The sequence below is a fragment of the Eptatretus burgeri genome, chromosome 4, assembly GCF_056783735.1.
Source record: "Eptatretus burgeri isolate ZD-2024b chromosome 4, Ebu_testis_v1, whole genome shotgun sequence".
NCBI lineage: Eukaryota > Metazoa > Chordata > Myxini > Myxiniformes > Myxinidae > Eptatretus > Eptatretus burgeri.
This window is the reverse complement of record NC_140964.1, coordinates 117,653,601-117,797,779: the sequence shown is the minus strand read 5'-3', so window position 1 is coordinate 117,797,779 and position 144,179 is coordinate 117,653,601. Positions and strand designations below refer to the sequence as shown.

Genomic DNA, 144,179 nt, shown 5'->3' with positions numbered 1-144,179 from the left:
ATTTCTACAACCTCGACAATGCCTTTATAAAAATCCCTACATCAATCCAAGCTCACTTACCTTCACCATTAACTGCCACAATGCTACGATGCCTCAACCACCTCGCCATAGCTCACTGCTACACCACCGCTATGAAAGCCGCAGCCACAGTCATCACCACAGACACCCACCACTGCCCTCTGTAGAAGGCAGGGAACAATGGACGTCACGTACCATTCCAGATGCTTGTGGTTGGGAAATTCTGGCATGTAGTTTGAAGCGCAAGTGCACGCGAGAATCCGTTCAACATCGTATGAATAGCCCTAGTGTCTTGCTCAATAACAACCCCCATTTGGTATCCAGCACATGTTCGTGGCTGGAGGGCACCAACAGATACCCTCGACCCATGTTAATCTCGGAGTTGAGTCGCGTGGTGAGGGATAGAAGTAATTGAGGAAATTTCTGATGCAAAGTCCGCGAGTGGGTGGAGCTAACACTTAGGGAAGCATCTTTGCACAATGGGGACACTTGGAAACTCCTACCATCAATCCTGATCTGCCTTTAGGCTCCTCCCTCATTACATAACGATAAAACACCAGGCGAGGGGGAGGGAAAACAGACACGCTTTTCGCTTGGTCAGTGGTATGGGACGGAGGTCGGAACTGAACAGGAGAATGGAGCATGAGGAACAGAGCAGGTGGAGAGGAGCACTGGGTGGGTGAGCAATTCAGACGCCATGCTAAGCACATTCATTAGAGCCAAATCAAAGCACATTTACACATGCAGAGTTCCTCACACATCACGAGGACTATCTTCTCACAAGTCCTGTCTCTTGTTTTCTGTCTTATCTGCTGTGGACACAAAACAGCAATCGGCGAGGGCAAGTCCTGAACATGTGGTCTTTTCATAGCGCCCCCACAGACAAGCACCTCTTTCTATTTTCTTCTCTGCATTTTATCCATATTTCACCACGTCCTTCATTAAACCTCATCTGACCACACACAATTAGACATCCTCAGTTTCTCCCTTCTCTCCCTCTTCCTAAGTAACTGAGAAGTGTTGGTCCATTGACCATACGAGGTAACAAAGAGGTTGCCAGTACCTTGTCTTTTCTCATCTTTCTTTGCTGTCTAACCTTCCTCTGGGAATGTTTCTGATGGCATGTGTCCTCGTGTAAGATAAGACTGTAGAAGTTCTGAATATTGGTATACGTCTGCACTATGTCCTTTATTGTTGTTTTGGAAACATTTGCATTTACCTTGTTATAAATGTACCTTGCTCGTCGCATCTTTTCCCTATTGGTCCAGCATAGTCCATACACAGTTCAGCTGGGAAGTTCTGCCACAAATAATTTGCTCATTAGCCGGTGCGCACTCGCAACTCTGCTCAGCTGCACCTGATCCGGTGAGCAAATGAGAGTATGCTTTGAGGGCACGAGACCCCTTTGGTCCGGCCGTCCACACGTAAGATATCACACGAGGAAGTGTAACTCCGCTGGATTGGCAGTACCAATTGGTACTAAAGGTTGCTTAACAACCCTCCGGAGCATGAAGTTACATGTGCCTGGAAGCCTCAGGACCAGGTGTTCGAGAGGAACTCGAGCACTTCCCCTCATGAGAAACTCAAAACCCGGATCCATAACAATACTGGAAATGAAATGATGTTGATGACTAAATTTAGTGTATGACATTTTTCACTCCCTGCTCTGGAATGTGGCCAGAAAGGGTATAAAATGGTCATAATGTGCCAGTGCTGAAACATACGCCTGAGGAAGTGTGTGTAATCTATACCTATTAAAGGCAAACTATCTCTATCTATATATATAAAAAATATTGTTGTGGTTCTGAAAATCGCATCCCTCCAACACCAATAGCAGCCAACATAAGTGGTCCCCAATCAGTTATTTCATGAATGTACATTCAGATAGTCCATTCCTTATTGTCTAGTGGGGCGAACGGGACAGTGCATTGTGTAAATCTCAAAGTTAGGTCTGATTAAATCTCTGAACCTCATTTATATTCTTTTTTTCTCTAGTCCTGATGTAAATCCAAGCAAGGGGTCCTCACGTGAGCCAGCAGGCACGACGCTCGGACATACATCGGTAAAAACCACAGCCGCGCCTTTTGCATAAGAATGCGTCCTCACAGAACACCAAGGGCAGCAGTATAAACCAACAATAAACACCAGTGCTGCACGGAGCGTGTGCCCCACAGCGGCGACCCACCACCCCCTGTTCAGGCGATCAGAGGCAGAACCAACACACCAAATTCTAACATACAGGATGCACGCGGTGCATTCTTCTTCAATCCAAATCTCAGTTTAATAATTATATATGTCCCTTTTTCAATCCGAATCTCCATCTAATAATTATATCCAATCCTTTCACTCAATTCCCTGACACAGATCAGGGCTGGCACTGTGCACACGACACTGCCTTTGATAAATGGCCATGTGCTTAATGGCGGACCCATGCGCACTGTACGGGGCATGCTCGATGGTGGGCGGATTCACGCGCTGACCACATGTACAATGGCGGACTCGCGCGCAGCCCGTGATACTTTATCATCGTACAGAACGGGGCACGAATAACACACATCTTTGGTCGCGTCTGCGCATGGGGTTACAAGAACTTCTTACCGGCAGTATTCGCTCACCACAATGGCCACGGGTGTCTCCCACTGATGGCAGACATCCTCCCGGACTGTCACTTCGATACAGCTGCTGCCAGGCAGAGGCATGCTGTGCAGCCGGATCGCTCAGGCCACGTGGCACACTACGGAGCGGGCACATTGAACAGTGCCAACCGCGGTTCACCGGGGCATGGCACGGGATTCGGTGCAAGGCAATTCATATCATTGGGCTCGGTCCAAGGCGAGTTATGTCATGGGGTTCAGAGCGAGATGATTCCGCAGCTTGGAACCATCTTGCCGGAAGTGGAGTGGATCTGCTTCCCGCCATCACGGCCGGGCCTTGCAGTGGCCGGGGCCCAACCAGAGCGCCCGATTCGGGTGAAGACACATCGCTTCAGGTTGTAGCCCCCTGCCCCGCACCACAGGGTCTATAAAAAGGACGGGTCACAGAGCTGCTAGTGTGTCATTCCTGTGTGTCGTTTCTGCTCTTCCTTTTTGTGTGTCGTTCCTGTGTGTCATTTCTGCTCGTTGTTCCTGTGTGTCATTCCTGCTAATCGTTCCTGTCCATCGTTCCTCCACATCATTCTTGCCCATCGTTCCTGCCCCTCGTTCCTGTCCATCATTCCTGTCAGCTCATTCTGTCTGGCTTGGGATTGACAACCCACCCATTCACCTGCTGACTCCGCCCTTCTTTACTAATTTGACTACTGACAGACTTCTTCACCACCTCGCCGCCCTTCTCCACCCATTTTTTTCGGACTTTGCTTCTCTCCACCCATTGGCTCCTATATATATATATGTATATATATATATATATATATATATATATATATATATATATATATATATATATATATATATGTATATATATATAGTTGCAGACCCATGGTCGGGGGCAAGAAGACCATTGGTGGGGAGGGGTGGGGGGGTAGATAGGGGTAAGCCACCTCGGGTTCCCACCAGACTCTCCATATCGCAGGTCATCGCACACGAATAATTCCGTGACATAACGAGTCGCAAATCGACCGAAAACGCCAATAACTCAACCACGTGACCTCGGTCCTCCATCTCATGGATACCGCTTAGCTAATGGCCACGTGATCTAAATACTAGGGGACCCGCCCTCGGTATGCCTTGTTCAAACCGGATCACCTTACCAGATCAGATGCAGCCGAGCGTAACTGCCAAAGGACATACTGGCGAGAAAACAGATCGTTGGGGGATAATGTCCCGGATAAGCTGGGATGCGGACCATACTGGACTAATGAAGGAAATGACGAAAACAAGCTGGGAACATTTCTATACAAGCATACATTTACAATTAAGCGAGGAAAGGTATGTGGCACAGTAAATTGGGTATATTCTTATGTGCAGCAGGGATAGCAAGGAATTTGTGGGGTGGGACAAAAGACAATCAATTTGCAAAAGCAGACACAGAGCAGACTTATCTCGTTAGAACTTCTTCAATCTTAACTTATGCTCTGACAGGCGCCATCACATACACACTTACACACAAATCCGAGGAAGATTAGATAGCCAGAAAGAAAGAGAGCAGATGAGGACAAATGGTCTCGCACTACCTGGCGTGGTCGGCTGACCAATGCAACCCAGTATGCTTTGGGGGAGGTAGGAGGGAGAAATACTGGTGTCTAAGGTGTGGAAGTGGGAGGTGTGGTGTTGTGCAATATGGGGGGGGGTACGGTGTCGTGCCAGAGGAAACTGTGATTTCGAATCTGTAATAGATGCTCTTTTGTGCATCCAAGGGGACAAGGTATCAGGGTGGAAATAGAGAGAGGAGAGAAGATGCGTGAAGTAAAAGATTCCTTAGTCGTGTATAGGTCTGTGAGTGTAGCATGTACCTCCATGGGATGCTCCGCTTGAACGATCTCACCTCAAGGAGTCGGTGCATTATGTCCTGCTTAGTCACTTTGCCCAGGATTGTGGAAACGTGTGCTCCGCACTGGTCCCAGAAGAAAGTGTCGCACACCAACCCCGAGTGTAGCTGCATCGACGGGCAGACAACGAGGAGCAGTGAAGATGAAAGCGGTGCAGAGAGGTGAAGGAGAGGGAGAGGCAAACAGGTGAAGATGAGGACGGGGCAGGCAGGCGAAAAAGAGGGCGGATGGCTTTGCGATCCGCCTTTTATAAGCCCCTGGTGAAGGGTGGGGAGACAACCCAAAGTGACACGCTGTGACCCAAATCGCGCTTCCGTGCTGGGCCACGGCAATCCTCGCCCCACCCTGCCTGGCTCCTGGGGCGGAAGTGGTCTCATTCGCACATCCGGCATGACATGGCCCGGAGCTCCTTACCAAACTCCCGGATCGCTCCTCCCGCGACCCGTCTCTCGACGCCCATCGTGCCGTGCTCTGGCGACTGGACGAGGGTCGTATCAATCCCTCGTGCCCATTTGCGCCATATCTGGTGAGATGTGGTTGGTACTGTTGACGACTGTTGCTTGTCCCCACATCATGCGGTCCAAGTAACTTGAGCCATGCAGCACTCCTCTGTTAAGTGGCAAATTGCATTGACACAGAGGTATGAGGAGGAGCGGGATAATTTCTCCCGTGTGCGGGAGATGTTAGTGGTCAAGGTGGTGAGGTTTTGGTGAGCGAAGGCTGAGCAAGAGGAGACGCTGTTGTAAATTGGCGTAGAGACTTGCATGAAAGGGCGCGCCATGCGCGTGCCACACAGCGTCTTTATTCTTGCTGTGATTCTTTCATGGGTGGCTGCTTACTACTGTTATTCATATTGTGTGCATTTGCTTGCTTGCTTGATTTGATTTGTACCATGGATAAAAGGAGAGGGTTGGAATGGAAACCAGGATTGAATGGAAGATAGAGATGTAATTAGACTGAGCTATTAGCCCCACGTAATACACTTCGTCCCGTTAAACGACGAGACATGAGGGGAACATCTGACTGCTCAAAGACTAACGAAATAACTGCCTGGAGATCACTGTAGGTTGGGTGCCATTGCCTTAGAGGCATGCGGTTTTGTCGAACCGCAGCAAATATATATATATATATATATATATATATATATATATATATATATATATATATATATATATATATATATATATATATATATATATATATATATATATATATATATATATAGTGTTGTGGTTACCAAATTCGCAAACCACCATTCAGGTCCCTTAGGTGAGGTATCTCGGTAAGTATATGTGTAGTTAGGCCCAAACCCGTTGTCTAGTGGGAATAAATGTTATTCATGCGTGCTGCGACTCTTCAGGATAGCCGTTTTTCTTTTACTATCTTTATTTTGGACCAACCGCCATGATCACAACCACAACATCAACCACCAACCACAACGCCGCTTCACCACAACCGCCACGACCTTCCCGTCACACCTCGCAACCGTAGCATCGCCACCGTTCTTGCCCCGCTGTGGGTACCGGTGTTGGACTCATGCAGAACGCGCGTCAAACAGCGTGGATTTTGTGCTTCAAAAACGGATCAAAAACGACACACGCCCACTTTTTGCCGTCCAATCGGTGAGCGAGGGGCGATTTGGCCCCGCCTCCAGAACGATCGATATATGCAAATTTGTGGATCAAAAAGCCTTCACGCCCACTTTTTCTCGGGCCAATGGGGAGCGAGGTGAAAGGTCAAAGGGAGGGGGTCAAAGGCGAAGTTACGGGGGGATAAAAGGACGGTGTTCGTCAGTCAGAGGAGAGTCGCAAACGAGAACGAGAAGGAGTCGAGAACGAGAAGGAGTCGGAACGGAGGGGACGAGTGTGGAAGACTGGAGCCCGAAGCCTGCAGTGGCTGGAGAAGCTGAAGAGAGTCGGACGAGGGGGTGCTCGCGTCGGTGCCAGGAGCTGCACGCCCGAGGGAGGCCGGCAGTGCGACCTGGCCGAGGTGGAGACGCACACCAGGGATAATAAAGATCCTCTATACCCCGAGCATCAGCAACCCCCTCCTGTTTCCCCCCGCGCTGAGATAGTGCGACCAAGGGGGCCCGTTCCCACCCCCTGCCAGGCACTGTCCACGAGGCCCGCGGGTTGCGGGGCCATCGCCGCTCCGCGTCTCATCACCAGACGGGTAGGCCCGACCCGGTCTCGGCCTCAGGCCTGCCTCATTCTTGAGGGTATTTCTTTTCCTTGGTTTTGGGTATGTGTTGTCGGCGCCGTCTGTGAAGTAGAATTGTATAAGTGTTGCCGTGTGCTCGGTAGTCGGTATTAGCTCTGCACTGTGTTTTCACTTTTATGTTTGCTTTTTGTGTAAATGGAATTGTGTTTTCTTTTTTTGTGTGCATTTGGTGGAATTGTATTTGTGTGCTTCCCGTGTGCCGCGAATAAATGTGCTTTATTGTTGAACTGTTTCCCGCTTCGCTTCGTCTTTTTCCTCCATTGAATCCCCATCTTGCTTCACGTAAAGGGTTGGTAGTGGGCTGAATACGCCCGATAATTAATCGAACCGTCGAGGTCGACGATAACACCGCTCGGTTATTCTGATAGTACGGAACGGGTCGCTTAAGTGGCCCGTGTCCAAAGTCGACCTGCGGCGAGGTGCGATCGCCCGGTCTACCCTCCGCGTGGGTACTTAGGTAGTTCGAATTTGGCGAGCAACCCTATCCCACGTGGGGGCTGATTGGCTCGATCGCGGTGAGACCGAAAGGTCCACCCGTGACTGGTTCCCGGCGTTAGTCCGAGAGGGTCACGACTGGATTGTCCGTCCAGTGGGCGACGTGCCGCGATTCGAGTTACGTGGCCGTCGCACGCCGGCGGGCGCGAAGACCGCAACAATATATATATATATATATATATATATATATATATATATATATATATATATATATATATATATATATATATATGTACATACATAGTGTTGTGGTTACCAGATTCGCAAACCACCATTCAGGTCCCTTAGGTGAGGTATCTCGGTAAGTGCATGTGTAGTTAGGCCCAAACCCGTTGTCTAGTGGGAATACATGTCATTTATGCGAGCTGCGACTCTTCAGGATAGCCGTTTTTCTTTTACTATCTTTATTTTGGACCAATCGCCACCATCACAACCACAACAACAACCACCAACCACAACGCCGCTTCACCACAACCGCCATGACCTTTACCGTCACAACTCGCCACCATCGCATCACCGTCATCTCGCGCCACTCATGGGCACCGATGCTGGACTCGTGTAGGGCGCACGTTGAACAGCGTGTACAAAATCACGGATTTTCTGCTTCAAAAACGGATCCAAAACGACACACGCCCACTTTTTGCCGTCCAATCGGTGAGCGAGGGGCGAATTGGCCCCGCCCCCAGGGCGATCGATATATGCAAATTTGTGGATCAAAAAGCCTTCACGCCCACTTTTTCTCGGGCCAATTGGGGAGCGAGTTGAAAGGTCAAAGGGAGGGGGTCAAAGGCGAAGTTACGGGGGGGATAAAAGGACGGTGTTCGTCAGTCAAAGGGGTCGTAAAAGTCGGAACGAAGGAGTCGCAAGAGGAACGAGAGAGTCAGCAGAACGGGAACGAGAAAGAGTCAGCAGAACGGAGTAGTAAAGGTCGGAACGAGGCGAGGAGAGTCAGAAGCAGAGGGTCAAGACTTCGCGGGCGGTGGAGCTGCTCGTCGTGTGCGTGGGAGTCGGAACGGAGGGGACGGAGCGGTGGAAAGGCGGCGACACCGGACGAGGGGGTGCTCGCGTCGTGCAGGGAGCTGCACCCCTGGGAGGCCGACAGCGCGACCTGGCCGAGGTGGAGACGCTCGTCGCGCACATAATAAAGATCCTCTATACCCCGAGCATCAGCAACCCCCTCCTGTTTCCCCCCCCGCGCTGAGATAGTGCGACCAAGGGGGCCCCGTTCCCACCCCCCTGCCAGGCACTGTCCACGAGGCCCGCGGGTTGCGGGGCCATCGCCGCTCCGCGTCTCATCACCAGACGGGTAGGCCCGACCAGGTCTCGGCCCCAGGCCTACCTCATTCTTGAGGGTATTTCTTTTCCTTGGTTTTGGGTATGTGTTGTCGGCGCCGTCTGTGAAGTAGAATTGTATAAGTGTTGCCGTGTGCTCGGTAGTCGGTATTAGCTCTGCACTGTTTTCACTTTTATGTTTGCTTTTTGTGTAAATGGAATTGTGTTTTCTTTTTTGTGTGCATTTGGTGGAATTGTATTTGTGTGCTTTCCGTTCGTCGCGAATAAATGTGCTTTATTGTTGAACTGTCTCCCGCTTCGCTTCGTCTTTTCCTCCATTGGATCCCCATCTTGCTTCACGTAAAGGGTTGGTAGTGGGCTGAATACGCCCGATAATTAATCGAACCGTCGAGGTCGACGATAACACCGCTCGGTTATTCTGATAGTACGGAACGGGTCGCTTAAGTGGCCCGTGTCCGAAGTCGACCTGCGGCGAGGTGCGATCGTCCGGGTCTACCCTCCGCGTGGGTACTTAGGTAGGTCGAATTTGGCGAGCAACCCTATCCCACGCGGGGGCTGATTGGCTCGATCGCGGTGAGACCGAAAGGTCCACCCGTGACTGGTTCCCGGCGTTAGTCCGAGAGGGTCACGACTGGATTGTCCGTCCGGTGGGCGACGTGCCGCGATTCGAGTTACGTGGCCGTCGCACGCCGGCGGGCGCGAAGACCGCAACACTGGTGTCAGGAGTGGGATTCGAACCCACGCCTCCACCGCGGCACTGGTATCGGAGAACAGGAAAACGGGCTCTCCTGTCTCCGGCTAAATTTACGGGAATCGGTCCAGGGGTGAGAGAAGCGACCCCCGATTCCCTCCAAATTTCGAGCGAGCTAAATTAACCCTTCACGAGAAGCAAGATGGCGTCTCAAGGCGAGCGGGAGCCGGGGGTATAAGAAATGTATATGTGTAATAATGTAGAGTCCATGGTCCAGGATGGAATCCCCGAGCAGGAAATGTTGATTGTGCAGGAACACGGACTCGCCCAACTGAACCCAAGGCCCGAGGTGGGCGCGGCAGCGGCCGCGGTGTATGACACCTCCCCCCCCCCCTCTCCACCAAGACCCTTCCCCAACCCTTGCCGAAACGGCTCAGCTGAGTGCATCCAACATGGCCCAGCTATGCGCCATGCTGGCGGCAATGAACAAACAAATGAATGAAGTGAAAACGACGATGGATACAAATACAAATGAAATAAAAAACGAAATGAAAGGCATGAACGAAAAGATGGATGCGAATACACAAAAAATGGATGAAAAGATGGATACAAATACAAATGAAGTGAAAACGACGATGGATGCGAATACACAGCAAATAAACGGAATGGAAGCAAACATGAAAGAAGAAATGAAAGAGCTGCGGGGTGAGACGCAGAACATGGGCCGATGCCTGCAGGCGGGCATGAAGGCCGTGACCAGGGAGCTGGGAATGGCGACTTCACGTGTGGGAGCAAACGAGCTGGGTGGGGGTGCAACGGCTGACAGGCCCGCGGTGGAGGCGGGTAAGGAAAAAGTAATTCGGGAGACAAGAGACGAGGTGAAAGTAATTGCGAGGGAGAGAAAAGAACAATTAATACGGAGAGCAAGGATGAGGTACGCGGAGATCGTGAAAGAGCAAGGAGTGAAAAACAGGGAAGGACGGGAGCGACTTCAAGAGAAAGCAAGGTGGACCTACTTAAAGATAAGAGAAAGACGCCAGAAAGAAGCAGAGACCAATAGACACGAGGAGACGACAGAAAGAATAAAATGTATAGAGACACGGGAGATGGAGGGTGAATTGGACAAGGTAAGTGACGCACACACACACACAGAGGTAGTGGAGGACAGTGAGGTTGAGCTCGCGGAGCGTGTGGGGACCCGGTGTGAGCAGCTGGATGACCTCCAGGAACGAGGGGAGGGAGTATGCCCCCTTGAGGCGAGTCACGACCAGGTGAGTTCGGTCGTGCTTTGCGAGGTTGAGGGGACGAGTGCTGTGGACGGGTGCACGGAGAGCTTGGGGGGTATAGAGGCCCCGGAGACCCTTGTGGGGACACAAATCCCCAGTGTGGTTGTCCCGGTGTGTGTGGTGCAAGGTGTGAGTGCGTCCCCGTGTGTGGAAGCGACCCCGTGTGTGAGTGGTGTGGTGGCGATGGTGCCGGAGTACATGCTTCCCAGCACGCCGTGTGTGAGTGAGGCACGGAGTGTGAGTGAGGCACCGCGGGTTAGTGCCCCCGCGTGTGTGGATGAGGCACCGTGTATGAGTGTCGCCGTGTGTGTGAGTGAAGCACCGCGGATGAGTGCCCCCGCGTGTGTGAGTGAGGCACGGTGTATGAGTGAGGCACCGTGTGTGAGTGTCGCCGTGTGTGTGAGTGAGGCACCGCGGGTGTGTGCCCCCGCGTGTATGAGTGAGGCACGGTGTGTGGATGAGTCACAGCGGTTGAGTTCCCCCGCGTGTGTGAGTAGTATGGTTTGTGTGAGTAGTGAGGCACGCGTGAGTGAACGGCTGTGTGCAAGGGAGACCGTGTGTGTGAGAGAGCGGTATGTGAGGGAGATGTCGGTTGGCATGCGGGAGCACGCAGCCGCGTCTCCCGGTGTGAATGTGATGGAGTGGACTGTGTGCGTCGTAACACGCAGGTATGCGTGTGTTGAATGGAGGCGACGACGGAGACATGTAAGGAACGAAAGCCGTGTAGCGGCTGTAGCTGTTTCGGGGACCGTGCCGGGTTCACCCAGCAGTGAGCACGCGGTTCGTGCTGTGCAACGCACGAGACCGCCACGTGCTCGCTTGCGAGAGTGAAGTACCGGTCCGGAAACGCACGCGGTGGATTTGCCGATCCCGCGGACGGACAAAGTTTAGGCAGGACTACGGATTTGGACCGGACGGGTTCTCCACGCGATCGTGCGTGTCTAAGCTCCAACGGGCAAAGCACATGTGTTCGCGTGGGGAACCCCTCGAGACGTGTGGCTTGTTTTTTTTTATATGCGCACGGTGACGTCATGGCTGCACGTGGGGTTGGAATCCGGCAGGAGGGGTATCTCTGCCGGATGGTCCCGTCCAAGGAGGGACGAGGAACACGTGCAGCTGCATGACGTCACGGGCAGTTGCAAGGTGCAAAGAGCGCGAGTTGCCGCGCAGGTGCTGCGCATGGAAAAAAAAAAAAAAAAAAGAAAGCCAAGCCTCACTTTCGGGTGCAAAGGATTCCTGGGCAAGGGGTGAAAGACCCCCTTACCTGGGCACAGGATGGAAACTAGTTAGGGGGAAGGGTTAGCTTAGCTAGACCGACTTCATGGGGCAGGGGTAAGTCCTCATGGAGTCCGTGGAATGGATTAGTTAGAGGGATTGTAGCCAGATTTAGGTTGGGAAATAAAATGATTTATTTGAGACAGTGACAGACTTGTGAATGTGTAGAGGGGACGTAGCTTAGCTACGTAGTGTTAAATGGAACGTGCTATAGTGTAAGGGACGACGTGGGAGCACGAGTTAGTTAGGGGATGTAGTTAGAAGGATGGCAGAGTTCAGTGGTGTGTGTGTTGAAGAGTTGGTGAGTGAAGTGGAAGCATGTGCTTGGAGTTGTGAGTGAGGCCAGCGGGTCTGTGTGTATGGAGTGAATGGGGAATGCATGGTGCGATGAGTGATTGGGGGGAGGAGTGACTCCCGCCCAAGGGACCCCGGGGTCAGTGTAGAGTGAGTTAGCTGGGTTAGTCAAATTGAAAAATGGAGGTCGTTTTGTTGTTGGTGGGAAAGTAGGCTCGAGACCCATTTGGAGGGGTGCAGGAGCCCTGTTGACGGGCTTGGGAGCGTGGCTGCGAAAGGTGAGTATCGCTGAGTGGGTACCCCGGGCACCAGGCTAGTCGGCCGCGGTAGGCCAAGGGCCCATGGGGGGCCGGGATAGAGTAGTGGGCACGGGTGCGCCTGCTTGGTGCGGGGGCCCGGGGCGCCATTAGCCGCGTGGGCAGTGTTGTGGGCACGGGTGACCCTCGGAAAGGGGCCCGGGAGGCCGGCCTGCCACGTGTGCGTTTCAGGGGAGGTGCCATGGGGGCACTCCCCGGTGTTAGGGAGCTGGTAGGCTCGGAGGCAGTGTAGTGCCCGGGGTGCCATAGCGGGAGATTCGGCAGAGGGTCGTGCCTGCCAAAGGGAGCCACGTGTCCCAGCCAGGAGACCGTGTGAGGGCACGGAGAGAAAATTGGGGGGTGAGGCCCGAAATTGTGAGGACACCAACACAGGCGACGGGAATCTGGGTTGATAGAACCAATAGTTTAAGCGAGAGGCGCTTGTTGAAAGCCCCGGGGTAGTTTAACAGTTAAATGGTTAGGGTAGATGAGGAGATGTACCCCTCCGCACCATCCATCCCCTCGCTGTCGTTGTGGGCCGCTGGACCCACTTGGTGTTAAGATCGCCGAACTCTGGGGAGGCCATTCTGAGGCTTCGTTGGGCCTCGACACAGGACGTTAGCTCTCCCTTGTTCCCCTCCGGGAAGGGAACGTAGGGGTTGGGAGTAGGCTAGGTGACAGGATAGGTTAGCCAAACAAGGACGATAAAGGGGGTTAGGGGACGATTTATAGTGGGGGAGTAAAAATAAAAACAACAGAAAAAAAATAAGTTGGGGCTAAATTGGGGTTTGACAAATTAAGGGAGTGGGTATGTACAGTGACAGGCAAAGGCGATAGGTTGGGAGGGAGACAGGTAGGTAGGTCCGAGCCCGCCTTCCGAGTGGCCAGCACCACCGCACTCCCTCCACCAACCTCCACTGAACGGCAAAGGCTGGCCAACTTCATCGGCTGGCCGTGTTTTGCTGCAAGGCAGAGGCCGGCTAACTTCATCGGCAGTTGTTGTTGTGCTGCAAGGCCTGTACCGGCCAGTTCATCTGCTGGCTGTTTTCTTCAAGGCCTGTGCCGGCCGGATCATCTGCAGCTGTGGTACTTCAAGGCCTGTGCCGGCCAGTTCATCTGCCGGCTGTGTTTGCCTGCGGCGGCCTTCTTCGGCGGGCTGTGTTTGCCTGCTACCTTTGCCATGCCATGCCCACTGCCCATGTTCACCAGCCCCGTTCAATTTTTGCTTTGCCCCCCCTGTTCATTTCCATGTGCGCCAGGATCAAGGCAACAGTTTGCAAGCTGCGAGAACTGCCCTGTTGGCAGCTACAACACGGGCCTGCAGTGGCGGCCCGTGCACCGTGTTTGTGTCCATGCATCCATTCGTTGTGCTCATTGCGTGTGCCACTTGAGCTGGCACGGAGACTGCGTTTGTGCAGCCCATGCACCGTTGTGGTTCACTGCATTCAGTTCAAACCGTTCATGCATCCATTCGTTGTGCTCATTGCGTGTGCCACTTGAGCTGGCACGGAGACTGCGTTTGTGCAGCCCAAGCACCGTTGTGGTTCACTGAGTTCAGTTCAAAAGGGAAGGCCTTGGACTGCGTGTGAGCAGCCAGCCACGTTCCCTGTCACCTGCATTGTTTTGAGCCAGAGACTGCATGCGGGCAGCCTGGCTCCCTGCTAACTGCTTTCTTTTGCAGAGTTCAATGATCCTGGGCCATGGTTTAGTGTAAAATTTGTAAGTTAAGGTTAAGATGTACTGTAAATATGAGTGCGCCCCCGGCATGTCTGTCTAGCGCCGGCAATTTTATTTAAGTCGTCCGTGTGAGTGAGTTTGTTTAGGTAGTTACGCAGCCCTCAGGTTATTTATTTTGGGACACGAATACCATGAATGTCGCACTCAGGGATCCGTAGGTAAAATGTACTAGGGGAAAACTACACATGATGGCACACGAAAATTTGACGACTCGGGACGAGTCTGTAAAAAGGGAAGGGGTAGTGTTGTGGTTACCAGATTCGCAAACCACCATTCAGGTCCCTTAGGTGAGGTATCTCGGTAAGTGCATGTGTAGTTAGGCCCAAACCCGTTGTCTAGTGGGAATACATGTCATTTATGCGAGCTGCGACTCTTCAGGATAGCCGTTTTTCTTTACTATCTTTATTTTGGACCAATCGCCACCATCACAACCACAACAACAACCACCAACCACAACGCCGCTTCACCACAACCGCCATGACCTTTACCGTCACAACTCGCCACCATCGCATCACCGTCATCTCGCGCCACTCATGGGCACCGATGCTGGACTCGTGTAGGGCGCACGTTGAACAGCGTGTACAAAATCACGGATTTTCTGCTTCAAAAACGGATCCAAAACGACACACGCCCACTTTTTGCCGTCCAATCGGTGAGCGAGGGGCGAATTGGCCCCGCCCCCAGGGCGATCGATATATGCAAATTTGTGGATCAAAAAGCCTTCACGCCCACTTTTTCTCGGGCCAATGGGGAGCGAGTTGAAAGGTCAAAGGGAGGGGGTCAAAGGCGAAGTTACGGGGGGGATAAAAGGACGGTGTTCGTCAGTCAAAGGGGTCGTAAAAGTCGGAACGAAGGAGTCGCAAGAGGAACGAGAGAGTCAGCAGAACGGGAACGAGAAAGAGTCAGCAGAACGGAGTAGTAAAGGTCGGAACGAGGCGAGGAGAGTCAGAAGCAGAGGGTCAAGACTTCGCGGGCGGTGGAGCTGCTCGTCGTGTGCGTGGGAGTCGGAACGGAGGGGACGGAGCGGTGGAAAGGCGGCGACACCGGACGAGGGGGTGCTCGTCGTGCAGGGAGCTGCACCCCTGGGAGGCCGACAGCGCGACCTGGCCGAGGTGGAGACGCTCGTCGCGCGTAATAAAGATCCTCTATACCCCGAGCATCAGCAACCCCTCCTGTTTCCCCCGCGCTGAGATAGTGCGACTAAGGGGGCCCCCGTTCCCACCCCCTGCCAGGCACTGTCCACGAGGCCCGCGGGTTGCGGGGCCATCGCGCTCCGCGTCTCATCACCAGACGGGTAGGCCCGACCAGGTCTCGGCCCCAGGCCTACCTCATTCTTGAGGGTATTTCTTTCCCTTGGTTTTGGGTATGTGTTGTCGGCGCCGTCTGTGAAGTAGAATTGTATAAGTGTTGCCGTGTGCTCGGTAGTCGGTATTAGCTCTGCACTGTTTTCACTTTTATGTTTGCTTTTTGTGTAAATGGAATTGTGTTTTCTTTTTGTGTGCATTTGCGGAATTGTATTTGTGTGCTTTCCGTTCGTCGCGAATAAATGTGCTTTATTGTTGAACTGTCTCCCGCTTCGCTTCGTCTTTTCCTCCATTGGATCCCCATCTTGCTTCACGTAAAGGGTTGGTAGTGGGCTGAATACGCCCGATAATTAATCGAACCGTCGAGGTCGACGATAACACCGCTCGGTTATTCTGATAGTACGGAACGGGTCGCTTAAGTGGCCCGTGTCCGAAGTCGACCTGCGGCGAGGTGCGATCGCCCGGTCTACCCTCCGCGTGGGTACTTAGGTAGGTCGAATTTGGCGAGCAACCCTATCCCACGCGGGGGCTGATTGGCTCGATCGCGGTGAGACCGAAAGGTCCACCCGTGACTGGTTCCCGGCGTTAGTCCGAGAGGGTCACGACTGGATTGTCCGTCCGGTGGGCGACGTGCCGCGATTCGAGTTACGTGGCCGTCGCACGCCGGCGGGCGCGAAGACCGCAACAATATACACACAAGCAAATACAACCTGTCGCTTTGCTGATGTGGGTGCGAAGAGGATGGGGGGGGGGTGGAGAAAGAGAGAGGGTGAGAGGGGAGGCAGAGAGGATGGAGAGTAAGAGAGGAGTGGGTGAAGAAGGGGAAGCTCAGAAGGGTAGAAGAGCAAGGAAGGTGGGTGGAGGTGGGGAGAGCAACACCTCATGAATCGTAGCTATACACTGTGGGAGGGAGGAGTGTGAGAGAGAGAGAGAGAGAGAGAGAGAGAGAGAGAGAGAGAGAGAGAGAGAGAGAGAGAGAGAGAGAGAGAGAGAGAGAGAGAGAGAGAGAGAGAGAGAGAGAGAGAGAGAGAGAGAGAGAGAGAGAGAGAGAGAGAACTGCATTTTATTCGGAGGAGGGAGTGAGGAGGGGACAGACAGACAGTGGGGGCATGGGGGAGGAAAAAAAAAGATAGGTGATGGGTGGAGGTGGCTTGGCAAAGAAAGTCATATGTTATGCTTAATGACTGAACAGAAATGAAAAAGAAAAACTGATGTCAGAATTGCTGAACACACAACAACACGACAGAGTTTGTTATGTCATCCACTGGCACATCTGCATAGACTTTGATATTCCAGTTCTAGAAAATTTGTGGGAACATTAATCAAAAGCATGCACTGAAAACATAGAAGTACCGCTCACGTACGACCTCATGATCCCATCCAGTGTGAAGATCAAAAACAAAGCTTTGCAACCAGGTGTCATCCTTTGGTGAAAAAAAGAGAGAAGAAGGCATTGCTAAATGAGGTGTTAATACCAGTGATTTTGGACTAAACGATGCAGAAATCAAGAAAATGACCAAATACCATGACCTCAAGAATGAAGTGAAAAGATCCAGGAAGCTGAAGAATGCCAAAGTTATACCAGTGATAGTTGGAGCTACGGGATTGATGACAAAGAACCTCACAGAGATATTGAAAACCATCCCCGGGAATATTATAACAAACAAACTCCTGTTGGTGGCTTTCCAGGGCTCAGCAACGATCCTGAAGAGAGTCCTGGGCACAAAACTTTGAAAACAGAAAACTTCACAGCTTGGTCCATTAATCGTGATCCCTCACCAAAATAAAGGTTGATACTTTGAGCCCACCCTGGGAGGACTCCATTCAACTTTCTGAAACTCGCATATGAAGATACCAATCAACAACACACACACACACACACACACACGCACACACGCACACACGCACACACGCACACACGCACACACGCACACACGCACACACGCACACACGCACACACACACACACACACACGGAGTTGGATACTTTGAGACCTGGGAGGCCTCCATACCACTTTTTGGATCTCGCATATGAAGATACCAATCAACAACACACACACACACACACACACACACACACACACACACACACACACACACACACACACACACACACACACACACATACACGCACGCACGCACGCACGCACGCACGCACACACACACACACGCACACACGCACACACGCACACACACGCACACACACACACACACACACACACACACACACACACACACACACACACACACACACACACACACGCACACACACACATGGAGTTGGATACTTTGAGACCTGGGAGGACTCCATACCACTTTTTGGAACCCCTATATGGAGATAACCAATGAACAATAACCAATACCACACACACCGGTGCCAAGTGCCATTGGAGTAAAACAGTTTAGGTACATACATACACACACGTGTGCAAATGTACACACGCATCAAGTAAATATAAACGACAAACACAAAGATTTACCTTGAAGCAGCGTTTTTCGAAAGAGGACTTAAAATGGGTAATTAGCGAAATTCAATTCAAAAATGTATCAAGACAGAGAATACAAAATGTCGATCTATACTCTATACCTTCACATCAAGAACAAACATCGTGAACACCTGGTTGGATGGAACTTATTGTTTTTTATCAATATGTATCGATGTCGAAGTGTCGATATCGATAACAATGGATCACACAAAAAGGTTAAATAAAGCGATGTCCTGTAAAAATAAAATTGCACATTTTCAGTGGATGATACACCTCCAGAAGTACTCACTGCAATGTACCGTGGGACCCAACAAAGGTGGAAACGTGCGTCTAATCGATGTGAGATTGAAAGCATGTGCACTATTTCCTGAAACGAATAACCAAGCAGCTTGGAGAGCATGCGCCAAGTGGCTTAAGCATTCAAGCGAGCACTCCTTCGAAACGGTCGAAACGGCTCCCTTGGCACACAATTGGCAATCACCGAACCATCGTATTAAACCTACACCTCCCGGAGACGCCCAAAATTGTCAAATACATCCGAATTGGACAAATTAACACTTTTCCAGGAGTCGGAACTGCTTGTAAGTTCAATTATGGAGCTTAAATTTTGGAATTCGTTTTAATTTAAGAGATACTCATGGCAATCGCATGTGCGGAAATGAAATAAAACAATGAACGCTGACGTCTCCGGGCGTTTATAAGCATTGCAATGTACCCGGCGATTCGTAGCTATGATGACCAGCTTGTTCCAAGTTGTGGCCTGTTCCAAGTCAAGGCATGCTTGAGCAGGCCAAAAAACATGGCTGCTTCAGATCCCAGCGAGGTTACCCAGGAAACGCCTTGAGACCCCACACAACGAGGTGGCCAAGAATTGCCTGATGAAGGATATAATTAAATAAGACCGTTAATTATCTTCATAAAGGGTGTTTTAATTAACTCAAACACCCAATTTTCACTCTTGCACTTCCTTTGGAATTTTCTTATTGGGCTCGCAAAGTTTCAGGATGCTCGGTTTAATGGTTTTGGAGTTATGGAGGAGACACACACACACACACACACACACACACTGACGCTGACACACAAACACTGCCTTTTATTTTTATAGACATATATCACAAAGGAGGGTATTTTGCTCCGTTCCAACTTCTGAAAAGTACATATGGAGATGACAACCAATGACTGACACACACACACACACACACACACACACACACACACACACACACACACACACACACACACACACACACACACACACACACACACACACACACACACACACACACACACCTCAGTGAGATAATGGTTGGAGTGTCGGCTGTGATACTGGGTGGTCGGTGGTTCATAACCCGGCCATGTCATACCAAAGACTTTTTTAAAAATGGTACATGCTGCTTCCTTGCTTGATGCTCAAACATTTAAAAGGACAGAACACAGACAAACAATGCTGGGAAGGCAATGACAAACCACCCAGTATAACCATTGCCAAGAAACTATAACCATTGCACCCATGGTATATTAAATATTAAAGGTGTATTAAAATAAATAACGATGATATATTAAAGGATAAATTGAGAGATTAGACATTCCTCCATTTCATTTTACACAAAAACTTTTTCTCTAAACTTTAAAAATCTTGTTTGTGTCTCCCTGTTAAACACTCCAGGGCTTACAGCTGAGGCTACATCATTACACGCAAGCTGTGTTATGCCCATCAATTATTTTTCAACCTACGACCAGGTGCATCACCTCATAAGGTATACATCATGGATATTTTTGTTTAATCATTCAGAAAAAAAATGCTTCTTACATCAACCAACCGTCACCTTCTTTATCCCTTCATAAGATCTGCATGCTTAGGTCGACCTAGGTGTACCTTTTGCCTTTTGCACCTGTCCCCTTTTTCCCAGTGATTTTCCCCTTTGGAGTCCATGCTCTTTGTTATAAATACTATCATTATTTCATTTGATAATCCTTCCAGAGAGACATTGTGATGAAGGGAGATTTGACTGGATTTAAAGACATGTTCCAAGTGTTGGACCAGAATCTGTCTTTCCATATCAGCAGAAATGGAAGCTCCTGCTGCTGAACTTTTCCACTCCACCAACGTAGAACCAAAGTGTACACTATAATGTTGGGTCCACTGCTTGTTTGGGACATTCCTTCCACTGCTGGAAAAGAAGAGGAGGGTTATTTGAGACCTATGGATTGACTGTTTGAGTAGATGTCAGCAAGCCAGAAAGGTGGTCATTGACTCCATTGGAATAAATATTGACGAGCAGAGCAGGGTGTCAGATTGAGTTGAGCGCTCGAGATAACTGAAGAGACACAACACTGACCTCTTGCAACGGATTCTTGCGGTTCATCATCGTGCGTAGGAGGTTCCTCACCACCTGATGGAGAAGAATGTTCAGCATCATTCAACTCTGTCACAAAGCATTTGTGTAGCTGCAGGCATTGACTCTTCCTCATAAAATCACCACGGCTCAGCACCACGACAAATTAAACAGGACTGATTCGTGACACGATCATCCTAAGTAACCATCGATCACCCTTACAATAAGTTCGTGCATTGACTAGATCACCAGTTGATGAAGCACGCTGAATTGTGCATATATCCTGTTGCAATTTGTTTCATTCGTGACCTCTTCATATGAGCAGAGAGGTCTGGATAAAGTCGATGTGGTGGAAATTTGAAATCGACACCGTTGAGTAACTTTGCAGGAGTCTCATTTGTAGACGTGTGTGTGTGTGCAGTTGTTCGATTGTTAAACAACACACAAGCCAGTTTCATGGCGAGAGTTCCACTCTTGATCTTGGCCAGAACAGACATGATAATGTTCACTGCCTTCTTTGCCAAACCATTAGAGGCTGGGTGGAAGGGAACAATTTTGATATGCTTTCGTGAACCACAGTGGGAATATAGAAGCTGCTGTTTTGGTTGTTAGCACTTTGTCAGAGCAAAAGACAGGGCTAACAGCGAAACATAAGCTTCTGGCTTCCTACAGCAGTTAGCATACCTTGATCAACTTTCGATGTTAACATCCATTGATCAACCCGTCTGCCGATGCAGACATCGCTAGATTTCAAGAGCAAAACAAGTTCTTCATTCCTTCATTAGAACTGGCAGGTCAGGTGTGATGTTCTAATAAAGGTGACAGGAAGTTGTAATTTGATCAGGGTGCTGGTGATAACTTGCCGCCTCTTCGTGAAAGACACTGTATGATGTCTTAAGTCCACTAACAACCAGCGCTGGCAGACAGACCCTCCTTATTATTGTTATTCTGATGAATGACACATAGATTGATGCATTGACATGCATTAAAACCACTGGGGTGACACTTACCTCATGCGTGCGAATCAAAAAGTGGGATTAAGCAATTGGTTTACTCTGTCTGTCTGTCTGTCCAGAAACATCAGTTGATCATCGAGGGACAACTTAATTTCAATTGAATGTTATATTTTGAACATAATTCGGAAAACAAACCTGTAGTTTAGAAGTACTTTGGCTCTGAATTTGTCCCGATCACACATACAAAGAGGAGTGAGATAATTTATTTTACTCTGACTGTCTGTCTGGCATTGTGATTGCAGTTAGGAAATGCATTGTGATTGTAGTTAGAACCTTCCCAATTGTTATTCAAACCTCATTCCCAAACCTTCATTCTCCAACTCAGTATCGAAACTTCATTCTCAAACATCCATTCTCAAACCCTCATTCAAACCTCCATTCTCATGCTTCATTCCTAAACCTTCATTTTAAAACCACTTCACTTCATCAGTATTTCAACCAAATAATCACCATTCCAGCATTCCAATTGCCGTAATACTCTCCTTTCCGGCATCCCAGTCATCGCGGCATCAGAGGGGCCAGCACCTTGCCCGTGCGCTCTGGTGACAAATCCCAGTGGCTGCATCACAGCATACCACAGTCAATCAGTGATGGATTCTGAAAGCTGACATGATTGGATACATAGTCCAGGAATAATAAAAACCCCCTGATGGAGTAGTTTGCAGAAAGTTAATGTGTAGTTTGGGTGCAGCACAGTTCAAGAGAAGAGAGCAGTCCAAGTATGGTGCAGAGCAGGATGGCACTGAGGGCTGAGTTCCGAGTTCAGATCCCGTGGAAGTTTATGTCCTGAGTGAAGGAAACCTGGCCAGGTTGACCGTCTTCCCGAGACCTTAAAAGTCGTCTGGAGCGCCAGGCGGAAAGAGAATGCGCCAAGTGAAGCGCTCCCCAAAGCGTTGATCGGAAAGTGAGGTGCTCCAAGTGGAACCAAAGTTACCAAGCGAGGCGTTCCCCAAAGCACCAAGTGGGATGGATACTGACGGTGGAACTGATTCTCTCACACGTCTTCGCAAACACACCATATACCCTTGTATCTTTCAGCACATACACCTCATTGACTTGCAGTGTGAAGCATCAACTCAAGTCCAGAAAGGTATTTTAGAGCTAGCACTACACAATACCACATTACAGTGCACCTCCCACCAGCAACTCTCACCCACCTGCATCTACATGGCATTGGAATCCACATGGGCCAACGAGCTCATGTACAAGTGAGAAAGGGGTCGCCCATATGCTCTGACTTCTTCCTCGTTCTGTCCCCCATTATATCTAATTTTCTGGATGTATGAGGGGCCTGTGTTGTGTGTAGTGCTAAGGAAAACGCATAAGGAGTTCTTTTGATTGTTCGGGACCAAGATTGCTCATTGTGTGACACTGCAATCTTCTGTAAATGCGTGCCTTTCAACAGAGACCTCGAACTTCCAAACCAGCTCAGTGTCTATTTTCCACATTGGTGAGACATAGTATGTCATTAGTAGATGGAAGATTGTACTTCACCGATTCACTACAGTTATAGACTAGCCGACATCCCACTTGTGGTTTTGTTCGGCCATACCCAATTACGAGAGAAGGGTGGGGTGTCGAGAGCATGGTTCCCCATCTGGGATCACGAAATCACTGGGAAGGTAATACAAGATTTGTGTGTGGGGACCCTACTAGATATAGTCACTTCAGATGGTGTTCGTGGTTGCGCAGCAACCTGTCATGCCATAGAGTTATCTGCGGCTCGTCAACCTGGGGTCAAAGGTGAGGAAGCGGGTCCGAGAGACACCACTCATGACCTGGTCGGCAAACCCGTACCAATATCATTGGAAATATATATATATATATATATATATATATATATATATATATATATATATATATATATATATATATTTGACAATACAATATACAGTTTGGAAAACTGTCCTCACTGATCTATCATTGATTTGCTCCTGACTACACTTTCTGGCCAAAATAATGCTGCAGCTTTTCAGTTCTAGTCTCGACATACTGTACATCTGCATGGTAATAAGAAGCATCTCCTGGACCAAACACACACAGAGCTATGAAACTTGTAAAGTATTTGGTACAAAGCAGGAGGATATCAGCACGATCACACAGTGCTTTCACTCTGCTTCTCCCGATAGAGCCAACATGTCACATAACATGCACATCAGACAATTGCTATGGATGAAGGTGCATTGCATTGATTTGCTGCGACAGAATGGGCAAGGAAAAAACATCTACAAGTGATTTTTGTGAAATGTACAGTTTATGTGCCAACAATGCATGTCACATAATGTATTGTGTCAAAGGCTCAGTAAAGATAAAATAAACATGCATGTTGAAATATATATACATAATATATATATATATATATATATATATATATATATATATATATATATATATATATATATATATATATATATATATATATATATATATATATATATATATATATATATATATATATATATGTATATATATATATATATATATATATGTATATATATATGTATATATATATATATATATATATATATATATATATATATATATATATATATATATATATATATATATATATATATATATATATATATATATATATATATATATATATATATATATATATATATATATATATATATATATATATATATATATATATATATATATATATATATATATATATATATATATATATATATATATATATATATATATATATGTATATATATATATATATATATATATATATATGTATATATATATGTATATATATATGTATATATATATATATATATATATATATATATATATATATATATATATATATATATATATATATATATATATATATATATATATATGTATATATATATATATATATATATGTATATATATATATATATATATATATGTATATATATATATGTATATATATATATATATATATATATATATATATATATATATATATATATATATATATATATATATATATATATATATATATATGTATATATATATATATATATATATATATATATATATATATATATATATATATATATATATATATATATATATATATATATATGTATATATATATATATATGTATATATATATATATATATATATATATATATATATATATATATATATGTATATATATATATATATATATATATATATATATATATATATATATATATATATATATATATATATATATATATATATATATATATATATATATATATATATATATATATGTATATATATATATATATATATATATATATATATATATATATATATATATATATATATATATATATATATATATATATATATATATATATATATATATATATATGTATGTATATATATATATATATATATATATATATATATATATATATATATATATATATATATATATATATATATATATATATATATATATATATATATATATATATATATATATATATATATATATATATATATATATATATATATATATATATATATATATATATAAAGCCTGGTGTTGGCGCAGTGGTTAGGGCAGCGGCTTGGGATCCAAAAGGTCCTGAGTTCAAGCCCCGTTGGGCCACTGAATTAATACACCAGGGGGTTGACTCAGCCTGTCATCCTTTCAAGGTCGTCGAAGTGAGTACCAGTATACTGGGCCGGTGTATACCCCGGTTAAAATAGGTGTACCATATCCCTGTGTCGTAAGAGGCGACCAGGGTTGCGTCAGGAAGGGCATCCGGCGTAAAACATGTGCCAAATCACTATGCGGATCATACGGATGATCCGCTATGGCGACCCCTAACGGGAGCAGCCGAAAGAAGAAGAAGAAGATATATATATATATGTGTATATATATATATATATATATATATATATATATATATATATATATATATATATATATATATATATATATATATATATATATATATATATATATATGATGTATTTTGTGAAATCATTTGCGTGTAAAGGAACACTTTACTTCAATATTACAATCGTCAATATAAAAATCGAGAATATTTTGGTTACTTTTATTACAGTAACTGTAGCCTGGACTAGTCTTTTAATATTGTCAAGATAATCAAAAGGTCCTGCAATCCAGTCACAATAACAGCTGAGTGCTAATGCCTCTTACCAATGTGGGTGTCAAATTTAGAAAATTAGTTTTTAATTCATTCGAGATAATTGGCTGTAAAAGGCACGCAATTATGAATGACAACGATAAGCCAGAAGGAAATTTGGTATTACAAAATATTAATGGATGAAATCAACAGGACGTTGATCAAGGTATCTTAACCGCTGTGGAAATCAAGGAGATGCTGACGTTTTGGGAATTAACCCTTCGTTGGAGCAAGAGGACGAAGGGTTAATGCCCAAAACATCAGCTTCTCCTTGCTTACATAACAATGAGCATACATCAATCAATGCTTGTCTGTCAACAAAGATCGACACTCACCTTCACCAGTCGGACTAGATTTTCAATGGACAAAATATTAACTCTGGTTTCATTAATCAACAATTCCAGAACATCTAAATTGTAAACAATTATGCCAAATTGAAACCATAGCCATATCAGTCAGAAATATATATACAGTGCAGTACATAAAAAAATCAGTTCAATTTAATGTAAAAAAATAATAATCAGGAGGGAAGGTTTCATTTCACACATACTGCATGTCATTTAGTTGTTTGGACTCATTCCTGTATAAGGAACACAAAGGTTAAATTCTAACGACTTTTTGGGAGAGTGACACAGGGGGGAGAGAGAGAGAGAGATATGAGATGAGACAGCTTGACAGGAGATACCTCAACAAACCATAAATTATATTGAGATCTGAAGAATTCCTTCAGCTCAATGACTGCATGAATGACCCTCTGGTACAAAAGCTGGCCAGGGCTCATCACCCATATTCTGTATCTTCAAGCCAAGAACCTCGATAAATCACAAGTCCACAATATCTGTTATCTCCAAAGGTCGTACAATCAGATATGGAGTGATCGAGACAGACACACCCACCAATTTTCAGTGTCTCTTTGGGAGCAAGTTCCTCAACGACAGAGTTATAGCAATGTCAGGAGAACAATATTTGGCCTCAAGTCTCAGTGAGCATTTCTGGGTGGGTTGGAAAGCGATGTAAGAATGCACATGGGTCTGGAATCAAATGGATAAATATTTTTATGCAGCCCTCATTCCACCCAGTCAGCCTCCTCCATGTCCCTGGACATCGTCCATGCATCGAGAATGCTCTCCCAAACCACCAATGAAGAGCAGAGTTTCGAGCAGTTCGCATTATATCCATTTATCAAAACCATACCAGAGTCCTACAGCCAACTTAAACAACCAACTACCAACAACAACAAAAATCTTTGTCGACTGACTATCTCCTTTTATTCCAAAAATGTGTGATACACAGGCCAATGGATGCATCTTCCATTGACCTCACTGTCAAACTAAGCCTGGTGTTGACTTAGTGGTTATGGTAGCTGGCTTGGGATCATAGGGCCCTGAGTTCAAGCCCCTGTTTTTCCATTGAATTAACACCAGGTGGTGTTGACTCAGCCTGTCATTCTTCTGAGGTTGGCAAAATGAGTACCATTGTACTGGTAATAGGGGCATTGCAACAGTGGCATAGCCGTGCCCCCAGCCGTTGATGCTGCCTGCAGGCTTGTGCGGCATTTGAAGGAGACTGTCAAAGTACAGTACCTTCAGAAAGTATTCACACCCCTCAACTTTTGTGACATTTTGTTGTATTGCAGCCTGAAATTAAAATAGATAAAATTGAATTTTTTTTGTCACCAATTGACACAAAATACCCCATAATGACAAAGTCAAAACATATTTTCAGAAATTGTTAAAAATTATTTAAAAAGGAAAAGCTCAAATGTCTGTGTCGATAAGTATTAATTCCCCTCGGTCAATATTTGGTAGAAGCGCCTTTCGCAGCGATTACAGCTTCGAGTCTTCTTGGATATGTCTGCATCAACTTTGCACATCTGGATTTGGGGATTTTCTCTCATTCTTCCTTGCAGTTTTACTCAAGCTCTGTAAAGTTCGATGGGGAGCATTGTTGAACAGCAATCTTCAAGTTTTTGTAAAGACTTTTAATGGGATTCATGTCTCAGCTTTGGCTGGGCCACTCAAGGACTTTCACATTCTTGTTCTGAGGCCATTCCAGTCTTGCTTCCGCTGTATGTTTGGGGTCATTGTCCTGTTTGAACATAAATTTTCACCAGTCTCAGATCTTCTGCACTCTGAAGCAGGTTCTCCTTCAGAATTTGCCTGTATTTGGCTTCATTAATTGTTTCCTCTATCCTTACAAGTCTCCCAGCCTCTGCCACTGAAAAGCATCCCAAAAGCATGATGTTGCTCCCACCATACTTCATGGTAGGGATGGTGTTAGATTGGTGATGAGCTGTGCTCAGTTTGCACCAGACATACCACTTTGCATTCAGACTGAAGAGTTCAATTTTCATCTCAACAGACTACAGAGTCTTTTATCTCATGCTCAGAGTCTTTCAATTGCCTTTTTTTTCAATCTCCAGGTGTGCTGTCATTTGCCTTTTTCTCAGAAGTGGCTTTTGTCTGGCCTCTCTCCCATAAAGCCTAGATTTGTGAAGTGCTGCAGAGATTGTTGTCCTTCCAGCAGGTTCTCCTATCTCAGCCAAGGACCTCTTTAGTTCTGTCAGAGTGGTCATTGGGTACTTGATCACCTCCCTGACCAAGGTCCTTCTTGCCCAGTTGCTCAGTTTGGTTGGACGGCCAGCTCAAGGGAGAGTCTGGGTAGTTTCATATTCTTTCCATTTTCTGATGATGGAGCTCACTGTGCTCTTGGGAAATTTCAACACTCTAGAAATTGTTTTGTTCCCTTCCCCAGATCTTTGCCTCCTTACAATTATATCTCAGAACTCTATGGACTGTTACTTGGATTTCATAGTCGAGTTTCTGCTCTGACATGCACTGTCAACTGTGGTATCTGATATAGAAAGGCGTGCTTCCTTCTATATTATGTCCCACCCCAATCACAGGTGCAGTCCAATAAAGTTTTTTTTTAGACATTTCAAGAATGATCAAAGGAAATTGGATGCACCTGGGCTCAATTTGAAGTGTCATAGCAAAGGCATTAAATACTTATTGACTCAAGACATTTCAGCTTTTCATTTCTAATTAATTTGTAAAAATTTCTGAAAACACGTTTTTACTTTGTTATTATGGGGTATTTTGGATAGATCGGTGACAATTTTTTTTAAAATCTAATCCATTTTAAATTCAGGCCATAACACAACAAAATGTGACAAAAGTCAAGGGGTGTGAAAACTTTCTGAAGGCACTGCAGATGTGATCTCATTAATAATGTCTGTGACTGGCAGCTTTGTTCAGTGAACAGTCGAATGTTTATCTGATTCCCTTCTCTTCAAAGATGGATGCAATGCAACACAACTTGCATCATCTGTACCTGCTGTAATGAGATTCCAGTCTGGTATGAATGTGTTATCTGTTAATGAACATTCAAGGAAGGGAAGAAACATTCAAAATACTCTCGTGAGTCAATGTCCTTTCACCATTCCCCATTCACGAAAACTGAAATAACCTTCGGCATTTCCACGAGATGCCTGCTCCAAAAATTGCTTTACATCTTAAACTCAACTGCTTTAGAGCATGAAAAGAAAAGTCAGACAAAAACACTTGGACAAGCAGCATAGGAAAAGCACTATACCACAAGGCAACATAGCATAACTATTTCAAAGTGAATCCATATTCTCCACATGTTGGTCAAATGTGCAATGGCTTCTTCCACCTCATTCAAAGCAAAGTTTTCTGAATTGGATCTGTCGTGTTTTTCTGTTAAATTTTCGTCCCTGTGTTGCTGTTTGGGTTTTACTCCAATTTACCATGTTAAATTGTGATGTATTGTCGAATTTGTTTTAGTGTAGCACAGGCCAACTCCTCAGGTAGACAGTGAGAAAAATCTGTCTGAAGAAACCTGGTGTGAACAATGCATTTAAAGAGCAGAGGGTACAAGACCCGAAACGAGGCGGAAAAAGACAGAGACAACCGACCTGTCTGTAATGGGAAAGTGTTAGACCCATAGACTCAGCTTTATCGTGAGAGATTCCAATAATCTGGAAGACCTTAGTTTCCACAACAAAAAGTAGAGCAATGTATGAGGCAGGGGAGCCAGCCCAGAGGATAGAGCAGTACTTCCTCAAGCTGTGGATGAAGGCCTTGTAGGTAGATAGAAGTTCAGGTTTGCCAAGGAGGAACTTTGTACGATGGAGGATGCTCAGTTAGCAGCTGGCTTTGGAGGCCAATTTTGATATGTGGTTTGCCCAATAAAGGTAATGGCTGATAGCGAGACCTGGTAGTTTGGTGACTGAACTTCCTCAAGAGGATGAAAGAAATATTCCAAGTCTTTGACCAGCTTGTGATTTTGTCAAGGTATGAAGAGAGGGAAGAGGCTGCAGCATGCCCATCAGAAGGAGAAGGTATGTCACAGCAGAGGGTGGAATCATCAGCAAATATAGAAACAAACCAGCAACTGGTTCCACAATACTGCATTTGGGCACTCCAGCCTTGACAGGGAGAGGAGATGAAAAGATTCCGTTGAAAGCCACATGTTGCAGATGAGTGTAGAGAAAGTCAGCAACCAAGAGTGGAGTTGGCGTTGGAGACCATACGCAGAGAGTTTAGCGAGCAAGGTAGGATGCCAGACTGCATCGAAAGCTTGAGATATTTCTGGAGAGATGGCCATTATAAAAAGTTATTATTATGGTAATATGTATTTATATTATAAAGTTATTTATTTAATTCAACTGTGTTCAAAACCCCATGGATAATTTGAAGACCAACAACAACAAAAAATGGTTATTTTGCTTAGTCTGTGCAGTGAACACTTCAAACAATAAGAGATATTCACAAAGACTCAAAATTTTTCAGAAATCTTTATTACCAGGCAATAAACCCTCCAAAACATATTTTATTTTGTTTAGCAATTTTGAACATGACTATAAATATGTCACTCGCAGATCCAAACAAAGCTCGAGTGCCCTTTTCTCAGGGAGAAGTAATCAATTCACGAAGATTATTGGATCATTTTCAGCTCACAGCAAAACCAAATATGCAATTCACATATACTGTACTTATTTTGTTTTTTTAACGTGATCTATAGCTCTTGGATGAGGTGGTACATATATCACATACAGGAGAGAGACATGAATCACAAGGATTTGAGGTGACAATAAACAAACACAAATGGTATGTGGGATTTTAACCTTGATTGGCAGCATCAAGAGCTTGGGTCGCAGTTGAAAACTCTGACAGATTAACCCATCTCGAATTGCAGGTGTGACTCCATCAGGTGTGAATTCACATTGATCTCAGCATGTGATGGCAATCGATTTTGAAGATGAGAGGAAAAAGTAGGAAGGTTTATAACCTCCTCTCACTGCCCCTTTCTGGTCCTCCCCTCTTCCAAATTCGACAATTTTTGACGATTACCTCATGCTTATACATCTTCAGATTCCAGAACTGGAACTCGAGATTTGATGCCAGTGATAATATCTAATTCATTGATGATTTCCCATGATAGAGAGAAAGGCAAAGCAGATGTATGCCTCCAATTCCTCTCCCTTTGTTGGGAAATTTGTACAGTCAAGACTAGCTCTGAGCTCTACGTACCCATGCGGTTTGCAATTTGCAATATTGGAATTGAAGCTGCTGACCCTCCTCTACCCCCTGCACCCACTCCCCATTCTAAATTCCTTCCGTAACACAAAACAGAAACCGTATGAAAATGACCGATGCCAAACTGAGATGTGCGCATTTACTAAGTATGTCCTATATATTTTTATAACAACAAAAGAGGGAAGTTAAACCTCATTTCGCTGTCGGAGTGTCCATGAATGGAGCTCTTTTGGTGAACTTCATTATGAGCTGTCACACTTATTTAATATCTACCCCATCTGCACAGGCAACTAATTTAATTTGGGTTCAAAAACACAATTCAACTGAAATGGATATGATAAAGAGCTACCCTCGAGAAGCAATATGTTGTCTTTGACTATTAAAAAATTAAAAAGAAAAGAAAAGTGATAGGATAAGGAAGACCAAATGAGCATGTTTTAGCATTTTTAAGTGAAATGTTGCAGTTGGAGGTGGAAGATAATGAAATTTTTGAAAACAAACTATTTTATAAGTGAAGGCATTAAAGGTTAATGGTAGAAGAAGCTCTTTCCAGTGGTGGTGTTGGAAGGCTGGAAAAAAGTTGTTCAAGTGAATATCAAATATCCGCACTCCACAAACGTGTGCAAATCAAAAACATGGTTCTTCAGAGTTGTATTTGCATTGAATGAGTGATTTGTATGTGTATGTTCGACTGGATCATGACAAATGTATGCACCCAGAGGGGTTATAATCGAGTTTATGTCTCGGCAGGGAGTTTTCATCTTTAGTGTTCACTGGACCAGACTTCTAAATAACCTTTTTCTCTTTAAGCAAGTTGCCTGACATAGAGCTTCACAGTGATTACATGTTTATTAAGGACTGCTGCCTTACCTCAGATTCTGTGGATGTTCTGCAGACATTTAAGGTTCATCTGTATAGTGCATTGTCAAAGAAGGGACCACCCACAGGGTAGGGAACTGCCTCACCTCGTTCAATGATCCAATAAAAGGAAGAATCAGCAATGACTGTGAAATTCACTGAGAAGTAGCTTTTTCCACAGCTCGTTTGTTTTACTCATTGGTCCAAAGTGAGCAGATAATGTGTCTCTCCTCAGCATTCAGACTTCTCTTGCCAGGCCAGGCCAATGATGAATGGTCCATTATGCAGTCCAGAGCAAACTGTCAAAATCTTGGTGATTTTTTTTTTGTTTTTTTGTAATGATCTCAGTGGGGAAAAGTGAAATGAATACTGTAGTTCTGTCTTATTCATCTTCAAACTATCAAGTGTACAACAGATGTATTTCTTTATTTTGTCATTGCTCCCGGATGACTAAAAAGCACCGAAAGATCCTTTGCAGTGATTTAGCCTATGTACTTTATCCCTAAAGCTCATTAATCAAGTGCTAAGTAAGGAAGGCAGCCACATGTGCCCTCGTTTCACCGAAATAGAAACCGAACATGCAAGACATTCATTCCCATATTGAATCACCTTAGGTTTTTGGCTTTAATTTATCCATGCACTCTTTAATAGATGGTTGTTACAGAGCCTATTACTAGAAGAGCACTCGGTAGAGTGTGTGTCTTTTCCACACAATACCTGATCCAGTAGAACATATCGGGACCAATAATTTTTTGAAATATCATGTTATCGGTTTAGTCCCATCTCTCAATGGTGAAGAATCACTTAAAAAGAAAATTAAATTCTTGTGTCCACATCTGAATTTTGATCGTCACCAAAATCAAATCAATTCTTACGTGTCCACCAAGTTTCGTCCTAGTCCACCCAAAAACTTTTTGAGATATTGTGCTATATATAATTTTTGGCCCGATCTCTCGATAGTGAAGAATCACTTAAACATTATAATAGTCGGATCTGGATCTGAATCTTCACCAAAATCGAATCAGTTTATCCTTGTCACACACCCAACCTGTCCACAAAATTTCATATCAATATGTCCACAACTTTTTGAGATATCCTGCACACAAACAAACAGACAGACAGGGGTGAAAACAACTTCCTTCCACCTCCGGTGGCGGAAGTAACAAGCACTGTGTGTGTTTAAACTCGATCCTTTCATGTGCTTCACTTCATTTTACATCCTCATTGAAACTCGCTCAGCTATACAATATGGTTGTGTAATGCAACATGCTGTCATTTGATTAGATCCATCAGAGAAGTGAAGGGTATGCTCGACTACTACGCACAAGTCACATGAGGAAAAGTTCTTCACAAACTTGGTATGACACTATTGTCAAAAGGAAAAAACCCAATCAGTGTGATTAAATGCATAATATTTATCACCCTTTCACCATTATCAAAATGTTCGGCAGATATACTATACTGCATACCATATATCATAAGAGAAGATCCTATCAAATTTGTCATAACCGATTATCCTGCTCATGTGTTGGACAGCCTTGAGACAGCAAATAATTGAGGTTTGGAGAACATGTGATCAGAATCCAAAATAATAACCCAACACATGCATTGCAAAAGTATTAGGCATGCAATTGATGGTTTCGAGGCAAGTCCGTGCTTCCAGAAACGCAAGGTTGCAAAATCAACTATGAATGCTGAGACAAAGTCTGATGCACCAACCAATACGCCAGTCATCATGGAGAGCTTTGCTGGCTCCGATTACAGCCTTCCTCTGGTGCCCTTTCTTGATGACACACGTTGCCTGCAGGAGTTCATTATGGTGATTGATACTTGGAGACTCTCGGAGAGAAGTCTTCCTCCCTGTTTGCCATCTGGGTTGCTGAGAATACGGCATCAAGGAGACTTTTCTGACAGCACGATAAAAGCACATCTCGTCTTTTTCTGGATGGGGCCATTCTTTACCTTTTCACATCATTATAAATCTGCATTTGTGATTGAATTTCCTTATTTCTGCTCTCAGCAATTTTGGTCAACACATATTGTCAATGGTTAAAGAGGTGGGGAGATAGCTCTGATGTATTGTGTTATCCGCATTGCTGCTCGTCTTCCTTATACAATCTGGTAAAGTTATTTATCGTTTAACTATGCTCATTATCAGAAATGATTCAAAGGAAAATAAAGGATTCCTCTGCTTGTTGGCGTTTAATCAATTTTAAATTGATATTTATATTTTAAAGTGATGTTGAATTATGAGCAAAACTTTGAAGCACTTTGCTCTGTACAGCCGGAGAGGATCGGTTGCTGAATATTGGCCCGTTGTGACCTGTTCTTCTTTTTACTTGATATCGTTCCTTTAGGGCAGTGTTGACAGGATAGCTAAGAGGTAGTGCACTCTTCTTTGACTGTCGAGTCTGGGTTTGATTCCAAACCTGACATAAAATTTCACTCTTTACACGCCATTCTTTGCATGCACGCCATTGTGGCAATGAGTGTGCCGTCGTTTGGAGGGGATGTCAGATTGGCTGTCCCATCTACTAGCATTCGTAATATTTTTTGAAAGTAGGAGGCCATTGTATGCCAAATTCAAAATAACTTCCTTAACTTACTGGATACTGGCTGCTGGCTTGATACTGGCTGGATACTTAAATAACTGGCACCCTGCCCAACTCACCAAACTCTCTTCCCATGGTATTCAAGGCCATCTCCTCTCATGGCTCGCAGACTTCCTCTCCTGTCGCAGTCAACGTGTGGCCCTAAATGGAGTTCTTTCATCCCCTCTTCCTGTGCAGGCTGGAGTTCCTCAAGGTAGCGTTCTGGGCCCTGTTCTTTTTCTGGTTTTCATCAATGATCTCTCGGACTCTCTGGAAAATCCTCTATTTCTCTTTGCCGACGACTCCACCCTGTGCCGTACCATCTGTCATCCCTCAGACCGGCAAGCAGCAGCTTCTTCGCTCACTGCAGATCTGGATAAAATCACAAACTGGTCCAACACGTGGAACATGTCTTTCAATCCAGACAAATCTCACACTCTCACTATGTCTCTTCGAAAGGACCGTTTACAAAACCCCCCATCCACTTTCTCAACAATCCTCTGGAAGAAGTCTTTTCTTTCAAGCTTCTAGGTCTCACTATCTGCCATGACCTTTCCTGGGAAAGTCACATTTCCAACCTCGCCTCAAAAGCCAGTCGCCGACTGGGAATCCTCCGTCGTGCTAAGTCCTTCCTCGGCCCTCTTGAGCTCCTGACCACTTACAAAGCTTTTGTCCATAGCCTGATGGAGTACTGCTCTCCCCTCTGGGCTGGTGCTCCTGCCTCCCACCTTTCTCGGCTTCACGCTGTCGAAACCAGGGCATTTAAGATCATCGGCATCTCCCGCAATGAAGCTGAGTCTTTGGGCCTCTCACTCAATCACCGCAGGTTGGTCGGTGGTCTTTCTGTCTTCTACCGACTCCTCTCCAGCCTTGCCCCCCTGCTCTCTCTGCCATTTGTCCCCACCACATTTCCACAGGGCGCTCAAGGTCCGCCAACCCTCTTCTGGTAAAACTACCAAAATCACGAATCACTGCTCATCTTCACTCTTTCATTCCTCTTTTTTCCCGCCTTTGGAATAAACTTCCTCACTCTATTCTTTCCCATTCTTCCCTCCAGGCTTTCAAAACAGCTGTTCACCACCACCTCTTATCTTCCCCCATCCAAATCCTCGATCTTTTCTACCCCCGATAATCCACCCAAGCCCACTTCCTTCATTTCTCCTGCTTTCCTTCCTGAAAGTCCCTGAAATGTCCATCTTCTCTTCGCCATGTTCCCCGTCCCATCCCCATCCCTCTCCCTTCCACAGTTCACCTAATGTGTCTGTTCCCCACTGTTTTGTCCCTTCCACTCCCGCCCCTCTTGTCTCATGCCTCCTTGCTGTGAGTTGTGTGTTAGCTCTCATACGAGCCTCGACCAAGGTATACAAAAAAAAAAAAAAAAAAAAAAAAACTTACTGAGACCGTCTTAAATAGGTTTTCCCATCACAGAAATCTTAAACTGAATGAGACCAAGACAGGTCTAGTGTTGCAAATCTCTTGCTCATTAATGATGTGACCATTTGAATTTTCATCAAATATACAGGGTGTTTCAAAAGTCTGGGATCATAGGGATATTTATTTTGCAATTTTATGATAATAATTGCTTCAATTGTGAGCCACTGACATGCATACACATATAAATTCTTGTTTGTAAGTTTCTTTGAACATTCCTTCATATTGACCGTTAAAAAAAAAAAAATTGTATACATAGTCGAGGCTCGTGGAACAGCTAGTACACTGCACAGATAAAAATGTAAGAGATGAAAACAGGATGCAAAACAAGCATTCTTAGAGTGAACAACATGAATACATAAAGAAACTCCAAGGAGGGAAAACTGAAAAATTGGAAGGAGTGAATTGGTTTTTTGGGGGGTTTTTTGTATACATTTTTGAGGCTCCTATGAGAGCTAACATACAGCGCACAACAAGGGGGGCATGACAAAGAGGGGTGGAAGAGGAAAGGACGAAACAGTGGGGAACAGAGACATTAGGAGATCTGTGGAAGGGAGAGGGATGGGGCGCGGAACACGGGGTATACAAGATGACATTACCGGGACTTTCAGGAAGGAAAGCAAGGAATTTGAAGGAGGTTGGTTTAGGGTGGGTTAATATTAGGTTTAGGGTCGATAGGAGAGGATAAGAGGTGGTGGTGAACAGCTGTTTTGAAGGCCTGGAGGGAAGAATGGGATTGAAGAGAGTGTAAGAGTTCATTCCAAAGGTGGGAAAAAGAGGAATGAAAGAGTGAAGGTGAGCAGTGATTCGTGATTTTGGTAGTTTTACCATAAGGGGGTTGTTTGTGGACCTTGAGCACCCTGCGAAAATATGGTGGGGACAAAATGCAGACACAGCAGGGGGGGGGCAAGGCCAGAGAGGAGACAGTAGAAGACAGAACGAGGGTAGAAAAGATGATGGCTTTGGAATGGGGGTGATCTGAGATAGTAGTGAACAGCTGGCTTGAAGACCTGGAGGGAAGAATCAGATTGAAGAGGATGTGGAAGTTGATTCCACAGGTGTGGAAAAAGAGGAACAAACAATTGGAGGTGAGCCGTGATACTGGATTTAGGTAGTTTCACCATAATCAGGTTGATGATGGACCATGTGAACACTGCACAATCCTGAGGGAAAGGGGATTTCATCTTACCTGCGACAATGGCACAGATTGTGTCCCAAAAGTAGAGTCAGGTGTTCTTTGAACTCTCTTGTTGTTGAATATTTTTTCATTAAAAGAAGAAGGTTTGTTATCTTTGTGTATTTGCTGGTGTTGTTTTTGCAAATGTATACTGTCAATATCAAATACCAATTGTCGAGCTGCTTCTCATAAATGGTCATTATTTGGAAACCAAAATTGGTGTTTCATGACTGATGCTCAGAATGGAGCAAAACCTAACTCCTCGATAGTGTGCAGAGGCGAGAGCTATTTGTAGCAATTTTGACAATCAAGTAATGCTTTTTGTCCTGTGATGGCAATCATTGCAGCAGTGTGACCTGAACAGAGCACTGGTACTGATAACAAAAAAAGAAACTGTCATGAAAGGTTCCACTTGAGGTGATTGTGTGCACAGTAATTTCACTCAACCAAGCCAATTTTTGTCAGCTCATATATATATATATATATATATATATATATATATATATATATATATATATATATATATATATATATATATATATATATATATATATATATATATATATAAAAAGACCCACACACATTTCTCACCTGTGAATGGAGGGAATAGCCAATCAGCTCTCACCTAATCAACTAAACCCAGGTGCCATGATTATATAAACAATTGACCCCTCCCACACTCCTCTGCCGAAGAAGTTGCATAAAGTAACCCAAAAAGACCAACACAAGGTAAGCACGATGTTGTTTCGAACCCTTCCCAAAGTTCCTCAACCACGAAAAAGATGTTCACACAAAGTACACACATGAGAATCCGAATGCCACACACCCCCTCACCTACTGGTCCGGTTTCATTGCTTATTGGTAAATCATCAGCGAAAGCACAGACAGCAATGCACACCAATGAGGCTCCCAAGCATGCACCATGTGCAAGCTTCAAAAACAGTCAATATATAAATAAAGAAAGACATACCCACATGTGAATGGAGGGAATAGCCAATCAGCTCTCACCTAATCAACTAAACCCAGGTGGCTCGGATTGAGGGGTGGCAAGGTGGCTAAACCCAGTTGGCATATATATATATATATATATATATATATATATATATATATATATATATATATATATATATATATATATATATATATATATATATATATATATATATATATATATATATACCGGGCGTAGTAGCGTGCACCTGTAATCCGGCTAATCGGAGGTTTGGGTTGGAGGATCGCTTGAGGAAGGGAGCTCTGTGCTGGGCCGCACTATGAGAGTGTGTAGGGCAGCCTTGAATCATGGCGAAACCCAATCCTTATCCCTGTGTCGTAAGAGGTGACCAGGGTTGCGTCAGGAAGGGCATCTGGCATAAAACCTATGCCAAATCAGTATGCGGATCATAACAGATGATCCGCTGTGGCGACTCCTAACGGGAGCAGCCGAAAGATGAACAACAATATATATATATATATATATATATATATATATATATATATATATATATATATATATATATATATATATATATATATATACAGTACGTGTATAATACAGTATATATACACATACTGTATATACTTATATACATATATGTAACGACATTTGGACTAATATTCGACTATTTCTTTGCAGAAATGAGTTTCTGGGTCCTGTATGAGATTTAACTATGTATCGAAACCCGGGAGCACACAAACTTTACGATTTTTCAAAGAGGACGAATTGTTCGCCATTTTGAAGGTGGAGCCAGCCAGCATCAGATAGCTCAGAACCTTGGCGTTCTGCTTTCTACAGTCAATTGGGTGATTGTGAAATTTCCCAGTGAAGGCAAGGAATCCATAGTTTCCCATTCTGGTCGATCTGGGCCCTCAGAATGGTGTCTTTGAGCTGTCAAGCAGTCCATTGAGAAAACTCCCTGTTGCAAGGCAGCAGATGTTGCAGAGCATGTCCAAGTTAGCTCAAGAACCGCCATGCATACCTTCATCAACTGGGCTACTTTGGGAGAGCTGCTCAGAGAAAACCTCTTCTTAGACCGGCCAACATTCAAATGAGAAAGAAGTGGGCTGACGAGATGGCCAACAGACCCTTGGATTTTTGTCAAACTGTATTTTTTTCAGATGAGTCCCAATTTGCCCAATTTTCTGAAAGTGGACACGTACGGGACTGGAGACTTCCCAGTCAAGAGATTACTTTGAACCGATTGCAACCAACTGTCAAAATGGTGGTTTTTCAGTGATGGTCTGGGGAACAACTGGAGCACTGGTCGGTCAGAGCTTGTGGAGGTGTTTGCAACATCAACACTATGATCAACACTGTGATCAACACATCAATACTACGGCAACATCAACACTATGACCTGAAAGGTTGGACAGGTGACTGATGGGCCATGGTATGTAGGAGCCATGCCATTGCTGTTTCGATCACAGTCTATGTGTTCGGTAGGAGAAAGGATTGACGAGTTGTAGTGGGGGGGGGGGAAGTGGGGGTTATTTGAAAGCTTGGAGTGGGGAGGGCATTGAAGCCTTCGAGTTGGGAGGGGGAAGTTGAAGATTTGGGGTTGGGAGGTGAAGGTTGATGACTTGTTTGTGAGGGGCAAGGGGCAGTTGAGGACTTGAAGTCAAATTTTACAATGTATGGATTTTTCACAGGTCCCTGCCATTTTCATACATTATACAAAGTGGAAATGTCATTAATCGTATCTCGCAGATGGCAATCAAATTTTATATGCCCAAAACCGGAAAAAAAATTGTCCCCATGAACAAATATTTCCTCCAATATTTTTGAGAAATCCAAGTGTTTATCATTTTTATTTTCCAGCAGAGTACCCACTCTACGGGCGATGTTGTTCTTAACATGCAACATGTTCTTGACACATACATTTATTTGGGCAGTGTATAGGCAACTGACAGCTCTGTAATAATAATGGCATTCCTTTCGCACCATGGAGTGCATTGGGCTGCTGAGGCAGTTTCATTGGCAAGGAGTATAGTCCTGGATGGGTGGCCACTCTGGTGTAGTTTACCCTGAATGTTTGTTACCCCAGTGTACTGGTATTCATTTTGTGAACCTCGGAAGGATGACATGCTGAGTCAACTCCACCTGGTGTTAATTCAACGGTTAAAATTGAGGCTCAAACTCAGGACCCTAAGATCCCAAGCCAGCCACCCTAACCACGAAGCCAACACCACCCAACCCCCCCCCCCCCCAAAAAAAAAATCAAATGCCAGGCTACGTACATGAAGCAACAACATACCAATTGCTTAAAATTGAAAATGCTTCATGCACTGAAAAATGTGGGGACATGAATACTACTGCACTATAAATGGTGGAGACTTGTAATACTTATACCATCTCCTTCCTGGAGGAGGCAATATATGATGCACATTTACAGAAAGAATTTGCATCCCCCTGCCCCCCACCCAACAGCAACCAGACAAGCAAAGATAAAAACACCTCTATACATTAACTGCGGTCATGCCAATCCTATACACCAAGTCTGGATGTAATCACCCCAGAAGTGTAGAAGTCGCGTAACAAACACACAAACACCCGTTCATGAACTATAGTTAGGATAAACGTGAGAATGATTGAATATAAATCTTATTTGGCAACACTGAGAGTAGTAAAGTAGAAATTAGACTGCTCTACTTTGAAATGCAACAAAACTTAAATTGTGATTGGTACTGATTGACCTTTAACCATACTTCATTGGTCAATGTTCCAATATGTGTGCAATTAAAGCAGATTTCACAAGGTAGTGGAGACTGGTTATAAATAGCACAAATATACCTTGACCTCACCAATCCTCATTATGTTTCAACAATAAATTGTTAACTAAAAGTTTGAATGGCCTCCACTCATATCCAATCTGTGGCACATTAAAGTTGCCATTTTTAGTTCAGAGATCATTACATAATTATGGAGGGACTGTTGTAATGAAGTGACCAAGGTGGTGTTACATAGAAGAATATGGATTAAATAGAAAGGATCTGAGTGTAATCACAGCACCCACAGTGTACTTTCTCAGGGTTTTGTTAATTCCAAGAGCAAAGTGTCATTTTACATGACAAATGCTAATCATATCATCCAAATCAAAGTGGAAGGAAAAAACATGCGATGCATAAAATCAGTCAATGAGCTTTACTTACCAGGCTCATCCTCTGCCAGGGGAATGTAGTTGCAGTCAATGAAGGTGACATAAAGTTATCCTCATCGATTTATTTCAATATCGATTGAAATTTCGTTTTTAAGCTTGCCTGGCTGATTGTTAAATTTTCTTCCGACTCTCGTGTTTATAATTACACAACACAATTACTGGCATAATGGAAAAATCGCTTTTAAATCAAGCTCTGGCTCCTTCCCAGATGAGGGCACTTGCGCAGCCTTGGCCAAAGCCTTCCAAATTATCGTAAGCCTGATGATATTGGCATAAAATTAGGTTTACGCTGATAAATGTGCAACGCTATTATGGTATGTCTCCAGAAAAGTTGATAATTTACAGAAATCATTTACTGTACCAGCCTGTTATGACAAAGCTATTCCACAAGAGGATACTGTTGCACCATGCTTTGTCAGTCATAATGTTCTCAATTCCCAATCCACAAGCACAGGAAGAAAGGTTCCCTGGACAAACATTCCTTCCATATTGTTTGTCCTTTCGACAGTTTCAGAATTTGACTAAGTTATGAAAACGAGTCCCATGCCCTTTCTCCTACCACATTTAAGCGAAAAATGAAGGAAGACAGTATACCATTAAACCACCTAGATTAACATTTTAGCCCGAAAATAGATGTTCTGAATATGGTCTATCAGGTGTACTCCTACTTGAAGAAAACACTTAAATTTCCTTCTTTCCACAAGCACACGCAAACTTTAAAACGAGAAAGGAAATCAGCTTGCTCGGATTTCATCATCAAAGTTTTGGCCCATTAATCCATAATACGAGTGGCTTTCAAAAAGTTCAACAAACGACAAGTTCTTAACAGCTCAAGACACGACAACGTTATTATTTTTCAACATACTATATTAGTATATGTGATTAGAAAATTAAGTTTTTTACTGATAATTTTATATGCTTATGGATTTTACAAATGATTAATTAAATAAGGCGTTTCTTGGTCAACTTTGAGGAGCTTGTTCATTGAGCCTTTCATATATATATATATATATATATATATATATATATATATATATATATATATATATATATATCCTGGTGTTGGCGCAGTGGTTAGGGCAGCGGCTTGGGATCCAAAAGGTCCTGAGTTCAAGCCCCGTTAGGCCACTGAATAAATACACCAGGGGGTTGACTCAGCCTGTCATCCTTCTGAGGTCGGCAAAATGAGTACCAGTATACTGGGCCGGTGTATACCCCGGCTAAAATAGGTGTACCATATCCCTGGGTCGTAAGAGGCAACCAGGGTTGCGTCAGGAAGGGCATCCGGCGTAAAACATCTGCCAAATCACTGTGCGGATCATACGGATGATCCGCTGTGGCGACCCCAAACGGGAGCAGCCGAAAGAAGAAGATATATATATATATATATATATATATATATATATATATATATATATATATATATATATATATATATATATATACTGTACATATTCAAAATCAACCAGAGAAGCATGCTGGCCAAATGATACGACACTGACGTCATGTACAGAAATTATTCTAAACACATCAACTTCCAAACTTGAAGTGCCGGCATATTTTGCACATGATGTCAGTGTCATGTCATAGGACCAGAGTGCAGCTTTGGTTGATTTTAATATTCCTGGCTGCAACCATCCTGACTGGTGATCAGCAGGGCAGAGACAATGTGCTCATGTGGTCGGGGCCACTTGCTGTTGGCAGGTTGTGCAGAAAGTGCTATGATGGGAATTGATTTGTGCCCTGCTGCCTCCCCAAGTTAGGGGGTTTTATTTGGTTCATTTTGATTAAAAAAAAATATATATATTTTATATATATATATATATATATATATATATATATATATATATATATATATATATATATATATATATATATATATATATATATATATATATGTATCCACAAATGCAGTCTGCCTGCAATGTTTTTTTACTCAAAAATTAAAGCTACAATAGGAGAAGCCTCACAAAGGAGCCTCCAATCATATACGTTTTTAACTGAGCATTGCTATATCATTATGGGGTTTGACTCATCGTTTTCAGTATATCTTGAAGTGGACGGTCTACTAGAAACTGGTTATGTAATATTCTGATTACGACCCCATAAAGTGCACTATGATAGCGCCTTCATGGGAAGTGAAAGCACTTTCCATCCATTTTACAATGATACTTGTGATACTGTCTGCAGTTCACAATGGTTAATAAAGTGAAAAGGTAGGGTATATAGGTAAACAGGGGAAAGAGACAAAAAAACGAGATAGTATGATATTGGGGGAAATAGTGGATGAAAAAAAAAAGATAAAATACTGCGACATTACACTTCCCATAACTTTGCCTATTTTCTCATTGTGTGCATTGCCGATGATGAACTTCAGGTGTAAAGAAAAATGTATTACAAGGGGACCATCCGTCCATGTTTGTAGCACCCAAATTGAAACTTATATTAATGACCTGCATAGTTTTGACCAGTGCAACATGTTGCACACAATTTGAATGGATTGGGAGATGGGAGTTTGAGGGGGAGAGGGGTTGGGATGTCATATTTGCAAGCAGGATAAATAAATTAGATGACCCCGAGACAGGAATACCCACTGTAGTGAGGAGCTTGTTTAACCATCACAGGCTTTGATGATTTTAACAAGTCCAAGCAAGCTCTTACATTATGTTCAAATTTGTATTAAGGTTGTGGTTTGGACATCATGATGACCAATAAAGTTTTACTTTTTGAAGTTTATGTACCGATGACGTATTGTGGGTCATCCATCTTCAAACCGGGTTTTGAATGATATTTTGTGGTCAACCAGTTTCTACAATTGCTACATCATCAAAAATCTGTTCATCCACAGAATCCTCATTAATCTCTGCTTATTGCATTCTCACAACCTTAACAGATCACGCCTCTCCCATATTGGACTCTAACAATAGCACATTTTTCAAAATCACATCTTCCACAGTGCAATAAAATGTGAGCCTCATGACATGCGATGCCATTACACCTATCTGGACTATCACGTGTCAAAGTGTAAACGTTTAATTTACATCAAAAATGATTAAAGGGTGGGAAATAGAGTATTAATCTATTTTGGGGGATTGGCAGCGTAATATGTTTGAGAGTAATTGAAACCCAAAATGTGTGAAATGCTATGAGTTTGTTTCTTCGAATATGTTTGTTTTTATCTTTCTTTGCAGAAATCTCATTTCGTGTTATTCCATTTTCTACAGATCAATCAAAGTTTAAAATCAAATCGAGGAATGCTAGTTTATGAACCAGATGTAATACAATTACGGGCAACATTGTTTTGAGCTTGCGTTTCAGGATCAAGGAGATGGAATTATATTTCCCTATTGTAATTTTGCTTCGTGGTGAATCACAATTTGATCAAAAGGAGTCTGTTGTTTTCCAGCACATAAACATCGGTAACGTGACCCTATAATCATCCATAAGGTGGAGGTTGAGTGGTTGGTTATGACCAAAATGTGACCTTGCCCAATCAAACATATATATATATATATATATATATATATATATATATATATATATATATATATATATATATATATATATATATGATATTGTATCAATATGTATTAGGTATTACAATATCAATCTGCCAATGAGGACAAATGATACTGTTTTGGCAATGACTTTGAAATCATTAACAAACAAATAAAATGAAATAAATAAAAGCTGCTTCAAAATGGCAAATGCAGTCATCAATTCTGACGAGAAAAGGTGATCAGGGCTTACATGAAAGAACAGAAATAGCATACTCACCTGGGAGACATTTAGTCTGGATGTGATTGTCACATCCTCCAACATTATACATACAGTATCAGCTGCAAATTCTGTAACAGATTCTTCATCGGAGTGACCTTATGTAGACTAGGTCATCATTTCTGTGAACACCTCCTCTTTGAAAGAAGCAACAGTACAGATGTTATTAGGCCAATAACTCAGAACTTCAATCTTCCCTGTAATTCCACCCAACACATGACCATGAGTGGAATTTTTCTGCATCCGGGCCTCACAGACACCTGTAAATGCTAGGACTTTGTGAGAATATTGGGAGGTTGGCTGGAATAAGGAACAATAGCGACATGCCACAGGCAACACATATGTGTTGTTTGGGGCATGTGCTCAGGAGGGTGGAGAGGAATGTGCTCAGGCAGGTCTTTGATGAATGTAGTGGAGATGCACTTGAGTTAAGTAAGGGTGCAGAGAGAGAATGCAAGGGATAGAGGGGTGTGTAAAGGAAAAACCTGTGTGTCCAACAGAGACAAGAATGTGGGATTAATGGCACAATGAAAGTTGTGTGCGAGTGTGTGTGTGTGTGTGTGTGTGTGTGTGTGTGTGTGTGTGTGTGTGTGTGTGTGTGTGTGTGTGTGTGTGTGTGTGTGTGTGTGTGTGTGTGTGTGTGTGTGTGTGTGTGTGTGTGTGTGTGTACACACACACAAGTAAAAAAAAAAAAATCATTGAAAAAAAATGTAAAAGGATGTGGGATTGTTGTGCTAAAAAGTATGTAAAGAAGATATGATCATGTGAAACCATCCCGACATCTTTCTTTGAACAATAGTTGCCTGTCCATTCCTGCATCCATTTGCAATGATCATGTTTGTTGATTGTTTCCATGCATTAATTTTACCAGTGAAGTATTAAACCTTCAACACACACACACATGCACACGCACACGCACACGCACACACACACACACACACACACACACACACACACACACACACACACACACACACACACACACACACACACACACACACACACACACACGTCTTTGCACTTCCATGATGTTTTCGTACTTCCAGTAGCAATTTATGATAAATTTTCTTTCGTCAAAACCTCGTCGTACTTCTGCCATTATTCGGGTGAATTTGATCTGAAAATAAATGAAAAATTCAATGAGTTATGAGGAGCCAAAATGTGAGTGCATTTTTTTGGGACACTCTGTATATGCAGTATATACATATAAAAACGAGGTCCATTTAAAAAGTAACGGAACTGAGCCTGCTCCACTTACACAACTTGAATGAACGGGTTGCATCACAATCTTTTGCAACATTCCAGCAATATATATGATTGATGATGGTTGACTCCGCTCATTGTGTGATTTTTTATAAGTGGTTCTTTGCACGTTGTCTCGTCTGAGTCGTCGTACTATGAGTCGTGAGCAGAGAGCCAATCTGAAGTTTCTTGCCAAAACACCTTCCGAATCCTTCACAATGCTGCTGCAAGTCTATGGGGAAGAAACGATGTCACATACACGTGCATTTGAATGGCAGAAGAGGTTCAAAGAGGGACGGGACGAGGTTGAAGACGATCCACAGTCTGGAAGACCTTCAATGAGCTGAACGGCGGACAACATCGAGCGTGTGAAGCAGATGATGCACGCAAATCGTCGTGTGAAGCAGATGATGCACGCAAATCGTCGTGTGAAGCAGATGATGCACGCAAATCGTCGACTCACTGTGCGGATGATTGCTGAGGAACTTTCCATCAACAAGGACACTGGCTGGAGAACAAACTCCAGCTACATTAGCTCCAACTGTTCCAATCAGCCCACACAAAACAACACCGAGTTCAGCCCAATCGAAATCTGCATCACACATGAGGAAATCTCATTCAGATAAATATGGCAATTGACCTAAAATATTTGTGCAGGCATTTAATTAGGGTTGAAGTTTCAATAAGTATCGACAGTCTCTTTGGTCATCGATCTCGTGGGAAGCTGGTGTGGTGCCTCATTAATTTATCTTTACATTTGCTAATATTGGAAACCAGGTTGTGATAAAAAAGAAACTCATGTGAATATCAATGGCCAATCTGTGGAGTCCTTAAAGAGAGCCAATGTGTGATGCGGATACAGGGTCATTCCAGAGCTAATCTCCTGATATTCTTCGTTGATTTCAGGAGTGATATAGCATGTCAATATTTAGTCGTGATCACTTAAATTCCACACCCCCACAACCATTAAGTGAAGTGGGTATCGTTTCCTGGGTTGAGGAACCACAACCACAATGTAAGAACACTTTCTTAATTTTGCATTCCATGCCATCTTAAAGGCCCGGTCACACCTTGACGTTTTAGCCAGCGATGGCAACGTATTAAAATGTATGTAAAACGCTGGCTTACGTTGAACTTTTGATGTTTTTTTTTTTAAGATTCGGACGTATTCATAACGAGTTGGTCGTATGCATAACATATTAGTAATGGACACAGAACGTTTCGTTGTGTTATAGATAACTTATACCAACGAATGCTGAACCTGTTGTTGGCCTACACAACCTATGCCCAACGATAGTCTAACTTCGGCATAGCGCGTTGCACACATCGCCGACGATGTCGTGACGTAGCCTATTAAAAGGCTGACGCACAACGATTCGAATCATAACTGCCGTAGAAATGGAAGTGACAACATCGCGGTCACACCTTGGCGATCTTGCCAGCGTATGCCGATCTAAGAAAAATGTGTCTAAAACGTTGGGGGCACGTCAAATACGGTATGAGTAAGTTTGGTATACGTGAGTAGAACGCTAAAGTACGCTATCATACATCGTAGTAAGTAGAGTACGTCAAGAAATTTTAAACATGTTCAAAATTTTACGACGTACTCGGCGTATGACACACGTTCCGCATGCGATGGGGATAAGTTTTACACACGATATGCGGACGCTTACACACGTCCACAAAGGCTACTTATAAGCTACTCATAAGTCGAAACACGTCGCGGTAATGTCTTTTTTACGCGAAACTTATTTCTAACTTATGTTTGACGTGCTTTGAACCAATTCTTTACGTAGTCCCAACACACATCGACGTATGTAGACGTATTCCAATGACGTCTTCCGGTCGACAAAAAAAAAAAAATGAATGTGTTTCTAGCTTACAACTGCCATATGATGACGTGTTCCCAGCGGTTTTGGGAATTGGTATATAAAAATGCTGCTCATAAAAGGGGAACCCAGCAGTGTTTTCGAGTTCCTTTTTGAGTCGATGTCCATGTCAGCAGTAACAGTATCAGTATCAGTATTAGTAGTAGTTTGTTAATGTTGGCAGTAGTAGGTGAGTGTGAGGGGGAGGGTGTGGGTTATGATGGATCCACCTTGCGTCCGCGTGTCCACGGGTAGGTTCATAGGCTGCCACTCAACGATTTAAATGGCTGCATCTCCACGATTGAAAGTAGACGCTTGCGCTCAACAATTGGATTTTTTTTACACTCAAACGACTTTTAAACGGTACCACTCACCTATTTTCATTGTTTACAATGAACGATTTAAATTGCTCTCACTCGCCTTTGTTTTTTGACGCTGGCGCTCGGAAATTTTAATCGTTTCTATTGAACGTGCTAAATCGCTCAAACCCCACTATTGAAAGTAGATGCTTGCGCTCAACAATTCGATTTTTTTTTACACTCAACGACTTTTAAACGGTACCACTCAGCTATTTTCATTGTTTACAATGAACGATTTAAATTGCTGTCACTCGCCTTTGTTTTTTGACGCTGGGGTTTTGAAATTTGAAGCGTTTCTTCTGAACGTGTTAAAACGCTTAAACTCGACTATTTTAAATAGATGCTGCCGATGGACAATTGGAATCATAGCCAAGCTAGACATCGAAGTGTGAACATCCTCGTCATGCCGAAGAAAAGTTTGAAGAATGCTGCAAATAAGTGTCCTGGCCGTGGCCGTGGACGCTGACGCAAGGACGATCCATTATACCGACGTCTTTCAGCCTATGAGTAACTTAAAAGTAACGTCTGTCGATGTGTGGCAACGATCGCGTAACGTGCCAACAACACATTAATCGTAGGTTAGAAATAAGTTTCGGGTACGCTAAACATTACCTCGGCGTGTCTCAACTTATGATTAACTTACAAGTAGCATGTGTTGACGTCTGTCAACGATCGCAGACCGTGCATACAACTTGTGGCCAGCGTAGCGGAACGTGTGAGTCATACGCCGGCATAGGTCGTGAAATTTCAAGCATGAAAAAATTTGAGGACAACCGAAAAGTACAACGTTTAAAGCCAACGTACAACGACGTATGGCAGTGTTTTTCAGCGTGCTCTCAATGTTATCAAAACTTACCCATAACGTATTCAACGTGTGCCAGCGTTTTAGAAAAAAAAAAATCAAAAATCGGCATACGTTGGCTAAAACGTCAAGGTGTGACCGGGCCTTAAGACCTCGGCGTCTCAACCACCAACAAATCCATTGTTCTTCAGATACGGCTGGAGACATGACAGAAAGGATTTTTCATCAAATTGACTTCATTTAAAGCATGCCATTGTGTTTTAACATCGAGTGAGTCTTCTTTTCTCCAAATTTTGAACATCATATCAGAACGAGCACATCAAAAGGGAACATTACCAAACGTCCATCAAGTCAGGCCTCAGTTGTGATGTATGCCCAGCAAATACAAAAGTCCTCCCTGATATAAACACAGCATGTGTGTTTTGTTGCAGAGGGAGCCAACATTAGCAAGGAGGATGGTTGGTAACAGCAGACGAGTGTTACATTTCTGCTCTCGCTGAATGTTTGAATAATAATCAATAAAAGTTACTCCCTGTTGTAGATTCATATTACACACACTGAATAAAACTAGAAAAAAATCAATGAGAACACACACAGCCGTGTTGCCATAGGCCAGTACCATATTAATTGTTATCCCTCCTCCCCTCAAAATGAACACGAGGCACTGCATGAGCATGTGCCGGTCCTCTCAGACTTCCACCACAGCAGGTAATGAGACGTATGAGGTCCAATACCTTGCTGTGGACTTTTGAAAGGGCTGACCAGCGGATTGGTTGCTGTGGTTGCAGGTCCAGACTTGGATGGGGTTGTGGTTGCAAGCATTAAAAGATGATATCTTGCATTTTGCCGACTTCTGCTTGTCGTTTGGATTTTTCAAGCATGGTCATAGCATTTGCAGCTGCCTGTTGTTGGAGATCCTAATCATCGTTTTGCTGCAGCCTTGTTGTTTGTTCTGCATCAAAATTTTGTTTTTGATCACTATGTGCCATTACATATTCCCAATACCACAGAAAGAGCACTCCTGCTCTTAAGACTTTTCTGTATTCTGAAACCCTTGTTAATTCAAGTTTCATAATAAACATTCTTCTATTTATGAACAATTTTACAATAAGCACACTCTCCCAATATACCATACGAGCAGGTACCCACAGAACTTCCATGTAATGTAAAATGTGTGACTTCATAATACGATGCAAAGAACAGTCAAATGTATACAATACTATCTGAAGTTAATATTGAGCAGCTATGTGCTCCTGAAAGATGCTAGTTAAATCATCCCCCACCACACCACAAGTCCTCATCTCACCCATGTGTTTTGCCCAAAAAAGATTAGAGGTGATAGTTAGACCCAGGAGTTTGAGTGAGTGAAGTTTGTCAAGAGAATTATGAAGAAAGAAGATGGGATGGTTTGCCAGATGGTCCATTTGGAGAGAGATAGTAGGAGTGTGAGATTTGTCAGAATTAAAAGGCATATTTCAAGTGTTTGACCAGCTTGTGATTTTTTTTCAAGGTCTGAAGAGAGGGAAGAGGATGCAGTCTGCCTGTCTGAAGGATGAAGGATGTCAAGGCACAGGGTGGAGTCATCAGGAACTAGATAAAGGGGAATTTCCACAGGGTCAGAGAGATCATTGATAAAGATCAGGAATAGGACAAGGAACAGAATACAGCCTTGGGGTACTTCAGCCTTGACAGAGAGAGGAGATGAAAGGATTCTGGTGAGTGCCACACATTGGCTACAAGAGAAGAGGAAGTAATCCATGTGTGGAGTTGGCCTTGGATGTCTTCGGCAGAGAGTTTGTAGAGCAAAGCAGGATGCCAGAGTGTATCAAAAGCACTAGATGTGTCCAGAGAGACGGCTCTCCTGTCTGACATTGAAGGCCTCCATCCATTGTTGGGTGAGTAGAAGCAGCATCTCCCAGGCAAACTGTCCTGTTATGAATCCAAATTGTTGATCTGAGATTCGGTTGTTGTAGAGCCCCATCTTATTCCAAATCTTCATCAATGATCTCACTGACTCTGGAAAATCCACATTATCTCTTTTCTGAAGACTCCAATCTCTGCTGTGACATCCCTCATCCTTCTGACAGACAGTGGCCTCTTCGCTCTCTTCAGACCTTGACAAAAAAAAAAAAATCACAAACTGGTCAAACATCTATCTCTCTCTCCCCCTCTCTCCATCCAAGATCTCTCTCTCTCTCTCTCTCTCTCTCTCTCTCTCTCTCTCTCTCTCTCTCTCTCTCTCTCTCTCTCTCTCTCTCACTCTCTCTCTCTCTCTCTCACTCTCTCTCAAACCCATCTACTTTCTCAAGAACCCTCTTTAAGAGGTTGCCACTCTCAGCCACGATCTCTTTTGGGCAAGCCCACATTTCAAAGTTGGCCTCCAAAACCAGACTGGACATCCTCCATCGTGCAAAGCCCTTCCTTGGCTCCGATCCACCTACTAGGCTTTTATCAACAGCTTAATGGAGTACTGTTCTTCCATCTGGGCGGGCTCCCCTGGCTCACATCTTGCTTTACTCGACACCGAGGAAACCAAGGCTTTCAAGATTATTGGAATCTCTCATGATGAAGCTGCGTCTATAGGCTTATCACTTCGACATCACCAACAGGTCGTTGGTCTCCATCTTCTTGCGACCAATTCTGGTCTTATACCCTCCACCCTCTCCATGCTTCCTCTCTCTCCCAGGTATGTACAGGATGCACACAGCGTAACAGCAACCCCATCCAAGTGAAACTGCCAAAATCCAGAACCACTGCAAACCTCCACTCATGTATTCCTCTTTTTCCAACCTGTGGAATGACATTCCAAACGCTCTTCAATCTGATCCTTTCCTCCAGGTATTTAAGACATCTGTTCAACACCATCTTATCTTAGGGTCCGGGGTTATAGATCCGTTGGCCACTGAATTACGCACCAAGTGGGGTTGACTAAGCCTGTCATCCTTCCGAGGTCAGCGAAATGAGTACCACTGCAATGCTATAGGGGCACAGCATCAGCGGCATTGTCGTGCCCCAACAAAAAGATAGCTACCCGGCAGCCAAACTGCCATACACAAGAAGACCAACATCTCAAATCATCACCCATCCAAAACGATGATCTTTTCTACAATCGTTAAACAATCCCCCACCACTTCCAAAATTTTGCTTATGTATCCATCTTGTCCACTGCTTACATTCATGGCCAAAATATTGGCACCCTTGCAATTTTTTCAAATAACTCACAATTTTCTCGAAAAAGAAGTTGAAATTCACAAATGTATTTTGTCTCCACATTTCTTTATTTCACTGTTAAGATTACAGAACCTTTGTTTTTGATTCAGAACTTAATATGTCCTTTTAAATCATAAAATAAAAAGAAATGGCATTGACAAAATAAATGACACCCTCGATTTAATATTTGATATCACAGCCTTTGGAGAAAATAACTGCAATCAAGCATTTCCTATCGCCATGAATGAGCTTCCTGCACCTCTCCACTGGCAGTTTGTTTCACTCTTCTTGTGAAAACTGTTCCAGTTCTCCCAGATTTGAAGGGTACCTTCCCCCAACTGCTCTTTTCAGATCTCCCCACAGGTATTCAATGGGATTTAGATCTGGACTCATTGCTGGCTACTTCAGAACAGTCCAGCATTTTCTCTTGAACCATTCCGGGGTGCTTTTTGAAGTGTGTTTATGATCAATGTCCTGCTGCAAGATCCATGACCTTCGATGGAGACCCAGATTTCTTACACTGGGTTGAACATTGCACTCCAAAATGCCTTGGTAATCTCCTGTTGTTGTGATGGCATGCACATATTCAAGGCACCCAGTGCCAGAGGCAGCACAACAACCCATAAACATCACTGAACCTCCTCCATGCTTGACTCAAGGGAAGGTGTTTTTTTCTTTGATGGCTTCATTTTGTTTTCTGTAAACAGAGTTGATGTGCTTTGCCCAAAAGCTCTAATTTGGTCTCATCTGTCCACAGGGCATTCTGGCAGAAGGATTTTGGCTTGTTCAGGTGTGTTTTAGCAAATTCCAGTTGGGCTTTCTTATGTGTCTCTCTCTCTCTCTCTCTCTCTCTCTCTCTCTCTCTCTCTCTCTCTCTCTCTCTCTCTCTCTCTCTCTCTCTCTCTCTCTCTCTCTCTCTTTCTCTCTCTCAGAAATAGCGTCCTCCTGGGTGTCCAACCATAGAACCCTCTTTCATAGAGTTGGTGATGGATGGTGCAAGTTGAAACTGTCGTACCTTGGGTCTGAAGGTCAGCTTGAATCTGTTTAGCAGTTGATTGAGGTACTTTCTCCACCATTTGAACAATCCTTCGCTGCAATCTTCGATTAAGTTTTCTCTTGCGGCCACGTCCAGAGAGGTTGGCTACAGTGCCATAGGCCTTAAACTTCCTGATAACATTGCGTATGGTGGACACAGGAACGTGAACATCTCTGGAGATGGACTTGTAGCCTTGAGATCGTTCATGCTTGTGTCTGACCTCCTCAGACTATTCTCTCGTTTTCTTTCTTTTCTCCATGTTCATTGTGGTACACACAGTGCCAAAAAACAGCAGAATAACTCCTTTTCTCATTTCAAATTGGTTGAATGATTGATTTTTATATTTCAGACACCTGCAACTCACCACAGGTGAGATCATTTCCAAAGTAAAGGGGAATCACCGGCTTGAAATCTAATTATTTCTAACATCTAAAAGGTGCCAAAAATTTTGTCTGGGACATTTTAAGATTTTAAGTCTGGGCCATTTTTAAGCAAAGATTTAGCATTTTTTTTCAGCATTTTTTGTTTTGTTCCACTGCAACCGAAAGAAATACATATGTGGACACCATTTTTTTATTTTATTTTATAATTTCAACAATTTACTGGAAGAAATGCATTATTTGAAAAAATGCAAGAGTGCCAATATTTTTGGCCACGATTCTACGAACACCACTCATCCGTTGCCTTTTCCCCTTGCATAACCTCATCCAATGCTCGAGTGCAGTGATTGTGGGGAGCATCATGAATGTGGGATGCCATCCAGACCAGGGTTTTTTAAATTTTGGTATCTTGAGAAGTGTTTTATAATTTTCTGTTTGGCAATTATCACTCGAGGAATATCCTTTCGATGAGAGTTTTTCTTTTCCAAGAGTTGGATATATTCTGCCTTCTTGTTGTGTTCTTTTCAGTTTTCTTCAATCCCTTTCCAAAACTAGCTCATCTTTTCCTGGGGTGGAGGAATTGCAACGTTCTGCTTCTGTTTGCTTAGTTTTTGATTTAATGTTATGAGTAAATTTTCAACAGCCATTCTTTTCTTCTGTCATTTACTTCGTTTGAGTATTTTCAGGCTCTCATTGGTCGTTATCTTCATTGGGATTTCAGGAGGTGAGAGGAAGTTCTCCCAGAACTCAAAATCTCCACATCCATTTTCGTAAGTGATCACAATTCAAAAAACCAAACTGTGAAACATTGTTCTCATGGCCTCATTCCACGCACTCTTTTCAAAATCTTCACTGAACCTCTGACAGCCTCCACTTGAAGCTTGTTTGGAGTGTTATTCCCAAAATGATTTTTGAGTACTCTACAAGGGTTTCCTGACTCATTCCTGCAGTTCTATCACTGGTATAATTTCAGCTTTCTTCACTTTCCATGTCCTCTTGACTTCATTTTTCAGATCCTGGTATTTGGTCATTTTTCGGATTTCTGTCGAAGTTAGTCCAAAATGATTGGGAACTGAAACCTCGATCAAGTGCTGAATTTTCCTCTGTGTTTGAGCACTATGTCCAGACGCAATGCTTTGTTTGCAATGTCCATACTTGATGGGACCATATTGTCATACATGAGCACTATATGTTAATTTTCAATGAACTCTATAGATGCTGTCATGTCTTCCTGTGTGCAGCTGTTCCCACATGAGTTTTTTTCCCATCCCAAACGAAGGTGACTGATACTTTCTGTTTCTACCCCACAAAACCTGCATTTGTCTGATTGGCTCAATCTCGGCATTTTGTTAAAGGCATCAGTGTTGTGTCCTTGGTCTTGAGCATGTATGATGACACGCTCTCCATCCCAATTATTTTGACCTCTTCTTAGCCATTCCAATGAGCCTTCCTTGTCGATCCTTGTTTTGCCAAGCTCATTTTTTTATGTCCCTGCTCTTTTGTCATTCTAACATTTGTTAGAGTATATCTGCACCTATTTCATTTTGTAGTTTTATTATTTTTTTCTTTGCAATCATTGGGGCTGTGTCTGTTTCTGTTTCGCTTTCCTGTGTTGTATCCCTAATTTGCACTTGCATTTGGAAGTTTGTTGAAATGGATTAGGGATCCCTTTTCTGGTTTGTTGTTTTCTTGCTCGTATACAAATCTCATACAATAGTCTGTTGAGCTTTTCACACTCTGTTAGTCCGACACACAATGTTCTGTGCACTTAGTTAAGCTTCATCAGATTGCCTCCTCCTCTTCTCGTCTCGGTAAGTACAACCTCGGTGGTGTGCATTGTTTTTTGTGGAACATCTTGTGAATTGTAAGAAATTTCCTTGTTTTCATGTCTAAATTGTTGATATCCAATTGTGGCCAGTTTGTAAATGCACAGCTATATTGGAATACTGGCATTGCAAGTTGGTTTATAGATTTGGTTTTGTTTTTTGAGGAGGGGGATGACTTCAGAATTAGTCTTATTCTGCGTCGGTACTCTTTGCTGATTATTTTACATATATTTTGTGTTGAACATGGGGCCTTATTCAATTCCGAGGTATTTGTAGGATTCATTCTCTAGTTCCTGCATTGTTGTACTTTGATCGATTGAGATGTTGTCTCTTTTTTTGTTTGTCCTGTACAAATGTGCATTTGACACATTTGTCAAGAACAAACTCCATTCGGATGTTTTCTGAGTAATGCTTTACTAGTTTCAGTTGATCTGCCAATTTCTTATCATTTTGTGTGAAGAGTTTTAGATCATACATGTCTCATAGGTGTGTTACCTTTCTTGATTCTTTGGTCATTTTTCTGTTGCATGTCAGATTGAATCTGTGTCCTTGCTCATTGATGAGGTTACTCAGTTGGTCCAGAGCGAAACAAAACAGGAGGGGGGAAAGGCTATCACCTTGTAAGATACGACATCATATCTTTACTCTTGGGATTCCAATCTTTCCTTCCACGTAAGGTCGTATCAGAGTTGTGTTCCAGAGCATCAATGCTTTCTCAATCAGTGTGACTATTTGGGTGTCAATTTTGTATACTTGCATGCATTTTATAATCCATGAATGAGGGGCACCATCAAAGGCTTTTAAAAATTTATCCAGGCTGTGAATAAGTTGGTTTGTCAAAGCTTGAGTTTGAGCATGGTTATATTTAACAATAGTCTATTGTTTCATTACATCCTCTCTTACATCCTTTTTGCTCTGCCTCTAAAAATCCTTGTTGAGTGACGTGGTCATAAACTGCATCGGTGTTTATTCCTGTTAAAAGTTTTATGTTGTTGATCGGCATGTTATTGGTCTATATTTGTTGGGTAGATCGGCGCAGGCGCAGCCTGGTGTTGGCGCAGTGGTAAGGGCAGTGGCTTGGGACCCACGAGGTCCTGAGTTCAAGCCCCGTTGGGACACTGAATTAATATATGTATGTATATATATATATATATATATATATATATATATATATATATATATATATATATATATATATATATATATATATATATAAATATATATATATATATGTAAACCAAGTCGAAAACACCAGGGGGTTGACTCAGCCTGCCATCCTTCCGAGGTCGGCGAAATGAGCACCAGTTGTACTGGCCCCGGTGTATGCCCCGGTTAGAATAGGTGTACCATATCCCTGTGTGTCGTAAGAGGCGACCAGGGTTGCGTCAGGAAGGGCATCCGGCGTAAAAACCTATGCCAAATCATTATGCGGACAACAAAACGAATTTCCATACCGGATCGGTCGAGGCCCGGGTTACCAACGACCGCCACCGGTACCGGTGGTCAGCAGGGTACCAGTGGAAATTGTGCTACTGCTGGGCGAAGGAGGAGAAGGAGACGGGGAAGGCGAGTCCGGAGGCAGTGGGAGAGGGGGAAGGGTAGAAGTGTGGAGGTGAGAGTTGGAACTCTGAATGTTGGGACGATGACTGGCAAAGGGCGAGAGTTGGCTGATATGATGGAGAGAAGAAAGGTGGACATACTGTGTGTACAAGAGACCAAGTGGATGGGGAGTAAGGCGAGGAGCATTGGAGGTGGTTTCAAACTGTTCTACCATGGTGTGGATGGGAGGAGAAATGGTGTCGGGATAATCCTGAAGGAAGATCATGTCAAGAGGGTATTGGAGGTGAGGAGGGTGTCTGTCCGAGTGATGAGTGTGAAGTTGGAAATTGAAGGGGTGATGATGAATGTCATCAGTGCATATGCCCCACATATGGGGTGTGAGATGGAATATAAAGAAGATTTCTGGAGTGAGTTAGATGAAGTGGTGGAGAGTGTATCCAAGGATGAAAGAGTGGTGATTGGAGCAGATTTCAATGGACATGTTGGGGAAGGGAATAAAGAGGATGAGGAGGTGATGGGGAGGTACGGTCTCAACAAGAGAAATGTGGAAGGGCAAATGGTGGTAGAGTTTGCAAAAAGAATGGAAATGGCAGTGGTAAACACGTATTTCAAGAAGGAGGAACACAGGGTGACATACAAGAGTGGAGGAAAGTGCACACAGGTGGATTACATCTTAAGTAGGAGATGCAACCTGAAAGAGATTAGTGACTGTAAGGTTGTGGCAGGGGAGAGTGTAGCTCGACAGCATCGATTGGTGGTCTGTAGGATGACTTTAGAGGTGAGGTTGAGGAAGAGAGTGAGGGCTGAACCAAGGACCAGATGGTGGAAGCTGAAGGAGGAAGACTGTTGCGTGAAATTTAGGGAGGAGGTGAGACAGGCGTTGGATGGTGGTAAAGATGGGTGGGATGATTGGGCAACGACAGCAGAAGTTGTGAGGGAGATAGCTAGGAAGGTACTTGGTGTGACATCTGGACAGAGGAAGGAAGATAAGGAGACTTGGTGGTGGAATGAGGAAGTACAGGAAAGTATAAGGAAGAAGGGGTTGGCGAAAAAGAAGTGGGATAGTCAGAGAGATGAAGAAAGTCGGCAGGAGTACAAGGAGTGGCGTCGAAAAGCAAAAAGAGAGGTGGCTAAGGCCAAGGAAAAGGCATATGACGAGCTGTATGAGAAGTTGGATACAAAAGAAGGGGAAAAGGATTTATACCGATTGGCAAGACAGAGGGACCGAGCTGGGAAGGATGTGCTGCAGGTTAGGGTGATAAAGGACGCAAATGGGAATGTGCTGACGAGCGAGGAGAGTGTGTTGAGAAGGTGGATGGAGTACTTTGAGGAGCTGATGAATGAAGAAAATGAGAGAGAGAGAAGGTTGGAAGAGGTGGAGATAGTGAATCTGGAAGTGGGGTGGATCAGTAAGGATGAAGTGAGGACTGCTATGAAGAAGATGAAAAGTGGAAAGGCGGTTGGCCCAGATGGTATACCAGTGGAGGCATGGAAGTGCTTAGGAGAGATGGCAGTGGGGTTGTTAACCAGATTGTTTAATAAAGTCTTGGAAAGTGAGAGGATGCCGGAGGAGTGGAGATTAAGTGTGTTGGTTCCGATTTTCAAGAATAAGGGTGATGTGCAGAGCTGTGGAAATTACAGAGGGATAAAGTTGTTAAGCCACACCATGAAGTTGTGGGAAAGAGTAGTGGAAGCTCGGTTGAGAGGAGAGGTGATGATCTGTGAGCAGCAATATGGGTTTATGCCAGGAAAGAGCACCACTGATGCGATGTTTGCTTTGAGAATGTTGATGGAGAAGTATAGGGAAGGCCAGAAAGAGTTACATTGTGTGTTTGTGGATTTAGAGAAAGCTTATGATAGGGTGCCAAGAGAGGAGTTGTGGTATTGTATGAGGAAGTCGGGAGTGTTGGAGAAGTATGTGAGGATCGTGCAGGATATGTATGAGGACAGTGTGACAGCGGTGAGGTGTGCGGTAGGAATGACGGACCGGTTTAAGGTTAAAGTGGGATTGCACCAAGGATCGACTCTGAGCCCTTTCCTGTTTGCAATGGTGATGGACAGGTTGACGGACGAGATCAGACTGGAGTCTCCATGGACCATGATGTTCGCGGATGACATCATGATCTGTAGGGAGAGTAGGGAGCAGGCTGAATCGAGCCTTGAGAGGTGGAGGTACGCACTGGAGAGAAGGGGAATGTTAGTCAGTAGGAGTAAGACGGAGTACATGTGCGTAAATGAGAGGGAGGGTGGTGGTATGGTGCAGTTGCAAGGAGTTGAGGTGGGGAAGGTGGATTGGTTTAAATACTTGGGATCAACTGTCCAAAGTAACGGAGAGTGTGGGAGAGAAGTGAAAAAGAGAGTGCAGGCAGGATGGAGTGGGTGGAGAAGAGTTGCAGGAGTGATTTGTGACAGAAGGGTAGCTGCAAGAGTGAAGGGGAAAGTATACAAGACGGTAGTGAGACCAGCTATGTTGTATGGTTTGGAGGCGGTGGCGCTAACAAAAAGACAGGAAGCAGAGCTGGAGGTGGCAGAGTTAAAGATGCTGCGATTCTCGTTGGGAGTGACGAGGATGGATAGGATAAGAAATGAGTGTATTAGAGGGACAGCGCAGGTAGGACGGTTTGGAAACAAAGTGAGAGAGGCGAGATTGAGATGGTTTGGACATGTGCACAGGAGGGAAACGGAGTATATCGGGAGAAGGATGTTGAAGATGGAGCCGCCAGGCAGGAGGAGAAGAGGAAGGCCAAAGAAGAGGTTCATGGATGCGGTGAGGGCGGACATGCGGGTGGTTGGAGTGTCAATGGAAGATGTGGAGGATAGAGCGAAATGGAGACAGTTGGTCCGCTGTGGCGACCCCTAACGGGAGCAAGCCGAAAGAGGAAGAAGAAGATTTGTTGGGTAGATCGGTTTCTTCACATTTTGGGATTAAGACTGTTGCCTTCTGTGAACCATTCATCCATTGTTTGTTCCCCTTGGATGAGTTCGTTCAGTGATCAAGCGTAGTGAGGGTGGAGTTGCTTTAACCAGAGGTTTGTAATCCCGTCCGGGCCTGGACATTTGAAGTTTGGCACTTCTGCAAGATGTTTTCTAATTTTCGCTTCATCAATTGCCATTAGGTGCATTTCCTGTAGCTGTTGCATTTTCATTTCTAACTGTCATATCCAATCTGCTTCCTTGTTGTGTTCGTTTTTTGTCTTCAAATATACTTTTCCAAAATTTTTCTTGGTCCTCTTTTATTCTGGGGAGTTGTCACATTTTGTTGTGTACCTGGTGGTGTTCATTTATTCTTTAGGTATTTGGAGGATGCTTTGTTTTCTAGTTCCTGTATTGGCTGTTCTTTTTGTAGAGATTTTAAAATATGTTCTCCTGTATGGATCCTCATATGTATTTTAAAATGGCCCTTTTGAGTGAAACTCTTGTCACATCTAGAACATTTCTCAGAACACTCTCCTGTGTGGATCCTCATATGCTTATTGCAACTGCCTCTCAGAGAGAAAGAATTGTCACAGACAGAGCATTTATAAGGATATTCTCCTGTGTGGGTAATACGATGGCAATCCAAGCTCATGTTAGGAGAAAAGTCTTCATCATAAACAGAGCATTTCTAAGGATGCTCTCCTGTGTGGATCCTTGCATGCATTTTCAAATGGTCTTTTCGAGAGAAACCCTTATCACAGATGGAGCATTTGTAAGGTCGCTCTCCTGTATGAATTCTCAAATGCTTATGGAAGTCGCATTTTTGAGAAAAACCCTTATCACAGATGGAGCATTTGTGAGGATACTTTCCTGAATGCATCATCATATGCATGTTAAAACTGCCGTTTTGAGAGAAACCCTTATCACAGAGAGAGCATTTGTAAGGACGCTCTCCTGTATGGATCCTCATATGCCTCTGGAAAGCACCTTTTTGAGAGAAACCTTTATCACAGACAGAGCATTTGTAAGGACGCTCTCCTGTGTGAATCCTCATATGCATTGTCAAATAGCTTTTTTGAGAGATACCCTTATCACAGATGGAGCATGTGTAAGGTCGCTTTCCTGTGTGAATCTTCTTATGCATTTTCAAATAGCCTTTTCGAGGGAAATCCTTATCACAGATGGAGCATTTGTAAGGTCGCTCTCCTGTGTGGATCTTCATATGCATTTTCAAATGGTATTTTCGAGAAAAACCCTTATCACAGACAGAGCATTTGTTCGGACGCTCTCCTGTGTGGATCCTCGTATGCATTTTCAAATTGCCTTTTTGAGAGAAACCCTTATCACAGATGGAGCATTTGTGAGGTCGCTCTCCTGTATGGATCCTCATATGTATTTTGAAGGTGTATTTTTTAGAGAAACCCTCTTCACAGAAAGGGCATTGGTGTGGGTGTTCTCCTCTGTGGGTCCTCATGTGTATTTTGACGCTTCTTGGTGAAGTAAAATCTACATTGCATATATTACACTTATAACGCATTTGCCTTTTGAGAACCTTTTTGGGTTTGTTCAATTTTATATTGATCTTTCTGCTGTTTTCACCAGATGTGCACTTGTATTTTGAAGGTCGTGAGTCTTGTTCTTGGGATTGTTTCTTCAAAATAGACATCTTCTTCACTGTAACACTGCACCTGGACCTTATCTGCCCAAATGGACTTCTTGATTGTTCTACAAAAACAAAGAACAAGTTATTTTTCATGTTTTTTTTGTCAAACTCAAATTGAAAACTATTTAACGATTTCAAATTTTTTATAAACACTGAATTCAAAAGATTGAATGTTCATTTTGTCGGTTTCTGTTCACCTGTTGCAGAACAGACAGTACAGAAATTTGTCAAATGAACATCTGAATCTTCTTTTGCAGATGCATGTCTTAAAGTTTCTGAAACAGATGAATCGTGTCGTCTGGATTCCACATTTACAGGATAGACTTCACCTGAATACAATGAAGGACAAGAAGTTTAAAACACTGCCAAATAAATAGAAATCCGCTCAATAGGTAGTATGCAATCGACGTCAATTCTGCTGTTCGAACGAGGCTCCATAATGCTAAAGCATTATGGGGGATGAATCAAGGTGTTTACAATGAAAAATATACAGACAAACTGGTGTGTGGCAACCATTTCAGAAGTATTTCCCCATGATTGACTCGTTATTACCATAAATTGGTGTATATAAGCTGCACGATAAATTTGCGAACCCTCGTGTTGACTTATGGTTTGGAGACTTTACACTTGCTGATCGAAGTTGTCACTGCCAAATGTTGCATCAATCTCATTAAAGCCAAGTTATCCAAACTGGATTGTTTGTGTTTTTCTGTTATATCCTATCAAAAATGTAATCCTTGTATAATGATGCATGAATGCTAAAAAGGCCTTTTGCGCCCATGCTGTGTGTAGTTTCAAAAGGGAGGGTTTGATGCAGTAATGTGTCCCATTTCTCAAAGTCGCAATAGTCGCTCGCTTACGCTCACTCATATTTCTCATTTTCAAACAGGAATACATTACCTCGTTAAACACCTCCCTTTTGACACTACTCCCCTGCCTGGGGCTGGCGCTTCACCTTCCTTTTACATGATCATTTCTTGAAACCAAATGGAGTAATCAAATAGAGATCATACAAATATTTGTGTTTTATTTTCGGGAATAACTTAATTTTCTTCGAACACATTACCATCAAGTATTACCTGAACTTGGTTCATGCTTTAAATATATTCTGTTGAGCAGAGATGAAAAATGACATAGCTGTATTAAATCTCTTGTCTGAGTATGTCAATTTGGACTTAGTGGGAAAATTTCTAAGTTGAATCATCATCTGGGAAAATTACCAAGTTGAGTAAGACAGTCAGCATTGTTCGTTTTCCTGATTTTCTCAGCCACACTAGTTGATGATAAATGTTGCTTCTGGGACGCCCATTCAAATGAATGGGGAAAAAGGGAAAAACTATCTCAACCAAGCCCTAAAAGCTCAAAATGGGAGACTCACTTCCTCCTCCTCCCATACAAGCAAATTAAAAATTGAGACTTACTGATTAAAGCACTTCTTCCCCCCACCCCCCCCCAACATAATCAATCCTTTCATATTTTCTTTATACTCAAAGAGTGAACCAACGAATAGTTTTTCATGTTCTACTTTAGGGCATAACTTAATTTTCTTTTAACATTCATTTCCATTGAGTATATTCACAAATAATAACTTGGAACTTGGTTCTTGGTTTAAGTATCTTTGTTGAGCAGAGATGAAATGATAAACTTCTCTTAATTCTCTTATCTGACCATCTCCTGAGCCACATATCATTTTTCATAAACCACGCCCACTTTTCATAAGCCGTGCCCACTTTCCCACAAGCCCGCCCACTTTTACACAAGACACGTCCACTTCCCCAAGCCACGCCCACTTTTCCTAGGCCACGCCCACTTCCCACAAACCATGTGCACTTTTTATAAGCCTCGAACCCACTTTCCCTAAGCCCCACCCACTTTTGTAAGGACCACCTCCTCTTACATCATTTCCAGTTAAGCTGTGACTCACAAGGCTTTCCCAGGATTGCCCAGGGAATTTCCAAAGGAAACCACACCCAGCCATTCTTATATAAAGGCTTGAAACCCAGACTGAATTTAAACATATTGGGTGGTCGCTAGACTACCGTTATTAACAGGTTTTTTGTCTGTTGGGTAGTCGCTAGACTAACGTTATTCTCAGGTTTTCCGTCTGTCTGTATGTTTGTGTGTAATGGACAGCTCTGGAGGCCAGAGGAGTCAACTGATTTTGATGAAACTTGACAGGTAGGTTAAGACCAGGATCTAGTTGAACGCTTTTGAGCACCGTTGCTATGGACGCCACCGTTGCCTCGCAACGGGACTTTGAAATTTTTGAAAAATCCTAAAAAATATATTTTTTTGAAAATCAAAAATCGGCTGCATCGCTTTTATGCGCACTATAATCAACCTCTTTGTCAAAAAATTTCAGCCCGATCCATTAAAAACTGTATGACTACTATGCAATTATATAGCGACCACCCATGTCGCCCACCGGCTTGTTTTTACTTTTCCTGAGAATGGACTGCTGTGCTGAGCTTGATTGGGATGACTTTGGAGTTCCTTGGAGTTCTACTACTTGTATGGAACTCAACCTTCAAGTTGATGAACTGGATTCAAACCTCTTATCCATTGAGGTAAGATTTTCTTATAATATTTAAAGATTAATTTATACATATAATAATCTTACATTTAATTAATACATTGTTATTTCAATCACAGGAAATTGTATCTGAGACACAAAATGAAAATACTGATTTTGGCACAACTTGGGGTGAAATTGTTGGTTTGGTTGAAGACCTTATGAGCGACGAAGACCCACAGAACGAGCTCTACCTTGATGACCCAGCCAAAGAGTTATACCTTGGAGACCCGCAAAATCCTGAAAAATAGTTTTACATCGATGATACTCATTGTGAGTTATCAAGGCAATACCCACTGTACAAGTTATACCTTGATGAGCCAGAATATAAGTTTTACCTCGAAGACTCATAATTTTTTTAAAAATCAGTAAATGAGTTCTGCCTTGATGGTTTAAATAACTACCTTGGAGACTCGGGAAAAGGGTTCTGCCAAGATGGTTCTAAATATGGAACCTACCTTGGAGACTCACAAATTTTGAAAAAAAATCAGGAAATGAGTTATCCCTTGGAGACTTTGTAAGTTGGTTTTATTTTGGAGACTTGAAATGTGGGTTCTGCCTTGATAACTCACAATGTGATACATATTGGGGATCTAAACCTATCGATGTGGTTCTTTGTTGGATGGTGCTTGATGAGAGCAATATCAAGAAAGTTCTGGGAAGAAAGTGCTGGAAAGTTCTTACTTCCCCTCTCTACTTCATCAAACCTGTAAGCCTTAAAAGACAGAATTGGAAGAAGAGAAGAAAAAAAACATTAAAAAAATTGTTGAAATACACATTAAAAAAAAAATGTTGGGCTAGGGTTGGGATTTTGAATGTGAGGGTTAGGGTGGGTTAGGGTTGGGTTGGGTTGGGATTTTGAATTTTAAGGTTAGGGTGGGTTAGGGTTGGGTTTGCGCTCGGTGGGTTAAGGATGGTTTGGGTTGGGATTTTGAATATGAGGGTTAGGGTGGGTTAGGGTTGGGTTGGGATTTTGAATATGAGAGTTAGGGTGGGTTTGGTTTGGGATTTTGAATGTGAGGGTTAGGGTGGGTTAGGGTTGGGTTTGGATTTTGAATGTGAGGGTTAGGGTGGGTTAGGGTTGGGTTTGGATTTTGAATGTGAGGGTTAGGTTGGGTTAGGGTTGGGTTGGGTTGGGATTTTGAATGTGAGGGTGAGGGTGGGATAGGGAAGGGTTGGGTTGGAGTTGGATTAGGGTTTTAGGTTTATGTAAGCGTTAAGGTTGATTATGCTCCCTGTTATATTCTCATTCTCTCTCTCTCTCTCTCTCTCTCTCTCTCTCTCTCTCTCTCTCTCCCTGTCTCTCCCTCTCTCTCTCTCTCTCACTCTCTCTCTCTCTCTCTCACACACACACACACACACACACACACACACACACACACACACACACACACACACACACACACACACACACACACGTTAAGCCTTGACTATGTAATTGAGGATTCTGTGTTTGGGGTTCACAGATCTAAGAACATCCCCTATTATGCACACACACCAACAAACAAAAGTTAAGCCTTGACTGACTATTCAGTTGAGGATTCTGTGTTTGGGGTTCACAGATCTCAGAACATCCTCCTTTACACTCACACACATTATACATAGTATTGTTTATTTGTTATTATTTTTAATTTTATACCTCAGCAGATACCCTCGACTATACTCGAAAGAGGTGTATAAGTGGAGGATTGTGAAAACCTATTGCTCCCATGAGTATTATCTGCTTAGTTTTGTCTTTTGTAATTCCTGTGAATAAAATGAACCTAAAATCTCTTCCCCCTCCAAATCACATAATTTGTAAGTCCAAGGAACTGTAATGACTACATCAACAATTGTAAAAAGTTCATTTGTCTATCGCTTAGCATAACCTTTTTCAAAATGAGATTTCCACCTGTATATTCTTACTATATCACCAACTTTGAACTTGGACTTTATGTCATTAATCTCTTTCATATTTTAACTTTGTAAATGTTTCCAAAGGTTTCATTTTCATTGAGGTATGGATCGTATCATTGTACTTATCTTTGATGTCATGAATTAGAGATAACCATTCTTGAGAACCGAGTTGAGTGAACTTTTTATATAGTCTCTTTTAAAGTGTGATTTAATCACTCAATATCAACCGCTTTTCCTTCATTAAATGTGATGTACAATGTAATGCTGTTATTTTAAAGAAAATTAATAAATGTTTTGTTGTAGAAATCTGTACCCTCATCAGTCCACAATTTTTTAGGTTTTCTCTTGCTTTTATTAAATATCCGTTGAAAGGCTAACATAAGAATATTTACCTGTTTTGTTTTTCAAAAGGGACAACCCATGCATATCTACTCCTCAAATCAATAACAGTTAAAACATACTTGTACCCCTTATCATTATTGAGTTAATTCAAATCAGCGGACCAAATATAATCAATTTCCTTGGAATAAATCTTCCTTCTATTAAATTTTGTGATTATTGGTTAATGTAATTCATCAGCTAATTGCTCTTCAATCTTAATGACATCATGAGAGCCGATAAATCTTTTGAATTTCCAAGCCCAAGTTTTAATTAAGCACTGATCATCTTCTTCATGATGAACCTATCAAGTTTTTCTCTCAAGGTTGGATTTTTGATTAAAGATAAATTAATACAACATTTCTCAATCCGCTTCGTGTTTTTCTTCCAATGTCGTGCTATTTCCATAATCAATATTGTGGCTCATGCACACTTCATCAACCCTATTGAGAGGTTTGCTCCACGGTTTGGGATTGTCAGCTTCATCTAATATTTTATTCAAGTTTGTTCCTGGACCACAGAAAGAATACCCTGGGAGATGTAATTCCCCTGGTACTCCAGTTGTTGTAAATTTACTTCCTGATAAAAACTTGGGTATATCTCCCCCTCGTTTGTGTTTGGTGATGAATTTACTCTTTTTAGAGCACACACCGAACATGTGCCTTTTTGTATAACCCTATTATTTTTACTTTTAACATACAAGATATTTTCACTCTTGGTTTTCTTTTTACATTTGAGACAACAACTCATTTATTTATGTGAAAAATTCCGACAGAGTGCTAAAACCTTTTTAGTTTCCAACATGCACATTTGAATCTTAATTTTTAAAACATAAAGAATCCTTAGAAATATCTTCACTCTCTCTCGTCCATTTATTTAACAAACAAAATGTAAATCTTTAATCAAAGTCAATTACAGCATCATCAATAATATAATCTTTTCCTTCTTTATCTCCACTTTCTCGTTTAAATCTTCTCCCTGAAATTACTGAAATCGATGTTAATACTCTTGACGCAGATATATATTTTTTACAAGACTTGTCAATTCTTTGTTTTCCTCCTCGGTGCGTTGAGAGTGATTTATTTTCTGTAATACCTCCAATCTTTTTTAATCTCAATGGTTTCCATATTTTTATATTTATTCATTCTCTCTCTTTCCTCCTTCTCCCTCTCCTCCTTCTCTCTTCTCCCTCTCCTCCTTCTCTCTCTTCTCTCTCTCCTCCTCCTCCTCTCTTGCCTCAGTTTCTTCATCAACTCCTTCCTCATCCCTTACTATCCTAGAACCACTTTCACTCGAAAGAATATCATACATGTATTCATCTGGATTCTGTGATACTCTTGTATCCATAATTATTTTTCTCATAATAGGAAACTAATAAGATTTGTTGATGATTTCTAAAAGCGTTTTATATTTCCTCACCTTGAGAAGTTCATTTATATTTAATATTTTAATCAAATCTCTCTTTGTGGGTTTTTTTTAAATATCAGTATAAGGCCAGTTATTAATTGAAAATGCCTGTGTCTAAGTTCCAATTCATAAGGAATGTAAAATCTAACACCCTTTTCTTGTAGGTATCCTAGAATGCAAAAATTATAACTTTATTGAAGCCTTCTTGCTGTTATTTATGTATCAGAAATATATAATAGATTTATATTATGACACGTAATACCACCCCATCTTCCTGTTGTTAAATCAGCTTGTTTTCCTCGGCTTTGTATAATTATCCAATTTCCTTCCTTCTTTGTAATATAAACGATTGCTTCACCATCATCCCTCCTGATTCTTACCAAGAGGGTAATATTCTTCTTTACGAGACTGATTAAAATCGTGTAGGTCTTCTAGGTTGAATGAAAAAGACCAATTATATCCTAAATAACACATATTATACCTCCATTTCTCTATTCTCATATTATCGATACTTTCTTCCTTATAAAATTCAATACTAAGCAGATAATTGAATTTAATAAGAAGAGGTGTATGGTTTGTTGAACCAGGTGTTGTGGTTGTAAATTCTACTTGTTGAAAAAAATATGCTGTTTTATTTAAGGATATATATTGTGATAAATCACTTAATCTCACCAAGTCATTCGCGTCAGTCGGGCTTGGATAATTTATTAATTTACAAGCATTTTTCATATTAATATTTTTTGCTATACTATATTTCTGTCGTTCAGCCTGTGCCTTTGTGTAATAATTTGATAACTGAATATCCAGTTCTTGGGATACACCAAAGATAGAACCATCTTTTCCAACACAAGTCATTTATATTAGATGAAAAATAATATCATAATTTTTTTTATTTTTGTTGAGTTGAAATAACACATACAGACATAATTGACCACAACATTTGGAATTTAATTATTGGACTTGAAATGTTTGATAAACACCATTCTGTAAGAATTTTATTACTTCAACAGAGGTTGGAAGACAATAATTATCAAAACTAGAGGGGGAGCACTCGGTAGAGTGCAAAACCTCCGCCGCCAATACTGCTGGGTCAATTAAGTGAACTTGATATCCTATTCATTGTAGGTCAAAACAGAGCAGACTCGACTGAACCACGATTGAATAAACTAAACTAGATCGACGCGCATGTAGAAATGCCCCCCCCCAAAAAAAAAATCGAAATTTTTTTGATAAAGAAGGTGCAAAATTTCTGGGTTTTTTTCTCTAACAAATTTTTTTTTTTGGGGGGGGGTTAAAAATCACTTATAAGATGTAGAAATGCAAGAAAAAAATTCAAATATTTTTCAAATAATATCGAAATTTATTTTGAAAAAAAAGTTGCAAAATTTTGTTTCTTTTTTCTCTAACAAATTCATTTTTTGTTGTTGGAAATCACTGAAAAAATGTAGAAAAGCAAAAACAAAAATTAAAATATTTTTTCAAAATGGCCGCCATAGCGGCCATATTGGACTTTGGACCAAGTCCAAAATCTAATCGCATGATCCTGGGACCATACCTAACCCCCCCACCAAGTTTCATCAAAATGTGTCCAGGAGTTTTTCCGTAATACTGTTCACAAACAAACAAACAAACAGACAGGGGTGAAAACAGTAACCTCCGTCCATCTTCGATGGCGGAGGTTAATAATATTTGTCTTGACTATTAAAAATACAAACCCAAAGAGAACTGTTCCCATTATTATCTTCTCAGTTCATAATAATATTATTTGTATGTTTAGACACATTTGTTAGTTCATCTCTCATACATATAACCACATTATCAATTTTTAATTTCTTACAATATTTGACAAGTTCTAAATTTGATGTTGTATTCTTTCCAAATTATTTAAACCACTCATCAATGCTCATTTATTTATTAGAAAGATATAATCCATTACCCCTTTTAGTTAATTTTAGACCTGCTTGTGCGATAGAAGAAAGCATATTGTTACGAATCTGGAACCTATCGCACACAACATACAGGTCCTATAGCTCAGTTATTTCGGTAAGTATGTGTTTCTAGTTAGGGTCCTGTCTCTAGTCTAATGGGAATTAAATGTACGTGTGCTGTGCTATTAACTAACTATTAAAACTATTATTTTAATAGTTAGGATTTTTACACCCCTTATAACAACAACACGCCTTCACCTCGCTTCCTCCCACCATCCTCGACCGGCACCATTGCCCGCGTGCATGTCAACACGTACGTGGGCGGAGCCACGAGGACCTGACGCGTCTCTCACCCAATCCGGGGAATGTGAGGAGGTTGCCGACAGTCGACGAATATGCGCAGGCCACGCTGGAGCGACGGCACGCCCGAAAACGACGAAGGAGCAACGAATGCTTGCGTCCGTCGGCTCGAAGCGCTTCAGTCTGGTTTTTGGCACTGAGTGCATCGCACGCTTACATCCAGTCTGTCGAGTGCACGTCCAGTCTGATGGAGTGCGCGTCTCTGGCCGGGTCTGGGGCCGACTGCATCGGGCGGATCTGAGGCATCTCGCTGGCACCTAGTTCTGCGGACCACATCGCGACGCTGGTCTGGTCACTCGACTCAGCACAAAGACCACACGAGGTGGACAGGTCCGAGGCAGAATCTGGTCTTCAGCTCGCCATTTCCCTCCGAGATGGAGGCCTCAATAAAGACCACTTTGTGTCATTTTCATGTGTGTGTGTGTGTGTGTGTGTGTGTGTGTGTGTGTGTGTGTGTGTGTGTGTGTGTGTGTGTGTGTGTGTGTGTGTGTGGCGCCAGTCCAGTAAGTAGAAATTGTATAAGTGCCTTGCTGTACATACATGCCTCTTATAGTCAGATAACTCTGCTCCTTATGCGCTCCCCTCATTTCCCCGATAACTGTTAATAAATTCCCTATTTGTTAAATGTATCGGTTCGTTTTTGGCTTTCTTTTATTGGTTTAACACGGTGCATGTTGGAGAAATAGCCAGGCTGTCGCCGCTGTAAAAAGGACATTTGGACCGACGGAAGTTCAACGACCACCCACTCTGGTCGCACACGGTTTGAGTATGCTAGCGGCTAATTCCGTACGAGCATCGTCGAGGGTGAATTTCCTCGGTAGTTTGGACCACGTGGGTATTTAGGTAAATTGAAATTGGCAATCGACCCTACCCCACGTGGTCGATCTATTGGCGAACTTCGGTCCGATAAAGGACCCGTCGGCTCCGGAGTTATCCGGGGTGACGACCTATACATTCTGCGTGATCGGTGGAGTCGACCCTGCAGCTCCATCTAGCGGCCGTGCTCCCAGCCGATACCCGGCCCCTTTAACAATATCTCCAACTAATAATTTCGCTTTATCAGGTAGACTCAAATTTTTCAGCAAAATCTACAATTACACCACTTCCACTAATTTGTTTCTCCAACTCTTTGTTATGTCTTTCCAACTCTTTTTGAGCCCGTAGTTGAGCTTTTCTTTCATTGGCAGTTTTCACTGCTGCTGAAATACCACCCGTCAATGCTCCAGCTCCATTAAACTAGCAAATAAAGGAATTAGAAATGGGAGAAATCCTCCACTCATCTCTCTTATTGAATATTTCTTCAACATTGGTTTTGACATTTTAATTTTAAGTGAGGCAGTATCGTTCAAGATTTTCACCTGTTCTCTTGTAAGCAAAACATCAATTCTTACTGATCCTTTTCTCTGAATTGTATTAACGTTAATCATACAAGGCTTTTGATTTTGAAGACAAGATGATAGTTTATGAAGATTGATTTGATTAACATATACCCCAGTTGGCACTTTACTGCTCATTTATTTATCAAAAAATTATGTGAGACTAATCAGAACACCATTATCTGTATTAATCTGTTTTTGAATGTCTATAATGAAAGTATATTTTTCAGTCGTGTGCTTCATGTAATCCCCAAATTCATTTTTATTGCATAATGTAGAACAATTATCTATCCAAAAATTATTTATATCTTGCATTTAACTTGAATAAAATAAAAGTATTAGCATTGTTTCTGATAGAACGACGAGAAAGTTGAAAGTATGATTGACGAAGATAAATACAATTACAAGAAAAATGTCTCCCTCTTGTGTAGTAGCTGTCCATTACCGTTTGGTTTCTCTCATAAACACAATCATCAAAGATAACGAGGTTCTTTTTTGATTTATCCAAATCTTGGGGAGACGGTATATCATCCGTATTATCACTAAGAATACAAGTTATCGGTATTGATTTCTTTTTACATCTCTGTGTATCACAAAATAGTTGTATTATATCTTCAATGTTATAATCATTTCGGTTTTTTTGAAGTTTAAATAAACCGATTATGTCTTCTTTTTGAAGACCAGCATTAAAACGTTGTGAGAGTAGTTGATACTCTGGTTGAAAACTCGACTTTGTGAAAATTATTAAATTATCATAATCTAAAAAGTTGGGAGTCAGGAGCATCTTCAAAAGTAAGCAGGTTTTTCCGCATCCGCTTGAACCAACTATGAGACATCTTAATGAATTTGGAAGATTTTTATGATTGTTAAATTTTATCTTATTTTCCCAAATGGGTAAAAAATCATTCATTTATATATTTGGAAAACAGGTTATTTAATTTATTATTGGTTTTTTTTAGAAACTCGATATTTTATCCGAAGTTCAGGTTTAATTTCAAGATAATCCATTATTTTATTTATGCAATATCTTGTGTTGATATTTCCCTGAAAATGACAATCATGAATAATATATAACAACAATCCTTTGAACATTTCCCTAATACATTCTGTTTCTTCCCTTGTAAGGAAAGGTGTGTTATCACCATCATACTTTACATTCATTTCTCTAATCAATCTTGTAAAGTAATTCATTTTTGGTGTAAATCTAAAATAATTATTTTCCTTTTTAAATTATTTATTATCATTAATTAGAAGATAATCACAGAATATACATTGTTTATAGGCTTTTGACTCTGTGTTTAATCCCACTCAATCACACGCAGAACAATTCTCAAATTTCTCATATGGAGAATCAGGGAAGTCTAGCATATTTACAAAGTAAAACTTTTCTTAAACTTAAATTCATCTATACTTTCAGTTGAGTATTGACTCATCTTTAATAATATTACCATCGATATCTAAATAACTTTTTTTCATTAACTTTTTTTTTTTTTTTTTTCATCGCTAACTTTTTTTCATTAACAGATTCAACTACAACATTTTTCATATTAAAGGTATTTTTTTATATTTTTCATTCCTCTTTTTTCCCGCCTTTGGAATAAACTTCCTCACTCTATTCTTTCCCATTCTTCCCTCCAGGCTTTCAAAACAGCTGTTCACCACCACCTCTTATCTTCCACCATCCAAATCCTCGATCTTTTCTACCCCCGATAATCCACCCAAGCCCACTTCCTTCAATTCCCCTGCTTTCCTTCCTGAAAGTCCCTGTAATGTCCATCTTCTCTTCGCCATGTTCCCCATCCCATCCCCATCCCTCTCCCTTCCAGATTTCACCTAATGTGTCTGTTCCCCACTGTTTTGTCCCTTCCACTCCCACCCCTCTTGTCTCATGCCCCCTTGCTGTGAGTTGTGTGTTAGCTCTCATATGAACCTCAACAAGGTATACAAAAAAAAAAAACGTAATTTTAAAATGATCCTTAACTACTATTGAACGAAATGTCATTTCACCTGATATATTAACATCTTTTATTTCATCAGGATTTACATCTTTAGGGTTGTTGAAAAAAAATACAAATTTCTCCTAGCATATTACAGATGGTCTTATCTTTTCTTTCTTAAGCTTCAACCATAAGGTTTTTATTTTCTGATAGTTTTTCTTGTTTCATTGCTTTTTCTAGTTTTGAATATATTACCAGAAGGAGAGGAGAAACTTTTGTTTGAGATATTTTAATTGATGTTCTTCCAGGTATAGTAAAAGCCCTTCCACTGAAGGAATTTAATGAACTCAGATTAATTTACCATAATTGTTTTTATCCAATCGTTGTTATATTTATCTTTGTTCAATTTTACATCCTTGACATATTTCTCAGTATCTTTTACAAATGAAGAGATTGATTGAAACTTGTCTTTTGTGTCTTGAAACATTGTATTTATTAAGTGAAAAAAGTTGGAGGATAAAATTGTTTTAAGCACAGATTCACCTGTAAAATAAACGAAATTTTCATGAAGAAAATTTTAGTTTAAGCAAAGTTTTATTATATAAATATGGTGAATACAACGTACTGCGATGTTTGTAATCACGAATATAAACATTATAAAAAACACCTTCGAACCAACATACACACATTTAATCTATTTCAGCAAATATCTCCTCTTGAGTTGGAAAGAAAACATTGTGATATCTGCTCAAAGGATGTTTTGAAGAGTAGTTATAAGAATCACCTTCAATCACAAAAACACAAGAAAAATGAGTTTAGAGTAAAGGGAGACTATTATATTGAAAACACTGATGGGGCATTTAAAGGGCATATAAAAATTAAATCAAAAAAGAACCTCGTTATCTTTGATGGTTGTGTTTATGAGAGAAATCACAAAAACACACAAGAAAAATGAGTTTAAAGTAAAGGGAGACTATTATATTGAAAATACTGATGGGGCATTTAAAGGGCATATAAAAATAAGGATTTTTCAATTTGGAGAACCCGTTCCATCATCAATAGCTGAATCAATTGAAATAGTGAAACCTGATGTTGAAAATTTATTAAAAGAAATAAAAACTTTAAAGTTTTATATGGGAGTGAAAATGAATATGAAAAGACAAGATGAAGAACAAACTCCTTATATGAGAACAGATCTTCATTCTATAACATAATTTCAAGATTTTTTGAATAGTGGGGTTTATGAAGAATTATCAATACAAGAGGAGGATGTTGATAATACAGTGGTAGGAAGTGGATTTAATATTGAAAAAAACCGTCTTTTTAGATATACACATTCTAAAATCAAACAGTCTAAAAGCTTCTTCTTATATTGAATTTCCAAAAGAAATAAAAGTAAAGAAGGCAGTTGTTAATATTAAGAACAATGATAATAAATGTTTTCTCTGGTCTGTTCTTGCTCACTTACATCCTCCAAATTGTAATTCAGAAAGAGTAAAACAATACATTGTTACGTCTGAGGGGAGGGGTATGCATTCAAAGGGTAATTAGGATGTTTAATTAGGTATGCCACGCTGTTCGAGCTGTACCAGGATCTCGATGTAATTAGTAGCAATTCAGTGGTGATTAGTTGTCTAGTAAATGTCCATTTCTTTAAGGGGGAAATGATAATTGTCACGTAATTAGATAGGGAGACGGGTTAGGGTAAGTGTGTATGCATATCCCCTTTTAGTATTCCCTGCAGACTTGCTGTGACATAACAGGACAGTGCTGCGGATGGCTCCGCCTCTTGATCACGATTGGCAGAAGGCGATGGCAGAGGGCCAATAAAAGGGCTCGTTTGGAAGTGACGAGGACTCGAGTATAAAAAGGTTCTGTTCAGGAGAAGAAGAGAGTGAGTCATAAAAAAGAAAGCGTCTGGTCGAGGCTGTTTGTTTCGGAGCGCGCTCTCTCGTTGCGCTGGTTCGTTCCTTGATTCGTCGTGTCTCGTGGCCTTGCTGTGCCTCGTGCCAAACCTCGGTTGGCTCTGGAGTTCTGCTGGCTCGGAGTACGGGACCGAACGGTGGGCGGACCTGCCTCCCTCTCCTGCTCGCATCTTGGCGCTAGAACTGGCTCCCTGGTGGCTGTGAGCGGACTTGGGCTTACACCAGGAGGTCGACACCACCAGGAACAGCACTACGGTGGAAGGTTGGAGCTCACAGGCCAGAAACCGCGGCTCTGCACGGAAGGGCTGACGGAACCTCGGCACCACCGTGTCTCCTGCCCCTGACGAGCGCAACGACAGCTCGTCCGGCACCAATCCAGTGACTGTTACGTCGATTCCACGGGCAAGCCTGACCACTAGCTACGTTTTGTGTGTGTGTGTGTGTGTGTGTGTGTGTGTGTGTGTGTGTGTGTGTGTGTGTGTGTGTATGTGTGTGTGTGTGTACCTGGCCACTTAGAGGGTTTGAGATTTGTATATCCATTGGAATTGTTTGTGTTTCCCCCACGCCCGAACCCACACCACCTCCCGTCGAATCGCCCCCCCGATCCCTCCTCTTGCCGAGTCTTATTATCGTTCTGGTTAGAGAAATAAACATTATTAACTCAGTGAAAAGCGACTCGTGCCACCTTTCTCGTCCCGTTTGCTGGAGAGCGATTAAAACCGCCATCTTTGGGTTATAAAAATTAAACCGCCTCAATCGTTTCGGCTCTTCTACATTGGCGGGACTGTTCAAGTCCCGTGGACGTCACAATATGAAATACGAAAATACCTTGGACATTAAAGATTTTAAATTCCCAATGCCACTAACAGATATTCCAAAATTTGAGAAAAAGAATAACCTTTCTATTAATGTATATGGATTAACTAGAGAGAATAAAGTTCAGGTATTAAAAATTTCAAACATCTATAAAATGAAGAAACACACATTGATCTTTTATATTTTAGTGTTGGAAACAATTCACATTATACATACATCAATAATTTATCAAGATAAATCTTTTCTCAGGTATTCAAAACAGCAAACAAAATATCTCCTTGTAAGCGATGCCTTAATTCATTTCATACAAAAGAACGATTAGAACAACATTCAAAATATTGTAGTAATCATAAATCAGCTGTAATTACAATGCCAAAACCTGGTGAAAAGATTTATTTTGAAGATTATAATAAATCTATCATGCACCCATTTGTGATATACGCTGATTTTGAATGTATCCTTAAAAAGATAAACACTGCTTCTCCTAATCCAAAAGAATAATATACAAATAAATATCAAAAACATATTCCTTGTGGTTTCTGTTAAAATATCAAATCATCTGTTGGAGAAAAGTATAATAAACTTGAACATTATAGTGGAAAAAAGCTTCATAAGAATTTGTAAAACGATTAGAAAAGGATTGTATACGACTAACTAAATTAATGAAAGAAACAAATGAACCGATGAAATTAACCAAAGAAGAAAAATTAGAATTTAGAAAGAACAATATCTGTCATATTTGTGAGGAGGAAATTGAGGAGTCTAAACTTTGGGATCATTGTCATCTTACTGGTAAATATAGAGGTCCCGCTCATTCCTGTTGTAATCTTAATTATAAATTTCCTTCTTTAATTCCAGTCTTTCTTCACAACAGCGCCAACTATGATACACATGTATTTATAAATGAACTTTCAAAAACACGAGGGAATATTTCTGCCATAACAAACACAAGTCAAAAGCACATTTCATTTCCAAAAATGATATTCACAAAACCTTTAACTCATTAGGTTTCTAGATTCTTTCAAGTTTATGGGAACACCACTAGCCGACCTAGCATTAAATCTAAGCTCCACGGGCTCTTTTCCAAATCTTAATTCATTCTTTCCAAAAGAGGAAATTCTAACTAAAGAGGAAATTCAGATTAAAGAGATAACTCAAAGCAAAGAGGAAATTCTAATTAATGAGGAAATTAATGAAGAAATTCTAACTAAGGATGAAATTCTAATTATAAAGAAAATTCAAACAATGAATGAAATTCTAACTAAAGAGGAAATTCTGATTAAAGATGAAATTCTGATTAAAGAGGGAATTCTAACAAGGAATAAAATTCAAAGTAAAAAGAAAATTCTTACAAGTAAGGGAATTTATCCTTATGCTTAAATGGATTCATTTATGAGATTTAAAGAAACACGACTTCCTTCAAAAGAAAGTTTCTAGAATAATCTTTATGAAGAAGAGATAAGTGAAAAGGAATATAAACAGGCACAATAAATTTGGGAAATATTTAAGATAAAGAACCTTGGAGAATATCATGATTTGTATCTAAAAACAGAGGTTTTATTGTTAGCTGATGTGTTTGAAGCTTTTAGATCACTGTCATAATAAAAATTGTTATGGATTGGATCCTGCCCACTATTTCACAGTTCCTGGTTTAGCTTGGAGTGCAATGTTAAAAATGACAAAAAAAGATATAGATTTAATCAGTGATGTAGATATGGTTTTGATGATTGAGAAGTCTAAGAGAGGTGGAATATCACAAGTATGTTCAAAAAGATATGCTTAAGCAAATAATAAATATCTTCCAAATTATGATAGTGAAAAAGATTGTAATTATTTGATGTATTTTGATGCTAATAATTTGTATGGATGGGCAATGTCTCAATCTCTGCCTTATGGTAAATTAGAGTGGGTGGAAGAAAAGGATTATGAAAAGGCTTTGATGAATATTGTTATTTCTTCTCAAGAGGAATTGAATGAGGAAGAAGAAGGTTATTATTTTGAAGTTGATTTGAGGTACCCGAGTCATCTTCATAATAAGCATAAAGACCTTCCTTCTGCATGTGAGAAAGAAACCCCAAAGAAAGAATGGTTAAGTGATTATCATAAAAGTTTTAATATTAAAGGCAAATAAACAGAAAAGTTATTAACAACATTCTATGATAAAGAGGGATATGTTTTGCATCAGAGAAGGTTGAAACAGTTTTTGAGAGAAGGATTGAGAGTAGGCAAAATTCAGAGTTTTAAAATTGAAACAAAGTCCTTGGATGAAAAAGTATATTAAATTCAATACAGATATGAGAACAAATACAAAAGTAAAGTTTTAAGGGGAATTCTATAAATTGATGAAAAATGCTGTCTTTGGAAAGACAATGGAGAATGTTAGAAACAGGCAAAACATTAGATTTGCAATATCTTGGAAAGAAGCTTCCAGATTGATAAATAAACCAAGTTTTAAGAGAGAAGAGGTTTTTTCAGAGAACTTTTCTGCTATTCATATGGAAAAGGAAAGTATTGTAATGGATAAACCAATTATTATTGGAACAGCAGTTCTTGATTTATCAAAGATATTGATGTATGATTATTTGTATAATGGCTTAAAGAAAGATAATGGTGAAAATGTTTCATTGTTGTATATGGACACTGATAGTTTTATCCTAGATATAAAAACTGATGATGTTTATGAAGATATGAAGAAAAATATTGGAGTATATGATACAAGTAATTTTAGTAAGAAGAGTGAGTTATTTTCAATAAAGAATGAAAAGGTTATTGGTAAGTTTTAGAATGAGTTGGGTGGAAAAGTAATGAGTGAGTTTATTGGAATGAGAGCAAAGGCATATGCTTATAAGTATGGTGATCAGATTGATAAGAGGTTAAAGGGAATAAAAAATATATAATAAAGAAATCAATAACTTTTAGAAATTATTATAATTGTTTGGTGAATAAGAAAGAACAATGCAGGAAAATGAATACAATAAGAAGTTATAAACAAGAGATATATAGTGAAGAAGTAAATAAAAAGGCATTAGGAGCCTTTGATGATAAGAGATTTATTTTAGATAATGGAATAGATTGTGTTCCATGTGGATATTGTTTGATAGAGTGTATTGAATAGATTGTGTGTTGACGATGGGAAGATGGGTTGGGGTTTTTAAGGGTTACCGCCGAGTTTTTTCACTATATATAAATGGTCAAACCAAGTATTAATCAAACTAAAGAGTGGAGAAAATCTCAGTCTTGGTATATAAATGGAAAACATAATGAATGTGAAAAATATCAAATAAGTCTTATTGAAAAAATCACTAAAACAAAGGTAAATAAAACAAATAAGCGAATCAATTTAAAAACTAGTAAGTTTGAGGATGTAAAGAAAAAAATAAATATCCGTGAATGGACTGAAAACTTTGATGGTTATCAACTGAACAATGGAAAAACAATTTACGATAATCTCAAAATGATATGTGGCTCAGGAGGTGGTCAAACAAGAGCATTAAGAGAAGTTTCTCATTTGATAATGGCACAAAAGGGGTATCTTAAAAAATATAAAGATTCAAATGTTTTATTTTTAAATATTTTAGATGGGGATTATTGTGCAAAGAAAATTAAACTATTGAAGGAATTTGAGAATGAACAAATCTTGTAATGTTCAATGAGTGAGCTAAACAATATGCATTGGTTAATTAATAAAATTGTCCACCCATCCCTAAAAGCTCCACCCGCACATTCACCCATCCACCCATCTATTCACCCATCCACATCAAACCTCATCCACATAAACCCCTCCCAACGTCCCAACGTCCCCACGTCCCCACAAACCCCCTGCCAACACAAACCCCACCTCCCCCTCATCCCACTCCCCACCCTTCCCCACACACAACATGTTTATTTAATTTAAAAATGTTTCCCGAGGTTAAAAGACAAATAAATATACCTTGGGATAAAAAGGGGGTTTATTTTTAGGGGAAAAAATATGAATCGCTGAAAATCCCCCATTCATTTACATGGGGAAAAGTGAGCCAGAATCAATATATTCATCCTACATATATATATATATATATATATATATATATATATATATATATATATATATATATATATATATATATATATATATATATATATATATATATATATATCAGGCGTATAAAAAATAGTGTGGTAGATAAAAACATAAGAAAGGAAAAAATAACTTGCACCAAAAACTTTAACATTTTCACGCTGACGCTCACGCTCACGCTGACGCTCACACTACTGACGCTCACACCAGGGGTATCGCTATAGAACTCTGTTCTTCGAACAGGCGAGCTGAAAATGAAACACAACTGTCAAATAAAACATTGGTTGGCAAAAAATCTTGACCATAATATTTTTTTTCTAGGAAATTTTTCTTTTTTTCTAGGAAAAACTCTTACTCATACTAGTGTGGAGGAAATAATTATATTAATGTATTCTAAATTGTAATTGTGATGGTGTTTTAAAAATATAAATGTATGCTATAAGTCAAATTGGCTGTCCGTGTTCCTTCCCTTTGGCCAAGAGTCTTTTGCCCTAAATGTTGATAAAAAAAAATGGCTTGTTGTGGAGCGGTGTGACGTGGGCTGATAACAGCAAACTTTTGCCATAATTACATCATGTGCTTCTCACCTAGAAGACACGTACTGCAGTTAGAGTTAACAACCCCCACCACTCTCCCATGAAAGTATAAATGCCTTGAAATGTAATCTTGTTTTAGTGCAATCATTGTGGATGAATAGCATCTCAGTGCGTTGTACTCCTTGGGACTGACCAAGTACCAAGTAATAAATAAAACTCTCTGATGTAATGTACTTTCACGTTGTGGGAAATGAATTAATCGGTGTCTGAAAAAGTAAGAAAATAAAATAGAACCAAATAATATTGCAACACACGGGGGTTCTCAAGTTCATTGTGTGAAGTGTACGAGGGATACATTTAAAACCAAGTCGGCTAGACGTTAAGCCCTGCAAGTTAAATAGCATTCCACAACAAAGCAATAATTCTACAACGATCAGTACGAGGTTCAAGGAGAAAAATCCACATCACTAGTATCGCTTCCAGTTCCTGCATGTGCATGTGGAAAATTCATGTGCAATATACTGATATAGTGTATTGGAAATCTTGTGTTCAAATATTGTGCTATGTATTGTGGCGTATTGTGTGTCCAGCACCCGAGTCCCCGAACAATAAAACCATCATCACACTTGAACCCATTGAGATCCCATTTTCCTTTATGCTGAGGTGTTGGAGTATTTGAATGGGGGTATTCTCACACAAAAAAAAATCAGGACCATCGGTTTGGCTGGGGAGCAGGGGCCCAAGGTCAAAGGGCACCCAAAACTATAACTTTTTGAATTACTGTTTCGGAGTGATTTTACTTTACGCGATTCAGAAGATCTCGCTTTTACGAGCATTTTGATACCAAGATCAGCCAAATCGGACCACTACAACCTGTGATATGGCCTTTGGAAGATGTAGTGCTGCAGAATGGTGGAAGTATTGTGCACTTTTGGTGATAAGCATGAAACTTTGCACAGTTGTAGTGTTTTACCTACTGAACAATATTAGATATGGGGCCAACTGAATTTTTTCCAAAATGGCGGTCATTTTGAAAATGACCGCCACCATGGGCGAAATTACTGATACAACCATATAAATGAATATATTTCCTATGATTGGTTGTAAAATTGACCAGAAATGTGAAATGTCACTAACTTTTCCCTTACGGTTCACATGTTCTTCATTTCTTAACCAAGATGCCTTTCAAATTCAAAATGGCTGCTACATGATAAAATGGTGACAAAAATATGAACGTGTAATGTGGTAATTGTACCATGCATCACAGTTAACGTTCTTCCAGTTAATCTGTGTATATCGCACGCATTCATCCATTCATTCATCCTTCATATCAGTATCTCCATATCACAGTGCATGCTGTTGTTAGTTGTTGAAGCTGTGGTGGTGGTGTCGTAATCAAAATACCAACAATGGCTAAATCTTTCAAGAATTTAGACCCCAGACAACGTCCAGAAACTCCTTCAATATCTGAATCATCATCGTCGCCGATAGATTGGACAAAATGCATTTTGTGTCAAGAGATATCAAAAGAACCACTGCGATGCCCAGCTGATTCAAAGAGGACTGATATTGACATTGGTACACTTTATGAAAATCTTGCAGGTAATTTGATAAGATTCAAAGAGCTTCAGAGTCTTTCAGATAATATAAACTTATCAAGGTTGGAGAATGGAACAGGAGTTGCTTCAATTCTAAAGTTGAATGCAGCTAAATGGCACAAAAAATGCAAGGATAAGTACAACAATACCAAACTTCAACAGGTAGAAAACAGGAAAAGAGATGAGTGTGAAACCAACAGTGACTCGCCAAAAAAAAGTCACTCGCTACAGCAGTGGTGGTGCAGCCAGGATATCGCAAGACACTTGCTTCTTTTGTGGTGAAAAATCAGATGAACTCCAAAAGGCATCGACGGAGAAACTAGACAGAAATGTTCGGCGATGTGCAGAAATTGTGCGAGACCATATGTTAGTTGCCAAATTGAGCGCTGGAGATATGATGTCCCAATATGCAATGTACCACAGCAATTGCTTAAAAACACTCCACAAGAAAGCAGAGTCAGTGAATTGCTCTGACAGCGGAGAAAGTTCTTCTGATAAACAACTGCACGGCATTGTCCTGGCGGAGCTGCTTTCGTATATTGAAGACTGTCGTGCAGAAAGCATGGAGAATGACGTGGCACCGGTGTTCAAACTAGCAGATTTAAATCAGATGTACACTTCAAGACTAAATGACCTGGGAGCAGACACATCTACTCGAGAACACTCGACCAGACTGAAAGTACGAATATTAGCGAACATACCAGACTTACAAGCCCACAAAAGCAAGGCAGGAACGTTCTTATTGCTTTTCAGGATGACATCGGACTGGCACTAAAGAGGGCATTTGAAAGTGACTTTGACGAGGAGGCTATCGTCTTGACAAAGGCAGCTGAAATCGTTCGTAAGGACATTCTGAAGCTTGAAAAGTCTGTATTTATGGGGGAATTCTCCCAGGAGTGTCAGCACCAATCCGTTTCTAAGTCTCTGACGACCCTCGTTGGGATGATAATGGGTGGATCAGACATAGTGCAGCAATCAAGCAATGCCACTGATACCCAGGCGATACTAACTGTCTCGCAGTTTATATGCCAAAATGTCATAATTCGACGTCGTGAAGGATCCACCTCTCACGACCACAGTGTGGATCGTGAGACACCCCTGCCTACTTACGTCAGACTCCTCATCCATGCCAGGACAAGAAAGCATGAGTTAATTGACAGCATGTATGACCTTGGGCTCTCCGTATCATATGACAGAGTACTTACCATTTCAAAGGATTTTGGTAATGAAGTTTGTGCAAGATATGAAGCAGAACATGTTGTTTGTCCTGCAAACTTACGCCATGGTCTATTCACCACAAGTGCAGTTGATAACATAGACCACAATCCTACTTCCACGACTGCTCAAGGGGCATATCATGGCACAGGAATCCCTCTTTCAGCACCCGAACAACGATGTCCATGGAGTAGAGAGAGACACAGAGATCCTTCGGCAAAGTGAGTCTAAAGAGAAGACCTTATCAGAATTGCCAGAGGAATACACCAGCATACCACCGGCTTCTCTACATACAAAAGAACCAACAGTACCAGAAGTTTCGGTTCTCCCGCCTGCTTCATATGAAGGAATGTATGCAGCACTGCAGGACAATTCCAGGTGAGTTCAATATGTTCTAGTAGTAGGACCTCGCTTATTGTGCATCTTCCAACACTTATATTTATTTATATTTCGAATATTAGTAGATTATTGTGAATGTGAACACTGAGCTGTCGCACTGTTTGTGCCTATATGCTTATTTCTTGTTGCTTTATAGATGGCTCAGTCATGTGAAAGACATAGTTGAGTCTCATGATAACATTGCGCAAGATACGGAGGTCTCCTGGGCAGCATTTCATGCCAGCAACATAGAAAACGATTCAGCAAACCCAACAGATATCAGCTCACTGCTTCCACTCTTCGCAGAGAAATCAAATTCTCCTGCTGTGATACGTCACGCTATGAATATAATCAAGCAGAATGTTGAATTTCTAAATCCTGGTCAGACTCCTGTCATTGCTTTTGACCAGCCATTGTTTGCACTCGCAAAGCAGATCCAATGGAACTGGCCAACAACTTACGGAGAAGGCAAGATTGTAGTAGTGCTTGGGGGCCTTCATATAGAAATGGCTGCATTCAAAACCATCGATGACTGGCTAGATGAAAGTGGATGGACCAGTGCTTTAGCAGAGGCTGGTGTAGCTTCTCCAGGCACAGCTGACCCTTTCCTCAAGGCATCCCACTTGACAAGGACAAGACATGCCCATCAGATTACGGCTAGTAGTCTATCCATCCTGATGCACAGAGCATATGATGAATATGGCAGGAGCTTGGCGGCTGATGAAATGCCACAAGCATTTGAGGCCTGGCGTAACAAGCGTATAGCTGAAAGTCCACAGTTTAATTACTGGTCTACAACATTGGAATTTGAGCTGACTTTTTGAGCTTTGTAAGATCTCTGCGAGAGGGCAACTTCAAGCTCTACATTGAAGCTCTGGATCAGCTTATGCCCTGGTTCTTCACCCTTGATCACCTGCACTACAGCCGTTGGCTACCAATTCATTTGCGTGACATGATTAATCTTGGGAGGATGTACCCTGACGTCGCAACACAATTTCAAAGTGGCAAATTTGTCGTAAAGAAGACCCACCGGTCATTTTCTTCCATAGCCATTGATCAAGCTCACGAGCAAAATAATTGTATCGTGAAAGGCGACGGAGGGGCTATAGTACTTACAGAAAACATATCACAACTAATGCGGTAGATAGTGGCAGGACCAGAAATGGCACGAGTGATCGGAGAATTTAACGACTCTGTAGAAAGCATCAGGGAGAAACAGAGCAAGGGGCCGGATATCAAACACCATGAACAAATGAAGTCTGTGCAGAGCCCATTTGCCAAACAAGTGCGTGCTCTCTGTCATACAATCCAGGAAATGGCTAACCCATTTAAAGAACAAGCCAGTGATCCGTTGGTTCTTGACACAAGAGATATTGTGGGAGACGAAGTAGTGACAACAGTTCGCTACATACAAATGCTTGGAAAGGAGCAGTATGCTACCTTTGTAAAAGAGCGCCTGGGCGATAGATCTAAGTCTCTGTTCAGCCCACTGAAGAGAAACAAACTGCCATTGTTCAGCTTCCCTCAGTCTAAATTGAAGTCCAATGATCAGCAGCAGATTACATCGCTGAAGAAAACATGTGCCCTCTTCTCACAGTTGTGTGTCCTGGCAAGTCTTTGATGGAGACATTGAGGAGTTCTTTTGCCATGAAAATCAATGTTATCCACCATCATTGTCCAAATTTGGAGAGTTGCGGTCAGGGACAAAGGCTGACCTAGTCAAGTGCTTTGAGTAAACTTACCCTACTCCACTGGAACAGGTTCCTGAGGTTGATGTCATTCTCCTAGATGGCGCCGCTATGATTAACATGTTGAAACCAGGCCCTGCCAAAACCTTCCATGAATACTCCAAGTGCATTTTCCTGCCCTATATTCAGACCCAGCTTACGAAAGCCAGCAGAGTAGACATTGTCTGGGATGAATATATTCCAAATAGTCTCAAAGCAATGACGAGGAAGAAGCGTGGAACAGGTACACGAAGACGTGTTCAACCAAATAGCAAGATCCCAGGAAACTGGGAAGGATTCCTCAAAGTCAGTGAAAACAAGAAAGAACTCTTTGCATTCTTGGCACAACAATCGGTGACAATCCAAGCTGAAAAGAAGGTCATCTCTACGTTTGGCAAATCGATATTGCTGAATTCCCCAAGAGAAGACATCAGTCGCCTTTCTCCATGTGCACACAAAAAAACCGACACTCGGCTACTACTCCATGCAGCACATGCTGCTGCGAATGGATACCAGAAAGTCATGTTGCGTACTGTGGACACTGACGTGCTTGTCTTGGCAATATCATTGTTCAACCAAATGTACCTGAGTGAAATATGGGTATTATTTGGCACAGGAAAGAATTGCAGACTCATACCAGCACACACCATTGCCCATACCCTAGGTCCAGATAAATCTTTGTCTCTGCTAATGTTCCACGCCTTCACCAGCTGTGATCAGACGTCATTCTTTCTGAACCTAGGAAAGAAAACAGCATGGAACACGATGAAGGTTTTCACAGATGTCGTAGAAGTCTTTGTGACTCTTGGGAGAGTACCTCCTTCAGATGAGACATTGAAAGAACAAATGCAAACAATTGAACAAGTTTGTTGTCGTCATGTATGACCGGACAAGCTGCTGTAACAGTGTTGACAATGCCCGAACAGAGTTATTTGCTCAAAAGGGGAGATCCATCGAGTTCATTCCACCTACTTCAGCTGCACTGTGTCAACACACAAAGCGAGCAGCATATCAGGCAGGGCATTGCTGGGGGCAGGCATTACTGCGAGGTCCATAGTTACCAGATCCCGCTGACTGGGGATGGTTTAAAGGGGCCTCACAGTTGTGGGAACCTCTGTGGATAACACTGCCAAAAGCATCCAAATCGTGCAAAGAACTTCTTAAGTGCGGCTGCAAAGTGGAACTTGGATGCCTGCGCCAGTGCAAGTGTGTGAAGGCAGAGATGGCATGTACAACATATTGCAAGTGTCACAGAGATTGTGAGCATCAATAACATGATGAAGCAATATTCAGCATCATTTTGTGCCGAGAGGTAGATTGCTGTTTCTATATATAACTAACAATGGACTGCTAAAAAACCATTGCTGAATGTTGTTGCAATGCGATGACTTAGAGATGCGATGACTTAGAAAATGTGCACCATATTGATAGACGTTTCTCTTGAAAATCAAATCATAGTAAAGGCCATGCCTACATGTGATAGTAATAAAAGAATTATAATTTGAAGAAAACCTGACTTCATTAAGGATACATTAGCTTTTACAGTTATCCACTTAACAGTTGGGGAGATCCACCTCTCGAGAAATGGAGGTTAAAAACGGTTATTTTTGTCCAATTACTTTGTATTTACACATGATAATATTCCAAAACTTAAGGACGCATTGCGTAGATGAAAGCTAGAAGTCATAAGAACGTTTTGCCAACTGCAGAACTAATGTGCTTTATTATAGGAAGGGAGAGTTTGCATTCCCCTTTTATGATGCAAATGAGATAAGCAACAATTTGGTTTAACGATGTAATTTGGTTTAAATATATGAGGCAATATGCGACTCAAAGCATGAAAAGAATATATCAAGTAGCATGGATGTTATTCAGCAAAAACGACCCTTTTTACCTCCTTTTCAGAGAGGTACATCTCCTCAACTGCTTCAGCATGGCGGCCATGTTGGATTTCTGTACCATTTTTTAAATTGTTGCATTGTTGAAATATGCAAACATCAGTAAGGAAACTAACTATGCAATATCACGGTTAAAGAGCATGAAAAATATGAAATTAGTACATTTGAATATTACAAACAAGTCAGAAAGCAGTTTTTTACTCAGTGGTGGCCATTTTGAATTTGGTGGCCATCTTGGAAAGAAACTGAAATGGCCCCATATCTAGAAATGTTCAGCACATTAAAAGCTACATCTGTGCCAATTTTCATGCTCATCACCCAAAATGCACAATTGGTCTGTTATGTGGCACCATTCTGCAGCACTAATTGTGGGGCAGCCGGGGGCGCCAAAATTTGGGGTCCCCTAAAATGGGCCCCGATGGGCCCACAGGTCTAAAAGTTGGTATTTTGAGTTTTTTCACCCAAGTGAGTAAATGACCAACATATGAGGAGAAAATGAGGTATTAGTGTCGGGAGGGTGTGTACACTTGACATGGAATGTCCCTGATGTGTTTGAGACATTGAGGGAAGTTTGTTATAATGAAGATTCCGATGAACTTGATCCTGTCCAGTATTATACATCTCCTGAACTAGCCTGGAGCGCCATGTCAAAAAAGACAAAACAACCCCTTCATCTTCTAAGACTCTAAGTGATGGTGAAAAGCTCTTGATGATTGAGAAGGCTAAAAGAGGAGGATTTTCACAAGTTTGTTCAGAAAGATATATGCTAAGACAAATAATAAATATCTTCCAGACTTCTCACCTGATGACCCCACATCTTACTTAATGTACTTTGATGCTAATAACTTGTATGGCGGGACAATGTCTAAATCTCAAACCGAAGGTAATTTTAAAGGGGCGAAAGAATACGAGTACAAATCTACCTTTGATGATATAATCTCCACAATTCAAGAAGATTTAGATAAACGAGATTATGGGTATTATTTTGAAGTACATTTAAACTATCCTCGAAAACTTCAGAACAAACAAAGACCTTCATTATGGAGCTGAAAAAGAGATCCCCAATCAAGAGTTATTCGGTGGTTATCAACATTTCTTTAGTTATTCAAATGAGTTTAAACATATTCCTACAACTAAATTACTCACAACATTGTTTGATAAAGACAAGTATGTTTTACATCAAAAAAATCTAAAGCAATTTATAAAAGCAGGACTACAAGTTAAAAAGGTACATAAGGCACTAAAGTTGAGTCAAAAACATTGGTTAGGTATGTATATTTATTATAATACAAGGATGAGAACAAAGGATAACTAGCATCTGTTGAAGACAAAGTCTTCGATATCCCCCAGCATAGTAAATGAGGATTAACAAACTTATATTCCCTAAGCGTGTGCAATAGGTATGTGAAGTTTCCCCTTGATCTGTTCAGCCGTTCTGGAGAAGAAGATTTTTAAAATTTATTAATTTTCAATCCAAGATTGCTGACGAACCATGTGACCTACGACATCATAAATTTACATTCTGCCGCCATTCTTCCAGTGGAATACAAGTGTGAAGTTTCGTGTTAATCGGATGAGGTGTGTTTTTCTATCTAAGATGGCCGCCAAACCATGTGACTTGTGACATCATAATTTTTACTCTGTATGCAGACAAGATGGAAGATGATAGTTGCAAATTTTTGTGCGTTAGGTTATGTGATTCCAGAGAAAACATTATTTAATATTTTTCTTGAATCCAACATGGCTGCCAAACCATGTGACCTATCAATTAAAAAATATCAAAAGGCACCAGTTCACCTCTTGCTTGATATGTGTACTAATTTCTTAAATATATCTTGAGGGGATTTGTAGTTAAGCTCCGGAAACGAAATGTGACGGACGAAACCCATTTATATATCCCCCGCCAACTTCGTTGGTTGGCGGGGGATAATAATAAAAAGGTTATTGGTAAATTTAAAGAAGAATTAGGTGAAAAGATACTCAGTGAATTTGTAGGTGTTCGATCGAAGGCATATGCTTATAAATACTTAGCTGGAGGGTTAAATTAATTCAAATGTGAAAAGAAACTTAAAAGGTCTGAAGAAGAGTGCATTAAAAGAGACCATGAACTTTCAACATTACCTTGAAAGTATATGGAAGAGAAAAGATGTTTATAGAGAGATTACTCTCCTTAGAAATTATAAACTCAAAATATTCTCAGAGACTGTTAGTAATAAAGCTCTAACAGCATTATATGACAAAATATATATAATGAGTGGGGGAATAAATCCATTACCTTAAGGGTTTGAAGTACAAGTATTCATAAAAATGTGGTTGGGGGTTTTTAATGGGCTACCGCCACCATTTGTTAAAATTGATATAAATTAAGTAATTTCCAAAAGTATAACACAAATATTTGTATGATGTCGATTTGATGACTCAATTTGGTTGAAGAAATGATCACGTGAAAGGAAGGCGAAGCCCCAGTCCCCGGCACAGGAGTAGTGTCAAAAGTGAGGTGTTTAACGAAGTAATGTGTTGCAGTTTGAAGAGGAGAAATATGAGTGAGCATGGGCGAGCGAATATTGCGACTGAGAAATGGGACACATTACTGCGTCAAACCCTCCCTTTTGACACAACTGCTGTGTATGTGTTTTTAGTGACTTTATTCTACTCACCAGACACTTTTAACCTGCCGATGCTAGTGCTAAACCACAATTCAAATAGTCTTTTATTCCATGAGCCTCAACTACGCACACGCACACAAAAAAAACCAAAAACATTATTTTCAGCAATTATATGAGAAAGTGGCTATTTCAAAAAGGTTAACTATAAATGTTCTGTTCCTTCATTAAAAGCGGACTCACAAAAACAGGAATATGAGAAATATCAATGGATGAGAGGTACCAGGTTCTTACCATTTGCTGTTAGTACAATGAGCTATAATACAGTACTATACCATTTGCTGTTAGTACACATACGGACAATCCTCCTCTCACCAACAGATGCAAAATCGGGTATAATTTATCTTGTGGCTCCAGAACCAAACAAACAAAAAATGTATGTACTCAAATGTCTGTATGTCTGTATGTACTCAAAGCCCACAACTCTCACCCCTCCCCACCCACTTCTCCCAAACACAATTTATCATAAATGTCATCACTTTAAAAACTTACCCTAAGCAACTGCAAGCCTCAGATATGACCTACCCACATCAGTGTTAAGAAGTACGAAGGTTGAAGAAGAAACGAGCATGTTTATGAACCCTCAAGCTTTTCATGGGCCCAAATCATTGAGAGTTTTTGTGGTACAGGCTGCATTATATTAACTTTTGATCAGAAAGCATCGATTTTTTCAGAAGATTCTCCAAATCTTTCATTGTGCAGAGGTACACCCCTTTCTCACCGGTACATTTCCAAGTATTTTTGGCTTCTTTAAAAACTTACTGAGTCGTTTCAAGGTTCAATCCTTATATTGCAGGCATGATATACTGTTGCGAATCTGGAAGCCATGAGCACTCAACATACAGGTCCTATAGAACAGTTATATCGGTAAGTATGTGTTTTTAGTTAGGGTCCCCGTCCCTCGTTTAATGGGTGAATAAATGTACATGCGCTGTGAGTTATTTTGATAGTTAGGGTTTTCTTTTATTTTTACATCAACAATTAACTACAACAACACGCCTTCACCTCGCTTCCTCACACCGACGCCATTGCCTACGTGGGCGGAGTTCACTTCGGGGGGCGGGGAGTTGAGACGCCCCATCACGCCCCCCCCGGTCCAATCAACGGCCTTGGCACCCGTTTTAGCCAATGACAGGGTGACGAGTGCATTTTGCGTGCGGGGAGGGAGGAGGCGTCCCCGCCCCCCCTCCGCCCCCCCGGACAAGGGTGAATAAGGTTGCGGCACGATCGGACCGGGAGGAGAGATCCTTCCTCCACAAGAACCGCAAGTCGGTTGCGCGCCGTCTCTCTGTCGGTGAACTAGAGAGCTTTTAAGATAGTTGATGACCATCGAGCAGGGAATGTTGTGGTCAATCTGATGGGCAGGTTGAACGAGTGTGGAGTTATCAGCTCTTGCTTTTACATTCAACTCAAAGACTTGGAGAAGTGGCAGAGAAACCCCCTGCCTTCTGGACAGTTTGGGATACAGAGGAGAGTTTTATTTGCCGGTACGAGCACTGAAGGGAGCTCTGGATTCTATCATCGCATCTTGACGCTGGCCTGGTTTGCCCGTGTCAGCCGAACCACACGAGGTGGACAGGTCCATGTCCTTCTATGTGTGTGTGTGTGTGTGTGTGTGTGTGTGTGTGTGTGTGTGTGTGTGTGTGTGTGTGTGTGTGTGTGTGTGTGTCTGTCAGTGGGCCCGTCTGTAAGTCGGAATTGTTTAAGTGCTCTTTGCTGTACATACTTGCATCTCTATAGTCGGATAACTCTGCTTCTTGCGTGCTCCCCCCTTTTCCACATTATAAATAAATACATTTGTTAAATGTATCAGTTCGTTGCTGTGTTTCTTCCATTGACTTAGCGTGGCGCGTGTTCGTGAATTCCAAAGACTGTTCCCACTGTAAATGCACATTTGGACCGAAGGGACTTCGGCAACCATCCGCTCGGGTTGCGCACGGGTCGGGCACGCTAACAGCTCGACTCGACGAGTGCCGTCGAGGGTGTGAATACTCGGTAGCTTTGTCCGCGTGGGTGATTAGGTACAGTATGTTGAAGTTTGGCAATTAACCCTACCCCACGTGGTCAAATTATTGACGATTCATGGTCCGGTAAGGCCGAAGTCACATTTGGCACGGCGGTCGTCGGGTCTACAAAATCTACGGCCACTAGCAATTATAGGGCGGCTGCAGTATTTCCACGGTCACACAATGTAGCAGTCACATATGTTTTTATTTTTCGGGTAGCCGCACGGGGTATTTAGAAATTGTGGAGACCGAAAACGTGGGGGTGCCGTACGGTCTTTGATTTGATGTCGCACGGTGACCTTAGGGCATCCCTGCGGCGGCCATATAATTTTCAAGGCAGACGCAAGGTAGTCTCAAGGTGCCCGCAAGGTGACCGCAGGGGGGCCCTAAGGCGAATGTGCGGCCAGATGGAGGGTAATGAGTGGGTTCTTTTTTTCCTTTTCTTTTTTTTTTCTTTTTTTACCAGTTCTTTTTTTTTTTTTTTCGGCTTGTCGAATTGCTACGGCCAACGTAGAAATGAAAAAAATTATAACTCCACGGCGACCCCTACGGCCTGTAAAATATAGCCATACGGTGTAGGGCCACCCTAAGGCCACCTCAGAAACTCTGCGGCCGCTGCACGTTTCTGTCAATTCAGGGGGGGGGGGTACGGCCGCCGTATCCTGGCCGTAGAGCAAATGTGACTTTGGCCTAAGGGACCCGTACCCTCGGAGTTTTCCGAAAGGTATGATCGAGATTCCGGGTGTTCGGTGGGGTCGACCCCACTGCTCCACTTAGCGGTCATTCTCGCAGCCGATACCCGGCCCACAACAATACATCCAGGTGACCCAATGACTTGTCACAAGGGGTTTCTGCAGATGCATGCTGAACAATCTATGGCGGATTACATATACATTTCAAAAGTCGCGGGTTGTCTGTATTAAATCGTACATTCTTGTGCTGCATTTGTCAAATTAGTTCTTTGCGTTGATCACAGCATACTTTAGCCGGCTACTGTAACATTTCTGTGTCCCCTGTCTCCGTATTCCTTGTTTTACTTCTTTCTTTCCATATATTTAACTTCAACCTCAAAATTGTCCTATTTCTTCTGCTCACTTCAAAAGAAAAAAAAATAATTCCACAACATAGAAATGTCATTACAATTGAATTTCCTTCTGACTGCACTTTTTGTTCTCCATTCTTTTTCCCCCTTTTCTCAACCACTTCAAACTCTTCATTGAATAAAAATGCTTCTTCCTTTAAAAGCATTTTAAAATGCTTCACTTTCCTTATTTTTTCCATAAGAGTACCCCACCTTCACAATCATCTATTCCTCTTCTTCTTCTCCTGATTAAGATTATCTTTGTCCAAATTTGGAATTTGGAATCAGCATTCCTCCACTTCATATCTCCTCTTTCTACATCCCTCCTCACCCTACCCTCTCAATGCTTCCCCTCACACCCACCACCTTAATGCTTCCCCTGCACCTGACAAACTCAAACTTTGCACATAACGCACCCCCTCAAACTTTGCCCCTGCAATGCCCACATCCCTCCCCCACCCTGCACCCTTCCAATGCCACCTCCCCTGTTCCTAACTTTGTGGACCTCAAACATCCAAGGTCTCTGATCTAACATGATAGATCTCTCCATCCAGGCCACTGACAACGAACCAGACATCATCCATTTCACAGAATCCTTCCCCCCACAGCATGTCCCTGACTCTTTAGTGTCTCACCCTGGCTATTGTTTCAACTAATTTGATTGGCCTGAACCCCACCCCTACGGTGGAGTTGCACTTCACATAAATAATTTAATCTCTCACTGTTCTTGCACTGATTGCTCAGGGTATTCGAGAGTACTCGATTGGGCCCTGCATTGGCAAGTTGTGAAGGTCTGTCTGACTCAAATTAGGCTTTGGTGTTTTACAGTTTTTCATATCCATCTGGTGAACGGTCGGGGTGAGTATGGTATGCCTACCACCTGCACATCCTGCCCGACCTCAGGAATAAGCCGTGTGGGGCTCGGCACCTCTTCACAAACCTCAGCAGCGGATAACATTTCTGAATGAGAAGCCAGCCTGAGGAATCCTGGAACGATTCACACCGTTCTCGTTTTCCATTTTCTCTCCCTCAGATTGTGTACAATGATGTCTACTCAATCACTTGGATACCTCACTGAATGAAATTCCTCACAGCCCTGCTTATCTGAGCAGATGAATCCTGCCAATTATTGACCTAATTTTGGTCACTCAGAATTATGTGAATGCAGATTCATGGCAGATCTGCACAGTCACATTTATCAATGTGTATTTTATAGGGAGTTCACCCATCACAAGGCCTTAAAACCACTCGAAGGTGGGGTCCACAAAAATAAATTGTGGGAAGGGGAAAATCACTGGGAAAAGTAACACCCATTCACATCTCTCTTAAACTGGGAAAGGTTTATATTGCTGGGAAACAGGATGCATGGAGGGAATTACAGAGTTTGGCAGTGCATGGGGAAAAATAAAAAAATAAAAATAAAGATAAAAAAACCGAGGAATTTCATACTGTGTTGACCTTAGAAACAGACATTGTGGGAGTGTGCAGAGGCTGCCAAACGAATAGAGCGTGTGAAAGAATGCAAAGGTGATACAAGTAGTGAAAGGCCCTCTGAGTATCTTCCATTATAGTACCTGCAGTAGAGACATAAGGAGTTTATAGAGCGTCAAAGCAAGAGAAGTTTCAGAGATGATTTCTGTTCATGGCCTACCAGGTTAACAACTCCTCGTTGAATTGTCAAGAAGGGACAGAAGGTGAGTCAAAGCATCTTCCCAGATGTGACTACAGTATTCCATAACGGAACGTATGGTGATCTTGCACAGGTGGAGCGAGGCCTCAGGAGGGAAATAGGCAGCTCGATACAAGTAGCCAAGTCACTAGGAGGCTCGGTGGTCAGTACATTTTGGTATTGCCAGAAATGTACTTTCCACAACCAAGGTAAGAAGTGATGTACATACCAAGAATACAGATGCCATTGAGTTATTCATCCTCCACTGGTTTCAATAGAAGGGACGATAGGTTTTCTACCAATCCATTTGTCACACTTGTGGGGATTTTTTTCCACACTTTTTTCCATACCCTTCAACATATTCAACAGAAACTTGGTACATGGCTGTTATGACAAGTTACAGAACCAGTTTGAGTTTTTGGGTGTTTTGTGACTTTTTCAGAGTTATGCCCTTTTTGAACTTAGAAAATATCACATTAGTTGGGGACATGAATTGCAAATCAATTCTTGTTTTGTTGTAATGGTGTTTGGTCCGTAACCAGGTTGTGAAAAGAGGAGTATCTTGACTTGAACATGGATATTAGGTGGTTCTTCTTTTGATTGATGTTGATGAACCAGTCTTTTCCCCAGTTACTAACATTCACAAGGCCCTGATTTAGAGTGATGCTGGCTTGAAGGCAGAGTGAAGCAGGCAGGCAGCAAGGATAAGTTCTGTATCGGGTTGAGTCATCAGCATACATAGCAAGCCGAGATGAAATGTTGTCAGGCACGTCGTTTATGCAAAGCAGAAACATAGAAGGCCCATGCACCTGCCTTAATGATATGGAATGGAGAAGATTGACCCTCATGCCACAAATATTTGGCTATCTGTGAGAATTCTGAGATTATTGCATGCAGATGCCCAGGAATACCATGCGACTGCAGCTTGTGAATGAGACCCTTATGACAAACTATCAAAAGTCTTGGAGATGTCAAGGACTACAAGTCTGGCCTCACCACACTGGTCTCGGGCCTGGTTCAAGACTTCAGTTGAGGAAAAGAACATCACCAGTGGATCGGAAGTTCAGGAATCCATCCTGAGCATTAGTTCGGAGATGGTGGTCTTCCAGGAAAGTGATAACCTGCTGACATTTGGATGGATCAGATTTCTCCCCAGAGATTTTAAAGGCAGGTACAACTGAAGCCAACTTACAGAAAGATGAGAAAACCGACTTTGACAGATATAGGTTGTACAGGTTTGAAAGAACAGGGGACAATTCTGGCAAGCACATCTTCAGTTTGATTGCAGGGATACAATCTGGTCTAGGAGCTTTTGAAATGTCCAGCCCTTGAATGATTTTCCCAACTTTCTGAGGAGTGATAATAATAGTGGATATAGTAATGTTCACATGGGAGAGACAAGTCGGTAATGAATGATGTTGGTAATCAAGTGTGGAGTTTGCAGCGAAAGGCTGCACCACTGGAGTTTGCATTGGCCAGTGAAGTACGATGCAAAACCACCTCATGGTTTCCCTAATTTCCCTTTTGTGTAATTGTTTTGGATCACCACACGTGTTCAAGAAAGGCTGTTGAAAGGTATATGTTCATGAAAAGATGATTTATCTTTGGCACATGTTCATGAAAAGCTAATGAACACAAGAGTACAAGATTGATATTGTTATATTTACCTCCACCACAGAAGGTGGAAGGTAAGAAGATGTCTCGTCAGACAATTGTCTAGTCAGAGATCGGACATCCTAACAGCTCGAGTCAATCCAATGAATTATGTTTTCATCTATGTTTCTCTGTCTGTGAGCAGAATATCTTACAAACGGATTCAGATGAAACTTAGTGGACAGGCTGGTTGTTTGAGAAGTACAAATAGATTCGATTTTGGTGAAGATCCAGATCTGGATATGAGAATTTCGAAAGGGGAGAGGAGAGGAGGAGGTTACCAGACAATTCTTTTGGAGAGAGGTTATGAGAGTCCAAGATTTGTCAGGATTTAAAAACATATTCCACGTGTTTTGCCATCTTATGATTGTGTCAAGGTCTGTGGAAAGGGAAGAGGCTGAAGCTGCCTGTCTGAAGGACGAGGGATGTCACAGCACAGGGTGAAGTCATCAGCAAATACATAAAGAGGATTTTCAAGAGTCAGGGATCATTGAAGAAGATCAGGAATAGGAGTGGACCTCAAAAACTGCTTTGGGGCACTCGAGCCTTCACAGGGAGAGGAGTTGATGTTTCGCATGCAGCCTGTGGCTACTGGTGACATCATTTTTCTACAAGTATGGCTGTGCCGCTAATGGAGTGCCCATGTTACCAGTAAGCTGGTACGCATTCTGCCAACCATCGAAGGATGACAGGTCGAGTAAACCCATTTCAACAGCAGCTGGAGTGGCACAACAGGAGCTTGAACTCAAGACCCGATGATCTTTAGCTATTACCAGAAATATTAAAGGTCCCCTGACATGCAAAAGTACTGAAATTTCATTTATATATGTCCTAGAGGAGTTTTTTATCGTGATTTCAGATGTGACAATGTTTTTTCACAATACTCATTCTGTAAAATGTAAAATTAAAAAAACAAACCTCTTCGGGAATGCCCCTAAAAATTCTCCTGAAAGGGGTGTAACCCACATGACGTCAACTACAGGATTACAAAGACTGCACGTAAATTACTCGGGTTGGTGGTCGACGTGATTCTATTGGCTTTCTGTGTGTTTCCACATTCGATTGATCGACTCAATCGCTTCGTTCATTTCTGCTTTTAAAAAAAATCGAACATTTGGTTTTGAATAATGGATGACATGGACTTTCATTTATCTGGTAACGACAGTGAGTGTGAGAGAAATGAAGGATTTCGGTCTGAATCACATGAAGAATTGTCGGATAACATAGTCGCGGGAGGTGAAGTTCAGGCAGCTGGAAATGAAATACCGCCTTAGCAGTTCGAGCCCGAAGCAGGAAAAGCAGAGGAAAATGGCGATGAAATTCCCGGCGTTCATTATGATCAGGAGGACATCGAAGGAAGACTTAGCAATAACAACTGGTTAGACTAAATCGTATTCGTAATTCAATAATGCAAATTCGACTTGCATACTGCTCGATATCAGAAATATTTTAGTGAGGTGACGTGAACAGCGCAGCTTAGCGGACATGTTTCTCCGCCTCGAATGAATCCCAAGCAAGGCCAGCCCATGTCATCGGCTGTATCTCTCCGCGCATAAAACAAAGCAATCTCGCTGTTCGGATACGATGAAAACTTGTGTGCAGAACACACCTTGTGACACAATTGTCTCGAGTAGTCCGATAAATCTGACGTTCTGTTGGATTTTTATTTATTTTATTCCTACTGTCGTCATGTAGCGCCAGTAGAAAACAATAAGCCTGGTGTTGGCTTTGTGGTTAGCGTGGCGGCTTGGGATCCAAGGGTCCTGAGTTCAAGCCTCGTTGGCCGCTGAATTAAAATACACCAGGAGGTTGACTCAGCCTGTCATCCTTCCGAGGTCGGCAAAATGAGCACCAGTGTACTGGTGAGGCGGACACTGCATCAGCGGCATAGCCACGTCCCAACCAATGATGCAACCAGCAGCCACAGGCTGCACTCAATAGCGAGAGAAAGTAGAAAACAATGAAGAAAAGAGAATAATAAAAGAAAGCTGCAGCATGTCAGATTTATCGGCCGAGTCGGACGGACGACGGATTTATCGGCCGAGTCGGACGGAGGACGGATTTATCAGACTAGTCGGACTGACGACGGATTTATCGGACTAGTCGGACTGACGACGAATTTATCGGACGAGTCGGACTGACGACGGATTTATCGGACTAGTCTAGAGTCTAGACCACGGGTTCCCAACCGGGGGGAAATTTCCCCCAGGGGGGAAATTTGGGTGTTTCAGGGGTAAATTCTAGTCTGGAATTAAAATTCTGGAAATTCTCAGAAAATAATTAGAAAATAATTTCCAGTAAAAGCCATCTGTTCTTCTCTTCTCAGGAGTACCCGTTTCCTGAACCTTACCCGCTTTCATTCTTATGTTTTATTTTCTTTCTTCTTTTTTAGTTTGTTCTTTTCGATTACATGTCTTAATATGATCTCTCTTGTTCTTTTCAGGTCCGCAAGTGATCATGTCGAAAAAACGGATATATTCAGAAGCATATCTAGACTTCGGTTTTACGTTCGTTGTGAATAACGGGGAACATCTGCCACAATGTGTCATCTGCACAAAGACCTTTGGGAATGGTAGCATGAAGCCATTCCAGATGAAGCAACACCTTCAAGGATGCCACCCCGAACTACAGAACAAGGATCGTGAATACTTCAAGCTGAAACAAAATTATCTGAAGAAGATGAGACTGGACTCAACTGGAACGTTTCGTCAGCAAACGGACGCTATTGTGAAAGTGTCATACGAAGTCTCGTACAAGATTGCGAGGGAGAAGAAACCACACACAATTGGTGAAACATTGGTGAAGCCCTGTATGCTGCAGTGCGTGAAGTTGGTCCTTGGTGAGGCTGCCCACAACAAGATGACCCAGATTTCCCTTTCAAACAACACCATTCGGTCACGGATCAATGATATGGCTGAGAGCATCAAGAACCAAGTTGTTCAGAAGGTTCGAGGGTCACAGTTTTTTTCGATTCAACTCGACGAATCGACAGATGTTGCGAATCTGTCCCAGCTGTTGGTCTTTGTTCGTTATACCACCGAAAAAGGAATTGCAGAAGAATTCCTCTTCTGCAAACCTCTCCAGACCACGACCAAAGCTCAGGATGTGATGGACCTTATCAATGACTTTTTCGAAGACAGCAACATCAGCTGGGAGTCTCTGGTTGGGGTGTGCACGGATGGTGCCCCAGCCATGCTCGGCTCTCGATCGGGGTTCGTCACGCTCGTCAAGCAAAAGAATCCGGCAGTGGAATCGACACTGTCTGATCCACAAAGAGGCGCTTGCTTCGAGAACTCTCCCCAAGAACTTCAAGCAGCATCTCGAGACTGTCATCAAAGTCGTCAACTTTATCAAGGGTTCCGCTCTGAACACTCGGCTGTTCCGTCGGCTCTGTGAAGGCATGGAAGCCGACCACGAGTCGTTGCTGTTTCATACTCAGGTGAGGTGGCTCTCAAAGGGAAACATGTTGCAGCGAGTCCTGGGATTGTTTGATGAGGTGGTAGCCTTCCTTCGGGCCCAAGAGAATGTTGTGCTTCTGGAGGCGTTGAAGGGTGAGTTTTTCCGTGTGCGGCTGTCCTACTTGTCCGATATTTTCAGTGCATTGAACGAGCTCAACAGGAAACTGCAGGGCAAAGGGACCAACATTCTTTTTCAGTCGGACAAGATCAGAGCTTTCGTGGCTAAACTGGAACTGTGGAAGAAAAGAGCGGGGAGTGGAAGTTTTTCCTCATTCCTCGGTCTGAACGAATGTGTGGAGGATATGGAGGATGGTCTGCCTGATCCAATAGCCGAGGATATCAAACAACACCTCGAAGGCTTGGAGGAAGAATTCAAGTATTACTTCCCGGGGACCACAAACGAGAGCAACGAGAACAAGCTTATCAGAGACCCATTTCAGAGGAACGTTGATGATGTGCCAGAAGCGTGGCAGGAAGAGTTCCTGGACTTGAAAAACGACTCTACAGCGAAGGATGCCTTCCAGAATATGGAACTGGAAGAGTTTTGGACCCAAGTCCGAGGAACCTACCCGCTTCTTGCGACCAATGCTCTGCGGATATTGGTCCAGTTTTCTTCCACCTACCTGTGTGAGACAGGATTTTCAGCACTGGTACACCTCAAAACAAAGGCACGCAACGAGTTGGAGGTGGATCTTCGCTGTGCGCTCTCCATAACTCCCCCAGACATTGAAGGACTCGAGAACGGCAAACAATGCCAGAAGTCACACTAAAATGCTGTGTTATTATTCAATACAATTTAATGTTAGCTGTGTTAGTGCATTTGAAAAATAAATTAGTAAATAGTCTCAGTGTGTTTTAACTGTTCTTTCTCTCATACACATGAAGGGGGAAATCTGGATGGTTGAATTGTGTGCAGGGGGAAATGACAGAAAAAAGGTTGGGAACCACTGGTGTAGACTCTAGAGATCTGGAGTCAATCCACTCTGTGCGAGTTTCTGTATGTGACGTCAACGCTGCGATTCGCTGAAATCAACTTTTTTTAGGGGTGGGGCATAGCAAGTTGTGAAAGGCACCAGAAATGATCGAAATATTGCTCTAATTATCCCATTTTTGATAAAAAAAAACATGGGTGATTTCTTCACTCGGAAGGTCAAGTTAATATATAAATAACCATAAAGTTTTGCATGTCAGGGGACCTTTAAGCCAACATCAGGTGGGAGTGGAGATAAAAGGATTCTGCTGAGTGCCACAAGTTGACTTCTAGAGTAGAGAAGTCAGTAAGCCATGTGTGGACTCGGCCTTGGATGCCAGAGGCAGAGTTTGGAGAGTAAGGCAGGATGCCAGACTGTATCAAAAGTTTGAGATATGTTCAGAGAGAGGACTCTAATCTCTTGCCTGACATTGAGGGCCTGCATCCATTGCTGAGTGAGTAGAAGCAGCATGTCCAAGGTGGAGTGACCTGGTCTGAAACCAAATGGTGAACTGAGGTGAGGTTGTTGGATGTGGAAATCATGACTGTTCACCAGTCCGATATGAAAAATTGGAAAATATCAAAGCAGTTGCTTCGCAACTTAGCAAAGCTGAATCGAGTACCCCGAGCAGTGTGAGTAGGGTAAGAATACTGGTTCTGGCTCACTTTTCCCCATGTAAATGAATGGGGGATTTTCAGCCATGAAATTTTTCTTTTTTTTTCCCCTAAAAAATAAATCCCCTTTTTAGCCCAAGGTATATTTATTTGTCTCCCCTTTTAACCTGGAGCCTGGTGTTGGCTTAGTGGTTAGGGTGGCGGCTTGGGATCCCAGGGTCCTGAGTTCAAATCCCGTTGGCTGCTGAATTAACACCAGGGGGTTGACTCAGCCTGCCATCCTTCCGAGGTCGGCGAAATGAGTGCCAGTGTACTGGTCCCGGTGTATGCCCCGGTTAGAATAGGTGTACCATATCCCTGTGTGTCGTAAGAGGCGACCAGGGTTGGTGTCAGGAAGGGCATCCGGCCATAAAACATTGCCTCAAGAAAAAGCCAAACCCCTGCACAGCAGGGAAAAATGGCTGTAAAAATGGCCATTTTTTTTATTTCCCCTTTTAACCTAGGGGCTCTCTATTCAAATAGCCCATACAACAAGATAAAGATTTGTTAAAGGTGATTCTAAAGAAATATCTGAAACGCCTAAGCCCCGGGACACTCTTTATCAAATAACCCATACAACAAGATAAAGATTTGTTAAAGGTGATTCGAAAGAAATATCTGAAACGTCTAAGCCTCGGGGCACTCTTTATCAAATAACCAATGCATATTGTTTAGCTCACTCATTGAACCTATAAACATTTGTTCATTCTCAAATTCCTTCAATAGTTTAATTTTCTTTGCACAATAATCCCCATCTAAAATATTGAAAAACAAAACATTTGAATCTTTATATTTTTTAAGATACCCCTTTTGTGCCATTACGAAATGATAAACTTCTCTTAATGATCTCATCTGACCACCTCCTGAGTTGCATATCATTTTGATATTGTAGTAAATTATTTTTCCATTGTTCAATTGATAACTATCAAATTTTTCAGTCCATTCAAACATATTTATTATTTTCTTTACATCCTCTAACTTATTGGTTTTTAAATTGATTCGCATATTTGTTTTATTTACCTTTGTTTTAGATATTTTTTAAATAAGACTTATTTGATATTTTTCACATTCATTATGTTTTCCATTTATATACCAAGACTGAGATTTTCTCCACTCTTTAGTTTGACTAATACTTGGTTCGACCATTTATATATTGTGAAAAACGCGGCGGAAGCCCTTAAAAACCCTAACCCATCTTCCCATCGTTAAAACTTGTGTCCATATGGAACACAATCTATTCTATTCACTCTATCATACAATACCCATATGGAACACAATCTATTTTATACACTCTATCATACAATATCCATATGGAACACAATCTATTCCATTATCTAAAATAAATCTCTTATCATCAAAGGCTCCTAATGCCTTTTTATTTACTTCTTCACTATATATCTTATGTTTATAACTTCTTATTGTATTCATTTTCCTATATTCTTCTTTCTTATTCATCAAACAATTATAATAATTTCTAAAAGTTATTGATTTCTTTATTACATATTTCTTTATTCCCTTTAACCTTTTATCAATCTGATCACCATACTTATAAGCATATGCCTTTGCTCTCAATCCAATAAACTCACTCATTACTTTTCCACCCAACTCATCCTTAAACTTGCCAATAACCTTTTCATTCTTTTTTGAAAATAACTCACTCTTCTTACTAAAATTACTTGTATCATATACTCCAATGTTTTTCTTCATATCCTTATAAACATCGTCAGTTTTTATATCTAGAATAAAACTATCGGTGTCCATATACAACAATGAAGCATTTTCACCATACTCTTTCTTTAAATCATTATACAAATAATCATACATCAATATCTTTGATAAATCAAGAACTGCTGTTCCAATATAAATTGGTTTATCCATGACAATACTTTCCTTTTTCATATGAATAGCAGAAAAGTTCTCTGAAAAAACCTCTTCTCTCTCAAAACTTGGTTTATTTATCAATCTAGAAGCTTCTTTCCAAGATGTTGCAAATCTAATGTTTTGCCTGTTTCTAACATTCTCCATTGTCTTTCCAAAGACAGCATTATTCATCAATTTATAGAATTCCCCTTCAAATTTTACTTTTGTATTTGTTCTCATTTCTGTATTGAATTTAATATACTTTTTCATCCAAGGACTTTGTTTAAATTTTAAAACTCTATGAATTTTAGCTACTCTCAACCCAGCAGATAAATATTGTCTCAAGTTCCTTTGATGCAAAACATATCCCTCTTTATCATAGAATGTTGTTAATAACTTTTCTGTTGATTTGCCTTTAATATTAAAACTTTTATGATAATCACTGAACCATTCTTTCTTTGGGGTTTCTTTCTCACATGCAAAAGGAAGGTCTTTATGCTTATTATGAAGATCACTCGGGTACTTCAAATCAACTTCAAAATAATAACCTTCTTCTTTGTCATTCAATTTCTCTTGAGAAGAAATAACAATATTCATCAAAGCCTTTTCATAATCCTTTTCTTCCACCCACTCTAATTTACCATAAGGCAGAGATTGAGACATTGCCCATCCATACAAATTATTAGCATCAAAGTACATCAAATAATTACTATCTTTTTCACTTTGTTCGATTTCATTCTTTGTTCGAATTTTCTGTATAATTAGAATTTCATCTTCAGTAAGAATTTCTTCATTCATTTCCTCATTAATTAGAATTTCCTCTTTACTTTGAATTCTCTCTTTAATCTGAATTTCCTCTTTAGTTAGAATTTCCTCTTTTGGAAAGAATGAATTAAGATTTGGAAAATAGCCCGTGGAGCTTAGATTTGATGCGAGGTTGGCTAGTGGTGTTCCCATAAACTTGTAAGAATCAAGAAACCTTATACGAGTTATAGGTTTTGTGAATATCATTTTTGTAAATGAAATATACTTTTGACTTGTGTTTGTTATGGCAGAAATATTCCCTGGTGTTTTTGAAAGTTCATTTATAAATAGATGTGTATCATAGTTGGCGCTGTTGTGAAGAAAGACTGGAATAAAAGAAGGTAATTTATAATTAAGATTACAACAGGAATGAGCGGGACCTCTATATTTACCAGTAAGATGACAATGATCCCTAACTTTAGACTCCTCAATTTCCTCCTCACAAATATGACAGATATTGTTCTTTCTAAATTCTAATTTTTCTTCTATGGTTAATTTCATCGGTTCATTTGTTTCTTTCATTAATTTAGTTAGTCTTATACAATCCTTTTCTAATCGTTTTACAAACTCTTGTGAAGCATTTTTTCCACTATACTGTTCAAGTTTATTATACTTTTCTCCAACAGATGATTTGATATAATAACAGAAACCACAAGGAATATGTTTTTGATATTTATTTGTATATGGTTCTTTTGGATTAGGAGAAGCAGTATTTATCTTTTTAAGGATACATTCAAAATCAGCGTATATCACAAATGGGTGCATGATAGATTTATTATAATCTTCAAAAGAAATCTTTTCACCAGGTTTAGGCATTGTAATTACAGCTGATTTATGATTACTACAATATTTTGAATGTTGTTCTAATCGTTCTTTTGTATGAAATGAATTAAGACATCGCTTACAAGGATATATTTTGTTTGCTGTTCTGAATACCTGAGAAGAGATTAATCTTGATAAATTATTGATGTATGTGTAATGTGAATTCTTTCCAACACTAAAATATAAAAGATCAATGTGTGTTTCTTCATTTTTATAGTTGTTTGAAATTTTTAATATTTGAACTTTGTTTGTATCTGTTAATCCATATACATTAATAGAAAGATTATTCTTTTTCTCAAATTTAGGAATATCTGTTAGTGGCATTGGGAAATTAAAATCTTTAATGTCCAAGGTATTCTCATATTTCATATATTGTTTTACTCTTTCTGAATTACATTTTGGTGGATGTAAGTGAGCAAGAACAGACCAGAGAAAACATTTATTATCATTATTCTTAATATTAACAACTGCCTTCTTTCGTTTTATTTCTTTTGGTAATTCAATATAAGAAGAAGCTTTAAGAGGGTTTGATTTTAGAATGTGTATATCTAAAAAGATGATTTTTTAATATTGAATCCACTTCCTACCACTGTATTATCAACATCCTCCTCTTGTCTTGATAGTTCTTCATAAACCCCACTATTCAAAAAATCTTGAAATGATGTTATAAAATGAAGATCTGTCCTCATATAAGGAGTTTGTTCTTCATCTTGTCTTTTCATATTCATTTTCACTCCCATATAAAACTTTAAAGTTTTCATTTCTTTTAATGTCTTTTTAATAAATTTTTCAACATCAGGTTTCACTATTTCAATTGATTCAACTATTGATGATGGACCGGGTTCTCCAAATTGAAAAATCCTTATTTTTATATGCCCTTTAAATGCCCCATCAGTGTTTTCAATATAATAGTCTCCCTTTACTTTAAACTCATTTTTCTTGTGTTTTTGTGATTGAAGATGCCTATTATAACTACTCTTCAAAACATCCTTTGAGCAGGTATCACAATGTTTTCTTTCCAACTCAAGAGGGGATATTTTGTGAAATAGATTAAATGTGTGTTTGTTGGTTCGGAGGTGTTTTCTATAATGTTTATATTCGTGATTACAAACATCGCAGTATGTTGTATTCACCATATTTATATAATAAAACTTTGCTTAAACTAAAATTTCCTTGATGAAAATTTCGTTTATTTTACAGGTGTGTCTGTGCTTAAACTAAAATTTTCTTGATGAAAATTTCGTTTATTTTCCAGGTGAATCTGTGCTTAAACTAAAATTTTCTTGGTGAAAATTTCGTTTATTTTACAGGTGAATCTGTGCTTAAACTAAAATTTTCTTGATGAAAATTTCGTTTATTTTACAGGTGAATCTGTGCTTAAACTAAAATTTTCTTGATGAAAATTTCGTTTATTTTACAGGTGAATCTGTGCTTAAACTAAAATTTTCTTGATGAAAATTTCGTTTATTTTACAGGTGAATCTGTGCTTAAACTAAAATTTTCTTGATGAAAATTTCGTTTATTTTACAGGTGAATCTGTGCTTAAAACCATTTTATCCTCCAACTTTTTCACTTAATAAATACAATGTTTCAAGACACAAAAGACAAGTTTCAATCAATCTCTTCATTTGTTAAAGATGCTGAGAAATATGTCAAGGATGTAAAATTGAACAAAGATAAATATAACAACCATTGGATAAAAACAATTATGGTGGATATGATGAGTTCTTCAATTTACTTCAGTGGAAGGGCTTTTAGTATACCTGGAAGAACATCAATTAAGGTATCTCTAACAAAAGTTTCTCCTCTCCTTCTGGCAATATATTCAAAACTAGAAAAAGCAATGAAACAAGAAAAGGTATCAAAAAATAAAAACCTTATGGATGAAGCTTTAGAAAGAAAAGATAAGACCATCTGTAATATGCAAGGAGAAATTTGTATTTTTTTCAACAACCCTAAAGATATAAATCCTGATGAAATAAAGGATGTTAATATATCAGGTGAAATGACATTTCGTTCAATTGTAGTTAAGGATCATTTTAAAATTACCTTTAATATAAAAAATGTAGCAGTTGAATCTGTTAATGAAAAAATGTATATCGATATCGATGGTAATGTTTTTTCTACTAATTAAATGAGCCAATATTCAACTGAAGATTTTGAAGATTATGAGAGTGATTATGATACCGAGAGTTTGCATTCAAACGATAGTTATGGCACCGAGAGTTTGTGTTCAAATGATAGTTATGAAAGTATAGAGGATTCTGAAAGTATCGAAGATGATATCGAAGATGAATTTCAGTTTAAGTAAAGTTTTACTTTATAAATATGAATAGTTTACTCGATTTTGAGCCTCTTGAATTCCATGATTCTCCATATGACAAATTTGAGAATTGTCCTGCGTGTGAAAGACGGGGATTAAACAAAGAGTCAAAAGCCTATAAACAATGTATATTCTGTGATTATCTTCTAATTAATGATAATCAAAAATATAAAAAGGAAAATAATTCTTTTAGATTTACACCAAAAATGAATTACTTTACAAGATTGATTCGAGAAATGAATGTAAAGTACGAGGGTGAGAACACACCTTTCATTACAAGGGAAGAAACTGAACGTATTAGAGAAATGTTCAAAGGATTGTTGTTATATCTTATTCATGGATGTGATTTTCAGGGAAATATCAACACAAGATATTGCATAAATAAAATAATGGATTATCTTGAAATTAAACCTGAACTTAGGATAAAATATAGAATTTCGAAAAAAGCCAATAATAAATTAAATAACCTGTTTTCCAAATATATAAATGAATGATTTTTTACCTATTGGGGAAAATAAGATAAAATTTGACAACCATAATTATCTCCCAAATTCATTAAGATGCCTCATAGTTGGTTCAAGTGGATGTGGAAAAACCTGCTTACTTTTAAAGATGCTCCTCACTCCCAACTTTTTAGATTATGATAATTTAATAATTTTCACAAAGTCGAGTTTTCAACCAGAGTATCAACTACTCTCACAAGGTTTTAATGCTGGTCTTCAAAAAGAAGATATAATCGGTTTATTTAAACTTCAAAAAAACCTAAATGATTTTAACATTGAAGATATAATACAACTATTTTGTGATACACAGAGATGTAAAAAGAAATCAAAACCGATAACTTGTATTCTGAGTGATAATACGGATGATATACCGTCTCCCCAAGATTTGGATAAATCCAAAAAGAACCTCGTTATCTTTGATGATTGTGTTAATGAGAGAAACCAAACGGTAATGGACAGCTACTACACAAGAGGGAGACATTCTTCTTGTAATTGTATTTATCTTAGTCAATCGTACTTTCAGCTTCCTCGTCGTTCCATCAGAAACAATGCTAATACTTTTATTTTATTCAAGTTAAATTCAATAGATATAAACAATTTTTGGAGAGACAATTGTTCTACATTATGTAGTTAAAAGGAATTTGGGGATTACATGAAACACACGACTGAAAAATATAAATATATTGTTGTGAAACAAGATGAGATATTAAATGATATTTTTCAATAAATAAATGGATGCGAAAGAAAGAGCAAGAAGATTTAGGGAACATCAAGAGTTGGTTTCAAAAGTTGTAAAACAGCAGGAAGACATAAAGAAGAAACGCAGACAGAAACTAACGGGCAAAGAAGCATTTGAAAGAAAACAAGAGAAATTTTTTAAACCACTTTTAAAAACTTCCCAAGAAAAAATGAAAGATGTTTCCACAGTTCCCACAGTAGAATATACTCCTAAAAAACTTCAAATGTTAAAAGATTTCAGTCAAATGACAGAGGAAGAATTAGAGCATATTGGAGAATTAGAATATCATGATGAAGAATTATTTCAACAACTGGAAGAGATTAATCGACCCCCTGATTATATTGTGAATGCTCTTCAAAACAATGAATATTCAGCGGATTCAAAAACCAAAGCAGGACTCATTCCAACAGAACAATCAGCAATATTTCATCTTGTTGAAGAAAAGGTATTGATATTTAATGATGAATTAAGGTTCTTGGGTTCTGCTCAACCCCCTGTTAAACTAACTCCGAGATTAATATTTCTTCTCACAAAAGATGGAAGACAAGGTTCAACTGTGAGGGATGAATCAAAGTATATTGATAAACCATTGGATATGGAAAATAATGATGATAGAGTATATATTGATCTGCTGAACACTCTAAATTATAAGGTTATTCTTTCTGGTAAAAGTAGGAAGAATGAGAAGGAGAAACACATTATTCAGGCTTTAAGTATCCTTGGTTCAGGTGTTAGTTTTCTTCCAAATGACCCATCGCAATTAGTTAATAGACTGTTATTGTTGTTAGGCAGTAAGAAGGCTGGAAATAACAATTGTTTTAATGAAGCATCAGCCATTTTAGACCAGTTGATGAACATGAAAATAATTAATAAATATCAATATAAAGACATTTTATCTCGTATTAAATAAGATGAGAAGCACAATCCTTAGTTTCAATTTCACAACAAGCGACCACACATCTTCATTCCCATACCCACTACAACTTGACACAACAAAAGAATATGAGGCATCTTTATTGTCCATGGAAACTTATAATACCTTATTTAATATAACCGAGAAAAATGACAAGTTTAGTTATAATCCGGGAAGTGGATACAAAACGATAACAGTCTCACCCGGAGCATATGAGATTTCTCAAATATCTTCCGAAATTGCTCGTCTTATGAAAGAACAGGGTGATGAACCAAAAAATATTGTTATAAACATTCAAAAACATACTTCAAAATCAACGATTAAAGTTAAAAATAACTACAAGGTTGATTTCACAATTGATAATTCATTTAGAGAGTTATTGGGTTTCTCCTCAAAAAAGATTGAAACTAATGGGACGTTTTACAGTGATAATGTCATTCAAATATCCTCAGGAATAAATTCGGTGTTAATTCACTGTGATTTGATTGATGGTGCTTATAATGATGGGAAAAAACAAATACAATATTTTCATTCAGCGCATACTCAACCCCAATTGGTTATAAATTCAATATGGAACCCAAAAATTTGGTTTATCTACCTGTGTCAGGAAAAACCATACACAGAGTAAATTTTAGGATAACCGACCAAGATAATCGTGTGATTTCTTTTAATGCAGAAGTTATATCCATCAGAATTCACCTACGTGAAGTTTTCCAATAAATAAATACGATGGTTATTGTGAGGAAACACGAGTTGGGAAAATATAAAATAATTACAGGGGATGGGATGTTCCTTTCCCCATACTACAAGGGTGAAGGTATGTATCTTGGTAGAGGATACTATAAACCTAAGAGACAAAGGGGTGTTGGACATCAATTTAGAGGAGATGGGATAATTGATACTCTCATGGGTATTGGTTCAACTATTCTTAAACATAAAGATCTAATTGGTTCAACTGCTTCTGCTGTGGGAAATGTAGCAGGTGCCGTAAAGAGTATAAAAGATGCTCAGAAGGAATCTCATAAATTACAAGCAATAAAAGAAATTAAGAAAGGCAAAACTCAGTTGTCCCCCAAGAACGACAGAAAATAATTCAAATACTTGGATCAGGGTTTCAAAAGTTTTAACATCTTTTTTCCTAAATAAATACAAGTATGGAAGCAATTGATAGTATCTATGATTTGGATGATACTATTATCATCTCAAACTCCACTAAAAAAGAAGATTACTTCAAGGTAAATGCAATAACTGGAACAGACTGGAATACGAATGGTACAAAAAGTTTTGAAATAAATAATCAACAAACCTATTTGAATCTCTCCGAAAGTTTCTTGTTGTGTAAATTTAAATTCACTAAAGCTGGGAATAATACAAACGCTACACTTGTAAATGATTTCTTCTGGAAAATGTTTGATAGTGTGCGTTTGTATATTGGGACACAAGAAGTTGAAGCGGTTGATTATGTCTCTGCTGTATCTGAAATGATAAAATTTACACTCTATACATTCAGTGATAGAATGGGAAAGGGGTCTGCCGAAGGTTTTATTCCTGATATGTCAACGGGAACAAACACAGACCCTGGATATACTCAAAGGAAAGGAATGTATAATGATGATACAAAAGCAGAAAATAGTTTTACTGTGGCAGTTCCTCTTAAAGGTATATTTGGATTTTGTGATCATGATAAAGTTCTGTATGGTCTTAAAATTAGATTTCAACTACAGAGGAATGATAATGAAAATCGATTGCTTTTTGGTGTTGGTAGTGCTTTTGGTGAACAGAATAAATTTGTAATTGAGGAGATGAGTTGGTATATCAGTGAATATACTCCTAATCTTAAAACAGAAGAGATGTTGAATCGAAGACTTAACTCAAAGAAACCACTCAGTGTATCATACCTCAAAAGAAGATGTCAACACGTTAAACTCAATCAAACTACTTACACGTGGAATTTGGGTGTTCTGGAAGGAAAGCCACGATATCTGTGGATCATTTTTAAAAAGCCAGATGGTGATACTGCGACTGATAAGAATAATGCATTGAGTGATAATGCTAAGGTGAAACAACTTCGCGTTTCTCTAGATGGAACATTTTACCCACGAGATAGATTGGAAATTAATTGGGAAAAAATGATTTTGCTGAAGCATACAAGTCTTACCAAAAGGTGTGTGAAAGTAATGGAAATAAAGAACCTATTTTGGATATGACAGCATTTAAAAGTTTGTATACAATCTATGCGTTTGACCTGAGCGCTCAAAAGGAAACTATAAAGTCTAATCGAGTGGATACTTCCCTATACATTGAAAGAGGAGAGAGTGAAGAAGTTGATACATATTGTTTGCTTTTGGAAGAAACAGAATTGCAGATTAATACAGATAATGGTGTGATGATTAGTCTCACATAATTTTTTGTTAAATAAATGAGTGGCAAAGTACCAACTGGGGTATATGTTAATCAAATCAATCTTCATAAACTATCATCTTGTGTTCAAAATCAAAAGCCTTGTACGATTAACGTTAATACAATTCAGAGAAAAGGAGCAGTAAGAATTGATGTTTTTCTCACAAGAGAACAGGTTAAAATCTTGAATGACACTGGCTCACTTAAAATTAAAATGACAAAACCAATGTTGAAAAAATATTCAATAAGAGAGACGAGTGGAGGATTTCTCCCATTTCTAATTCCTTTATTTGCTGGTTTAAGTGCGGTTGGAGCATTGACGGGTGGTATTTCAACAGCGGTGAAAACTGCCAACGAAAGGAAGGCTCAACTCCAGGCTCAAAAAGAATTGGAAAGACATAACAAAGAGTTGGAGAAAAATTAACTAAAAGTAAAATTAACTAAAAGGGGTAATGGATTATATCTTTCTAATAAATAAATGGGCATTGATGAGTGGTTGAAAGAATTTGGAAAGAATACAACATCAAATTTACAACTTGTCAAATATTGTAAGAAATTAAAAATTCATAATGTGGTTATTTGTATGAGAGATGAATTAACAAATGTGCCAAAACATACAAAGAATATTATTATGAACTTAGAAGATAATAATGGGAACGGTTCTCATTGGGTTTGTATTTTTAATAGTCAAGACAAATATTATTTTGATAGTTTTGGTCTTCCGCCACCTGTTGAAGTCATAAAATTCTTACAGAATGGTGTTTATCAAACATTTCAAGTCCAAGAATTAAAATCCAAGTGTTGTGGTCAATTATGCCTATATGTGTTATTTCAACTCAACAAAAATAAAAAAATTTATGATATTATTTTTAATCTAATATAAATGACTTATGTTGGTAAAGATGGTTCTATCTTTGGTGTATCTCAAGAACTGGATATTGATTTATCAAATTATTACACAAAGGCACAGGCTGAACGACATAAATATAATATAACCAAAAATATTAACATGAAAAATGCTTATAAATTAAAAAATTATCCAATCCCAACTGAAGCGAATGACTTGGTGAGATTAAGTGATTTATCACAATATATATACTTAAATAAAACGGCTGTGTATTCCAAAGATACAGAAGTGTTGATATTATCTCCAGGTCATACAGAATTCACAGTTCGAATTAAAATAAATTTTTATAAAGAAGGGCGTATCGTTTGTATGAGAATAGAACAATGGGGGTATGATATGAATGATTTAGGGTATAATTGGTCATTTAAAATTAACCTCGAAGACCTGGAACAATTAAATCAGTCTCGTAAGGAAGAATATTATCCACTTGGTATCGAGAATGAGTTTTGTGGGGCTACGATTAGTAAACAACAAATAAAAGAATTTAATAAGGGTAAATATAATAATGGTTTTGCCCTTGTTTATCTCATGAAAACAGAAAAAACAGGATTATATATAATAAGTAAGGAAATACAAAATGATTTAACTATGGGAAGATGGGGAGGTGTTTCGTGCCATAATATTATTCTAACATATATTTCTAATACATAAATGACAGCAAGAAGGCTTCAAGAAAATTATCATTTCTGTGTTCAAGCATACCTTCAAGAAAAGGGTATTCGGTATTTTAATAAATAAGTTCTACAACATAAGAATGAGGTATTTTCAATAAAAGATTGGCATTATGCTGATGTTGATAAACCGACAACTTTAGATTTAATTAGAATGTTAAATAATGAAAAAATTATAAAGTTAAGAAAAGGTAAGGCTCTTTTAGAAATTCAAAAGAAATTTTATTGGTTTCCTGTTGTAAAAAAAATTATTTTGGATACAGGAATAACAAGAAATCCTGATGAATATATGTATAATATTCTATGGGGTGTAAGCGATTCAAGGATAGTAAGGGATGAGGAAGGAGTTGAAGAAGAGAGGGAAGAGGAGGAAAAGGAGAAGAGAGAGAAGGAGGAGAGGGAGAAGAAAGAGAAGGAGGAAAGAGAGAAGAGAGAGAGAGGGATGAAAGGGAGAAGAGAGAGAGGGAGGAAAGAGAGAAGAGAGAGAGGGAGGAGAGGGAGGAAAGAGAGTGAATGAATAAATATCAAAATATGGAAACCAGTGAGATTCAAAAAAGAATAGGGGTATTACAGAAAATAACTCAACCCACCGAGGAGGAAAACAAAGAATTGATAAGTCTATTTACAATACTTTCGACAAGACTATTGACATCGAGAAGACATGTATTTTAATTCAAGTTTTTCATTTTTATTTTTTTTCTTAAATAAATGGGGGAGAGAGTGAAGGCATTTCTCAGGATTCTTTATGTTTTAAAAATTAAGATTCAAATGTGCATGTTGGAAACTAAAAAGGTTTTTGCACTCTGCAGGAATTTTTCTCATAAATAAATGAGTTATTGTCTCAAATGTAAAAAGAAAACTAATACTAAAAATATTTCATATATTAAAAGTAAAAATAACAGGGTTATACAAAAAGGTATATGTTCGGTGTGTGGTTCAAAAAAAAATCAATTTATCTCCCAACACAAACTAGGAGGAGATATACAAAAGTTTTTATCAGGAAGTAAATTTACAACTACTGGAATACCAGGGGAATTACATCTTCCAGGGTATTCTTTCTGTGGTCCAGGCACAAACTTGGATAAAAGATTAGATGAGGCAGACAATCCTAAATCCTGGAGTAAGCCTATCAATAGAGTTGATGAAGTGTGCATGAGACACGATATTGATTATGGGAATACCACAACGTTGGAAGAAAAGCATGAAGCCGATAGAGAAATGTTGTATAATTTGTCTCTGATACAAAATCCAACCTTGAGAGAAAAAGTTGATCGGTTCATTGTGAAGAAGATGATCAGTGCTAAATTGAAACTTGGACTTGGAAATTCAAAAAACTTGTAAGCTCGAATGATGTCATTAAGATTGAAGAGCAATTAGCTGATGAATTACATAAACCAATATTCACAAAGTTTCAGAGAAGGAAAGTTTATTCCAAGGAAGTAGATTATATCTGGTCTGCTGATTTGATTGAACTCAATAATGATAAGTGGTACAAGTATGCTTTAACCGTTATTGATTTGAGGAGTAGATATGTGTGGGTTGTCCCTTTAAAAAACAAAACAGGTAATACTCTTATGTTAGCTTTTCAACAGATATTTAATAAAAGTAAGAGAAAACCTAAAAAATTGTGGACTGATGAGGGTAGAGAGTTTTATAACAAGATATTTATGAATTTTCTAAAAAATAACAGCATTACATTATACAGTACCTTTAATGAAGGGAAGGCAGTTGTTGTTGAACATTTTAATCGTACCTTAAAAGAGAGACTATATAAAAAATTCACACAACTCGGTTCACAACAATGGTCATCTTTTATTCAGGATATTGTGGATAAGTATAATGACACGATTCACACGGCAACAAATATGAAACCATCAGAAACATTTACAAAATTAAAATATGAAAAAGAGATTAATGTCAGAAAACCTAAGTTCAAAGTTGGTGATATCGTAAGAATATATAGGTGGAAATCTCATTTTGAAAAAGGTTATACGAAAAGATGGACCAACGAGCTTTTTAAAATTGTTGATGTAATAGATACGGTTCCTTGGACTTATAAGATATATGATTTGGAAGGGGAAGAGATTTTAGGTTCATTTTATTCACAGGAATTACAAAAGACAAAGATAAATTGAAATTTTTTGACTCCGCCCCTTTTTGGCTCCACCCACACAAGCCCCCGCCCACACAAGCCCCGCCCACACAAACCCCACACAAACCCCACCACACACCCCGGCACAAGCTCCAATAAATTGAAATTTTTGACTCCGCCCCTTTTTGACTCCGCCCACACACGCCCCTCCCACCGAAGCCCCGCCCACACAAACCCCACACAAACCCCACACAAGCTCCACACAACCTCCACACAAAAACTCCACACAAAAGCTCCACACACACAAACCCCACACAAGCTCCACCCATATTCATCATATTCACATAATTAGTGATTAGTTAATTAGTTCCCCACACACACAACATGTTTATTTAATTAAAAAATTATCCACCCATCCACACAAGCTCCACTCATCCACCCATCCCCCCATCTCTCCACCCATCCATTTATCCACACAAACCTCATCCACATAAGCCTCATCCACATTCACCCCTCCCACACAAGCTCCACCCACATAAACCCCTGCCCATATAAACCCTGCCCACATAAACCCCTCCCACATAAGCCCTGCCTACACAAGCTCCACACAAAAACTCCACACACATAAACCCATCCCACACAAGCACCACCCACATAAATCCCCTCCCACACAAGCCCCACGCACACAAGCCCCACCCACACACACCCCACCCACACAAGCCCCCACCGAAGCCCCGCCCACACAAGCCCCGCCCACACAAGCCCCACCCCCCGTCCCCCTGTGCGCCCCCACCTTTGACCCACCACCTCCCTCATCCCACCCCCACCCTTCCCCACACACACACATGGGGAGGGGAGGGATGGGATGAGGGGTGATGGGTCATTGGGGGAGCGCACCTTCCCCCCTCCCCCCAACCCCCCCCTCCTCTACATCTCTTTTATTCTTTTCTTGTAATTCAGAATCAAGTAATTGTAAACAAAACAAATATCATTTATTAATATTGAAAATATTAAATATTCATTTGCGAGAATGTACAATCTTTCCCAGCAATCTTCTTCAGATGTCTTGTGATTTCGAAACTCAGACACCATATTCTGTTTTGAAACAAAAAGTGGATAATAATTAGGTTCTATAAAGATAATTACATGGTAATATGAATAAGCCTCGTTGACCACTGAATTAACACACCAGGAGCCTGTCATCCTTTCAAGGTCAATAAAATGAATTCCAGTGTACTGACAAAACCACGTCCAAACTAATGATGCAACCAACATAAGGCGACATTCTAAAGAGAGAGTGATATTAATAATAATTCAGAAATATCTACCTCCAGAAAATCATGTGTTGTACGAGTGATATTAATAATAATTCAGAAATATTTACCTCCAGAAAATCATGTGTTGTACAAGATTGCTTCAACAGCTGATGTTGTGCGATAGTGCTGAAAAAAAAAAAAAATAAGTCAAGGGTATAGATGAAGAGACAGACAGGGAAAGCAACACACACACACACACACGCACACACACACACATACACACACACATAGACACACACACACGTGCCTCACCATTGGTTTAATTCATTCGAGATCAGAGACCAGTCATTATAAATCATTGGCCTCTTCAATAAGAGCAGAGAGAGGTAGGTAGAAAGACAGACAGATAGAGAGGCACACACACGTGTCTCACCATTGGTTTAATTCCTTCGAGATGAGAGGACGTGATAAGACTTCATGCCACTCATTGTAAATGTCTTTCAATTCTCTTCTAAAATCATTGATCTCTTCAATAAGAGTATTAATTTCATGAACCACGTCGTGATATGTAAACTCAATTTCTTCCAATGCCCTGTCAGGGAAAAAAAAATATATATATATATATATATATATATATATATATATATATATATATATATATATATATATATATATATATCAGAATTATCATGATTTAATTAATAATCATTTGCTTCATCGTTCAAAGAGAAAAGCATACACAAACTTACCAACTCTGTAGTGGGCTGTTGGCTTCATCGGAAGAAATATCGTCCATGCCTCAGTTGTAAAAATGAAAATCCCGTCTGGCAGAAACTTTGTCTGGCGAACCGCTTATAAAGCAACGATGAGGAGATTGCTTAATCATTGGGTGTGGGCACAGGAAATGACAAGCTTCTCTTAATGATCTCATCTGGCCACCGCCCGAGTTGCAAATCATTTTTGGACATAAACCACGCCATAAAAGTTTTGATTCAAATGTTTTCAGTTCGTGTTCTGAGATAAAATATAAACACGAGACCTTGTCTCACAGAATAGTTCCTATTTTTTCACAGCATGACAGTCCAAAACCACTTCCTCATTCACACAGCACGGCCGTGTCAAAAACACTTCCTCATTTTCACGGCATGAACTGAAAACATTTGAAACAAAACTTTTTGCTGGCATGGTTTATGTACAAAAATGATTTGCAACTCGGGCGGTGGCCAGATGAGATCATTAAGAGAAGTTTATCATTTCGTAATGGCACAAAAGGGGTATCTTAAAAAATATAAAGATTCAAATGTTTTGTTTTTCAATATTTTAGATGGGGATTATTGTGCAAAGAAAATTAAACTATTGAAGGAATTTGAGAATGAACAAATGTTTATAGGTTCAATGAGTGAGCTAAACAATATGCATTGGTTATTTGATAAAGAGTGCCCCGAGGCTTAGACGTTTCAGATATTTCTTTCGAATCACCTTTAACAAATCTTTATCTTGTTGTATGGGTTATTTGATAAAGAGTGTCCCGGGGCTTAGGCGTTTCAGATATTTCTTTAGAATCACCTTTAACAAATCTTTATCTTGTTGTATGGGCTATTTGAATAGAGAGCGCCTAGGTTAAAAGGGGAAATAAAAAAAATGGCCATTTTTACAGCCATTTTTCCCTGCTGTGCAGGGGTTTGGCTTTTTCTTGAGGCAATGTTTTATGGCCGGATGCCCTTCCTGACACCAACCCTGGTCGCCTCTTACGACACACAGGGATATGGTACACCTATTCTAACCGGGGCATACACCGGGACCAGTACACTGGCACTCATTTCGCCGACCTCGGAAGGATGGCAGGCTGAGTCAACCCCCTGGTGTTAATTCAGCAGCCAACGGGATTTGAACTCAGGACCCTGGGATCCCAAGCCGCCACCCTAACCACTAAGCCAACACCAGGCTCCAGGTTAAAAGGGGAGACAAATAAATATACCTTGGGCTAAAAAGGGGATTTATTTTTTAGGGGAAAAAAAAGAAAAATTTCATGGCTGAAAATCCCCCATTCATTTACATGGGGAAAAGTGAGCCAGAACCAGTATTCTTACCCTACTAGTGTGGATGCAATGGAATTAGATGATCATGTTTAAGCATGTATTAATTAGAAGGGCACTCGGAACAGCGCATACCTCTGCAACATCATGCCTGATCCAGGAGAACATATCAGGCCCAATACATTTTTGAAATATCATGCTTTATAATCGCTTTTGGCCATGTCTCTCAATGGTGAAGAATCCATTTAAAAATAAAAATTAAATAATTCTCATATCCAGATCCGGACTTGGATCTTCACCAAAATCGAAACATTTCTTCCTCATCACACACCCAATGTGTCCACCGAGTTTCATCCGAATCCGTACACAACTTTTTGAGATGTCGTGAAATATATCATTTTTGGTCAGATCCATCAATGGTGAAGAATCACTTTTAAAAATTCCAGTAGTCGGATCTGAATCCAGATCTTCACCAAAATCTAATCAGTTCATCTTTGTCAGAGAACGAACCTGCCAACCAAATTTAATCTGGATCCGTCCACAACTTTTTGAGATATCTTGCACACAGTCAGACAGACAGACAGACAGACAAACAGACAGAGAGGGGTGAAAACATAACCTCCTTCACATTCAGTGACAGAGGTAACGAGCTTTTTGAAAAGGGAAATTATGAAAGATGAGACTAAATGAAAATAGAAAACAATAAAGGATTACAATCACTGCATGGATGTTTTCAGTGGCACAGCACTTAATGAGAAGTTGACAGTATGATAAAAGAAATGAAGAGCAGGGAAAGTAATGGCAAACCACCCAGTATCAGCCTTGCCAAGTAGCCAAGGACCTGCCTTCTGGGAGAGTATACAATCAATCAATTAATCAGCTCAAGCTTTCACTCTTTATTTTTCACTCTGTTGTTATCTTCTCAAATTCTCGACTTCCGTGATGGTATGAAATTTTGGCATGGACGGCATGCCCCCATTTCTATTTTCACTTTTTTCTTCTGCATTTCAAATTTTTCCATTCCATCTGTCAATACAGATGTGTTTATTCTACTTTTACAGTCTGTCTACCGCTAATCAGGAAATCAATATGAACCTTTACTCGGGCACTACACTTCATTTTGCTTCGGTTTCTGTGATATGTTTTAAGGTTAAATCAATTCTGCTTAATTGTATATGGTTATTCTGACATGTTGGATGAACAAAAAAAAGCATAAGTAATATAAATCTTCGTTTTGCGTGCACAGCGAGCCTGGTGTTGGCTTAGTGGTTAGGGTGGCTGGCTTGGGATTCTAAGGTCCTGAGTTCAAGCCCCGTTGGCTGCTGAATTAACACCAGGGGGTTGACTCAGCCTGTCATCCTTCCGAGGTCGGCGAAATGAGTACCAGTGTACTGGTCCTGGTGTATGCCCCGGTTAGAATAGGTGTACCATATCCCTGTGTGTCGAAAGAGGCGACCAGGGTTGGCATCAGGAAGGGCATCCGGCTATAAAAACATTGCCTCAAGAAAAGCTAACCCCTGCACAGCAGGGAAAAATGGCTGTAAAAACGGCTAATAAGTTTCGCGTGCACAGAAAGACAGCTTGATTAGAAAACGAACACATTCCGCTTCATGTGAAATTGGCACAGGTTCGGTGCGCCGCACTCGGTGGATACAAAATGGCTTCCAACTGAAAACTGTCGCGACTCCTTGCATTTCGGCACTCTATTGGAAATACCCACACCCACACACCTCGACAACACTCTGCAACATTTGGATAAACACCCCCCAACACTCTACCCACCCCCCACAACCCTCAAGTGTTACACCCATTAAAGAAAACGCTTGTTTCTTTAAAAGCTTTTGAAATGCTTATCTTCCCTTTTTTGACATCAGCAATCCACGTGTTCTACATCATGATCTTTTATTCCTCCTCTTCTTCTTCAGCAATGCTATATTTTGCAAACATATCTCACGGAAACGCTGGTTCTGTCATCCATCCTCTGGTTGCTACAGCTCAACCTTTCTCCGTACCTTGAACAAAAATTTCATCCACACATGCTACAATGTTTATCTCAGAAAGTTAAATGTGGGAATCTTGGGAAATTGTTTGCATAGGTTGTCTGCACATAACAATCCAATATCATTCACCATATTTTGCAGTGTCAAACCCCTCCATGTCAGTGCCCTTTCAAACATTGACTACAAGCCCACATCCTTCCACATGTCTCCCTCTTCAATATCCCTCTCACCCCATCCTCATCTACCCACTCATCCTGCCCCTCTCAGGTTAACCCTCATCTCACCCCTCCAACATTCCACACATTCCACCTCCTCCCACCCGCACCTTCTCAGCCGACCACCCCCCCCCCTCACCCAACCCAGTCCTTCACCCGCCAAGCCTCCCAACACCATCTCACCTGTCCCTCAAACATCTGAGGCCTCCGCTCCATCCTGACAGACCTCTCAATCCAGGCTGAAGCTTGCAGCCAAGACATTATCTGTTTAACAGAATCCTTTCTCCCATAGGATGTCCCTCACACTCTCCATGCCTATATGAAGGGTAAACAAACTACTTCCCACATGCGGACAACTTAAATGTGCTGTTAAACATGGCAAACTTTGGAATTTAATGATTCAGAAGAAAAAAAAAAACATTGACTTTGTATAATCGAGAATATAAACGTTTTTGCCAACAAAAAATTGTTCCAAAAGAGATTCCATAAGTTACAGAAAAAAAAAAAACATTAATGGTTGAACATCAACGTATTTCTTGACATTCTCAGATGTACAAAATAGTGACCTACCAGACTTAGGTGTTAATCCATCATCTGGATTGTAGAGTTTGCAGACATCACTGAAACTGATTCCCCGGAAACCAGGAACGTTTTCCAGCTGCACATTTTGGAATCCAATAAACTTTTCACAGAAACTGGAAAGTTCCCGAATAACATTCTCTAAGTTGACGAACAGACTTCCCAACAGAGAAGACCCTGCAAGCTGGACAACCTGTAGCTTCAAAAAAGATTTCACAAATTTACAGAAGTCAGCATACATTGCAAATTTCAATTTATCTTTGGCGAGAGAGAGGAGCTCTGTTCGCAATGAATCTGAGTCTGTACAAGCTCGAAGAACCTTCCGATTCTCAATTCCAAGTACACTGATCACTGCTTGGGCCGTTTCTGCTCTCAGACCTTGTGATTGGAGCCATTCCAAGAAGTTGTCCATTTCACCAATGACCTGGCAAGGACACAATGCTTATGTTAATAAAGGAAAGGATATACATGTTATTTTCTTCACTCTGTATTTTATCCAATCAATACCGGGTTTTGAAGCCAGTTTGCTCACCCCACGTGGGCTGATAGGATAGCCTTGAGGTAGGCATACTTGCCCACGAGTTGTTTAGCTAGCTTGGGTTTGAATCCCGACTTGGCTATAAACTGTCACCGTGGTGTTTCACAGATAGGGAAAGGGATCAATGTGTGTGCCGTCCTTCAGATGAACGTTCAATTGGGCATCCCCTCACACAGTATTTGGTGGACATTAGAGATCCCACGGCATCTTTCACAAAGAGGAGGTGCGTGCTATCACTGGCACGCTGGCAAATCCCAAAGTTCTTCTCTAATTTACTGGAAGCACTACATCAGTGGCACAGCAACACTCACAGCAATAATGCAACCAGGAGACACTACAAACAAAATGGAAGAACCAAAAATGTACAAGAAAAAGAGCAATCAGATTGCAGACCCTCGCCAGAACTTGTATTGTGTCGTGTGTTGTGTGGTGATGGTGTAGTTTTGTGTGGTGTTTTTGTACTGGTGTGTTATGTAATTAATGACAGACATAATTAGAACTGCCACTTTATAACTGCTGGCAGTGATGACCGGGTACCAAGAGGTCTCGCTTTGATGCAACCCTGCTTTGATCGGACACCTGATCCTGACCCATGATGTTTAATATTAATCAACTGAATTTAGAATGGGATGAAAATAAATTCAATTCAATTCAAATGGAAGACCAAATAGGTACAGCCCAGCACTGGAGAAATCAGAAGGAACCCAAACAAGCAAAAATAAAAAGATGAAGTCATCAGGAGGAACCTGGATAGGATTCACATTTCAGCTGCTACTCCTCTTCCATCAAACCAATCTAGGAACAGCCAAGTGAGCCTTATTTTAAAAAAATTAGAATAACTAGTGCGGGCCGTAGGTGCGTGCCCGTAGGTGTGTGCCCGTAGGTGTGGGCCCGTATGTGCGTGCCCATAGGTGCGTGGCCGTACGTGCAAAAAAAAAAGAAAAAAAAGGAACAATTGTGACGTCATTCGTGATGTTATAGCACCATGTCCTGTCATTGGTTGGCAAATAAATGGCCGTAACTTAGGAACTGCTTGTCCGATTAATATCAAACCTTGAAAAGGCACATCCGCGTGTCCCCCACAATATTCCTGGCAAGTTTCAATTAGATAGGACCAGTGGTTGTGGAGAAACGGCGGTCGCAGACACACACACACACACACACACACACACACACACACACACACACACACACACACACACACACACAGATTGCTGGAATTATAGACAGATGAACAAAAAAACAAAAAACCCAACATCCAAAAAATTAAATAATTCTGCCTCCCAGACCATGTGTCCGATCAAGTTGAAATTTTAAACCTATATTCCCATAACTTCGAGATCACAATTGTGAAGTTTCACATCGATTGATTCAGCAGTTCCAGAGAAAGCATTTAATATTTTCTTCAATCCAATATGGCAGCCAAACCATGTGACATCAAATATTCCTTTAAAACCTTGTATACCCACGTCTTGGGGAACATTTATTTGAAGTTTCCCCTCGATCTGTCCAGCTGTTCTGGAGAAGATGATTTTTTATGTTCCAGGGAAGATACAATATGGTTGCCAAACCATGTGACCTATGATGTCATATGTGTGAACCTATTATTCCTCATTGATAGGCAGTCATGTGTGTGAAGTTTCAACACAATCTGTTAAGCCATTTCAAAGAAGAAGATTTTTGAAGGTTTAAAAACAAACAAACAAAAAAACAATCTGGCTGCCAAATGACGCTACCGATGATGGCATCAAAGAATATTTGTGGACCATTTTATCCCAAGAATGACCCTCAAAGATTTTCATCCTGAACGGATGTAGCGTTCTACATATGCAATTATGACATCATAACGAAGGCACTGATGACGTCATTGAAAAGAATAATAAAATAAAATAAAATCACTCATTCCCCATGAGAAGGACTTTCCTATTATATGGGCCAAGTTTCAATTTTTTCATTGGTGTGGTTTCAGAGATTGAGGTTCAAAGTTTTTCTGTTTTTCCAACATGGCTTCCACACCACGTGACATTCGATGTAATAATTACCATTAACACATCCCATGTGAGTAGTCGCACCAATGGTGAAAATGTCATCGCAATCCGATAAGCGGTTGTGGATAAAAACACGAAAGTTCTCTGCGGACAAACAAAGAAAAATACAGACAGACAGACAAGAAGAAGTCGTCGTGCTGAGCACGATATTTGCAAAATCCATAAAACAAATTTGACCTCAAAAATAATTGGTGGTTGAATTCAGTGGCCTGGAGTATAAATCCTCTTCAAATTTCAAGTCAAATGGATGAAAATTAAGGATTTTAGAAAACCCACCTTAGTTGTTGACCTTGGGCATATATTGACCTTTTGGTCGAAGTTGACCTTAAGAAGAATTTATTGTTTGAATTAATTGGCATGAAAGATAAATCCTCTTCAAATTTCAAGTCAATGAGATGAAAACAAAGGAATTTAGAAATCCCACCGAAGTTGTTGACCTTTTGACCTCAACAACAACAGGCTTCTTCCTCAGGACAAACTCTACCATGTGATGAAGTTTCATGAAGTTCGGTTTAAAATTGTGACTTGTAGATGACAAACAAACAGACAGACAGAGAGAATAAGAAAATCGACTGACTAATACACTTGAAAAATCTTCAATCTTGCAAGGAATGAAAACGAAGTACTCCCTGACTCCCTCCCTTCAGCGCCCGGACAAACAAACAAACAATAAAAAAATGAAATTGCTCGTTGAGCAAGGAATTGCCGGAATAACTTTGTCATATCTCCATGATCTCTGAAAAAAACAAAAACCTGGAAATCAATTTGGTTCGTATAAGTCGATATTGCTACTGTTCATAGCACTAAATTTGGTCATGATCATAACTTGGGAGTCAATCGGACTTGAAATGGCGTTTTTAATCACAATTTGAAATTTTTGACCCGATCCCCCTGACATTCGACCCCCGACCGCTAAGAATGGTGTTTATGTGACACCAATGAGACATATGGTTGGATGCAGAATTGGAAGATGCACATTTTGGATTTGGTTAGAAGTCGATACGACCATCTTAGCGGACGTTATTGCGAAAATAAGAATTTCGGTTTTTTGGTGACCTTGACCTTTGACCTAGATTCACCAAAATCGACAAGTGTCTAAGTTGGACCATGGCTGACGTCTGTACACAGTTTGATCATGATCGCTGAAACGGTGTGGCTGCTACAGGGTAAACAAACACACAAATAAACAGACAAGCCGGAAGGCGACATGGGTGGTCGCTAGACTATTGCATACTAGTCATACAGTTTTTGACGGATCGGGCTGAAAACGTTTGACAAAGAGGTTGATTATAGTGCGTATAAAAGCGTGGAAGCCGATTTTTGATTTTCGAAAAAAAAATTTTTTTCTGATTTTTTCAAAAATTTCAAAGTCCCGTTGCTAGGCAACGGTGGCGTCCACAGCAACGGTGCTCAAAAGCAAACAACTATATCGTGCTATGAACCTACCTGTCATGTTTCATCAAAATCGGTTTACTCCATTGGCCTCCAGAGCTATCCATTACATACAAACAAACAGACAGACATACAGACAGATGGAAAACCTGAGAATAAGGGTACTCCAGCGACCACCCAACAGATATACAGACACACAGAATGACACAAACAACCAACCAACATAATTGCTGAAATCCGAAGGATTCCAGCAATTAACAAACAAACAATAAAACAAACAAACGGAGTTTAAACGAAGCCCTCCCTCCCTTCAGCGCCCGGCGATGACGTCATGCATGGCCTGTGTGTGGAAGTGGGAAGGAGCGGTTTACAATGGTTCCTCGTACCCTTGTTACACGTCGTCATTTCGAGATCAAATGAGATGTACAAGTGAATGATAAAAGGTTTCTGATCGTTTTGTAGTTAAAAGGAAGAATGAGGTTTCATCGTCGTTGTAAGTTTAGTCATGATCCGATATAAAACAATGGAGTGAATAAAACAAAGGGAGTGAAAAACACCTCGTCATACAATCAACAATCAAATCCCTCAACAAACATTGAATAAAAACTCCTTTAACTTACCTTCATCGACGTCATCAAGGAACAGAAAATTATTTATTTAATATTTAAATATCTTTCTCAGAATTAAATAAGAATTCCGAAAATGTTTCTTCCGATCAGTTAATTCCGGCCCGACCACAATGAGCACGTTGTTGTTGCTGACCAAGGGTCACAGGAAGATCAACCCGGAAGTCCTTCATCGTACTTCCGCTAAAAACACGTGATTCTTCTTCCTCCTCGTAATCACTTTAATTGTCCTTTCAATCACTGATCTGCTCATTGGTGTCACGTGACCACTACTGAAGCGACAGATCGGCCATTTTACCACTCCCATTCAATATTCATGGTGCACGAGTGATACCTCTTTAGGATTACCTTTCGTTCTGTTACTGTTCAATCATTCACTGACGAGATGGTTGGAGGGACAAACAATCCCTTCCATTGACCTCGTGAATGAGTGAACGTGAGAACACTTTCCTTCATGCCGCAACTCGCCTCTCGTGCGTTCCGTCGTCCTCCTCTGATCTGATCATTCTTTGAAACACCCAAACAGAATACTTAACTCGTCACGGACACGAACTTGGTGTCCTTTACCCCTTTACCTGCTGTCATTTCGATGAATCTTTACCACAACCTTCAGCACCCGTGATGCAGCAAAGTTTGTTCACGAAATTAAAAACTAATCAGTGTTGGCGGCGTCTGTTGGGGGGTTTGGGGGCGTCTGCTGGGGGTTTGGGGGCGTCTGTTGGGGGTTTGGGGAGGTCTGCTGGGGGTTTGCGGGTGTCTGTTGGGGGTTTGGGGGCATCTGTTGGGGGTTGGGGCGTCTGTTGGGGGTTTGGGGGCATCTGTTGGGGTTTTTGGAGGCGTCTGCTGGGGTTTGGGGGCATCTGTTGGGGGTTTGGAGGTGCCTGCTGGGAGTTTGGGGGCATCTGCGGGGGTTTCGGGGTGTCTGCTAGGGGTTTGGGGGCATCTGTTGGGGGTTTGGGGGCGTCTGCTGGGGGTTTGGGTGAGTCTCTTGGTTTGGGGCGCCTGTTGGGGGTTTGGGGGCGTCTGCTGGGGGTTTCGGGGCGTCTGTTGCTTTGGGGGCGTCTGCTTGGGTTTGGGGGCGTCTGTTGGGGGTTTGGGGGCGTCTGCTGGGGGTTTGAATGACTGTTGCTCCTGATCCAGGTGGAGCTTGAAGGACTCGCGGTCCCATTGCTTTTTTACGGGGGGGGGGATTAACGAGGGAGGACGAACGAGTGTATTTATATTCATGGCAACCATGACTCCCACCTCGTTGGGTCAGCCAACGTTGGGACTCCAGTTTAACATCCATCCGAGGCACAGCACACACACTGATTAATCACCCTGATTGTGGAACACCAGGATGGCAATTTATACTTGTGTCAGGATTCAAACCCAGGCTAGACAGCTTGGAGGCGAGTGTGTGATGGGATGTCCAGTTTTACGTCCATCCGAGGGACCACACATACATTGATTAATCACCTTGCCTGCAGCAGACATGCACATTCTCTCTGCTGCTCACTCTGCCTACGATTTGGGCATCGATTCCAGTGTGTGTGTGTGTGTGTGTGTGTGTGTGTGTGTGTGTGTGTGTGTGTGCGCGCGCGCGCGCACGCGCACGCATGCATCAGTGTGTCTCCTCCATAACTTCAAATAATGAAACCGAGCAGCCTAAAACTTTGCATGCATAATAAGGGAATGCCAAAGAAGGTCGAACTGAAAATTGGATGTTTGGGCTAATTAAAACACCTCTATGAAGATAATTAACAGCCTTATTTAATTATACCCCTTATCAGGCAATCCTCGGCCACCTTGCTCTCTGGGGTCTTAAAGCGTATACTGGGTTACCTCGCTGGGGTCTGAAGCCGCCATGTTTTTTGGCCTGCTCAACTACGCCTTGACATGGAACAGGCCGCAACTATTTCTTAATGATTTTTTTCTCACTTTCCTCACTCATTATCGAATGCCTATTCATCATCGCTACAAATCGCTGGGAACATTGCAATGCTTCTAAACGCCCGGAGACACAAGCATTGGTGGCTTTATTTCATTTCTGCACATGGCATAACCTCGAGAATCTCTTAAACTTAGCAAAATTACAAATGGGTTCCGGAGTTGAACATAGCAACAGTTCCGATTCCTAAATAAGTACATTTGTCAAATTTGGACAGTTTGCATTTTCGGACGTGGCTATCGCTTGCAATGGCAACCGTCCTTATCCACCACTTAATTGGAGTGCTTGCTTGAGTACTTAGGCCGCCTTCAAGTGTCCTCCAGTTGATGCGGTGCGGTGCAGTGCATGTCCTGATCTGGATATGCAGTCAGCAATTGCTACAAGGTAGAGCGTGTTCTGATAACACTTTTCGCTTCAGTGTGGATTTAATTCAACTACAACAACAACCGTGCTTCGTCAATCTGAGCAAATCGTTCACTCACTGCGGACGCTTTTGCCCTGCAATGTCATTCTGAGCAAGTTGTTCGTGCTCGTCATTCTGAGCGAGTTGTTTGTGTTCGTCATTCTGAGCGAGTTGCTCATACTCCTACATTCTGAGTGAGTCGTTCATGATCAGCATGATTCCGACTGCATGAGAAGTTCCAAGGTGTGGCAGGAGATGAAGAATATCCTGAGATGTTACAAAGATGTCGACAAACAGAAATGATGGCAGCCACTCAAGTCTCCATTATGAAGTTCTTCAAGCAAAATCACAAGCGAATCAGCTTCCATTTCACCTTCTGAGCCTCCAATCTCAACTGGACAGCCAGTGATACATGAGTAATCCTGCCATGAGCAATATGACAATCCCCATCATGATAACACTTATTAAAAAGTCATGAATTTCAATGTTTTATTGGTTATGTGTTTTATTTATGCATTGTTTACTGCTTTTTTGCCCCTTCTCGCTCCCCCTGCTTTTTCGCTCCCCCACCCCTCCTCGGTCTCCCGCCCTCCTCGCTCCTCCACTCCTCTCTTCCACCCCCTCTTTGTCTCTCGCCCCTCCCCCACTGCCCTTGGTGTATCTGTCATTCCAGATGGTGGTCATCTCCGGCCGTGTACGGACGGTGGTTATGTCTGGAGGGACCCTCCCCTCACACTGCTTTCCCTTGACGTATATGAACAGTGGTTATATCCGGACATGTCCAGATGGACCCTCGCCTCCCATTGCCTTCCCCCGCCCTCCCCTCACGCTGCCTTTCAATTCCGAACTACTCGTCACTCCTCTCCTTGCTCCTTCTCATTTCTCACTCTCACCTCCTTCCTCACTTCCCCACCTCGCCTACATTTCCCTCCTGCATCAATCTCCCTTCCTACTCGCTCCCTCCCTCCTCACTCCCATTTCCTCCTCACTCCCTCCTCTCACTCCCCTCACCCTACCGTCCCTCCTCTCCTTATCCCCCCCCCTAATATTTTCCATCAGTGAAGTGACAGGTTTATATTTGCTAGTCCATAATAATAGTCAGTATCTGTGTCTCCTCCACAACTCCAAAACCATGAATCCTGCGGCCTGAAACTTTCCGTGCACACTAAGGGAACTCCAAGAGAGTGCATGAATGAAAACTGTGTATTTGGGTAAATTTATACACACCTTTTGATGATAACAGCTTACCATCATGAAAGGCTTATTCTTCTTCAGCCAACTTCAGCTCACAGGGCTCTTAGCCACCATTTTGATTCGGCTAACTAAAAATGCCTTGCTTTGGCAACATGATCTACTCTCACAGACATATTTAAGTGTGTTATCAAAATATTATTTCGGATTTGAGGATCGGATGTAGTGGACTAAATAAGTGTCAAAATCTGGAGTGAAATCTGAAAATGTTAAGAAATTAAAGATTGTTATAACTAAACATATACGCATATTCATTTGTGGAAGGTTATATGCTTCCACCTTCTCCAAATTTATACAAGAACATGTGAAATTGCCAAAGCATTAAACTTAACTTTTTCGCCAGTTACGACAATTACATTGAGTGAAAGAAAGATTAAGGAATATGCCGGAAGTGTAACTTCATTGAGTGCAACAGAAATAATTTCAAAGCAGGTGAAAGCTCCCACGGCACGAGCACGAGGCGTAGCGGCCACAGGTCGGTTCTCCGTGGGGAAATCCCCAGAGTTTAGAAGGCCAAATAAATTAGAGGATTAGAATGAGTAAAATAAACTGTGAGTTCAAGAGAGAATTGAAAAATGTTTTCAGAGGTTACAAAGCAAAGCATCCCCATTCCATGGCAGGACGGCCGAGAGGTACGCACACTCGCTCTGAGCTGTCGAGCCTGGGTTTGAATCTCAACCCAGCTATAAACTGTCATCCCAGTGTTTCACAGGCAGGGTGGTCAATGAATGTGAGTGCCATCCCTCAGATGGACGTTACATCTGCAGGAATTAGTTGGTGGACATTACAGATCCCTTCTCAGTGTCTTTTGCAACGAGAGGGGAGCTCTCCCCGGTATCCTGGCCAAATTACTGATCTAACTTAAAGAATCAGCAGCCCTGCCACACCCTCAATCACTGACACTACTTGCAGCCTTGTGCTGCACAGGAAAAAAGGAGACAACCAGACCCGATGTATAGTATCTTATTGCAATAACTGGCGTGGACCGGTACAATACACTCGCCTCCCCACATGTTGCTGCTGAGGCACAGGCTTTTTAAAACTGAGAATAATGACTTTATGTGAGATGCTGTGTTGTCATGATTTACATCAATCATAATACAAGCATTTCTTTTGCAAAAATTATATTTGTAATATTGGTGATATTATTAGCCCCCGCTGGACTTTGTCCAAAACAGAGACATGGATTGGGTCCCGTCCGTCCATGCGTCTGTCCGCAGCCACATCTCGGACATGTATGGACAAATTTTGTTCAAACTTGGCAAAAGTACAAGCATTATGGTTTACAGATGTATATTATTTTGTTTCGTGGTTCAATCAAAGATGGCCGTCTGACGACCATTTTAGTGGTAACCCCCCCCCCCCTGATGTTGAACAGATCCTCAACCATTTCTCAGACATGTATTTACCGATGTTGTTCCAACTTGGCACCCGGATAAGGAATGATGATTTGCATATGCGCATCATTCCCCCCCCCCCCAGATCACACCCAAAATGGTTGACTGGTGGCCAGTTTAGTTCCAAAAAAAACCTGATGTTAAACATGATTTTTTTGTGATCAGATCCAACCATTTCTCGGACATGCATTTCCCGATGTTGTTCAAACCTGACACACAGAAAAAGAATGATGACTTACATAATCATGTCATTTTTTCGAGATCAGATCCAAGATGGCCGACTGACGACCATTTTAGTTGCAAAAAAACCCCGATCTTGAAGATGTCCTCAACTGTTTCTCGGATATGCATTCACCAATGTTATTCAAATTTGGCACACATATAAGGAATGATGGCTTATATTCGCACATCATTACTTTTCAAGATCTGATCGAAGATGTCCGACTGGCGGGCAATTTAGTTGTAAAAACCCAATATTGAACATGTCCTCAACCATTTCTGAGACATGCATTTACCAATGTTGTTCAAACTTGGCATCAGGATAACGACTGAAGACTTGCATACGCATATCATGTATTTTTGAGATCACAATCAAGATGGCCGACTGGTGGCAATTTTAGTTGCAAAAACCCAATGTTTAACATGTCCTCAACTATTTCTCGGACATGCATTGACCAATGTTGTTGACACGTGGCACCGAGATAAGGAATGATGGCTTGCCTATGTGCCTAATTTATTTTCAAGATCAGATCGAAGATGGCCAACCGGTCGCCATTTTAGTTGTAAAACGCCGGATGTTAAACACGTCCTCAACCATTTCTGAGACATGCATTTACCGATGTTCAAACTTGGCCCACAGATACTGAATGGTGGCCTACATATGCACAACATATATTTTTCAACATCAGATCCAATATTGCCGATTGGTAGCCATTTTAGTTATAAAAACCCAATGTTGAACAAACACTCAACCATTACTTGGACATACATGTACTGTTGTTGTTTAAACTTTGCACACAGATAAAGAATGATGCATTACATAAGAACGTCTGTTTTTTTTTTTTTTTAGATCAGATCCAAGATGGCTAACTGGCAGCCATTTTAGTTGTAAAAAAATCCCCGATGTTTTACATCCAGATCCAGATCTGAGAATTTTTTGAGTGATTCTTCACCATTGAGAGATGGGGCCAAAAATTATATATAGGTGATAACTCTAAAAGTTGTGGACACTTGTGACAAAGCTAGGTGGATGAATTGGTAAGGTAACAAGAACAAGCCGTTTCAATTCTGTTTCAGGTCCGAATTCAGATGTGGCCTATCAGTGGGGTACAAAATGTAAACTGTTCAGCCTGATGGAGGTACTGTATGTTCTCTAACGAGTTCCGTTCTTTTTCGCCAAGTGTCGCTCTTTGAGTGATTTTTCATTTGTCTGTCTGTTTGTGTGTGTTCAGGATATCTCAAAAGGTTGTGGATGTATTTGGATGAAACTTGGTGGACAGGTTGTGTGTGTGACAATGGCGAATTTATTAGATTTTCGTGAACATCCGAATCCAGGTCTGGATGCGATAATGTTTGAATTTTAAAAGTAATTCCTCACGATTCAGAGATGCGGCCAAAAACGATATACAGTGTTTTCGGCAAAAAAAGAAAAAGGGTAAAAGTTGCGGGTGCGGTTATTACACGTGTATGGAAAAAATAATCAGTCTTAAAAATGATCAATGCTGAATTTCAGTTTATACACCGGAAAATACAGTAGAGCATGATATTTCAAAAAATTATTGGCACCAATATGTTTGATGTCGGTGAAATTATTGGTGGATTGTTGAAATGGGCCACTGGGGTTATGGAGGGATGATGGAAAGTAACAGAGGGATTGAAGAGAATGATGATGTGAAGGAGGAAAGATTGAAAGTAACAGAGGGATTGAACAGAATGATGGTGTGAAAGAAGAAAGATTGAAAGTGACAGATGGGGAGGGGGGAGGCATTACATTGGAAAAATGTAGCCAAGCAATGCATTCCCCCATCAACAGCTCTTTGACAAGGGACCAAGGACTATCCAAGCATGGACCAATTAAATAACTGATCCTTGGGTCACCTACGTGTTCATGTATGCTCTCCCCCTGGGGTAAGTTTTCCAAAATCATAACAATATCAATAACCCATTTTATGTTGAATTCTTCCCAGGTATTGTAACAATTTTCATCAGTGTCCAAATTTTGTGACCTTTTAAGCTTTAGTGAACTGATGAGCAAATATAACTTGTCGCTTTGCTGATTGGAGTATTAAACGGGGGAGGGAGGGAGAGAGGAGGAAGGGAGAGAGGGAGAAATATTAAGGGAGAAGGAGAAAGTGGGAGAGAGGAGGGAGGGGAAGTGTGGAGGGTGTTTGGGAGTAGGTAAAGATGATAAGAGGGGTTCTCGATTTGCGTTTGGTCATGGGACTTGTAGAGAAAAGGGGGTGGGGTGGGGGTTAGTGCAGGATTGAACAAAATGGGGTACTTTAAAACAGCATGTTCATACAGCATGCAGAGACCACTGGGAGGTATCCAAATGGAGTGCAGGGGGGAGACTGTTTGGGAGGAGGAAAGCATGAGGGGAGGGTGATGGAAGGCAGCAGGAGGGAAAGGGTAGATAGTGCGAGGGGAAGGGAAGACAACAAGAGGGGAAGGGAAGGCAGCATGAGGGAATAGAGAAGGTAAATCTGATGAGTAAATGTTACACTATGGGGGAAGCAGTTTCAAATTCAAAAGGAAATTGTCAGTCCAATTAACAGAGAGGAATGGGTAGGGGAGCAGGGAGAGGTGTGAGAGAGGGAGAGAGAGGGATGAGAGAGGAAGAGGAGTGAGTGGGGAGGGGGAGAGGAGGGGGGGTTCTGACAGTTGTGACGTCCAGTTTAACGTCCCTCTGAGTGATGGTGCACACACATTGATGAATCACACTGCCTGTTAAATATGGGGATGACAGTTTATAGCTGGGTCGAGATTTGAACCCAGGCTAGACAACTTAGAATGAGTGTGCATACCTCTCGGCTGTCAGGACAAGATGTGGCAATTCATTGCTTTGTAACAACTGAAAACATTTTTTACTCATTGTAGTTGATGTGGAATTTTAGGCCTGATTGTTGACTACTGAAGTTTTGTTGTGATCGTTTAGAATTCCTCAAAATGTTGTGGAACTTTAACTGGTTCTATTTTATTTCTCTTACTTTTAGTTAACCGTTTAACCGACTTAAATCAATGACACTGATTCATTAATTTTCCACAACATGAAAGTACATTACATCAGAGAGTTTTATTACACTTGGTAGCAACTTAAGTAACAAGGAGTGCAACCCACTGAGATGGTATACAACCTCACGTGCTTGCACTCTCTTGGAGTGCAACCCACTGAGATGGTATACATCCTCACGTGCATGCACTCCCTTGGAGTGCAACCCACTGAGATGGTATACATCCTCACGTTCTTGCACTAAAACAAGATTACATTTCAAGGCATTTATACTTTCATGGGAGAGGGGAAGGGGCTGTTAACTCTAACTGCAGTATGTGTCTTCTAGGTGAGAAGCACATGATGTAATTATGGCAAAAGTTTGCTGTTATCAGCCCAGGTCACATCGTTCCATAACAAGACATTTTTTTTATCAACATTTAGGGCAAAACACTCTTGGCAAAGGGAAGGATAACTGACAGCCAATTCGACTTATAGCATAAAACTTAAAATTTATAAAACACCAGCACAATTACAATTTTGAATACATTTATATAATTATTTCTTCCACATAGTCATCTAATTTATTTTGCCTTCAAACTCCGGAAAAGTCCCCATGGAGAACCAAGATGCTGTATCACCATCGAAGCTTGAGCATCGCCAAGTACTTAACCCCTCAAGCAAGCACTCCAACAAAACGGTTGAAGAAACTTTGAAAAAGGAAACGTTTAATTTTTTGAATGTATCTATCTGTGCTCAAGTGATGGGTCGTAAAATAAAACAATATGGTACAAAAAGGGGGAACATGGTGTAATGGAAACCAAGGCATTCAGGATCATTGATATCTCCCACAATGTGGCCAAGTCTTTGGGTCGGTCTTTGCATCTCTCTATCTATATCTTTATATCTCTATATCTCTCTCTCTGTCTCTAAGCCTGGTGTTGGCGCAGTGGTTAGGGCAGCGGCTTGGGATCCAAAAGGTCCTGAGTTCAATCCCCGTTGGGCCACTGAATTAATACACCAGAGGGTTCACTCAGCTTGTCATCCTTCCGAGGTCGGCGAAATGAGTACCAGTGTACTGGGCCGGCGTATACCCCGGTTAAAATAGGTGTACCATATCCCTGTGTCGTAAGAGGCGACCAGGGTTGCGTCAGGAAGGGCATCCGGCGTAAAACATGTGCCAAATCACAATGCGGATCATACGGATGATCCGCTGTGGCGACCCCGAACGGGACCAGCTGAAAGAAGAAGAAGAGATCTCTCTCTGTCTCTGTCTCTGTCTCTCTGTCTCTCTGTCTCTCTCTCTCTCTCTCTCTCTCTCTCTCACTCACCCCCCCCCCCCCTGCAGGCAGGTTGGTGGTCTGTCTGTCTTCTTACATCTCCTCTGTGGCCTTACCCCCTGTGCTCTGTCTGAGATATGTCACCCCCATATATCTGCAGGGTGCTCAAGGTCCGCCAGCAAGCCCCTTCTAGTAAAACTACCAAAATAAAAATTCACTGCTCACCTTCAATCTTTCATTGCTCTTTATTCCTGCTTTTGGAACAAACTCACACACTCTCTTCAATCCCATTCTTCCCTCCAGTTCTTCAAAAACAGCTGTTCACCACCATCTCTTATCTTCCCCCATTCAAAACCACAATCTTTTCTACCCCAGCTAATCCACGCCAAACACACCTCCTTCAAATTCCCTGCTTTCCTTCCTGAAAGTTCCTGCCGTGTCCATCTTGTTTACCCTGTGTACCCTTTCCCATCCCTCTCCCTTCCACAGATCGCCTCATGTCTCTGTTCCACACTGTTTTTTTTTCCCCTTACCCCTTGTTTCCTGCTCCCCTTGTTGTATGTTCTGTGTGCTCGCTCTCATATGAGCCTCGACATTGTATACAAAAAAAAGAGAAAAAAGAAAGGAATTGCACATTTTCAGCGAGCAAACCACAGACCGACTCACCGCTCCAGGCACCGTATCATCAAACACAGGTGAGTGGGCCCTGAACTTTGTTCAAGTCGACAAATATGTTCAGTGACAGTGCAAACAATGTAGAGTGCTTACAAAGTGACTTAAGCACTCAAGCAAGCACTCCAATGAAATAGTTGATGAGGAATGGCTGGCTTGGCAAGCAATTGCCGATCGATTATATAAACACCGTGCACCCGGAGACTCCTGGAATATCAAGCGATGTCCGAATTGGACAAATGAACACTTTTATTTTTTAGCAAGTACAACAACCGGTGAAGTTAATAAAGAAGTTTAAATTTTGAAATTCAGCTGACATCAAGAGATTATAGAGGTTTTGGCATGTGCGGAAATGAAATAAATCCACAAACTCTGGCATCTCTGCACTTCCGGTGACGGTCACTTCCGGTTCGTGGATCCGCGCACGTGTACGGCTGGGGTGGCAAGCTCTCCTTCCAGTCCTAAAGCTAAGTTTCCAGTCATTCTCAAGCGTTTTGCATATTTTGTTATCATTATTTGTGTCAGGGGCTGTGGAACTACTTTTTAATGTTAATTCCAGTTTTACCGGGTATTGAGTTAGTTTATTGAAAGAAGCAAGGGGAGGCCAAGTGATAAGTTTAGCGTTAAATCAGTTGGGGCCTTGGGAGTATGGGGATAAAAAGGTTATAAATAGAGACCGAAGGAGAAAGGAAGAGGAGGAGGTAAAATGTAATAGTTGCCCAATGTGGGCCACATCAACAATGGGGGAAGCAGAGGGTTCTTATTGTTGAAGGAAGAGTGAAGAAATCGTCCACATGAGGATCGTTATTACTGTGAGGAGTGATATTAGTGGTCATATTCGGTCCATAGTTGAACATTTAATCAATAGTCAGTGGTTACATATTCGTTAGCTGTCGGGATTCGAACCTTGCTTTAAAAATGTTTCTTGAGAAAGCCTTTATAGTTCTTCCTGTTTTCTTTAGCTAAACCACAGCATGTCCTTGGGTGAACTGTTTCTGCATTGTATACTGACATCCCACAGATTCCAGTTGTGAGAACTGCAAGGGTTTTGCCTTTGCTATCAACATGTGTCAGGGATGATTAGCCATTTGAGTGTAGGAGGGTTAGAATTGCATAGAGAAAGTTGTTGTGTTGCAAGATCTGGGGTTTGGCCGATTCAACTTCCTCCAAGGCCCCTTGGGAGGGGGGGGGCGGGGGAAGAGCACACTCTCACATTTATTTCTTTATCTCTTAGTCCACACCCAGTTCTGCTTTTGTGTGATTATATATATATGACAGTTTTATAGTAAGAACCTTAATGTGGTCCGGAGCCTCCTGACTGAAGGGGTCGTTGCGCCACATTCTGCATGCGTTGTGCTATCTTCTGAAATAAACCGTATTATTCGAGAATCCTCATTCGACACTGTCATCATACTCGGCCGGGTGAAAGAGTCATCACAGTTGGTGATAGGATGGTATCCGACTGACTCTGGCGGTGTGGACTGGTGGGACACCACTTGGTGTACAGCGATCACGAGGGATCAGCTAAAAGGTACGTGACGATCGCACGAAGGGCACCTAAAACAGGGAGCCCCAGTTAGGTGAACACTGTACACTCGGTCGGCAGCGCCCCACCAGACGCAGCTCCAGGGTCTGCTCGGATCAAGAACTGTAACGGTAAAACATATGAGATGATCCGAATGCGGCTTGTCTGAAGAGCACAAGGGGCTACTAGACTGTATTGTAGTGACCGGCAAGGGTAGAGGATACAGCTTATCCATGTGATATAAGGAGGAAACAGGTTAGAATCCTGTACCATAAGGAGGGAAGGTCAGAGGCCTTCACTGGGATTTAAGGCTTAAGGCGGTTGATAAGAAAGGGATGTTGATCTCGAAGTAAAAGGAGAAGCGATTTAAAGCTATCTGGCAGTTGATAAGGTAAGAACATAAAGTGGGAAATAACTCTTCAAAGAACAAATAGCTACCGAAAGGATCAACACTGAAAGTTATCGGTGATAAATACGGAATCAATAAAGTAAAGGGACTACAGGACTGGGTGAAATGGACGGCAGGAAGAAAGGATCCCTTTCCGCTGACCGGATCCCTAGATCCAAAGATACTGAACACAGTGAGTACTGTGCTGACATAGGGCAAAGCAGGAGGCCCAAAACAAATTGGAAAACACTGGAGAGCGTTGGTTGCGTGGCTAACGGAGTCATAATTTGAGACAGAGCATAAGCGACTAGGACTTGAAGGGACTGTGAAGCAACGTAAAATGCAAGACGAAGAACGACAAGGAAAACTGAAGCAGGCGCTAGAGCAGCTAATGGAGGTCAAGACACAGAGTGAAGAAAGACAGGAGAAACTGAAACAAGCGCTCGCACAGATAGCGGAGACCAATGATGACTCAGACGAGAAAACGACTACACAACCTGAGACGACAAAAGGAATTTACCCCGCCTTGGAGGAGAAAGGAGCAATAGGAGGGGCTGACATTCAACAGTTCCCCATAATACAGGTGACAAATCGAGATTGGGTCTGGAGATCATGGACCCCCCAAGACATCAGGGGAGTAAAAGTGAGCATGGAGGAATACTTAAAGACAAACCCGAGGAGGGCGATTAAATATTACACGATCAGATAAAGATGTAGGGGGCAACTTGGATAGACATAGGGTATATATGCACAGCTGTGCTGCCCAACTCGATCTGGACAGCGCGTTCGGCAGCCTGGGGAGATAAAGTACAAGGAGAGCAGGACCACACTCGAAATCGACACAATCTAGTAGAACAGGCCGAAATAGCAGGACAGACAGTGTACAGGAAAAGTGTGCAAACTCTGATGGATGAATTGCCAGCGGAGATGACCCCAAGGATAATGGATTGGCAGGCAATAAAGGAGGTTACACATGATATAAAGGAATCACCTAGTGATTACAAAGCACGACTGTAGGAACAGATTGATCTGCACTCAGGATACGCCAACCTGGCAGACGCGCCCCTCCACTTCCTGAACACCATGTTTGTGGAGGAATTGTGCGACGAAGTAAGAAAAGCGGTAAAAGCGACCCTTTCACTTTGGAAAACGACTGCAGTGGCTGACGGATTCGAAAGGGCGAGGCAGGCCTGGCAGACTCTGAAAGAAGAAGAATGGAGGGGCAAGAAAACCGCACAAGCCTTAGTTATGGGAAACCTCTAACGAAAGGGCCGTAAATATGAAGAAAGGGAAGAAAGACCTCGCCGGGATAACCCAGATTGGGAACCCTGGTATGAAACTGGCCAGGGCCAGTGGAGGCTTTGGAACTGAGACAATGAGCCGCAAAAACAGGGAGAGTGTTTTAACTGCGGTAAGTTCGGACACTGGCGCCAGGATTGCAAAGCATCGCCCAGCCAACGAGGCTGGGGCTCGCGGCCACCACAACAGAGGGAGAGATCAGCAGCGCCCCCTCGAGAAAATGTGAGGCGAGGGGAAGTAGGAGAGAGAAATTATTGACATGAGGACACCGTGGTAGCTCCGCAAAGAGAAATGCGGAACGTAAGAGAACTGACCACAAGGCTGAACGTAGAGGGAAACAGGTAACATTTCTAGTAGACACAGGAGCCACACGGTCAACACTAAAACAAGGAGAGATAAAGAACCTGCCGCTCTCAGGCGATTCGGTGAGTTTGGTGGCGGTTAAGGGACGGAGAGAAGATATCCCGATTTCGGATAAATTACGAATTGAAGTAGGTCTCCTGAAGGGAGAACATGCATTTTTCGTAGCTAAACACACTCCGATGAATTTGTTAGGAAGAGATTTGCTGTGCAGAATGGGGTGCACCATAACGTGTAAGGAAGACGGGGTTTTCATCGATGCCCCGCTCGGATCACATGACGAGGTAATGACCCTCATGATGACTGAACTCGAACCAGTAGTTTATTGGTTGCAGATTGTGTCACAGGAGGGAAGAGATAAACTGAGTAGGGCTTGGGAAAGCGCAAAAGGATTGCGGGATGTAGAGGAATGGTTGCTTAGCAATGACATCAATCTGGAAGGAGTGGAATTACCTTTGCACTGTACTGTCTATTATGATGAAACAGGGCAGGATTTCGTACTCGGACAAGGTAAATGGAGATTACACCGCCACATGCACTCTGATGACAACCACCATATGGATCGGAAAGGAAGGAGTGGCGGTTGAAGTGGAACTAACCGCCAGCGAGCGCGAGCTAATGAAACACATAGAAGGACTTATACCACACGTTTCGATGGCGGTCAGTAAAGAACATAGTGCAGGGGAGTTAGGGAAAATGGTGACCAGATTGAGATGCGCCCCGGAACCACAAGAAAGGGGTAGCGAAACCCAGAACACTTTACAGGCCATCAGACAGGGAGATGGATGGAAGGTATGCTTGCCTGATCAAATTCTGACACGTATGCTAGAAAGGTATGAGATGAACAGCGAAAGGCCCTGCCGCCAGGCCAACAGAGAAATGGGGACAGAGGAAAGATTACAGGAAATGCCCCTCGAGCTGTGGACACGACACCCGAATGATGTGGGCAGAGTGCTGGCCGCAACGCCCGTATCCATCTCGGTAAAGGAGGGGATCCCCCTGCCTCGAGTGGCTCAATACCCCTTGTGCAGAGAGGCGATGGAGGGGATCGCTCCGGTGCTGGCATCTTTGTGCGACCAAGGGGTGATAATACCTACCAAAAGCTAATGTAACATGCCTATCCTGCCAGTAAAGAAGCCCGGCGGAAATAAATGGAGGTTTGTACAAGATCTACGGGCGGTGAATAAGTGCATGAAAGCGTCCTTCCCTGTGGTGCCACACCCTGTTACGGTACTCTCTGGGGTGCCGTCCACCGTGACGCACTTCTCAGTGGTAGATTTGTGCTCGGCATTTTTTAGCATACCGCTAGCGAAGGAGTGGCAGCATTTGTTTGCCTTTAGCTACGATGGGCAACAATACACCTGGACGTGCTGCCACAGGGATTCTGCGATAGTCCGACGCTTTTCTCGCAGACTTTGAAGGAAGATATAGACGACATAGAGCTCCCGGAGGTAAGGGGTTGGTGATGATCCAATACGTAGACGATCTATTGGTGTGCTCGGAGAGTCAGACGAAATGTGAAACGGACACTGTAGCATTGTTAACAGCTCTCGCCTGAAAGGGCCACAAGGTCAGCAAAGAAAAATTGCAGTTCTCACAGCCAAGGGTAACGTATTTGGGACACGTACTGGAACAAGCACAGAGAAGTCTAGGGGACGAACGTGTGGAAACAATCTTAGAACACCCAAGACCGACAACATTGCGACAACTATGGCAGTTCCTCGGGATGACGGGGTACTGTCGGCAGTGGATATCTGATTATGTGGTTCGGGCGCGATCACTGTACGACGTGGTAAAGGAAGCAGAAGTGGATAAGATCTCTTGGACAGATAATGTGGACAAAGATTTTGAAACAATGAAGCAGGCTTTGTCCTCGGTGCCAGCATTGGGGTTACTGAACTATGATCTTCACTTCAACTTATTCGTCCACGAAAGAGGAGGGTTCGCCCAGGCAGTGTTGACGCAAGAACAAGGAGGGAAAAATAGGCCGATTGCGTACTACAGTAGCCATTTGGATCTGGTCGACACTGCCTATCTGGGTGCTTTCGGGCGGTGGCAGCAACACAATATGCAGTAACCGCAACAGCGACCTTAGTTTTGGGTTCTCCGCTGACAGTGAAAGTTCGGCATGATGTGGCGGCGCTGATACGGCAAAACAAAACACAACAGATATCGGCAGCACGGGCAGTTCAACATGATCTGGTACTTTTGCAGGCAACTAATATTACGATCGAAAGATGTTTGCCATTGAATCCAGCCTCCCTAATGCCAACGAGCGACGAGGGAGAAGCGCATGTGTATGAACAAGTGCTGGTGGAAGAAACGAAGGCCAGGCGTGACCTACAGGAAGCCCCGATCGAGAATGCGGACTTAGAACTGTTCATAGACAGAGCAGCGAGAAAGAACCGATGGGGAGAAACGATCGCAAGCTTTGTAGTATGTACCGCAAACGCCACCATGAGGAAGGAATTTCTGCCAAAGGGATTTTCAGCACAGCAAGCCGAGCTGGAAGCGCTAATATGCAGATGTGAAATGGGCGCCGGAAAAACATTGAACATATACACAGATTCCAGATATGCCTGTGGCATCTTACATGACTCTCCCGCCATTTGGGCCTTGCGGGGCTTCAAGACATCCTCCGGGAAAGTTATGAGACATGGGGACCTGATCAAACGACTAATACAAGTGGCACAAGAGCCGCAGCAGATTGCAGTGATCAAATGCAAAGCTCACACAGGAGGGAAAGACGATGTTTCAAAAAGCAATAATAGAGCAGATTTGGCGGCAAAAGCAGTGATCGATGAGGAAGAGACGAATCCACAACCTTTAACCGATATTTATGTGGAACAAATGGTAAACGGTCCTGGAACAAATGGTAAACGGTCCTCAAACATAGGAACAACTAAAAGACTTGCAAGCCTCCGCAACTATGAAAGAGCAGGAATCATGGAGGGTAAAGGAGGGTACAAAGCAGAACACACATGGAGTATTGGTGGATGAACAGAGCAGACCATTTGTACCTCGGAAATTGCTACTGTGGCTCGTTATAACTGCACATGCGCAGGGCCATATGGGGGCAAAAGGAGTGACGGAATTTATTTGCCAAACCTAGAATTCTCCAGGTGTGACAACAGCAGCGGCAGAGGTGGTTAGCAATTGTGCAACCTGTGGTAAACATAATAGAAGCATGCCGCCAAGAAACGGGGAGCACACCCACCCCCGTCTGGACCGTTTCAACACCTACAGATGGATTTTGTAAAAATGCCGGCATACAAGCACCACCAATATGTGTTGGTAATCGTAGATATGTTCGCAAAATGGGTGGAGGCTTTCGCCACCACCAACCAGGAAGCCGATACAGTGGCCAGACTGCTTTTACAGGAAGTAATTCCGCGATTTGGGATTCCAACACGATTGTCATCGGACCAATGAAGGGTCTTTCACGGCAAAAGTAATGATGAAAGTAGCCGAGGGCTTAGGCATTAAACAGAAACGACATTGCCCGTGTCATCCTCAGTCGGCAGGGGCAGTAGAAAGGGAGAACCAAACCCTAAAGCGGACACTTGCCAAACTCTGTGATGGCCAGTCAATGCCCTGGCCAGACGCGCTTCACATTACGCTCATGAGAATGCGAGCAACAAATAATGCCACAAGGGGGCTCTCACCCCATGAAATAATAACACGACGCCCTATGCAAGTACCAGCCTCGGCTCCCCCGGATATGGGGGGATTGGGATTTGTCATGCATGACTGATGGAATGATGAATTATTGTAATGTGCCAACTG

At 41.4% G+C, this 144,179-nt stretch overlaps 1 long non-coding RNA gene and 1 pseudogene across 2 annotated transcripts; both read right to left on the bottom strand.

Moving 5' to 3' along the window:
- Window positions 1–60,920: 60,920 nt before the first annotated feature.
- On the bottom strand, window positions 60,921–126,810 carry LOC147028954 (uncharacterized; annotated as a pseudogene). The gene is made up of 5 exons (XR_015057781.1): window positions 126,675–126,810; window positions 124,657–124,746; window positions 122,068–122,500; window positions 61,996–62,127; window positions 60,921–61,860 (listed from the first exon to the last, which is right to left on the bottom strand). The product of XR_015057781.1 is annotated as an uncharacterized LOC147028954 (transcript).
- On the bottom strand, window positions 116,919–118,358 carry LOC147028955 (uncharacterized). Its single transcript, XR_015057782.1, has 4 exons — window positions 117,996–118,358; window positions 117,680–117,838; window positions 117,375–117,432; window positions 116,919–117,085 (listed from the first exon to the last, which is right to left on the bottom strand). It is a non-coding gene; the product is annotated as an uncharacterized LOC147028955 (long non-coding RNA).
- Window positions 126,811–144,179: the final 17,369 nt, after the last annotated feature.